Here is a 144,179-nt window from a genome sequence, read left to right on the forward strand (position 1 = left end):
TTTGCCACAATGAAAGTTAACTCCATATGCAGTTTCTTCAATGCCCATATTTTCTCTGAAGTAGATTGGTACTGCCAGGAGCCGACATGTCTCATAGTCATAACAAAAAAGAAAAATTTTCTAAGTTATTAAAACATTTTAAATGCCATATTCTGTAAATCTCTGAAGGGTTTGAAGATAACCTGTCTATCTAAAATATATCTACTCAATCTTGAAAACATACCTAATATAACTACAAGTTCTATTATAATATCTAACTACTAACTTTCATTTCTTTATATCCTAATAGTTGGTAATAACATTCAAGGATCAGAAAATTGCATTACATTGTTAGATGAACAGTACAATTAGAAAAATATATATAACATTTTCTAACAATATCAATTTCAATATATATAATTTGTATACAATATAAAACAATCCAATCCAATGTAAAGTATTTACATTTTTCTTTTCTTTCTTTCTTTTTTTTTTTTTAATAAGAACCTTAAATCTAATCTCCTTTGCTTAGCCTTTTTCCTAACCCTTGACAACAACTTGTAACCAACCCCCCTAATCAATGAAAATTATCCCAGACCCAAAACCCATTAAAAGACCAAAAAAACCAACCGCCCCACACCACCTCTTTGGGAATGTGGGCGTCGTATTCTTGAAATTGCTTCCTGCTGGGTTTGGGCGAAGGTATCTTTATCCTGAAAGAAAAATTTTAGGTTAATTGTCAAATTCTAGGAAAGGAAAATATATCCTTCGTTATCCAGTCTGTGTATAATGCCAAAATTCAGGGTTTATCTCAAATCTTTATTCAAGTAGTCTTTGAGACTGGATCATCTCAGCTAGCTCTTCTCAAAATTGCTCTGAGCACTTTGTAGTTCAAAGCTGATCTGTAGATGATGTTTGTCAGCTTAGTGATGTTATTATTGTCCACGTGGAATTGTTGTTGTTGTGGGGCCCCATCTTCTTCCTGGAGACTTCAGTTGATGTTAGGCCTAACCGTGATTTCCTGCAAAAAACTGATAAGAGACTCGAACACAAAGACTATATATGCGACTTTTTAGAATTAGTTAGTACTCTATATGACCATTTATATCTTAACAAAGTTTAAAATGTATATATATCTATATATATTGATCTTGTAAATTTTGATATAAAATTCATACTTTAAGAAAAGTTTAAAGAATCAGAATAGAATCAAAGAGTTGAGATTCGTAATAGAATAGTCCCTTAATTAATTTGGCTTTTCTCCTGTCCCATAGCAGAAGATGGCTCTTTTCCTCTGGCATGATACAGGGAGTTTGCATTTTCCTTTTAACAACATGCTTGAGTTTAAAGAAGGAGAGAGCCATTCTCCAACTCCAAAGTCAGCTTTAAATTTTAATTGAACTGGGACTATTAGAAGTTAAATAGTGTTAAATCTTTAAAGAAAAGCAGAAACAAACATTTAGGAAGACATAAAATTTTTTTAGATAACATACCCATACGCCATTTCACTCTGTTTCTTAGGATAGATGATTTGTTCCTTTTCTTCAGTTGTCTCATTTGTCCAGTGTTCTTCAAATTCGTTAACCTTCATTCTCCTAAAAGACAAAAACAAAAACCTTTCCCCAAGGTTTTTTGGGGATGTTCCTTTTTGACAAGTTATCTGATTAAATGAAAAGGCATGTGTTACTAGTGTAAGTTAGTTTAAATTGGATGTTTACGATAGTTGATGAACTATCACCTCCTCTAATTAAGAGGTCTCTCTTGTTCAAATCGAACCTTTATCAATTTTGATGGTACCCACAGCTTATCTTCTCCTGTAGAAATAAAAGCAAAACCTCGTCCCCAATGTAACACATACCCTGGTTTCCATTCTGAGGTCAGCACATCCTTAAAGTATATAGGTTGATTTAATTCTGTAGTTTTTTCTATTATCCAATGTCTCTCTGCAGCTGTTGTTCCTTTCTCATTGGCATTAAGAAAATTCAAAGTTAATAGAGCATTATGTAGTCTATTTCTGGGGGTTTTTGTTACTCCTTTTTGTTTATTTAGCATATCCTTTAGAGTTCTGTTTGATCTTTCTATAACTGCTTGACCTGTAGGATTATGTGGTATACCTGTAACATGGTTTATATTATAATAAGCAAAAAACTGTTTCATTTTAACAGAGACATATGATGGAGCATTATCAGTTTTGATTTGTGCAGGTATACCCATAATGGCCATAACTTCTAGCAAATGAGTGATTACAGAATCAGCTTTTTCAGAACTCAAAGCAGTTGCCCATTGAAATCCTGAATAAGTATCGATAGTGTGGTGTACATATTTCAGTTTTCCAAATTCTGCAAAGTGAAACACGTCCATCTGCCAGATTTCATTCCTCTGAGTACCCTTTGGGTTACATCCTGCTGATAATGGTGTTTGATTGTAGAAGGAACAAGTAGGACATTTCTTTACTATTTCTTTGGCTTGTTGCCAGGTTATGGAAAAATCCTTTTTTAAACCTTTACTATTTACATGATGTTTTTTATGAAATTCTGAGGCCTCCAGCACATTTCCTATCAATAATTTATCAATCTCATCATTGCCTTGTGCTAGAGGGCCTGGCAGACCAGTATGGGATCGGATGTGAGTTATATATAAAGGATGACTCCGTTTTCTGATTGTATCTTGTAATTGAATAAATAATGAAGTTAATTCTGAAGCATCGTGGATAAATTCTGCAGTCTCAATATGTAATACTACTCTTTCAGCATACTGAGAGTCAGTTACTATATTGAGAGGTTCTGAAAAATCCATTAATACCAACAGAATAGCATACAATTCTGATTTTTGAACTGAATTATAAGGACTTTGAACCACTTTACTTAAATTTTCTGATTTGTAACCTGCCTTTCCTTGTTTGTTGGCATCTGTATAAAATGTACGAACTCCAGATATGGGTTTTTTCCTCACAATTTGAGGCAAGATCCAATCAGCTCTCTTTATAAGATCAATTCTATTGCTTTTGGGATATTTGCTGTTAATTTCTCCCAAAAAATTACTACAAGCTTTTTGCCAAGCTTCATTTTCTATCCATAATTTTTCAATGTCCTCCTTAGTTAAAGGTACGACAATTTCTGCTGGGTCTATTCCTGCTAATTGACGAAGTCTCAATTTTCCTTTCCAAATCAAGTCAGAGATTTTTTCCACATAAGTTTTTAATTTTTTATTTGGTTTATTTGGTAAAAATATCCATTCCAATATAATATCTTCCCTTTGCATTAATATTCCTGTTGGGGAATGCCTAGAAGGTAAAATAACCAAAATGCAATCCAGCTTTGGATCAATACGATCTACGTGCCCTTCATGTACTTTCTTTTCTACCAAGGCCAATTCTTTCTCAGCTTCAGGTGATAATTCTCTTGGACTATTTAAGTCCTTATCACCTTCTAAGGTTTTAAACAAATTATTCAGTTCATCATTTTTTACCCCAACAATAGTTCTTAGATGAGAAATGTCTCCAAATAATCTTTGAAAGTCATTAAGAGTCTGTAGTCGATCTCTCCTAATTTGCACTTTTTGAGGTCTAATTTTTTGAAGTTCTATTTTATATCCTAAATAATTAATAGAATCTCCTCTTTGTACCTTTTCTAAAGCAATTTGTAATCCCCAGCAAGGCAAAATTTTCTTTACTTTTTCAAACATTCTTTCTAAAGTATCTGCATTTGAATCAGCTAATAAAATGTCATCCATATAATGATAAATTATAGATTTAGGAAATTTTTTACGTACCACTTCTAATGGCTGTTTTACAAAATATTGGCACAAAGTTGGGCTATTCAACATTCCCTGTGGGAGAACCCTCCATTGAAATCTTTTAACCGGTTGAGAATTATTATAAGTAGGCACTGTGAAAGCAAATCTTTCTCTGTCTTTTTCTTGTAAGGGTATTGAAAAGAAACAGTCTTTTAAATCAATAACTATGAGAGGCCAGCCTTTTGGTAACAGAGTAGGTAAAGGAATTCCAGATTGTAAAGAGCCCATTGGCTGAATTACTTTGTTAATTGCTCTAAGGTCTGTTACCATTCTCCATTTACCAGATTTTTTTTTTTATAACAAATACAGGAGAATTCCAAGGGCTGGTTGATTCTTCAATATGATGAGCATTTAACTGTTCTTCCACCAGCTCTTGTAAAGCCTGGAGTTTCTCTGTTGTTAAAGGCCATTGCTGAACCCATACAGGCTTGTCTGTTGACCATTTTAAAGGTAGAGCTGTTAATGTTTTTGGAAGATTATCAGTTGTTGTGCCCTGTTCTTGTATGACATGGATGGCTGGTGAGCACTCATTAGAATAATATCTTTTAATATTTCTCTCAGAAACATGTACTAATTTATGATTTGTTTCTGAGATTGGAGGGATATTAATCTGAGTATTCCACTGTTGTAACAAGTCTCGACCCCACAGGTTCATAGCTATGTTAGCCATATATGGTTTTAATTTTCCTTTCTGTCCTTCTGGACCTATACATTCAAGCCATCTTACACTTTGTTTCACTCTAGATAATGTCCCAATTCCTAAGAGTTGAATGTTTACCTCCTGAAGAGGCCAAGTTGGATGCCAAAATTCTGGTGCAATTATGGTAATGTCAGCACCTGTGTCTACCAGACCAGACAACAAAACACCATTTATTTTTATTGTTAGTTTTGGTCTTTGTTCATTAATAGAAGTTTGCCAAAAAATTTTCTTTATGTTTTTTCCTGTATTTCCTATTTTCTCTGTTTCATCATCTCGACTAACATGATTTATTCCAATAGACATTTGGTTATTTAGTTGCTTTGAGTAGGGGTTTCCTCTACAACTGCAGGAAAGGTTTGAACTGGATTTACTGTGGGGGCCTGCCTGAGGCCCCTCTGGGAGTTTCCCGAAGCTCGAGGCAGAGGGTTACCCTGTCTGTCCCTTGTTGATCTACATTCGTTGGTCCAGTGTTTTCCCTTACCACACCTTCTGCATACTCCAGAAGGAAGGGGCATTCTGTTGCCAGTGTTCCTTGAATAAACATTATTTCTAGGAATGACCTGTTTACAATCCCTTTTCAAATGTCCTTGCTTTCCACATCCAAAACATCTAACATTGCTCAAACCTTTTGAAATTGCTTTTCCTACCCACATATCATCATGGTCATAAGCCTCTACATTAACTGTATCTCTAATCCAATCTTCCAAAGGTGCAGATCTTGCCTTTAACGGCCTAATTATTCTTTTGCACGCTGCATTTGCATTCTCAAAGGCTAAAGATTCAATTATTATCTGACTAGCCTGTGAATTCGGGACCATTTTTTGTACTGCTGAAGTCAATCTTTGTAAGAAGTCTGTGAAAGATTCTTTGGGGCCCTGTATAACCTTTGTAAATGACTCAGTTTTTTTTCCTGGTTCTTCAACTCTGTCCCATGCATTCAAAGCTGCCGTTTTACATAGAAGTAGGGTTTGGACATCATATGAACATTGTGTTTGTACTGAAGCATATTGGCCTTCGCCAATAAGCTGATCCTGGCAGACTTGTATTCCGCTATCCCTCCATTGTCTTTCTATATTTTTAGCCTCATTACTGAACCACATTTTCCACTGGAGATTTTGTCCGGGTTCAAGAACAGCCTGTGCCAATTCCCGCCAGTCCTTTGGTATAATCCTATTACAAGTTGACCAGGTGTTTAACATTTGCTTTACATATGGGGAGTGCATGCCATAAGATGCTATTGCCTCCTTAAATCTTCGTAAGTCTAACATTTCAACTGGAACCCAAGTATTTTGTTCATTCTCTTCATCAGGTAGCTGCTGTACGGCTACTGGATAAATTAAGGGTGATTGTGTGAAAACTGGCTTTCTTTCTGTAACCTTACGATCCAATTTTGAAACAACTTCACTATTTATTTCTTCTGTCTGAATTTGAATTTCTCTATAATTCATTTTTACCGGTTTAACAAGTTTTTCTAAGACTGTTATCCTGGCACTTAAGTTGACGATCTTTTTAAATAGTAAAATGAGGATAAGAAAAGTAATAAACTGAATAATTCGATCAATATTAATCTTTTCATATAGTTGTTCCATTGTCAGAGTGCCTAAAATTTCAAACAAAGCCCAATTTTCTTCCAATGTACACATAAAGCCCATTTTTTTTTTTAATGTAGAAAAAAATTCTCTTTTAAATAGATATGTTAATTGACTTACCAAGTCTGGGTAGAACAGTAGAATCCCAGGGAATTTCACAGCCACCTGGTGTTCGAGGTGTGAATCCAGCGAGAGAGCGAGAGAGAGAGAGAGAGAGAGAGAGAGAGAGAGAGAGAGAGAGAGAGAGAAAGTGTAGCCGCTTGAGCCGAGTCAAGCCTTGGCTTTACAGGCAGGGGCCCTGTTCAGCGGGGCAGGTCTGAGTTGTTTGTAGCAGTTCCAGCTGCGGGTCAGTCAGGCCTGGGCCCAAGCTAGGCAGCCGGGCCGCCCAGGCTGGAAACCGGACCTGCCGCCAAGCCAAGCCAATCGGTTTTTAATGAATTCTTGTCACGTTGGGCGCCAAATGTAGATGTATCCAACCTTCCCATCAAACAATAAACACAGAACCAATGCAAAGAAGAAAGCCAAGAGGTCAGAGCCAAGAGCCAAAACCTTACCCTTCCTCCTGCAGTGGTCCTATCTCTCCGAACCAGAGCTACCCCTGTGTTAAAGTCTTTATATAGAGTTCCTGTCCTGCCTTCTCATTGGTTGTAAACCCAACCACATGACCGCCTCCTCACAGCCTGTCTGTATAGGCCTCCAGGTTTTCCATGATTGGTATTAAGATTAAAGGCATGTGTATCCAATAATGGCTGTATCCCTGAACACACAGAGACTTACCCAGTTCTGCCTACTAAGTGCTGGAATTACAAGCGTACGCTACCACTGCCCTGCTTTCCTATGGCTTGCTAATAGCTCTGACCCCCGGGCAACTTTATTTATTAACATACAAATAACATTTTAATACAAATAAAATATCACCATACCAAAATCAATCTGTTGCCTATACCTATTCTGAGCTGATGAGAAAAAATGGTGTCCCCATTCTTGAGGGACACATAGTTGAAAGTAGTGTCATCCAAAGTGTGGACTATAGATGAGTGTCAATCCACAAACTGTCTCCTATTCAGGTCATAACTAAATTATGGCAACTGAAAGTAAGCTTTCCCAAAGGATAATAGCAATTGATAGAGAAACTTTATGTGTTTATTCCATCTGATAATAACTTATTTTTATGTATTATCTTTTAAGACCCATGGTTGCACAAGATGCCAAGAATAAAGAATTGATGAGGGCTCAGCCCTAGAAAAGACATTTACACCAGCCCTTCAAAGCTCAGGGAACTTTGTGGAGGATAGAGAGGGATGCTGATAAATACTATCTTCTATGCATGACATGGATATGAACTTACAGCAATTTGCATATTGACGCTGGGTCGAAAGAAGTCAGTTGGCAAGTGGCAGATCCTAGGAGAAGCATGGCATCCACTTGCATACCCACTGGTGGAGCTCCCAGACTCTGATGGATAGTGACAAACTTAAGGTGGTACGCACAGCTCCTGATTTCACTCTGTGGAATTCCTAATGAAACTCAAACTAGGAAAAGGGGAAAGACATTTCTAGAGATGAGGGTGTTGGCTGGTAGGGATGGGTGAGAAATGGGAGAGGGTAAGGAGAAGCCAAGATACATAGTGTGAAATTGTGAAAGAAAAATATCTTACTGATAAAAAAGAAGTGTTGGTTAGAGACAGACAGGAAATTAGAAAACATCGGCTCTACAGCATGGGCCACAGAAAGCAGTGGTTCAAGACAAAAACCTGTCACAAATTTATTAGTAACTGTAGGTAATTGGAAAGTACAATCATGAACCATAAATGTTTAGCTGATCTCTTGTCTCTTGTCATCAAAATTAACCTCTGATTTAGATATTTTCTTAATAGCATGAAAAAGACTTGATTTTCTACTTATTGTCTTAAAACTGAGATCTGATTTAAGTGTCACAAAAGCTACGTCTTGAAGTGCAGTTGGGTGGGTGAGGTAGGTGACTTCTAGCATCCTAAAGCATTGTAAAATAACTGTGAGTGACAGCGACTGACTGCTTCAAAATGATGAGCAGTTAGGACCTCGAGTTTCTCCCAATAAAAAAGGGCAAATGTCTGAGGTCAACAATCACAAGTTACTGTGATCACACGTTTACAGATCTATTGAAAGGTCACAAGGATCCCTGCAAATGCTTAAAAACTAAGTGTAAATTAATAACTATCTTTCATTTTAGAAAGTGAAACTGGATGAAAAATAAAAAAATAAATTGCATAGTGTTTCTCTAAACCAATGCCAATTTCTCTTAGCCAAATGCTAAGCCCTTAGGTCATGGTAACCTTAGCATCTGGTGTAGTGCAGGAGAAATCCATCGTTAAGCTAGATGATAAAGGTCTTCAACTGTCAGTGATGGGATGGCAAGAGAAACCGAAGCATTGTTTAAAAAGAGCTGTGATCGCCTTGAAAAGAAGACAAAAACATGGGAAATGCAATATGAACTACGAGAGCAGCAGCAATGAAGGACTGTGGAAAGTAAAGGATACCAGAGCAAGGTTTCCCAAAGGGAAGGGGGAGGATACGAGTGAATGAGTGCCTGGGGTGGACAGTGGAAGAAGTAGACTGTACCTTGAAGAGAGTGTGGTTCAGAGGAGTGCAAGGATGCCTGGTGGACAGGGTGCTGCCTCAGACTGTAGCATAAGAAAAGGAAGGCATGAGCACCACCAGAGGCAGATATGACAGAAGTAAGAGATTGGAGGCAAAGCAAGTAACCACCCGAAGCCACACTCCCAGATGGCAGAAGCCAGCTTGTTTCACAAAGGTTTGGCAATTGAAGAAGGAGTTTGACCAAGGAAGGATGTTCTTTGGAAACTGTCAGCATCCTGAATGATGACATAGGCTGAAGTCATGTTGGCTCATGATTTTCTGAGAATTTTAGAATAGAAAGACCTGACCTAGGATGATGTTGGTGAGGGTTGGGCTGGATGTTAACGAACTGACATGGGAGGAACCACAGGCTCATGGTCGCTCAGCCTCAGTGCTGGAGTAGATGACCCCAAGCTTTTGTATGCTGATCATTAGCAGAAATACATTTTTAATTTTCATGCAACACACACACACACACACACACACACACACACACACACACACACACACACACACACACACGGGCAAGATGGTGCACACCTGTAATCCTAGCACTCACGAGGCAAAAAAAGGAAGTCCAAAGCCAACTGTACATAGTAAATGCCATGTTAGCTAAGTTGTGTGGCAAGAATCTGACTCAATAAAGCAAAAAACAATCTACATATATGCATATATGTAGTTGCACATAACAGAAAGCAAATGAAAATTCAAGGAAATGTTTAGTTTTTTCAATTTTATTTATTAAAAGATAAATTGGTATTAACCCACTAAGATCCATGAATAGATTGTCATCTATTTTGTCTAATTTGAACACAGTGTTTAGATTATTTACATATTTAAATTATTATAATTATCTTAATTTAGATAGTTAAGACATTAGGAAGCTGTGCTTCTCTGAGACCCTTATTAGTGTTGCACTTCCAGGACTAGAAATGGAAATTTCGGTGTTCTGCTACACAAGTGTCTTTGAAAAGGGATAAACTCAGGAATGTTAACACTGAAGTGAGTCATTTCTTATCTTCTGTTGGAAAGCAAGTTGTGTTAGAGGTGAGTAGAGGTGATCTGGCAAGTTGCAATGAGTGCCTGACAGGCCACAATCTAAGACAGGTGTCAGGAGAAAAATGTCCCCTTCGCCCAGTCACCTGGGGGCTCTCCCAGTGAGGACAGGAGAAAGCTAGCATTTACTGCTAAGGCAAGTGGCTCAGTCTCTGAGTGAGGAAGAAAGACCCAGGCAAGGCGAAGCCAGGACTAGAGAAGGCTCTGAGCAGTGGATCTAAAGAATGTGGACACCCGCAGGAGTGGCTCGAAGTGCCAGGAATGGCGAAGAAGGGGAGGGGCTGGGCTCAGCTGTTTTTTCAGTGAGACGTGCCCGCAGGCCACAGTGAACGTGACACTGGTCCTCAGTCTTGTCAAGTTGTGTGGTTTGGTTCCCTGTCTTTTGTTACTGTGGCTCAATTCTACTAGAATAAACTGTTTAAACTGGCCAGTTTGTGGACAACTAGGAAAAACAGTCCCGAGGTCATCTGTGGTATTGTTGGGATGTGAAGAGAGTACTCTTCTAGCAGACTGAGAGATGTGGAAATAGTCCTAGTGGAAAAGGCCTGAGGGCATAATATGGTAGTGTGCATGTATGGTGGTGTGTATGTATGGTGGTATATATGTCTGATACTGTGTATGTATGACATTTGAATGGTGGTGTGTACGAATGGTGGTGTGTATGTATGGTGGTGTATATGTATGATGGTATATATGTCTGATACTGTGTATGTATGACATATGAATGGCGGTGTGTATGAATGGTGGTGTGTATGTATGCTGGTGTGTATATGTATGTATGGTGGTGTGTATGTATGGTGGTGTGTATGTATGATGGTATATATGTCTGATACTGTCTATGTATGACATATGAATGGTGGTGTGTACGAATGGTGGTGTGTATGTATGCTGGTGTGTATATGTATGTATGGTGGTGTGTATGTATGGTGGTGTGTATATGTATGTATGGTGGTGTGTATGTATGGTAGTGTGTATGTATGATGGTATATATGTCTGATACTGTGTATGTATGACATATGGATGATGGTGTGTATATATGGTGGTGTGTATATATGTATGGTGGTGTGTACATATGGTGGTATGTACATATGGTGGTGTGTGTATGTATGTATGGTGGCGTGTATCTATGACATATGTATGGTAGTAGGTGGAGAAAGATTTTTTTTAGCTTGTTTGGTCACAGTTTGCCTTTCTCAATACTTATAATTTTTTAAGGCACAATGCGGCCTGCTTCTCCTTGATTTCATTTGGGCTGGATGAGCCCCTTAAGAGCATCGCAGGATTATTTTGCATCCATTTTGTTAGTATGTACAACATGCAATTTCATCCTCAGGTTTGAGTGTCATCAAAACCATAGGCAGTCCGTGAGTCAAAGAAACGCAGTACAATAAGCATCAAATTTGATCCTCGTTCTGAGCTCTTGTTGGTTTTATTGGACCCTCTTGTTCTTGAAAGACCTATATGTGTGGGAGAACGATCAATTTCTCTTATTTAATAAGTGGTGGTATTGAGCTCAACTATGTGCAACCCAATCCTCAAATCATTCCCTTAAACCATTTTGTTGTTAATTCAGGGGAAATTTTGTGGAATTTGAATAGCCAGACAAGATCACCTATTTTTTCTTCCAGAATTTATAGAGATAGAGAGCCGGATGAAAGGAGGCGCCACCACCCCCTCTGGTTTTCTCCTCACCGTAATAGCTGCTCTTGCGCTTGAGGCAAAGCCCAAGGCAGTGTTCAAAGTCTGAGTCTTTAATCTCTGGTGGGAACTTGAGAGAAGCATGTGAACTTGTCTTACCAGCTTGAAACGAAGAGGAAGGGGTAAGAGAATGTGGTCCACCTCTGCCTCACCTCCAGTGACTGTGCTCACAGAGCCAACCTTGCCCCAGGAGTTGCCACTTGCTGTCTACGAGTAGGAGCATTCTTAGCAGCATGGAAACCAGATACCCTCTCTAAATATTATGTGCAAAGAAAACTGTGTTTCCAGTCTTCAAGTAAAATAATCCACAGATACCAGGTGAGTCTGAGCTTTGGGGAGTCACACAAACGCCCTGCATTCCTACCCCACAGAGATACAGGTAAATTCTATCTAATTCAAACCTTTGGATGATGTTGGCCTGGGGCAGGGATGTGCACCTGCAGAGGAAGCAGTAGACCGACTGCAGGGCTGGATCTGGAAGTCCTGAGCCTCCTCTGTGGATGAGCACTGAGTACCTATTTGGAGTTTTCAGTGCGTAAGGCACCTGTCTTCCCTGGCAGCACTCCATCCTCACCTCGCTGATCCCACAGTGAAACATTTTCTAATGGGCTCACAGACAGTCTGGGCTGTGAACACAGGCTCCTAGTTCTGTCTCACAGGAACACAGAGGAGAATTTCAAGGAAATATATCCCATAGCCACCTTGGAAAACTGATTCATCATCTAAACTCTATACTAAGTCCGCTTGCATGTTTCTCATGGCTTCACAAACACAGAATGATAGCAAAGGAAATAATCAGTGAGTCAACTGCTCTCAGGTACCAGATAAGGGGCTGGAGTGAGGAGTCCTTTCCCAGCATACCCGTTTCTATCCCTGGGCCTGGGGTGGAAAAGCACTAGGTGACCAGTGAGTTCCAGATCCTGGGACACAAATATCAGATTGTCTAGTCACAGTGGTGGCAGAAGAAACACCACAAAATTGAACGAGATCAAGCTCATTATATTTAAAGGAGTTTTCCCTTTTTAAAGATTACACTCTTGCTTTTTGAGAATAAAGTTGTCCTTTTGTTATTTATAGGAGATGTAGAGAGTGTGCTGGAGGCAAAGCCCAAGGCATGTTTGAAGTCTGTGTCTTTAATCTCTGCAGATAGCTTGAGAAGAAGTGTGTGGGCTTGTCTTACCAGCTTGAAACAAAGAGGAAGGGATGGGAGAATATGTCCCTTTGCCTCTGTCTCCTCTCTCTCTCTCTCTCTCTCTCTCTCTCTCTCTCTCTCTCTCTCTCTCTCTCTCTGTACATGTATACGTTTAGCATGCTTACTTGACAAAGAGAATGTGGACAACATTCTCCCTGAACAACCTTGAGAAAAATTTCTGTCTCTGAAATGACAAGATCCTGGAAACAGTGTTTGGATGGTGTTTCTGAGACTGGAATTAAAGCCATGTTACCTGTCGCTTGCCAAAGAGCAGAGAGAGCAAGTGCATCTAAAACTGATAGGAAACTGAGAAGACAGCTGATTACTATCCTAGAGATCTGCCTTGCGTCTTATGCAGCTAGCACATTATAAGCGGGGGAGGGGAGGAAGCTGTCAATCATCCTGGGTTCAGTCCTGTGTTTGAGCACTGGTCACATGATCAGCCCCATTTTCAGTACTTGACATGTCTACTGTCATCCCTCAGGATCATCCCTTGACTCTCCCCTCATTCTGTGATGCTTAGACTCAGGTGCTTTCTGAATCATTGAGTCATATTGGTTTCTGCTGGTATCAACCTTGTATTACTCATCAGGAGCACTGTGGCAGGGAGTGGGATTAACATAGAACAAATGAGATATTAACAGTGTGTGCATGTTCACCTGGTAATGATATGTTGGTGCTATTTCCTCTACGATACAGAGTACAAGCATGTCTTTATAATACAAAATGTGACACACAGATGACAGTGTCCCTAGTTACTCCTGCTGTATGCCATTACTTAGAACCCCATGTGTCAGAGCAATAAAATTAATCAGTTTTTTTCTTAAAAATTAACATTGGTATCCAACCTCTTCACCAAGCCAGATCCTGTACATTTTCTACAGGGTCTAGCCTCATGAATCTGTGTGATCCTCCCTGTTACATGTCCCCCAATTCCCAGATTGGCCCCCACACTTCTGACTGGGTCCGGGACACATCCTGCACACCAGCCTTGTACCCTGTATCTACTGACTTCATTCCATATAAGGGATTTCTAGCCTCTAGGCCAAACCACCCATACATCCTCTCTCTGTCCCAACCTGATCTGTCTGTATTACACACAGAACTAATAAAAGAAGTCTATGTGTCATAATGTCACAAAAATACAAACTTTATGAATGATCAAATCTGTATTTCCTCTCCAAAAGTCACCAGTCCTGAAGAAATGTTTACCAATGAGAATTACTTAGATAAAACTCCTATGACACAGAATTTAAAAGAAAAATAATGAACTTCACCAAAGAATTCAAGGAGTTTAAAGAAGACACAAAGAAACAGCTTGATGAAATTGAAGAGAAAGAAATTAGAATAAATACCTGGGTGATACCCAAGGCTGATGTAAATAACAAAGACAACCTAGGATTTTAAAAAAGAATTCAATAAACAGAAACACTGAAGAAAACTCCAACTGAACAAAAAATGGGATTGAAAAACCCAATAACCCAACTAGAAAATTTAAATGAAAGCCTTACAAATAGAATGAACCAAGTAGAAGATATCCTCTGATGTCTTGAAGATACAGGATCTAGACAAAATAAGCAAGCAATATAAAAAAAAACCCATAGGAAAGGAACATATAGGAAATATGGAACACCATAAAAAGACCAAACCTTCAAGTTGTAGTCATAGATGAGGGAGAAGAATCCCAAGTCAATGACATAGACTAGATCTTCAATAAGACCATGCCTCAAACTAAGGAAAGACATGCCCATTCATACATAAGAAACACATGGAACACCAAGTAGACAAAGAAAGAAAAACTCCATGGCATATCATAGTTAAAATACTCAATATACAGAACAATGAAAGTATATTGAAAGCTGCAAGGGAAAAAAATACAAGTCACATATGAAGGAAAATCCATTAGAATAAGAGCTTTTTAAAAATATTTAATTTTGGTTTTTTTTGAGACAGGGTTTCTTTGTGTAACAGCTCTGGTTGTCCTGGAACTCTCTTTGTGGACCAGGCTGGCCTTGAACTCATAGAGATCAGCCTGCCTCTGCCTCCCAAGTACTGGGATTAAAGGCCCACACCACCACCACCCAGCTAATAGCTGATTTCTTAATGGAAACTTTGAAAGTCAGAAAAGCCTGGAGTAATGAATTCCAAGTCTTAAAAAGCTATGATGGCCAAACTAGACAGATAAGTAAGACAAATTGCTAAATGGTCTTATTAATAAAAAACATGGAGCCAGATATTGGAGTTAAAACTGAGAGATCAGAGGTATAGGAAAAGCCACAGCCAATCTCACCCTACCGACTCCTCAGCTTCCAAAGAGACCTACTTCCTGTATATCCACACCTATATGCCTTTCTGTTCCGCATCTCACTTCCTCTCTCCACCCGGCTACATTACTTCCTGTCTGTCTGTACAGACCTCCAGACCTCTATAGTGCTGGGATTAAAGGCGTGTGTCACCATGCCTGGCTCTGTTCCCCAGTGTGGCCTTGAACTCAGAGATCCAAGATGATGGATCTCTGCCTCCCGAATGCTAGGATTAAAGGTATATGCTACCACTGCCTGACTTCCATGTTTAATATAGTGGCTGACTTTTTCCTCTGATTCTCAGATAAACTTTATTAGGGTGCACAATATATTGGGGGACACAATATATCACCACACAGATATACCCCGAAAAACTATCCACCAGAGTTGAAGCAAAAAGAAAAATTTCCCATGATTTAAGCAGCCTAATTTTTTTAAGCTAACAATCCAAAGCCAAAGAAAATGTAAGAAGCAATATTTTGGGCTGAAGAGAGAAATCAGGACAGTGAAGAGACTGTGGAAACAAGTAAGAAGTCATAGTTACTGAAACACAAAGTACCACTGAGAACACAAACATCACCACCAAAGCTCAACATCACAATGACTGTAATTAACATACACAGTGCAATAATAGCTTCAAATATTAATGGCCTAAATTATTTTATCAAAAGACAAAGGCTGGCTGAAAGTATCAAGAAACAAAATCCATCTATCTGTTGTCTACAAAACGCAATTCTTAGCTTTAAAGATAGGCACCACCTTAGAGGAAAAGGATGGACAAAAATAGTCAAACTGGACCAGGAAGGAAGCAGGCATCTCTATCTTAATATCTGACAAAATAGACTTCAAACTAAAACTAATCAGATAAGATAAAGAGTGATACTTCATTATAATCAGAGGAATAGTTAAACAAGAGGACTCTACTATCCTAAACATGTATACATCCAACTTCATAAAAAAAGGACTACTGGATTTAAAGACATAGATTTACGCCAACCCATTAATAGTAAGTGATTTCAATACCCTCTTTCTCCAATAGACAGGTCATCAGGTCCAAAAACACCCAAACCTAAACTAAACAAAAAACAAACAACAACAACAAAACCCCAGAGAAACATCAGTATTAAATGATATCATACATTAAATGAACTTAACATATATTATCTACAAAATATTTCATCCAAACACCAAAGAATATATATTCAACTCAGTAGCACATGGAAGATTCTCTAAAATAGACCACATCTTGTGACACAAAGAAAATCACTACAAATTCAAATAGATTGAAGTAGCTCCTTGCATCCTATTGGACCACAATGCAAGAAAACTTAAAATTGATAGTTGTCTTGGTTAGGGCTTCTATTGCTGTGAAGAGACACCATGACCACAGCAACTCTTATAAAGAAAACATTTAATTGGGGTGGCTTACAGTTTCAGAGGTTTAGTCTGTTATCATCATGGCATGACATGGTGGCGTGCAGGCAGACATGGTGCTGCTGAAGGAGATGAGAGTCCTACATCTTGACTCACAGGCAACAGGAAGTGGTCTGGGACAATGGGCATGGCTTGAGCAGATATGAGACCTCAAAGCCCACCCCTACAGTGACACACTTCCTCCACCAAGGCCATACCTATTGCAACAAAGCCACACCACCTAATAGTGCCACTCCCTATGAGCTTATGGGGGTCAACTGCATTCAAACTACCACATTCCACTACCTGGCCCCCGTAAGTTTGTAACAATATCATAATGCAAAATGCATTTAGTCCAACTCCAAAAGTCCCCATAATCTATCACAATCTCAGCAAAGTTCAAAATCTCTTCTGAGATTCATACAATCTTTTAACTGTAATCCCCTATAAAATAAAAAACAGATCACATACTTCCAACATATAATGGTGCAGAATATACATTACCATTCCAAAATGTAGGAAGGGAGCACAGTGTGGAAATACTGAACTAAAGCAAGACCAAAACCAGCTGGCAAACTCCAAACTCTGCATCTCCATGTCTGATGCCAAACACTCTGCAGAACTCCAACTCCTTTCAGCTTTGTTGACTGCAACACACTTCCTTCTCTTGGGCTGTATCTACTCCCTGTTAGCAGCTCTCCTTGGCAGGTATCCCACAGTTCTGGCATCTCCAACATCTTGGGGTCTCCAAGGCAATTCAGGCTTCACCTTCTTAGCTTCATGCAATAGCCTCTGTAGGCCTTCATTCAGGAACACCCCTAACACATGCCTGGCCTCGGTGGCTTTCTTTAGTTGCAGAGGCAAATTCCATAACCCCATTCTTCTATCCTTCATTCTAAAGCCAGAATCATGTGACTGAAGTCGCCAAATTCTGATGCTTACTTGGGCTGGAACATTGCCCCCTCATTCAATTACATCTTCATCAGCTTTGTGTTTTCCATGGTTTCCTTCATTGCCTAAACTTGGCTGTTCTGGAACTGGATGTCTAGACCAGGCTGACCTCAAAATCAGAACCACCAGCTTCTGCCTCTGGAGGGCTGGGATTAAAGGTATGTGCCACCACTGCCCTGCCTAAGATTTTCTTTAATTCCTTTTCGTAGCTTTGAAACTTAGATGGGTGGGATCGTTCCCTGAGGTCACCATTCTCTATTCCATTTCTTAATCTGTTTATCTCCTTAAACACAAGACTTAGCTCCATTCCACTTCCTGGTACTCCCTTTCTCAAATTTTACATTTTGTAATTTATCCTGCTCAGCTTGTTCCTTTTCATTATCAATCTTCATCAGAGTTATCACTAATAACCACACGACAGAGTCTATACTAGGCTGTTTTGAGATTTCCTCTGCCAAGAGAATTAATCCAAAACTCTTCATTTTAGCCTCAGGCAGACTATTTGGAAAAGGGCGAAAGGCAGCTACATTCTTTACCAAAATATTGTAAGAATGATGTCTGGGATACATATTAATATTCATCTCCTCTGAAACCTCTCGAACCAGGGACCCACAGTTTAAATCACACCCAGCACCACTGTGTTCCATGTTTCTACTTGGATGGCCCATTAAAGAGTACTTAAAGTGTTCATCCACTTTTCTAACTCATAGTCCCAAGGTCTATATTCCTTCAAACAAAAGCATGGTCAGGCCTATCATAACAATACTTCAGTCTCTGGTACCAACTTCTGTCTAAGGGTTCCTATTGCTGTGAAGAGACACCATAACCACAGCAACTGTTATAAAGGAAAAACATTTAATTGGGGTGGCTCACACTTGCAGAGGTTTATTCCATTATTATCATGGTGTGACATAGTGGCGTGCTGGCAGACATGATGTTCCTAAAGGAACTGAGAGTCCTACATCTTGACTCACAGGCAACAGGAAGTGGTCTGGGATACTGGGTGTGGCTTGCACATATATGAAACCTCAAAGCCCACTCCCACAGTGACACATTTTCTCCAACAAGGCCATACCTATTGCAGCAAAGCCGCACTTCCTAATAGTGCCAATCCCTATGAGCTTATGGGGGCCAATTACATTCAAACTACCACAATAGTAAAGCAAATTTCTAGTAAACATACAAACCCATGGAGATTAAACAATTCATCACTGAATGATGTATGGATCAAAGAAAAAAATTAAGAAAGAAATAATTTCTTGACATGAATGAAAATGAAAACACAGCATAACAAAAACCTTTGGGACACACTGAAAGTAGTTCTACAAGGGAAATCAACAGCTCTAAGTGCCTATGTTAAAAAATCGGAAAGAACACAAATAAACTACCCAATAACTCCATGCAAAAGTTTTGGGAAAATAAGAACAAACCAAGTCCAGACCCAGTTAATGTCAAGAAATAATAAAAAATCAGAGCAGAAATTAATGAAATACAAGCCGGGTGGTGGTGGTGGACACCTTTAATTCCAGCATTTGAGAGGCAGAGCCAGGTGGATCTCTGTGAGTTTGAGGCCAGCCTTGTCTACAGAGTGAGCTCCAAGACAGGTACTAAAACAGAGAAACCCTGTCTTGAAAAACCAAAAAAAGAAATTAATGAAGTAGAAACAAAACAATGCAAAAATCAATGAATTAAAGAGTAAGTCCACATGCACATGTGCAGGGGAATCCTTAAAAAGCCCGTCACAGACTCCTCCCCTCTTTTCTGCTCCCTCCTCCTCCCCCCTCTCCTTCTCCTCCTCCTCCCCCCTCTCCTTCTCCTCCTCCTCCCCACTCTCCTTCTCCTTCTCCTCCCCACTCTCTCTCTCTCTGCATGTGTCTCTTCCATAGGCCTGGTCATGCTATCTTCTGTCCCTCCCCCCTCCCTTACTATAAAACTCTGCTCTGGTAATGTGTTTTGTCGTGCCTTGTGACTTTTCCTCACAAAGTAAAAGCACCATACTTAAAATCAACAGTAATGAAAAGCTTCTCAGCTTACAAAAAAAAAAAAAAAAAAAAAAATTCAGGGCCAGATGGAGCCACAACAGAATTCTGAGACTTTCAAAGAAGATCTTCAGCCAGACCTTCTTAAACTATGAGAGAGAGAGAGAGAGAGAGAGAGAGAGAGAGAGAGAGAGTAAAAGAGAGAGAGGAAGAAACAGAAAGAACACTCCCAAACTACATCTTTGAAACCAATATCACTCTAATACTAAAACCAGGTAAAGGCACAACACTAACAACAATAAAAAAAAGGAGAGAGAGAGAGAGAGAGAGAGAGAGAGAGAGAGAGAGAGAGAGAGAGAGAGAGAACCACATATCCATGATAAACATAGATTCAAACATAGATTCAAAATGCCCAAGAAAAATACTTGGAAACAGAATGCAGACATATATCACAAAGATTATCCACCATGACCAAGTTAGGTTTATCCTTGAGATTGAGGGATGGTCAACATGTGCAAGTCAATACATGTGATAAACCACACAAACGGACCTGAAGACAAAAAACACATGATCATCTCAATAGATACAGCAAAAGTCTTTGTCAAACCCAAAATACCTTCATGATAAAAGTCCTAGAGAATATAGAGCTAGAGGGAACATACATCAACATAATAAAAGCTACACATGGGAAATTCACAGCCAACATCATCTTAAATGGAGAAAAATTTGAAACAATCCACTGAAGTCAAGAATGAGGCGGAGCTGTCTATGCTCCCCACTCCTTTTCAATATTCGTGCCTGAGGCACTAGCTGGAGCAGTAAGGCAAGAGAAGGAGTTAAAGGGATACAAATAGGAAGAGAAGTCAACCTATCTCAATTTTCAGAGGACATGATACTATACATTAGAGATCTATCAGAAAATTTCTAGAAATGATAATCGAATTCATCAATGTGGCAGAATCAACTTGTACAAATCAACAGCTTTTCTATAGCTTAACAGCAAACATACAGAGAAAAACAACAAGTACACACTTCTGTTCACAATAGCTTCCAAGAAAATGAAATATCCAGGAATAAACCTAACCCAGGAGTTGAAGGACTTTTGTTTATTTATTTCTTTATTTCTTTATTTCTTTAGGTTTTTCAAGACAGGGTTTCTCTGTGTAGTTTTGGTACCTGTCCTGGATCTCGCTCTGTAGACCAGACTGGCCTTGAACTCACAGAGATCTGCCTGGCTCTGCCTCCCAAGTGTTGGGATTAAAGGTGTGTGCCACCACCGCCTGTCTAGAAGGACTTTTATAATGAAAAATTTAAACCTCTGAAGAAATATACAGAGAAAGACACCAAAAAATGTAAAGACTTGCTCATGGATTGGTAGGATTAATACTGTGAAAATGACTATTTTACTAGAAGCCATTTGCAGATTCAATGCAATAGCAATCAAAATCCCAATACCACTCTTCACAGAAATAGAAAAAAACTATCTTAAAATTAATATGGGACCAGAAAAGACCCCAAAGAGCCTAGACAATCCCAAATGAAAAGAACAAAGCTGGAGGAATTAGCAGTTCAGATCTCTTGATATATTTCAGAAACATAGTAAAAGCAATGTGATACTGTCACAAAAACCAACATGTAGACCAATGTAACAAGGCCAAAGACCTAACCACAAACACATGCAACTTCAGCCATTAAATATTTGACAAAAATGTCAAAAACAGGCTGGAGACAAGAAAGCATCTTTAACAAATGGTGCTGGGAAAACTTTTTTTCACATACCAAAAAATGAAGTTAGACCTGTATCTATTTCCTTACAAAATCCAATTCTAAAAATAAAAGTTTTTGCACAGCTAAAGTAAGAGTAAGTTGCCGGAAGAGGAAGCCCACAGAATGAGAAAGAACCTTTGCTAGTTATACATTTGACAGAGGGTTAACACCCAGAATACATAAAGAACTCAAAAACAAACAAACAAACAAACAAAACCCCAAAGAATCATAACTAAAAATGACTCATTGAAAAGTGAGTTTGGGAACTGAACAGAGAGTTTTCAAAAGAAGTAATCAAACTAGCTAAGAAATACCTTTAAAAAAATGTTCATTGACCCTAGCAAAAATAAAAACAAATTTGAGATTTTATATTACCCCAGTCAGAAAGAAAAAGATCAATAAAACAACAGACAACAGATGCTGAAGAGGATGTGGGGAAAAGGGAACTCTCATTCACTGTTGATAGGATTACAAACTGGTCCAGAAACTCTGAAAATCAGTGTGTCAAAACCTCAAAAAGCTAAAAATCAATCTATTTTATGACTCAACTGTACCACTCCTCACACTATGTTCAAAGGACTCACCATCCTATTCCACATACACTTGCTCAGCCATATTCATTGTTGCTGTATTCACAATAGGTAGGAAATGGAAACAACATAAATGTCCTCCAACTGATGAATGTAAATGAAAATGTGGTACATACACACGATGGAACACTATTCAGCTGTGAAGAAGAATGAAATCATGAACTTTGCAGGTAAATGGATGGAACTAGAAAAGATCAAAGTGAGAGAGGTGACCCAGACCCAGAAAGACAAACAGTGTGTGTTTTCTCTCATCAAAGGTGCCTAGCTCCAGGTCTTCACAGGTGAGGGGATAATCTGAGTAACTGCAGGAACCAGGACAGTAAATCAGAGACCATCACCAGGGTGAGTGTTGGGTAGGGAAACCATAGAGATAGGAATAGCAGGTTACTAGTGATTTGATCAAGGAAATGGGAAAAATGGGGAGCTCTAGGGAGGGGAGAGGGTAAAACTAACAGTAAAGTTATAAAAACAGAAAAAGTCACAAGGAATCATATTATCTACCATATATATATATATATATATATATATATATATATATATATATATCACAAGTCCATATATAAATATGCATATACAGTTTAAATGAAAATTTCCTACCTAGGCTGACAATGCTCCTTGCAAAAACTAAAGACCATCTAATAAGCACCCCAATACCAGACATGAGAAGCCCTCTCTTGGGTTTTTGTTCAAGATTGTCCAAGAGACTCCCCAAACATACAAGCTATTGCTATTGTTCTTGGTTGACTCCCAGAGGCAGAAGGTAAGTCCCTATTGCTGAAGACACCATGCACTTCAGACACAGAGCCCAGAGACCCCTGAGCTGGAACTGACCTGAATGCCTCCTCTCTTAGGACTTGCTTTCATGGTACTAGAAGACATCATGCATGCTTCCAAAGGAGGAAAGCAAACAACAGTCCTACCCAGCTGTGACACCCATGAACCACAACAATGACCCATGTAACACAATAACCTTAAGGGTGCCATAGTGGCATGCATACCTTGGTGGGAACCATCAGTCTCTAATTGGACTTGAGACCTGCTCAAAAGGAAGGAAATCATGGCTGGTACTAGAAACCTCACCAACTACCCAGTGTTCGTGAAGTCATGGATCTTGGAGGAGACCTTATAACCACTAATCTACTAAACCAGCAGAATCCCTAACTACATTCTAAATATTTGTCCTGATACCCACAGGTAAGTGTAGTACTTACCCCTCAGCAAGGAAACTTCTCTTTGCAACAGAAAGAGACTTATGAAACCCCACAATGATCAAAATGCAGAGCTGTGGAGTTCAGCTTCAATTCACTCATCTATAAAACACTCCCACACCTAAGGCTCAGGAATCATCGCAGGAGAGGGTGTGGAAAGACTGTAAGAGCCAGAGAAACAGGGAGTTTCCTGTGAGATTATGTTTCCTAGAAATGTGAGTAGCTACACCCAAGGAGTCTCACAGACGTGACTTCTAAACACGAACGGAGCAAGAACAGCCATACTAATGTGAATGGGTGGAAGCTCAAAAGGCCTCAGCCCTGCACGAAGAACCACAGGCAACCAAGGAATGCTAAGAGTGGGAGAAAGAGTTTTACCCAGGGAAGAGCACACCCAATTGGTTATCCGTTATCAAATGGTCAGCTCTTAAAACGTACTTACAAGTAACATTATACAGATTCAGCAGGTTATATTTATGTACTTAAGAACACACACACACACAGAGACAGACAGACAGACAGACAGACAGACAGACACACACACACACACACACACACACACACACACACACACACACGTAATAACAACTAATGAAGAAATGAGCCCATGAATTTGAAAGACAACAAGGAAGGGTATACAGGAGGGCTTGGAGGGAGGGAAAGGAAGGGGAGAATGTATGTAACTATGTTATAAATTAAAAAAGAAATTATAGTAAAGAACTTGATGCTTCCTGCCAAAAGCCAGCAATATTTTCCAAGCTGTGAGAAGAAGCCTTGCTGGCAGTATGTGCATTTTCTCCGCCCCAGTGAGCCTTCGGTGGCTGTCAGGTGTCCCCAGCATCTTCCTTAGCTGCCTGGAAGTGTGATTTACAAGCATCCATGTGTGTAATATGCAAAAAACCATGAAATGGCACAGGACTACTCCTCTAAAAATATATTACTTGCTGGTGTGATTACTTATGTAATGAATAGCAAATGTACCCTGTACATTTTCTCCATCTGTCAGTTTTAGAAAATTACTTAAGGACAATAATCAACCACTTAAATTTCAGAAAAACTAATATTTTAGAGCAGCTTTAAATTGGTTTAAAAAGGGCAGGAAGTACAAAGATATAATTAACCTGCTTTACTCCAAGTTTCATTACTCTGACATATTTGTTTTAAATTATAAGTCAATATTTGTGTACTAAGTTTTGCATTATTATTGTTATTATTACTATTATTATTACTGTGTCCTAATATCTATTTTTCTCAGTCTGGCCTTGAACTGACACCAACCCTCCTGCCTCAGCCTCCTAAGCACTCAGGTTACAGGTGTGTGTCACTCTGGTCAGCTAGATGTATTGTTATTAATTCAAATCTGTAGTTTTCATTAAAGGTCATATTTTATATTAAATATTAGGGTTTGGATGATCTATAACACCTGTCTTCAGCAGTAGAGTATTATGTTGGATGATTTCACAAAGCCTCTATGCTCTATTTACCTCTCCCAATCCCTCTCCCAACCCTCCTCCCTTCTTTAGGCTTCCTGATTTAGTTTTATCTTTCCCAGGATGAGAATTCTGCAGTAATTAAGATACCACAGTTAGAATATCACTGGTTAGAATTATGCAGTATATGGGCTTTTCTTTTCTTTCCTTTTTCTTTCTATTTTTAGTGTGTGTGTGTGTGTGTGTGTGTGTGTGTGTGTGTGTGTGTGTGTGTATGTGTGTATGTGGCTGTGTGACTGTGTGTGTATACTGCAGTGCACATTTGAAAGTCAGAAGACAGTCTATGGGAGTTGGTTTTCTCTTTCCACTGTGTGGAATCTGGGGATGGAGCTCAGGTCGTCTGGCTTGGTGGCAAGTTCATGTGCTGTTGAACCATCTTGCTGGTCTGGTATGTAGTCTTTTCAAATGAGCTTTTTTCATTTGTTAGCTACATTCCTTAAATTTCCTCAAAGACTTTTTTGTGGCTGGATAATTCATTTTTAATCACCAAATAATATCCCACTTATTAGCTATTTTCTATTTATCTATTGAAGAAATCTTGGTTGTCTCCAGGTTCCATCAATTATGAATAAAACTTCACCTCAGCCATTTTGTTTTGCACTAAAAAGATACAGAGTAGTATCCATCTGCTACTAATAATGTATTCATTGTGAAATTTTAGGAAGTACAGAAAAGATAATAAAAGAAAAAAATACTACTTGTAAGCTCACGTTAAAGATAATACTGGTAATCATTAGTGCACATCTAGGTGTTCTGTGTTCCTCATTTCTGTCTGTCTGTCCATCTATCCGTCTGTCTGTCAGCTGTGTCTGTGTCTGTGTAAGCTTCTATTATGTTTCCTTTTTACAAACTTGGGTGTCATACTGCATATGTAATTTTGTCTTCTCATTTTCCCACATTTAACATTACATCTACATATTTCCAATTGTTTCAATTTTGCTTTTTGGAGAGTGTGGTATTTAATAAGTACACAGTGACTCATTGAATAAGTGCTTTGAAAATGAGCTGCAAATGCTATGTCATTCAACTCTTGCTAAAATATGAGTCTAGAGAGGCAGGATTTTAGTCTGTTTATGTTTACAGAAAGCCTCTTAAGTATATTCAAGAGAGCGTGGCTGGCATTCCAAAAACATTTGTTAAATAAAAGAATCAGATTTCTGAAACTATGATTTCCTTAGCTACGTCTGGTAAAAATGCCTGCTGGCTAACTCGAGGATCAGAACAACTGTGGTCCTAGACACAGTATTCAAGGGAATGACTATTGCCATTCTCATGTAGTGAGAATGTACCGGCTTTCCCATGTAGTGCTCCCAATAACTCTATTAGATCATCACATGAGGGGTGGGGGGCCTTCAAGAAGTGGGGCTATTCCGTGAGGTCAGAAATTACAAGTCTCATTCAAAGGTCTCATTCAAATATTCATCAATGTATGGGGTTGAAATACATTTTTTTTGTATTTGAAAACAACTGTTTTGTACCATAATTTTAAAGATGGCTTTCTGAGAAATAGCATCTTTTTTTTTTTTTTTGGTTTTTCGAGACAAGGTTTCTCTGTGTAGCTTTGCGCCTTTCCTGGGACTCACTTGGTAGCCAAGGCTGGCCTCAAACTCACAGAGATCTGCCTGCCTCTGCCTCCCGAGTGCTGGGATTAAAGGCGTGTGCCACCACCGCCCGGTGAAATAGCATCTTTTTAACAACCCTGAGTAGGTATGTATCCATGGTTATGGTGGACAATGGTAGGGAAGATTTTTCTAAGATGGAACTTTTTTGTCCTATATTTTTACATTAGCTTTGTTTTGGTTTGCTTTAACTCCTTGTGGTTTGAAAGACTGTCTTTTTTTGTCATTAAAAATAGTTAATAACACTGTTTAAAGTTTTTTTCTTATATTTCATTTTTCTAGAATTTCTTGGATATTTAAAATACATGAAATATTTTAGATATGACGCGAAACAGAACCTTAAGTTATAACAAACTGGTAACACACAAGCATAAACATGTAGTTAAAACAGCTTAATATGCCTGAAGAACACATAAGGGAAGAACTAGGCAAGAATTAATTCCAAAGAGGGCTTTTTAAGAGTGTATACCATCTAGACTAGAAGTAGTAAAGATGGGCGATGTGGTACTGGGCGTTGGTGAAGGCGTCTCAGGAGAATGAAGTAACACACAGGACCTGAGGTAGAGGCCACATGGCTGGCTGGAGACCCGAAAGTGACTCCGAGTGACCAGTTTATCCTATAAGAAGTTGAAATGGGGGAGAGATGAGACTGGTATGGGACAAGTTGGTCTTAGAAAGACGTTGACAATCATGCTAACTACATCATGCGGACGATAATAGGGAATAATTAAAGGTTTTTATGAGTGAGTAAGTAGGATCAGACAGTCCATTTGGAAAGTACATGCTGCCTTTCCTGTGAAGAACAACTTGGTCAGGGGCAATTTGCAAGGCATGGAGACCAGTGGAGGACAGCAAATGACCCAGCTGAGAGCTGATTGTGGCTTTCGGCACTCGCATACCACAGGAGGACAGTGAGGCTTTTTTGTCCTTAATTTCCACATCTGTAAGATGAAAGTTAAACAGCACCATTTCTTAATAAATAGCACAAATATTAAGGTCAACTGCTCAGGTTTAAAGGCATCCAAGCTTACCTTGGGATAGAATTATTTTTGATAATATATAGAATATTTTCAACATAAACTTTCATTTAGTAGATTTCGTATTCTTAGAAAGCTACAACAAAATCCTTGCAAGACTTTTAGCATCCTTAAACAGGGTATCCTTAAATTCAAATAAAAATCAAATTTGCTACTTGTAACTAGAATTCAGAGCAAATGCATTTTTTGGGGTCAGTTTTCATGGAGCACATAATGAGGGTGAGAGCCCGGAATATGGTGGAGAAGCACACTGTCTTGCTGACCTTTTTGGAACTTGGCTTCTGGTGAGAAAGAGGCAGAGGCTACATCAAGAATGGACCAGACAGTATTGTCTGGCTGAACTGTTAGCCCGGCACTTGTTGCTCTTCCTGACCCAGCTTCAGTTCCCAGGATCCAGTGGCAGCTAATAATCATCTGTATCTCCAGTTCCAGAAGCTACCACACTCTCTTTATGGCCTCTGAGAGTGCTTCATATTCATGGTATGCACACATACACACACACACACACACACACACACACACACACACACACACACACATACACACACACACACACACACACACACACACACACACACACACACACACACACGTACATGCATACACAGAGGCAAAACAAGACAAAACCCATACACACATTAAAAAGAAAAGGAAATTGACCTACAGTAGGCCGCCTTGACAAAAGGAGCTTTTGGAGAACGAAGAGAGGTGGGGCTCTGTACCAGGGTGGAAGTGTGAGAGAATGGTAAGGGTGTAAGCTGTGAAGATGATCCTGGGTGACTCTCTCACTGAATTTTTTTTTCAAAAGGAAGCCAAGTGATAGGTTAAGAGCAATGTCAGGCCAAGGAGACTTTTTTTTGTTTTTGTTTTTGTTTTTGGAGACAGGGTTTCTCTGTATAGTTTTGGTGCCTGTCCTGGATCTCACTCTGTAGACCCGGCTGGCTTCGAACTCACAGAGATCCGCCTGGCTCTGCCTCCCAAGTGCTGGGATTAAAGGCATGCACCACCACCACCCAGCTCCAAGCCAAGACCAAGGGGAATTTTAAGAGCTAAAAGTACGTTTTGTCTGCTCACGGGAATAGCCTGCTATTCAACAGCAACTTGTGATGTTTTAGTTACTAGGGTTGCCGTGACAAGGGGACATAAACCACACAGTAGTAATTTAGCACAGTGGCCATGTTACTGTTATATTCATCAGATGCCTCAAATCTAGCAGTTCCCAAGACCCTGCTCCCTCGGGAAGCTTCTGCGGACCCTTGCTGGTCTCTTCTTAGCTTTGATTGGGCTACCTCAGCCCTCAGCATTGCTTGACTTGCTGTTGCCTCCCTCCATTGGCGTCCAACGTGGTGGCAAGAGTTTCCACCTAAAAACCTGAGAAAAGATTCTAAAATGGAGCTAAAAACAGCTTCCTAATTGTCTCTCTCAAATGAGCGGCAGCTGCCGGTTTGAGCTACTGGTGGGTTCCTAGCGTGCGCGCTTGACCTGCTGCCGTATGGTGGGAATGAGGCCTCTGCAAGTGGCACATTAAGCTGAATGGTGGATTTGGCCTTTGCTAGTACAGAACAAAAAAAAAGGTTTTTGGGCTACACACTGCTTGGATAAAAGCATAGAGACCCACGATAGCTCCCAGAGCTGGTGGAAAGCATACCACCACCATGTTGGGAAGCTGAGGTGGGCAGAGCCAGCAGCCAAAGCTGCTGCAGTTTAAAGCAATAGATTCACAATAAGACAGATTCAGATGTAATAGTTTACAATGTGTGTAAAATATACATAGGCTTGAAAGAGACAAAAAAGGTGGTATATATAGTTATAGAAACAAATACATAGTCTTAAAAAATAAAGTCTTTAAAGAGACAGTAAAATTAATATAAAAAATAAGCCACATGAAAATGAATATTGCACAGAGAATCTAGATTGTGTTGTCTTTGGGATTCTTAACTGCAGAGAGATAGTTGATTGTAAAGGAAGCTGAGTTAAACCAATATGCATATTTTAAGGATATCTTGACTTCAAAATTTGGATATAAGGATATGTTGCTTTGGAAAAGAGTCTCTTTTGTTTCCACAGAAAGCCAGAGGCTATGGATTTGTTCCAGATTAAGATACATCAGGTTTGACCAGCCAAGACCCCCTGAAAGGTCTCTGATGACACCATGGCCCACATGATCCAACATCCAGAATGGTTTGAAGGCAACTGGCTCAGACAATACAGCCTCATGGACTATTCCATAATCCTAAAATTTTCTTTGTGTCCCCATAAGATACAGCGCCCCCCTCCAGCAGGAAGTAGTAAGAGAAGCTATGCCCAAATTCCCAAATTATATGTAATTTTACTTTGTTAAGGTTAAAACCTTCCTTTGTGAAAAAAAAAAAAAGAAAGAAAAGGGGAAGTGCTGTGGGATGTTCTGTATGGCAAATGTGTTGCTGATTGGTCAATAAATAAAATACTGTTTGGCCATTGGCTAGGCAGGAAGTATAGGCGGGACAAGGAGGAGAATAAAGCTGGGAAGTGGAAGGCTGAGTCAGAGAGACACTGCCAGCTGCCATGATGAGAAACAGCATGTGAAGATGCTGGTAAGCCACGAGCCATGTGGCAAGGTATAGATTAATAGAAATGGATTAATTTAAGCTATAAGAACAGTTAGCAAGAAGCCTGCCATGGCCATACAGTTTGTAACCAATATAAGTCTCTGTGTTTACTTGGTCAGGTCTGAGCGGCTGTGGGACTGGCATGTGAGAGAGATTTATCCTGACTGTGGGCCAGGCAGGAAAACTCAAGCTACACTCCATTTCTGCCTTTATCTTCACATAGTGTTCACCATTTGTGTGCCCCGCGTCTTCACTTGTCTATTTATGACACCAATCATACGGTGTCAGGATCCAGCCTATTCCACTATGACCTCTTCTTAACTAGTTCTGTCCACATTGACCATATTTCCAAACGAGGTCAATTGCAGCTTAACTTATAACAAATAGAGTGGTAGCTAGAGGGAGAAAAAGGGTAAAAAAAAATTGGTAAGAGATGATGATTTCTGCTCTTGAGAATGATCTGCTGCATAGATGAAAATGGATGATGTAGTAGGAAGAAAAGGAATAATGTGATAAGAAGATCTTGAGTAGAAACCGAGAGGAAGGGGTGCCTTGTGTCAATACTGGGGGGTGGGAGCTTAGAAAATTCACTGGCTATTCAAGTAGAGAAACTGGAATTCGGGAAGAGTGGCCTATATACTCATTAATAACAAGAGAATATTCCTTTTCTTAGTATATATACAATTAGTGCTGTAAATTAGTTTTGACCAATTATGGACAACATATATGACATTTGAATGAGAATGGCCTCCATAGGTGCATATATTTTAACACTTGGTCCTCAGTGAAACTGCTTGGGAAGGATTAGGCGATGTGGCCTTGTTGGAGGACACATGCCACTGGGGGTAGGCTTTGATGTTTCAAAAGCCTACTCCATCCAGTCTCAGTGTTTCTCTCTCTGCTTGCTACCTGCAGCATGGTGTAGCTGTCAGATACTTCTGCCTACCTGCTGCCATACTCCCCTCCATGATAATGGACTAGCCCTCTGAGGCTGTAAGCAAGCCCCCAATTAAGGCTTTCTTCTAGAAGTTGCTTTAGTCATGGTGTCTCTTCACAACAATAGAATGGTGCCTAAAACAGATGCCATTAAAGTGTCTCTACTAGTGGGCTGGGGTTTCAACTCAGTAGAATGCTTGCCTGGCATGCATGCAGTGCTGGGTTCAGTTACTAGTACTATGTCACTAGGCAGTGATGCATGCCTGAAGTCTCTGCACTAGTGAGGTGGAGGCAAGAGGATGCAGAGTTCCAGAAACGTGAGACCTGCATATGTACATATATATATTGAGTACATCAACTGGCAACGTGGTGTCCATTTTAGTTTGTGCTCCATGTGATGCTCACATGATGGTAAACCACTTAGTGAATCATGTCTTAGAATGTCCCTTTGTCAATAAAGGACACAGGGCTTTATTTTCTCAATGAAAAGGAAACTTTTTTTTTCTTTTACTCTCTTTCTTTTCTTTCTTTGTTTTTGTTTTAGACAGGATCTCACTATGGAGTCCAGCGTAGCCTTGACCTCACAACAATATTTCTGCTTTGGTCTCTGAGTGACGTGTGCAGGTATGTACCACCATGCCTGGACCATAAAGAAAGATTTAGAAATCAGTAAACCAATGTCGTAATCATCACTGATACTGTTTTATGGCATTGTGATTCTGGAGAGAAGAAGATAGCCGAAAGTACGGTATGACGCTTGAGATGCACACACACACACACACACCCACCCACACACACACACACACACACACACACACACACACACACACACACGTACATGTACATGTTGCACATGGACAAAACAGGTAAGTGTACCTTTATACTGGGTATTTTTATATAATCTACTTGAATCCTCATACTGTTTTTTAATGGTTGTCTTTGTTAACAGAGTTTCTGTTGCAGTGATAAAACACCATGACCAGAATAACTTGGGGAAGAGGAAAGGGTTTATTTCAGCTTACGCATTCCATACAGCCTACCACTGAGGGAAGCCAGGCCATGAGCTCGAACAAGGTAGGAACCTGGAGGCAGGAGCAGATGCAGAGGCCTCAGAGGAATCTGCTCACTGCCTTGCTTCTCACAGCATGGTCAGCGTTTTTATACCATTCGGAACCATCTGTCCAGGGTAGTACCACCTACAATGGGCTGGGCCCTCCCACAGTAATCATTAATCCAGACAACACTCATAGATTTGTCCACAGGCCAGTCTTATGAGGCATTCTTTTTTTCAATTAAGATTCACTCTTCCCAGGCATGTCTAAGTTTGTGTTAAGTAGACAAAAACCAACCAGGAGGATGGTACTTCCTGGTCAAAGAACCTCTTTGGTTATGCAGCTATGGAGGCTAAGAGCCTGTGGCTGGGAACAGGTCTTTTTGAAGTGTTTTTTTTTTTTTAATGTAGTTAATACAAAATTGAGAAGAAAAGAATTTTAGCGTTTTAACTAGGCTTGGTGGCACATACCTGCTAACTAACTCAGCTGCTTGAGAAGCTGAGAGAAGAGGATTCCAAGTTGGAGGCCTTTCTAACACCTAGTGAGTTCATGTGTCAAAGCAGATATATCAAAGAACTGGGGGTATAGCTCAGTGGTAAAGGCCTGGCCTCGCAGATGCAAGACCCTGGGCTCCATCCTAAGAGCTAAGAGACAAACGAAAAAAATCCAATGAGTCTTGGGGGTGTAGTTCAGGCATTCAGTAAGTATGGAGGGGGAATTCGGAATTCTGAATGGGGGATTCAGAACATAAAACACACAAATACACATACACACGAGAGAGAGAGAGAGAGAGAGAGAGAGAGAGAGAGAGAGAGAGAGAGAGAGAGAGAGATTTAAAGATATTAAACATCAATGGAAAAATCCAGAACACAATGACTGAGAGGTTTAAAATAGCAAGGGAAATAGCACAGTGAACAGCACACTGAGCTGGTCACAGGAGCTTCACGGGCTGATCAAATGCTGTGGTCTCTTTGTACTTTAACCCGGGCTTGCTGGCAAGAATCCCAGACAGCGTGGATACTTTTCCAGTTTGTTGGTTTCTCAAACATAGATCAATTTGTCAGTTGGTAATGGTATTTACTATCTATATCAGTATTTATATCAAAGGGGGGGACTACAAATTCAGAGAGGGCATTGTTTATAATATTAAAGTTTGGCCTTTTAAATGAGTCAAACTAAAACTAAAAAAAAAAATTCTTTTCTGAATTGTGCCTACCTTTGACTTAAATTTACTCCTAAAAATTAAGAATATAGACTCGGTGCAAACTATTCTTGTCTGGTTAAAGCAGTAAGTTCATTTTCCAAATGATTGCATACTAGAATTGGAATGTATGCTAACAATTCACATAAAGGCTGATTGAGGAAAATAACACACCAGAAGTTGCTGACAGTTGGCCAAGATTGCATGGATCTGAATGGTACGGTGAGAATCCTACTTACTGTAGGTTTTGACCAGACCTGCCCCACAGGCAAATTACCCCTGTTATGATGACACTATACTCACTGCGGAGTCAGGAAAGTAATTATAGATAGTACTTTTGTTCATAGCATTGGTTTTGTCTCCATAAACATTGAATTTTAAAGTGTCCGCAGAAAACAGATGAGTAAAAACCACACTGATATCAAGGTGCTTTAATTATCTTAAAACCCAGATCCTCAGTGTGGTGGCATGAAGACATCCATCCTTTGGTTCTATGCAGACCTCATGACTAGGTGCAATGCATGCAGATTGGAAGGCCCCACATTTCTCTTCCTTTCTCATCATTGTTAATAGGGGAAGGGGGGCCAGATAAGGGGATAATTCCACAGAGTATATCTGAAGGTCAAAGGAACTTATTCAGGGTTTAACTCACAACAAGAATAATTGAGTTGGTCGCTGAATCTAGGAGGGGCGGGGTGCAGTCCAACATGGTTCTCAGGAGAGCTCTGCCTTGATCTGAAGCACCAGCATCCAAGACCACAAGGTAGTGAAGAGAGAGCGAGCACGTACTCCTCCCAGATCTTAAAGGGTCCTTGTCTTGGCCACGCCTGGAGGCCAAAGGGGTGGACAGGGGGGAGGGCAAGTACCTAGCAGTTACCTGCTGCCTCCCTAGGGGCGGTCCTTCAGGATAAAGCATATACAACCACCCCTACATATTGTCATGTTTCTGGTATTTTTTCCAGCCTTAGTTAAGACATAGGTATTCATTATATTATTGGACTGTATGTGAATATATTCAATACCTGCATAATTAACTATATAGTCAATATCTTAAAAAATCCCTCTGATGACAAAAAATACAAATGTTTATCAGCACTGAAATTATATACATATACCCTCAGCTCTGTATATGATCAATTAATTTTGTCTCCCAGTTTGTCTTAAAAATTTTTGGAGTCTTTTTAAAAAATTCAAATTCTGGAATCATAAAATCACAAAGAACAAAGTAGAAATGATTTTATATTGTAAGGACTGAAAACAGCTTGGAGATGGTTCCTATCTTTCAGTTTTAGATATTTCTGATGAAAGGTTTTGGACAACTCAATTTTTGATTGAATACTTAGTATTTTGATAACATATTTAGTATTATTTTGATAGTGATATTTTAGATTAAAACTATCTGAGCTAGCAACACTTTCTTGGTATTATTCTGCAAAATAGTGGCTTCTCAGAGTTCGTTGAGTTCATTATCTCAAACTCACTTAGATGTTAATGTTTTAGTCTAGATTTCCTTTTCAATGGTGGGCAGGTGCAATTGCAGTAGGAAAATTTTATGAAGCATAACGGTTCTGGCCTTGAGGAGATCTTGTTCCTCGATAAACACAGGACTTACCAACTCAGTTCTTCTTGTGGTGAATTAAGGGCTCAGACAGATAGCAAATGCTCAAGTTAGTTTAAAAACAAAAATTTGGAAATTACCATTTGACACATAATCACATTTTGTGATTTTAATTCTTTGACAGGATTATGTCAAAGGAAATAAGCACTTAATCCAGTGAATCATACACAGTATCAAACTTGTATCACTTCCTACTTTATATTTTCTCTTACCTCAAATTTACAAATGATAGACAATGAAACACTGAAATAGAGTGAATTATATGTCATTATGTCAGTTCATTTAGCTTTTAGATGAGAGAAGTCTAGGTAATAGACAATGGGACTTTGGAACATAGTACCCACTTTTTCCTGCTTTTTGCTAAACTTAAGAATTATAATTTTTTTCCTGAGTAAACATTTTGATTTCTTTTAGCATGGAAGAAAATCCCATCTAATTTAGTTCCTAGACCTCAATGTTAAGTAAAATTTTCACTTTGAGAAAGAAAATAACCATGTTTGGGATAGCTTGAGTGAAGAACTCTACTCTAAGTTTCTATAAGACAGTCAAAGGCATCAGACTTGAAGAAATATACGCCCATCAGAGCAGGCCTTTCTGGAGATGGTATGTGGAACCCCCTGGACATCAGTAAATCCATCTTATCTTCACATGTTTTATTTTATCTGAGGGACTGTTCTCCTCTGATAAACACAAGGGGACACTTCCCTCCAGTTCTTAGGTTTTAGTTTTAAGGAAAACCCCAGTTTTGTGTTGTAAGTGTCCTTTGCATTCAAACCATTACCTTTCCTTATAATAGCTACTCTGCTTTTCATTGTTTTTGTGTATATAAATAATATTGTATCCAAATGTACCTGTATACATTAAGATTTTCCTACAAGAATGGATCATACTGAGATGTAAAATCACAGGTACCAAATCTTTTTTTTTTTAATATGCACAAAAATAATTCTTTCTCCCAAAGTGTGCTGAGCAAGAGTCAGAACAAGAATTAGAGCTAGGAGATAACCCAGACCCAGAAAGACAAATACTGTGTATTCTTTCTCATCAGTGGTTCCTAGCTCCAACTCTTCATATAGGAGCGTATAGCCTGGAGTAATTGCAGAAACCTGGAAAGTAAAAACGTACCATGGTGTTGGTGTTGGTAGGGAGCTAGAGAGGGGATCAGCAGGATGCAGATAATATGACAGGGAAAATGGGAAAAATCGGGAGGATTCAACTGGGGAGTGGGGTGAGAGGTCAATACAGAAGGAGGCAGGGGTGAAGGATATTTGAAAAAGCTGTGAGCATTTATATTAATTTTTTGTTTACTTAAAATCACATATAACATATCTAAGTGTATGCATATACACATACATAACTTAAATGAAGTTATGCCACCTGGGCTGACAATGCCTCCCACGAGAGCCTTAGTTTGTATAATGAAAACCCCAGGACCAGCTGTGAGAACCCTCCCTCTTTTCCTTCAGTGGATCCAGGAGACTCCCAAAGCAATGTACATTGGTGCGGTTGCCCTTGGTTTTCTCCAACCAAGAGGTTGAAAGTGAGTCCCTATTGTTGACTATATCACATATTTTGGACACAGAATTTAGAGATTTCAGTTGACGCGAAAACCTCCTGCCTGGGGACCAGCTTTCACAACATCAGAAGGTACCATGCAAGCTTCCAAAGAAGGAAAGCCACCAACTGTCCCACCCAACGGTAATGCCTATGGTCCCCAACCATAACCAGCATGGCAAGATAACCCCAAGGGTGCAATAGCGGCATTCAAATCTAGGTGATACCCAACATATATCAAATTCGACTTAAGGCCTGTTTAACAGAAGAGAAATCATGCCTATACTGGAACCCTACTTAACTTCCTGAGGCTTGTGAAGTCATGGATCTTAAATGAGAACCCTTTACCACCATTCTATAAAAGCAGCATAATTGCTAATTGCATTCTAATACTTATTCTAGAACTCACAGTTTAGTGTAACTCTTATTCCTCATCAAAGAAACTTCTTTATACAATAGACAAAGATTATTTTGAAACACTGTAAGTGGTCAAAATGCAGAGAACAACTGATTGTGGACTGTCCAGTCCCAAAGGATACATCTACAGCACAACTCCAGTCCCAAAGGATACATCTACAGCACAACTCCTGTGCCTAAGAATACATCCACAGCAAACCCTCTAAGGATACATCTACAGCACAGCCCCTGTGCTAAAGGATACATCTACAGCAAACCCCTGTGCCAAAGGATACATCTACAGCACAACTCCTGTGCCTAAGGATACATCTACAGCACAACCCCTGTGCCAAAGGATACATCTACAGCACAGCCCCTGTGCCTAAGGATACATCTACAGCACAACCCCTGTGCCTAAGGATACATCTACAGCACAGTCCCTGTGCCTAAGGATACATCTACAGCACAGTCCCTGTGCCTAAGGATACATCTACAGCAAACCCCTGTGCCAAAGGATACATCTACAGCAAACCCCTGTGCCTAAGGATACATCTACAGCAAACCCCTGTGCCAAAGGCGAGGAGAACATTACAGAAGAGGGGGTGGAAAGATTTTAAGAGTCAGAGGACCAGGAAAGCTGTGGTGAGATTGTGTCCTCTAGAAATGACAGAACACATATAATACCTACACAGTATGGCTGCCTAGATTATACCTGAACAAGCACACATCCATAGACATGTTGACTTAGAAGGGGTAACAAAGAACAAGCAACAAAGGAAGGCTGAGATCAGAAGATTTTTGTTATCCTTTCCCAGGGAGAACCTCAATTATTGGATAGTTATCCAATATCAGGTGGCCAGTCCTGAGACCATGCACATACAAGCAACATTAAACTGACTTAGTAGGTTATATTTATAGATTTATGTATACATATATTTTTGTAACAATACCAATGAAAGAAAAAGACATGAATTTAAGAGGGTGGAGACAGACATGGGATTGATTGGAGGAAGGAAGAGGAAGCAGGGAAATGATGTAATTATATTTTAATTTAAAAAAATAAAAAATTAAAAGAAGTGAAGCTAGGAAGAATTATATTTTGTGTTCTATGATACAGTGACTAATTCTATTCAGGCATAAAAGAAAAGAAAAGAGAGCATCGTACTTTTCTGAAGTGAGCTTTCTGACCCCACCAAAAGGTAACTTTCCAGTCTAGAGAAGACTGGATTCTTGTTTGATGTTGTTATGTGGATACACTTGGCTAAGTTAGGTCTTAGTCCCAGCAATCATGTTCAAAACACTTCTTGATCTGGTCTGGTCAGTTTGATGTTTTAGTTTTCCTCAGAGTTGTACTTTATAAAATGCCATAATTTATTTTTTTCAACTAACTCCCATAACAAAGATTTGAGATGCACAGAATAGCTAAGGCAGTTCCACTGAAAGGCTGCAAAACTCTTCACATAGTGTGAGAGTCCAGGTTGAACAATTCTTAGTTCTTTGCTTTTTTTCCTCCGTACTGTGCAGCAGACCTTTTGTAGGAACTGTCTCTGATACATTCCCTAGAGAACAGCTCTTTTAAATGGGGCTCTATTGCTCCACCACCAGCTGTAGATGAATATTTAGTAGCAGTGAGAGTAAACGCCACCATTTCAGAAACTATTTCACAACAAGGATGTGAGATGAGTACATCTGGGAGAAGACTAGATGTGAAACTAGTCAAGAAGATTCTTTTGTAGATTCAAGCTCCTAATAGTGTTTAAAAAGGAAGTTTTGATTTCTAAGTCCTTAATTTAAGTGAAGATGAAAATACTTGTGAATAAATCAGTGATATCATGGTGTGTGTGTGGGGGGGGTAAAGAGCAAGTAATGCCTATCAGTTATTAATTTTAGTTCTTCATGTTTATACTTTAATGTGAATAGGGATACTGTGACTCGGAGATGTGTAGGGAAAGAGGGAGGGAGGGCAAGGGGACAGGAAACAAGAAGAGTCTATGGGTGCCAGGTACTAGGATTTGATAAACCAAAGAAAAGAACTCCTGTTCACAGTCTCTGTGAACCTAAAATGACAGTTCTACCTCAATGGAATAAGAATGCCATTTACTCCAAGGCATACCAGTGCTGTGGCCAGGGAGCAGAGATCCAGTGTTCAGTAAGGTAACCATGATTCTCATGGAGGTGCTGGAGAGAACTCCCCAGAACATACAGTGATTTCACTTTCCCAGGCCAGAGGAACTTTCTGGACTTATCCAGGGGCTCAGCCTGAAGGGGTCTGGAGCCATTGTTTTGATTCTCATCACATTCCACAACATGTGCAGGATAAAGTTCAGACACAGTGGGAGGAGATGACTTTGAACTCATGGAGATCCAGATGGATCTCTGCCTCCTGAGTGCTAAGATTAAAGGTGTGTGCCACCACTGCCTGACCCCTATGTCTAATCTAGTGGCTGGCTCTGCCTTCTGATCCTCAGGCAAGCTTTGTTTGATACACAATATATCACCACAGTTGTGGGCTTCCCAACGGACAGATAGAGAAGCCTGGACAAGGGCCTGTTCAGTAGCTGGAAGTACTGTTTCTGAAGTTACATCTCAAAGGGTTGCTAAGGAACTTTTTTTTTTTTTTAAAATGAGATCATAGAGTGGTTTCTGATATGAATCAGATATGATTACAGCCTATGAGGTAAGACCATAGCTCACAAGTATGACAGGGGAAGGCCAGATGTTTTTACTGCAAACAAAAGTTTATTTTCATGTTGGTGAGATTCCCAGGAAATATCTGGGAAAGGAATAAGGCCATACTTAAAGGTCACAGGCACTCAGGCCTTCAACATTATTTACTCCAATTTTATCTGGAAATATCTCTCTAGAAAGGGAATGTCTCTGTTTGAACAACCCTCAAGTCAGTACTGTCAGCTGTGCTATAATTCTGGATTCTCAGCTGGCTTCAACCAGATTTCTTTTCTTTTCCTATCTCCCTTTAATTTTCCCTGCCTGTCTAGTCTGCCTCAAAGACACCTGCTGAATACTAGTGAACACAGAAACTAGGAAGTAGGCAGTGTGGCCTGTGAGGAAGGTGATATAGGCATGTATAAAAGGGAAGTTAGAGTGTATGAAAATGTTTTGAGGGAAAATGAAGGTAAACTATCACTGGCATGGCAGCACACATGTCAGCACACAGGAGGCTGAGGTAGAAGGACTGTGAATTTGAGGCCAGCCTGGCCTACATAGCAAAACTCTGTCTCAGCATGCACACACATGCACACACACACGCACACTCACACACACACACACACTCACACTTAAGGGGAGGACATTCTTTTGTGTCCTAAAAATTATGAGTCCAAAATGGGAAGGAAGAGTTTAGAGGAGAACCAAGAGTCAGGACAAGTTCTGGAAGCTTGAGAGAATTGTGAATGGGCTTGGAAAGCAGTGGGCAAAGAATGCTAGGACATTTTTGTCCATATAGGACAATTCCCAAATCTAACGGTGGGCAGAGCCTAGATTTTAATTAAAAAATGAGTATTGGCAATACTGATACAGACAGAATTAGGAGTAGTTATGGGACAATGACCAATTTTTTATTGCAGAAGCTACTGTGAATGTTGAAGTCTTCTGGAAAGCATCAATTATAGAAAGAAAAGGGATGCTTGTAGCAAGACACTATACCTTGGGTATGTGTTCCCCAGTTACATATGCTGGCTAGACTTAGGAAACTGCTAACACATTCATGTAGTCTCCAGTGTAAAGTCGATGGTAATACTTACAAAAGACTTATTGGAGTCTTGTTTCTGAATACGTCTATGAATTAAGAAGAATAATTTGTCTATGCTCACAAAAATTAGTGAAAGTCACATTTCTTACATGTCTGGACTTCTGTGTTCACTCTTATTGCTGAAAGTATTTGTAACATGGGATAGGGTCTTGTTGTTCAGAAGGAATGTGAAGAGATAACCGCATTACTGTCCACAGATAACTCTGTAGTGTCATGAACCATTTATTTTCCTCAGCTGGAATCCGGTGTAACATTAAAGAAGCATGGTAAATCAAATAATTAGCAATGAATAAGAGTTAGGATCAATCTTTCTTAGAAATGTAATTAGTCATGCCATACAAAGTTAGAGCCAAAAAGTGCAATTGGCCAGAAGACAAAAAATAGAATTTAAAGATAGTTATTTCAAATACAAATCTAAGCAAGCAAATCCTTTGTAAAGTACAGATGGGTGTAGTTACAATGGGCAGATACATTGTTAGTTTGAAGAGTTGGAAAGCGCACACGTGAAGGAGTGTCTGACTGGTGAGGATGCCCTGTCATTGTTTTTTTCTTTAGGCTACACTGTGCTTTGCATTATTTTAACTTGAGGCACCACACCCCTATATATGTTGCACGTAAGTGTTAATATCAGATGCTCAGGACCCAGAAAGAGGAAAATTGAGAACAGAATAAATACTAATGCAATCCAGAGACTTCTTCCTTAATGACCTTAATGACAGCTATTTCCTTGTCCCGAAGATCCTTCTCTTTTACCCATCCTCATCTTCATCAGATCTTAAGGATGGGCCTTCCCAGTTCCATGGGACACTAAACATATGACGTCTGTGTACACCCAGTGTGGTGCTTGGTCAACAGGATGAACTGAGGAGCTGAAGTCCTCTCATGATGCCTTACTTGTGTTGAATGAAGTTGCTGCAGACTGATCTTGGCTGAGTAGGAGCATCGTGTTTGTGGAGAAGTGGAATGCTGCCGGCTGAGAGCCCAGTTTACCTTGATCTAGCCCAGTTCTTCAATAGTCATTTATTTTCAAACCTCTGTATGTGACCTAACATCCTTGTGACTGTTAGGTGAAACTCCCGGAGCACGTCTCAAACCTTAGCAGACCTCTAGCCTCCTCCAACCTTAAAGGTGATAACAGCAGAGAGTTTCTGAGTCCTGCAGAAACGATTTCCATTCTGTGCTGTAGCTGATGACCTGATGCTTCCACAAAGGTATTTGGTGAATATCCTGATTAATGATCTCTTGTTACATGAATATAAAAGTTCATGTACCCTTTTCTAGAGAAAAAAAAAACCAACAAAAACAAAAAACAGGTCATCCAGGATAACTTGAATCTGTTTTCTTGGCCAATGTCAATCACTGGCTCATACAAACTCTTTTCTTTCCTTAAGTAGAGTTATTCTAATTTGACATTTCATTCCATAAAGTTGTCTATGTCTGAGCATAGACAATGATATGAATTTTTTTAATCTTAAAAACAAAAATTTAAACTACTGTGATATGATTACATTTCCAAGAAGATCAACTTCAACCAAACTTTGGGACCTGATCCTAGAGAGCTGGTATGTAGGAAGCATGCCTTCCATGGAGAATTAATCTTACCCACTGTTCAACTTACCCCATTCTCCATCAAAGACCAGGGCCATTCAGGCTCACAGGATGAAAGTTGGATGCGTTTAGGCACTTTTTTTAAAAAAAAATAAAACAAATCTATGTTATTTTTGTCAACTGTGATAAGAAAGCATACCAGCTACACAGCCTGAGGGGTTCCTGTTTGCTCCTCAGAGAAGTATGGGCAGGTGTAAACACACTGACTGATTCTTAACTTTTCTACCACCTTGGTAACATTTTATTTCTTTAATTATAAGAGTGAGACATAGAGCCGGGCGGTGGTGGCGCACGCCTTTAATCCCAGCACTCGGGAGGCAGAGCCAGGCGGATCTCTGTGAGTTCGAGGCCAGCCTGGTCTCCAAAGCGAGTTCCAGGAAAGGCGCAAAGCTACACAGAGAAACCCTGTCTTGAAAAAACCAAAAAAAAAAAAAAAAAAAAAAAAAAAAAAAAAAAAAAAGAGTGAGACATAGATGCTGACCCTTTTGTGGTACTGGGGATTGAACCCAAGGCCTTGTGCACACTAAGCAAGTGCTCTATCACTGAGCAACATCTGTCGTCATACAGCAGAGGAAATACTGTAGAAACCTTTACAGAGGGGCACCTTTCAGAGAAAGGTATAATTCTTTCTCTTCAAACCCCTATCCTCAAGCCAACTCCATAGTAGGACAACATTGTATCCAACTCAGTACATGTTCCCCTTTAACAACATGAATGCAAGTGTGAAAGTGTGCACACTCACAAGTTCACAGAGTTCTTAATATTTTCTACACAGCATATTTTCTCTTATTTTTCATTCATTCATCCAATCTTTTCCTGTGTATATGCACATTTTGCACACACTATAGGCATATTTAAAGGCAATTTGTAGATAAAACCCAGAGACTGTGGTGAGGTGAGATAATGCTAAGTAAACTGGACAAAGGCTATTGGTTTATTGTAAAGAATTAAAGAAAAAGGATGAAGAATAGCTAGGGATGCTAGAGGGTAGTATAGTTTCCCATTTCATTTATTTAATCAAATAGATTGACAATTACATCACGAGGATGTGAACTATCAGACAAACTGAAAGGTCAAATGTACTAAACCCTAAAATATCATACCCATAGTGTGACACTATAGGTAGAAAATTCCATGTCGTGCCAATTCATTTCATGCACAAATTCAGAACATTGTATAAAAATGACTTGAGTTTTAGGTTTAAGTAACAGTAAATTTTGTGTTTAAACTTGGAAATTTCAATTAATCTACATAAATATTTCAAAATCTGAAATATATAAAATATAAAACATTTCTGATGTTAGGCATTTCAGATAAGAAATGCTCAACTGATATTTTAATCTTTGAAGCATGGATTTTTTTTTTTTTGGCCTAAATGTATTAATTCACCAAGTCACTTAACTCTCTTAAACTTGCCTTTACTTGCTGATGGAGTGATCAGAATAGACTTGATATTATCTATGGTCCTATCACTGGTTAATACAATGATTTCCTAGGAAAAAACCTTCCAGAATTTTGTTAGGTACAAAGCAGTCTTTGTGCTGAGATATCCTTGGTGTTTCCTCCCTGCTTCCCACATGAGTTTGCTAGGACTGTTCCTACGGTCACATTACACCCTCACTTTCGGAGATTGCCTGCACTTCTCTGTGCAGCTGGAAAGGGCCTTTTCAGACCTTATCACATCTGTTTTTTTCCCAGTTATCCAGTGATGAAAATAGGGCAAATATTCTGTTAATCTCTATTTCATAAATCAAGGATTAAGTTCACAGGGCTCTTGCAGAAATCTGATGCCTGCCTGTGTTGTCTCTGGCACCGATGAGTGAGTTGACATGCCTGAATGACCTGCAGTCATTACTGTATCTTATTTGAAAATTTTAGGTGTGTATATTTTTCACAATAAGGAACTGATTCTTGATACTAAGAAATATGTTTTTATGTAAGCAGGCTGGCCTTGGACTTCTGATGCTCCTGCCTCTGCTCCCGAGTGCTAGGATGACCGGTGTATGCCACTACCCCTAATGTGAAGACTTAGTTTTTTTAGCTGAAGGCAAGCATAAGGAATGCTCTACTGTATAAGCAGCATCTTCCATCCTGGGGAAGCTGGAGGCTTCCCTGACTCCTGGATCTTACCTCTATTTTCCAGGATCTGCAGACAAGAAAGCCCTCGCAGCTCTTGGTCTCCTGGGGCTCTAGGGGCCTTTTGGTTCCTGCTTCTTGCAATGGCTATTCACTTCTTGTCTTTGTCAAAGTTTTATTTGTTCTTTAAGCTCAAGGGTTACCTGCCCTGTTAATTATTTGCTTATAGTTATCTATACACATAGGTGCCCCATCTTTGTTCACAGCAACCCTTCCTTCCTTCCTTCCTTCCTTCCTTCCTTCCTTCCTTCCTTCCTTCCTTCCTTCCTTCCTCCCTCCCTCCCTCCCTCCCTCCCTCCCTCCCTCCCTCCCTCCCTCCCTTCCTTCCTTCCTTCCTTCCTTCCTTCCTTCTTTTTTGGTAGTTCTGGGGACTGAACACAAGCCATTGCTCATACAATGTCCATTACAACCCTTATAGTCTCCACTGGAGCACACCTTTCCTTTCTTTCTACCTTGTAACTAAGCGTCCTAAAGGTAAAATTGAAAGTATCATTTTTTTTTTCTTGCTAGCACTGGGAGTGGACACTGTAGTCTCAATGCATGCTGGACAAGTCTCTCAACCATGAGCTCCATCTCAGGGGGCATCTGGTCACTCTTGTGGTCTGAGATAGCATAGATCATGATACACATTCTGAAAATACGTATTAATTAAATTAGCTTCATTGAAGATTTTTAAGTTAACATTTTAATAAAACTTTGGTCATACTTCCAATGTAATTTGTTGTGGGAATTTTCCCTTTCCTTATTAGTACTCAATGTTTTACTTTTTAAAATTGAAAACACTCATAAAATTATATATGGGCAATGAAAACCTTTCTTCTTCCATGGAACTATGTGAAATGCTGATCCCCTGCCTCAGCACCTGGGATGATTGAATATAGTTTTCTTCCATTATTTGAACATGCTCATTTCTAGGATTTCAAACACAAGAAGGTATTCCAGGTTTATCTTTTTTTTTTTTTTTTTTTGTTTTTTCGAGACAGGGTTTCTCTGTGTAGCTTTGCGCCTGTCCTGGAACTCACTTGGTAGCCCAGGCTGGCCTCGAACTCACAGAGATCCGCCTGGCTCTGCCTCCCGAGTGCTGGGATTAAAGGCGTGCGCCACCACCGCCCGGCCCAGGTTTATCTTTTTAACTGTGGTCTTCATAGCCTGGAAATCATCCATTTCCACAAGTAGCCCTGGTTCCATATAGAGGAGAAAAGTACTTAGAAGTCAAGCTTGGTCCTCTAGCTGTGTTCACTGATATTCCAGGCCCTCTCAATGGATAAGGCAGGAGCTAATTGCAGTGATTCCTCTATCTGCCTGTTTCAATACTAGAAACTAACAGTCAACACTGATATCTCAATTCTAGCCCCAAACTACCAGTTCAGTCTAATTCCTGCCCCCGCCCCCCGATATTTGCAAGTACCTTCTTGGACAGTGCGTGTATCAGCAGATGACATATAACATAGCCATACTTGTTTGATTCACAGATTTCCTTATATAAGGCTCGTACTTACCATTCTGATTGTCTCTCTTTCTCTCCCAGACCCATGGATTTTTTTTCCCCATTATGCAGGCCATGCCAGGCCACTGCTTCTTTTGGATACACCCTTCTCTTCCAGGTGGGCTCTGGCAAAGCACACTGAGAAGGATGCTTCCTGAATCATCTTTGAACTCCAACGGCCTGCCTGTGTGCATGTATATAGCCTTGACTCATTAGGGATATATTTTCTGACTTCGTCTGTCTCTTCCCCTCCTTCCACACATTCACGACCTTGTTTAGTCTCTACTTTCCTATGAAGATCCTTCTGGCCCTCCAGGCCCTTCTCCCTTAGTCAAGCTCCGCTGTGCCACTACGATCTTCTCCACGTGGATGCTATTTATTGATACTCCTTGGGGGAAAAGGGAGGCAAGTAAATGGGAGGGAAGAGGAAGCAAGTAAACCAGAAGTACTTTCCTTAAGAGCAGTAGTTCTCAACCTGTGGGTTGAGACCCTTTGGCAAACCCCTATCTCTAAAAATACATACATTGTGATTCATAACAGTAGCAAAATTACAGTTAGGAAGTAGCAATGAAAATAATTTTATGGTTGGGGGTCACCACGACATGAGGAACTGGATTTAAGGGTCGAAGCACTAGGAAGGCTGAGAACCTACTGCTTTAGAGTCCTTAGTATTTCCACTAGGACAGAGAGACACACAGTTCAAAAATGTAAATTTGCTCCATATTTGCTACAGTAACAAAGGATTTGGGTTGAGAAAATCTTGAAGTTATTAAGAAAAAGTGGGCTGGGGATACAACTCAACGGGTAGAGTGTTGCCTAGGCTGAGAGTTAGGTTGGAGTCCCACCACCAACAGGAGTGGTAGGGCAGGCCTAAAACCCAACACGTGGGAGGTAGAGGTGGGGATCAGAATGTGAAGGTTGTTTTCAGTGACACACATTGTGAGTTTGAGGCCAGTCTGGTCTATATGGGACCATGTCTTAAAAAACAAAAACACCTATAAAAATTGAAATCAGCAGTCTTTTCAATTGCAGAATTAAATTCTTAATTCTAAGTGTTTTCATTTTTCATGTTCTACATGACTTTCAAATTAGATACTTAGAAACAAAAAGTCTGGATGGATTCTCAACTTGGCAAATTATCTTGTTTCTAGGTGAGAAAACTGAATAGAAGAATCCTGTGTTTGTCAATGACTTTCTACATGATTGAGTCAGAAACAGGAAGGACATATTTCAAACCCTCTGACCAATATTCATAGCATACAAATCTTGTTTTTATAATTTAAAACTACTTGAACTTCGAAGTACATCTCTAAAGACAGTATATATTTTGTGCATTGTACCTTATGGTTTAAACTGGCAGCCTTTTCATTACAAGTTATATTACTGATAAAATGCCACATTTTGGATACTGAACAGAATCTGAGTAGATCTATGATGATTATAATTTATTAAGGTAGAAGACTAGAAATTAGCCCTAATTATCTGTTAACTTTCAATTTTACGATTATTTTCTCTTAATCACATACTTGCATTGTACGAACTGTACTTAAGTTTTCAAGCAGCTTATTATTTATTTTATTATTTTATATGGTTTGATTGGCTGGCAAATATATGCATAGACATCAGTGACTGTCAAATAAATTTTTCTAAAAAAATCACCATGTAATGTTTGTATTATTGACAATCCAGTCATTGCACTTGTTCCCTAACCCAACACCTCAGCACACCATTGTATCCCCCAAGTTAGTTGTGGATATGCTGGAAAGAAAAGAACAGCTTATGGGATGGAGGCCAGCCTTTTAAAACGTCCATTCATGTGCAGATGCCACTTGTTAGTCACCAAAGCAAAAAGGAGAAACAGGACACGGTCCATTTAAAACTCCAATAAAAAGCTTACAGAGACTTGTCAGCTGGGTCCTGTAAGAGCTCCTTTGTGTGATCATCAACTTACTTTTGGCCCTTAGGTGAGAAATTCGCCCTTCGTGCATCAGTGCCCTTCTATAAATGAATACCAACGAATGGATAGATTTTTCTTTTCTTTTCAATTGGAAAGAATCCACCCTCAAGATCATTCAGTCCACTGCCTTTCAAGGCAGGGCTTTTTGTGTCATGTGTAGACGAGTGCTCACCCGGGATCTGTTGATCTGAATTGCTTCCAGTCATGAAGAAATTATTCTCCACATCGCCGCTGGGTGCACTTAGGCAGAAAACTTCCTCCTGGCAACTGCCCTGATACAGCTGCCCAATGCCCCCGCTGAGAGACAGCGCATAACCCCACCTTCTTTCGCAGGACAGTCCTTCAGCTGTTCTCACCTAGACACCCATCTTCCTGGAATTTTTCCTCCTCCTCCCCACCCCCCATTCTCTCTCTCTCTCTCTCTCTCTCTCTCTCTCTCTCTCTCTCTCTCTTCCTCTGTCTGTCTCTGTGTGTGTGAGAGAGAGAGAGAGAGGGAGGGAGGGAGGGAGGGAGGGAGGGAGGGAGGGAGGGAGGGGAGAGAGAGAGAGAGAGAGAGAGAGAGAGAGAGAGAGAGAGAGAGAGCGAGAGCGCCAAATTTCTTATGAGTAATAGTTTCTTTTTCCTTCCACCTCCTTGTTCTTCTGTTAGCTGTGGGTCTGTTTTTGAACTTGCTGTTCTTTGGAGGGTAAGAACACCCACCCTGAAAGGCATGAACAGCACTTTGAATTCTTTTTTAGCCTTCTGACAGCCAAGCTGGTTTCACTTTATTTCTGGATCGTTTCATCCACCGGATACAACCTTTGTCCCCAAACACCACATTCACTTTACACAAACTTGTTGACCTCACACCCAAGTCAGCTTTTCTTGAACCTTCATCTGAACAAATAAACATTCCTTGTGATCTGCGGATATCCCGAGCGGCGTCAGGAAGGGCCCGCAAGGACCGTGCTGGCTCAGCTAGCCCACCAACAGGCGACTGATTTAGTTTCCTCTTTCTCCTCTGATTTTAAGAAGTGAGGCAAAAAGCCAATTCCTGTTAATTTCTCAGACAATGCAAGGGGTCTAGACTCCGTTCCAGGAAGCTGATTCCTTGGAGGTAACAAAAAAGTGGGACCGGACACCAGAAAGGGGGCTAGGGACCCCATCCTGGAGGCAGCCTTCCGGGAGGGAGCAGGCACCCCAGCGGCTGGGTTGGCAGACCCAGAGGTAAGCGCCTGGGCTCTGCGCCGCAGTGTGGACACACTTGGGAGCTCAGCCTAGGGGAGTGTGACACCACGTGCTGCAGAGGCGGGGACAGCACTCTCCCTCCCCCTCTTATCTCTAAAGGGTGCAGGGCAGGATCCCAGAGTTTCCCCGAGATAGAGGGGCGATACAGAGAGAGAGAGGGAGAGAGAGAGAGAGAGAGAGAGAGAGAGAGAGAGAGAGAGAGAGAGAGAGAGAGAGAGAGAGAAATAAATTTTGAACCTCAGAGACCGACATAGACCGAGAGGTGAGAGGCTACTGTCTCCTTCCTATCAGCTTGCCAAATCCACAGCCAGTAGAGAGAGGGTCCTGCCTAGATGAGAACCTGGGGGTCTTGAAGGCGAGTTTCTCTGCAGCTCCCTGGGGGGTAACAGTCCCTACCCTTCCACGTCTGCCGCGCCAAAATAAAGCCTCAAGACAGGAAGAGGAGTTGGGGTTGCACAGTCAAGAGAGGATTTAGTTCCCCGAAGTGTGGCGCGGTTGGGGCTTTATATCCGGGACAAGCGAGAGAGTCACCACACTGTAAGCAAATCCTGGGGCCTCAGCAAACCCAGCTCCGGGCAGCTGGCCCCACGCCCGGCTTGGAGTTCGAGACTCTGGCCACGCTGTGCTCCGGCCCCGCAGGCTGCTGACCCTGTGGCCTTTATCTCTGTCCCCCTTTGTTCCTTTTATCTCAGGCTCCGCAGGAGGCCTGGAGGGGCCACGCTGCCTATCGCCTCCTGGCTGTGCTAGCTCTTCAATGCCCTGAAGGTCTGGAGTTGCAGAGGACCCGGGGCACCGAGTGTCTTGCTAACTGGGCCAGGCAGTGACGCGAGACCGTCGGCCCTCCCACCCCAAGGGCACTGACATCAGGGCACCCACGCGGGTCCCTGCATCCGCCGGCTCCGGTGCTGTGCGCTCCACGATGACTCCCGGCCGGGCAGTGGCCGGGCTGCTGCTGCTGGCGGCCACCGGCCTGGGACACCCCGCCGAGGGACCGGAGCTCGCCTTCAGTGAGGACGTGTTAAGAGTGTTCGGCGCCAACCAGAGTCTGTCGGCCGAGCAGCTGGGGCGCCTGCTGGAGCGGCTGGGGGCTGCACCCCACCCGGGAGCGCTGGAGCTGGGGCAGCTGCACTTCAACCAGGTAACGGGCGGCCCGTGCTCCACGGTTTCCACAGATTTCCATCCCCAGAGCAGCCTTTTCTAGGAGGGAGAAGCGCCAGAAAAAGGGTTTTGTAAGTTTAAGTTTGAGGCGGTAACTGATGAGTGGCACTTCATTCTCACTGTTGATTCACCAGGACTCAGGGATTAGTTGTAGGACTCTGGCAGCCAGAATGATTAACTGAGCCATCAGAGACTTTTTGGTCTATAGAAAAATTATTAGAAAGGTTTATGAAGTAGTTGAGGGAGGGAAGCCACCCAAAGACATGCGTTTTAGAAAAGAATGGTATTTTTCAATCTTGCGGAAAGAGCCATTTACTTAACTTACACAGTCAGCAGAAGGAACCTGTCACATGCGGTCCTTATCAGCTTCAGGGTGAGTGACCACTCCCACTTGAAAAGCGCTTTTGTGTATATTGCCTAAGGCTATTGTAGCTGAAATGGCACAGTGTACAGATGGGGAAACTGAGGACACCTTAAACTCAGATCACACCGTGGTTGGTGATTCAGTTGGTGGCAGGCTGGCATTGGAGTTAATCTCTAATCATCGACATGCCATATAAAGTGTTTATTTCGCCGGGCGGTGGTGGCGCACGCCTTTAATCCCAGCACTCTGTGAGTTCGAGGCCAGCATGGGCTACCAAGTGAGTTCCAGGAAAGGCGCAAAGCTACACAGAGAAACCTTGTCTCGAAAAAAACCAAAAAAAAAAAAAAAAGTGTTTATTTCTAGAATTCATTCAAAATAATAAAACACATTTCTCAGCCTTAGATTTGAGGGCAAACTTGAACTTTAGAGGGTAATTAAAAGTCACACTTGTCACAGGGCTGGGCCTGGGGCTTGGTGATGGAGGAGGCCCCGAGTTCTATTCCCCGGCACTGCAAGCCAAGGGAGGGGGCAGCTAAATCAATGCTTCATTCTCCAGTTCCTGCTTACCGACTCATGTTAAAGAGCAGATGTAGCAGTTCATATATCCTTTATCACTTTGGGGCAGTGGTGGTTGGCTAAGATATTTTGGGAAATTCTGCGTTCTACAAACTCTGCTTTTAGAAACATGGCATTTTCCAACAGGTGTGATTTTTGATTATAACTAAGGAAATTTTACTCAGATAAATTCCTTGACGTTCATCAATACTATAGTTAGATTGGTTTCTCCCTCCCTCCCTCCCTCCCTCCCTCCCTCCCTCCTTCCCTCCTTTCTTCCTTCCTTCCTTGGGATTTGAATTAGACACATTATGTCTTGCATGTGAGTCAAGCACTCGACTGCTAGCTATAGCCCAGCCCCATGATTTTGTCTCTGTTAGTAATGTCTTTCACCAGTTAAAATGTATACAATTCAAGATGCAGAGGTTTCTAGTGTCATGAACATGGTCTTTCTTTGATCTAGAAGGATTTTGTGATGCCCTTATGCAGAGTTTTTAAATATAATCAGTCTCTAGTTCCATTTCTTGCATGTTTTTATATTTGATTCAATGTTTGAAAAATTACATGTTGCAAAGACTGAAATGTCCACACATTTTAATGACATATTTTGAAATAAAGCAAATACCATTGTAGGTATTTTCTGGTCTAATTACTCTGTCTTCTTTTAAAGGAAAAAAAAAATAGCTGAGCTGACTAGTTTCTAGGTAGGTGTGGCCATTTGCTTGGAATGAAGTTTAGGGACTGGGCTTGGACTGTATCTGTAGCTCACATACTGTGCTGACTTAAAGGATAGCCTTATCTGGCAGTGTCTGAAGGTGAATTTTGAAGGGGCCAAAGACCCCAAGCTACCCTTGCAAAGATAGTAGAGGGTATGCCTAAACATTTTAGGAAAACTGGTTGAATTTACTAGTAACACAATTCTCGGTTTCTAAGCTGGTGGGGTGTCTCAGGAGGTAAATTATATGTTGATGGCTTTATTCTCTTTCTCAAGTTTGCATGTGCTCTCTCATCATGAGCATCAAAAAGAGGCAGGAAGAAGCCCATAATTAGCTTGGAAACAGAGAGAAGCCAAGAAAAACTCCCGCACTAATCAGGCTTAACAAACATCTATTTGCAGTTCTCTGAAGTCTCAATGAAAACAGCAATCACTGGTGAAATGATGGCAATGCTTATCTAGAAGAATCCATTAATTCACTGGTAATTGATAGCTAGGCTTGCCAAGGCACTCAGATGTGCCCCAGCATAAAACCATCAAATTCGAAATGAAACTTAGGACCTTTAATGTCTTCATACTCAAAAGAATAAACTTCACTTCCCTGTCCACCACAGAGTAGAAAAAAGCAAAGTCTCTTGAGAGAAATTTAATTATCTGACTTTGAAAGAGTCTGAGAATGTAGACGCTTTCCAGGGCCCAAAATTTACTTAATCTACAAGGTCTGTCAACAAAATTGTACTTTTGGGTGAGAGCTTTGAAAGCAGTTGAATCAGCTTCTCTCAGGTAATGGACTATTGGATGTGGCAGGTTTGTTTGATGAATTTGGAATTTTTTTGAGGGGTGGCGGGGGCGGGGGTAATCACAGGTACCATTACTTTGCTGCTTTAAGAAAGAGAAGCACCTTGCATTCACCGTGAAGACAGTAAAACAATTCAGTTTACCATTTTGCTTTTTAATGGCTACTGAGGGTAAAAAGAGTTAGGTAGAGCAACCCAAACTGTTGTGAGAAAGAGGGCCTTGGTAGCCAAATGGCCCCTTGACTGACACGGAGACTGATTTGTCCCAGGAAATGCTTATAATACACAAGAAAGGCCCAGAGGTCAGACTATCTAGGAATGATGGCTCTACCTTCTGTTTGTTCCCATTCTTTCCCTTCTTTCTTTTTCCTTTATTTCCTCTTCTCAGGAACCTTATTGCCACATTCTCTCCTGTGGACACTAGTTAAACAGCTGGACAGAAGGGAAAAGCTCATTTTCTAGATCATCATGCTGACCTCCAGGAACACCTCCAAACAGTCCTGAGGTTCTGGAGTAGATGGTAGGTGGCACTGTGACCTTTGTTCCACACTGTCCCTCTCCCTGACACATGGGCTTCAGTTCCCCAGCTCTTTTGCTGTGTATCTTACAGCTGTCTCCTGTATCAGATACTTCTCTGTCACATTCCTATTATCATCAGGTTGCTGATTCTTGGGTAGGGTGTCTTTTAGACTATTTGAATTTATAAACAATCTTCTATTTGAATTTATGAACAATCTTCCTAAAGCAACATGGCATTCTTTCTTTGAATAACCCTCCATAAACTCTTTTTCACTAATGAAATTCAAATCCTGAGCCTGGCATTCCAGGCCCTGCTCCCCTTGTGCCAACCTTCCTCTCTAGACATGGCACCCACTGAACTGGGAGTTTCTGTGTGTCTTCACTCAATATCTTCCTTGGAGCCTTCTGCCTCCAACTACAAAGAAATGCTTACCCTTGAGTTCTCCAATCAAAATAAACATCTTAGAAAAGCCTAGTTAATTATGCTAAAATCATGTAATCCACAATTTCTCTGTTATCTGAATTCTTGCAAGATTTTTATTATGCTGCTATTAGTTACCTATATATGAGTTCAACAGATACCTCTACTGACTTCTGTAAATGACAGTGCTCATTTTATTTTATTTTTTCAATTTTAGAATATTTTCTTTCTTTTTTTTCATTTTTCTTTATTAAGAAATTTTCTACTCACTCTACATACCACCCACAGATCCCACCTCCTCCCTCCTCCCACCCCCCAGCCCTCCCTCCCAAGCCACCCTACATTCCCACATCCCCCAAATCAAGGTCTCCCATGGGGATTCAGCAGAGCCCGGCACACTGAGCCTAGGCAGGTCGAATCCCCTTCCCACTGCACCAAGGCTGCACCAAGGCTGCACTAAGGCTGTGCAAGGCATCACACCACAGGCACCGGATTCCCAAAAGCCTGCCCATGCACCAGGGACAGATCCCGATCCCCCTGCCTGGGTGCCCCCCAACCAGGCAGTGCTCATTTTAAATACACAGCTTATTATATCACTCCTCTAAGCAATTCGATCCCTTTAAAATAAACTATAAATACATTATTATGATTATTATCATTATTGTTTTTATTACCATTATTACTATTATTATTATTTTGAAGTGCTGGTAGCGGAACCCAGGGACGTTTAGGAGCTAGGTTCATGTTCTACTGCTTGGCTATTCATAGTCCCTGAACTTCCAGTGCTTTAAGATGGCTGAAAAGCCTTTTCATGTTGGGTCTCTGTACGTCTTTCAAGCTCTCTTTTGGTACCATATATGCTCACTTATGTTAAGGTATCTGTTTAGGTATCACATTCCGAGAAGCTTTTTTAGATCTGGCCAAGAGTTTAGGAGGAATTCCTTTCTCCTATGTGGCTCTACATTAGTTGATGCAATTGCTACCATCTTAGGGGTCTTGATGGGGTTTGTTTTCCCTGACAGTTAAAAAAATTAAAAGTCAGAAAAAAATCTGGAGCACAATAGGTAGCAGCATGGAAAAGTCTCAGACATAGCATGCAGAATCAGCCAGTAGAGAAAGACTTTGGTTAGGGGTGAGGGAACACACATACTACAGTAAAGCCTCAGACACAGCACGCAGAGTCAGCCAGTAGAGAAAGACTTTGATAGGGGTGAGGGAACACACATACTACAGTAAGGCGCACAGAGAGAAGGTACTCTGCCAAGTGGGGTGGGCTGGGGGTGGGCTGGGGAGTCGGGGAGGGGACTTGGGAGCCCCAAATCTGGCCTTTCTTTGAGGGGGGCGGTTTAAGTTCTTTGAGGGGAGGTAGTTCAAGTTCTTTGAGGAATAGTCCTCTCCTAATTTAGGGGTTGGTCACTTTGAACAAAGACAGGGAATTGAATAAGCCCACAACTTATTGTCATACTGATCCCCAGGCAGGGAGCCCTAAACAACCAGGCTGTTGTCTCAGGTCAGGAGTATCAGGAAGAAACTATAATTTCACCATTTTTATTATCTATTTGTGACCCTTCTTTCTAACTATCTACCTATCAGGGATCTTTCTAACTCGTAGCCCTTCACAATCATAGTAAATGTATATACAATTTTATTTGTGTTATCATACTTTTCTGTTTACGTGACTGTGTCCCACACCAACTCTTCTCTCCAGTAACGCTTTAAACGGGTGGATGGGAATGACCCACTCATCCCTTCAGGGGCTGATATAGTACCTGGTTCATACCCTGTATGCATTAGACATTTTTGTTTGGAATTCTGGAGTCTCAAACTCTTGAGGCTCCTGCCTCACCCTTTCAAGTGTTGGGATTAGAAGAGATTGCTCCACCTTGCCTAGATTTCATTAGAATTGTTTGAATTGATGAATGAAGGTTGTTAAGATGGATAGAGATCTGGATTTTCATATTTAGAGTTCATTGCAGCTAGTAGAACACCTGCACAAATGATTGTAATGCATGCTTGAATGACATGTCTGTTTAGAGAATACAAACGTAAATGAGGCAAGATCGGACCTGCATTTCCAAAAGCTAGTTAGTGTGAGAGCATAGAATGCAGGGAATGGGTGAAGGTGGGGAATGAGGAGGTGGCTGCAGTGGGTTTTACAAAGTGTCACAGCCATTTCAATCTGGAGATAGCAGAAGGCGATATAAAGGCTCTCCTCCCAGAGAGCGTGCAAAAGGCCCCCCAAGTATGCATCTTCTTCAACTCTACTATGTCCCTATTCTGCTGGTGCAATCTTTTGCCTGGAATGGTCATTTAATGATTATGTCTTTTCCTTTTGTTCTCTCTGGTCCTATGAAGCTAGGGGTCTCTAGAAGTGGAAAGATAATACCTTACTCATGTTAATGGATGGCCAGGGTAGCGGTGTATAACAAAAAAGGTGTGTTGGTCACTACATTATTATTGTATGTATTGCTTATCGTCATCTGTTGTGTATTTTTCCTGGGCTAAAGGCAATGATAGGCATAGTTTTGGGGGGCATTCTAGGAAGCGTCAACGATGGGGGGACATGCTCTTTTCTTCTTTAACCTTTTTGTGTGGAGGTATGATAGGAATACATCTGGTAGGAATGGCTTCCAACCTGCTGGCTCTCCTGAGACTCCAGGGGTGTGATGTAGTAAGGAGATGCCTGGTTCCTTGTTAAGTCTCCTAGGTGAGGGCTTCCTGCCGCTTCACTCTATCATCTCTCACGCAGGTGACAGTGCACAAGCTGTTGTGTTTGCAGGCTTTGGTAAAAAGGGGGACCTGTATGACTCATTCATCTGACTGTGATGTCAAGAGCTTCCTTTGCCTTGACACCAGGTATGAGTGGGATCCACTTAGGAAGGAGGATGCTTTTCATTCTTTCCATATGTAACTCCCAAGTGCATGACTTTATCTATTCCCCCATGAGTCATGTGGACCCTTTTGTATAACATACAGGTAATTATAGTAGGGATTTCTAATATTTCATTATGCTATATAACCCTTCTAACTATTTTATTCGTAATATTACATCTTGTTGTCAAAATAGTCCTATGTTAAGGGCACCATGATTTGTCTTACATATCAGGAGAATATGGCATAGAAAGGCTAAACGCCTGGACTAATGTCATAAGTGGTGGGATCCCTGACAACCTTACACACTTTGCTGTGGCACATACATTTTTGTTATAGTCTAAGAAAACGTTTTATCTAGGTAGATAAGCTATCACATCATATTTTGAACTGTGACCAGAAGTTACTAACCATAGGTTACTTATCTGGCCCCATTGCTTGGTCACATTAAGGGGACAGTCATAGGGCTACAAAGGACCCAGGAAAGATGACTGGTCCTTGTTGAGAGAGAGAGAGAGAGAGAGAGAGAGAGAGAGAGAGAGAGAGAGAGAGAGAGAGAGAGAGAGAGAGGGAGAAAGAGGGAGAGGGAGAGGGAGAGGGAGAGAGAGCACACATGTGTTTGTGTGCATGTGTGTGTGCCTGTGTGTGTGTGCACATGTGTGTATGGGCATGTGTGCATACACACAGCAGCCAGCAGACAACCTCAGCTGTCATTCCTTAGGTTCCCCCCATCTTATATTTGAGACAGGGTCTCTTTTCACTGGCCTGGAACCTGCCAAGGAGGGTAGACTGGCTAGCCAGGAAGCTCGATGGATTTGTTTGTCTTTATCCTTCAGCTCTGTGATTATAAGTGTGCCTCTGCGCCTGGCCTTTTTTTTAAAACATGAATTCTGGAATTAAACTTAGGTCCTTATGTCCTGCACAGCTGTCTCCTCAATGCCTCAGAGGCCCTTTTATGCAATTAGAAAAGAAGATGGGAAGGTATGAAATCAGAGGGCGAGACAAAGCTGCAGGTCTTGGGCTGGAGATGGCTGAGCAGGTAACAGTGCTTGCTGCCAAGGCTAATGACCTGAGTCTGATCCTCAGGACCCTCAGAGTGGAAGGAGAGAACTGATGCCTGCAAATCATCCTCTGACTTCCACAGGAGTGTCATGGCTTGCATGTGCATGCACTGAGTGTTAACGAAAAGAAAAACTGCAGCTTATACCAGACATACAGTGGGGGCTGTGGAAAAGGAGGGTGTCTTGGCTATTCTTCATGTTTGCTAATGAAAATTGGGAAGGTTGGGTTGAGAGCAGATGACCTCAACTTGTGTGCACACACACTAAGCAAACAAATGGTGTAACTAGGAAAGCCACAGTGCTTAAATAATCACCAGAGTGAGCATGCAAGTCATATCACAAGGTCGCACACCCACGGCTCCCAGTCTACTAGACAGTATGGACCCCCGATTGCTCCCAGTCTATTAGACAGCATAGACTCCTGAATTTTTTTTCCTCCCAGTCTGCTAGACAGCATGGACTCCCGATTTAGAAGGAGGAGTTCCGCTTATCTGCTTTGGTTTTAAAAATACATATTCACGGAACATCTACTTATGCCAGTTGTGTCTATACTTTTATTAGCATGTTAGATTTCCCAGAGAGCTACCCATTCCCTTTCATGGAATGAAAGTTCCATTAATTCTAAAGATTTTTTTTTCCACCTGCAGAGATGACACTTGGATCTGTAGCTGTTCCTTCTTCTAGAGCTACACTCGAATATGAGAGAAATACCTGCACATTGTAGAATGGTTCTGCCCCAAACCCCTATTGGCAAATGCAAGTGGACATCTTCCTTTATACAGTCCTTGACTGCATCCTGCTGGGGGACGTGGTTGTGCATAGGCTTTGGGGAATGAGTTGTAGCAAGGACGGAAAGCAGGTGACCAGAGCATGTCCCCCGAATCACTTGCTCCAATATAACAAGGCATTGGTATGAAGACAGTCTAAGTTCCTAGTTATCAGGACAGGGAGAACAAAGCCCTCCTTGACCAGCTGTGCTTTCTCTCCGGCTGTTGCAAGTAGAGTAGGTGAATGAAAGGTTTGTGGCCGCTAGACTTTCCTTGCTTCATGCTGTATTCGTGTTTCCTGGTTCTTCCCATCATAAGGGACAGTGACAGGCAGGGGTGTAATTTCCCCATTATGAAACCCTTGCTTTTCAACTATGACTACGGTTTTAGTGTGCTTTCTTTAAATTTAATGCACTTTAGAATCCCACATCATTAATTACTTTTGGCAGTAACAGGAATTACCTGTTGAGAACATAACAGTGAGGACATAAATAGGAATGGAAAATAAGGCCTGAAGTAGAGAAGGATTGATAAGTGCTCCATACAGCCAAGAAAACTGACCCCAGGGAAGGTAACACTGTGGCTGGTTGCTGGAATTTGTGAGATAATTGCATGCAGAGCAGTGTTCCTGAAGGGATATACATGTTATCAAGTGTGAAAAGTTAATCTTTGGGTAATTTATTTATTTATTTTTTTAAAAAAATCTGGAAACCCTAGACAATCTTAGACAATGGCATTGCCAGAGACCTTCCCATTTTCAGCTCACCTAATGGTAGAGTCTTGTTTGTAATTGACACCAATCAATTTATCCTCAGACTATTTCCCACTTGTCTGTTTCTGTAGCCAAGTGTGTTTTCTGAATCTTGAGATTTATAAAGAAATGAACTATCATCGAGCTACCTTTGTGATGCTGGGACTGGAGAGCACAGAAAGCTTCAGAATGGAGCCTTGTTTAATTTGGTTTCTGTCTCTTTCCAAAGATCCTCTGTTGTTTTTCTTGGACTGAAGTTTAAGGGGAACAAAAACAAAAGTCGGCGAATCAATGGCGCTAACCCGAAAAGTAGCATTACGTCTTTTTAATCCAAATATTTAACATCTTTGCTTCAGAAGTTTGTTTGTTTTTTTTTAAATATATACATGCCTAAGTGAATAGTGAGAGGAAAAAGAAAAACAAAGCTCCTAAAATACATGAGCTCAGACAAAGCCCCGGAGGCAATCCTAGTTCTGGGAGCCTAGTTCAATGTAATCCATGCTTGTCATCACTCGGGTGGGTGAGTCCCTCAGATCTCTAACCATTTTAGACAATGTACCATAATGGTTAACAGTGTGGCGTCTAGAGTCAGACTGAAATTGAGATTCCTTCACTTAGTAATGTATTAGTCCCAGGCAAATAACTTGCTTCTTTAATCCCAGGTTTTACCTTTGTGATCTAAATGGATGAGCCCTACCCATAGGGGCTAAAACAATAGTAACAGCTGTAGTGCATCTGCTACATTTCAGACACTCAAGCATCCAGTGTGGGACCTGAACTAATAATAAAATCAAAATCCATTCCCTGTACCACATCCTACAAAGAATAGTAAAAGAGACGCTTAGAAAAATGCTCAGCAGGGGCCTGCCTCAAATCATGTGCTTGATGCGTAGCTATTGTCTTTATAATACCATTAATTGATATAATTTTATTACCTGTAACACAATGTTATTTGTTGGGGACCCGAACACTTTAGGATCAGTCAGTTTATAGAGGGTGGTGTGGCTGTGAAAAGGTAGCAAGGATTAGTGAAATAAAGAGTTCACAGAGAAGGATGTCAGCTTGGTGACTTCGGTTCCTGTGATTTTCATTTTGAGAAAGGCTCTAGCACTCTGCCTCTACTTCCCTTCATCAAACACTGGTAAGTTCCTGAAGATGTCAACCTTAGGTGTAGAACTGAATGAAAGAAAGAGTACTTGAATAGATACTGGAATTGTTCCTTCCCTCCCAGAGGACTTCTTGTCATGTGTTTAGGAATTGTCTCTGCTTTATTATTTCTTTATAAACTTTACAATATTACTAAAATGTGAGTGGCTTGGGGTCCATATTGTGCTTCTGGAAATTGTTTAGATTGTGGTTTTTAAGCTTGGATCTACTTCTAAATCTATATAAACCTAGATATGGATTTTGCACGCCAAAGAATCCAGGGCCTTCTTAGTTTAGTTGAACCTTATTAGTTGGAAGAAAAATAAGAGAATAGTCATTTTAGTCTCACTGGGAAGAGGAAAAACACGTGGCTCTTCCAGGATGGGGAAAGAGACTATTTCAGACTGATGAGGACATCAAAATCAGTAGTTTGATTTTGAGATGAGAAACAGATCGTGTGCCACATAAATTAATCATTTATTGTATGGCACACAGACCCTTCTGTTAAAGATTACATGGTGTCACTGGTACTAGATCATTTGGTTTGTGTACAGAGGTATGGTGGACTATGGTTTTCTTCAAGAGCTGTGCTCTCACAATTCAGTCAGTATGTGCCACTGTACGCGCACCAATTATTGCGAGAAGCACTTCTTGATATTGGGATGAACGCCATTGAAGTACACGTGGGCAGTGTCTTCACTGTAGCAGGAAGCATTGAATTCCTATTATTCTAATTGGAACAATGGCTAATCTTTGTGGAGTGCATCTTGTGTGCCAGGCATTGTGCTTGGTACTTCCTTCGGTACCATCCCGTCAGTTCTCACAGTCCTCAGGGGAGACTGGGCTTCCAACTTTGAATCTCAGTTCTTTTCCCTTGTTGATCTGAAGCAGATGCTGTGTTGGCTAGGCAGCTCTGCTCCGAGTCCCCTGAGTGTTCCCTGGTTTTGGCGCCTCCTTGTGTGTGTATAACTGAATCATGAATTGCTTGAGTGCCTCCTCCATTTCCTTCCCAACTGCTCCTCAGCACACTATGGTCGGATGTCTCCCACCATTTCCGTGAAATTATTCTCCGCAAGGTCACCTGGATCTTGATGTGTTAAACACAATGGATGTGTCTCCTGGCTTACCTTTCTGTAGAGTTTTATGATGCCATGATAACCTTCCTGAAACCCACCCTTTCCTTGTTTGCGTCCATGTCTTACTTACATTGTTGTTAAGTTCTTTTTAATGTTTTATGACTTTTTCCTGCATCTCTCAATATTGTGCTCCTTGGAATTCCTTAGGTCCATCTTCTTTTGAGTCCACACACTCTCTCAATCACTTCAATCTCCACACTTATATCTCTCTCTGTATTTGTATGTATTTTCTACCTGGGTTGCCTTGGTGTAGATTTTTCTCTTGGATTCAGCCTTGGACATAAAGGGTAACTCTGCCCCATTCCTAAATTCTACACGTCTACACTTGCTCCAAATTGAATCTACCAACCCCATTTCACCATCAGAAACTCGAGAATCCTGTTTTCTCCCCATTGGTGTTAGGCTTCACAGGCACTGTACTGAGGCAAGACCTGGATCTTAATCTGTTTTTCATCCTCCCTCTCTGCCTCTCCTCCCCTTCTTCCACCATTCTTTCTCTCTCTTTCTCATGGATAATGTGCACGAGTCCTATCACAGTAACCTAAATGTCTTTTACTTGATGTCAACTCCAGTGTCCTCTTTGCGTAATGGAGGAAAAAGATGTAGCCACTTACCAGGACTGCAGTGTCGATGAAGCCAGATAATGTGGCCAAGCATGTTGTCCTGAGAAGGGCATGATGTAGGTCTCTCTGTGAGTGATGCCCTCATACCCATCAAGTCCCCATTTCCCTTCTGTCCTCTGTATCTTGGTTAAATGTTTTGCTCTAACAATGAACAAACCTGAATATGTTTGCTCCAAATGACTTTGCAATACAGTTCAAACCATTTGAAAACTCCTTGCTTGGTTGGTGTGACCCTGCAGGTAGGTGTGGCCCTCAGAATCACATTTCTTTAAACATATCTCTACTTTTCCCTTCCAATGACGTTTTGGATATTGCTTCTTTTAGAAAGCCTTTGGCAATCTCATTGCTTTTAGGAGAGGTTACCCAGCACTTGGCAGACCATGCTACAATGATGTTTTAGCTGAAACCCCGAGAGCTTTTAAGATCTGTGACATGAGAGACAGACACTGAGTTACCTTCTATATCCTAGCAATGGCACAGTCATATGTTTATCCCATGGCTGCTGTTCAGGAAATGTTTGTTGAGTAAAGAGATAAATAACTTTCTTTTCTTTCTTGAGGCATGGTCTAGCTATGTTACCACGTAACCCGGGCTGGCTGCCTCAGTATCCTGGCGGAGGATTATAGGTACACACTGCTATTGCCAACTTGACATTAACTTTAAGAAATTGGTTCCAGCACAACTTTCTAAATTAGTCCAGTCAACCTAAATGGTTTATTTAATTGAAAATAAATCAGTAATTCTTTGTTTTTCATGCAAATGAATTTTAAAAGTAACATGAAAGGAATACATGTTAAAATTTCAACAATACATTGTCTGAGTAGAAAGACATAATGAGGTGCCATTATATTTAATTTCTGAAGTCTCCAAGATTCTTTTCTCTTATTTAGATGTAGATACTTTTCTCCATATTTCATAGCTATGTTTTTTAGAAACACTGGTGTCAGTTTATTTGAGAATCATCAAACTGATCCTGGGAAATTCACGTAGAATGAGTATAAAACTTGTGCTCTTAAACCCTTCATGTACCTCCTTTATGTCCACGGCCTTGGCAGGGGTTGAAGAAACATAATATGTGAGAAATACATCCTCTCTAGATGTGTGTAGTCTGATGAATAACACATGTATTTTTGTGAATAGATAATACTATAAGGAAACTGTAATAAGTGCTAAATAAATAAGTAACATGAGGTTCTGGAGAGGAAGGGATTAACATGACAATGTCAAGCCCGGAAGGTGAGTTTCAAAGGGGGCTTTGCAGAACAAAAAGCAGTTGGATAGCTTGAGAAACACTATCATAACTATGCCATAGTGGCAAAGGTGCACGCCTTTAATCCCAGCACTCGGGAGGCAGAGCCAGGCAGATCTCTGTGAGTTCGAGGTCAGCCTAGTCTACAGAGCGAGATCTAGGACAAGCACCAAAACTACACAGAGAAACCCTGTCTTGAAAAACCAAAAAAAAAAAAAATTGGATATCAAAACTTGGTCATGGGGTATGAAGTCACACTGAAGGTAAAATTTGAGGTTTATTGGAGCTTGGTTAGAGTATAGAGTTTGTGGATTTTGGAAGAGGTAGCCCTTGGAAAAGGGAAAGGACTATCAGAGATAGATAATTGAGGTTTTTAAGTGTCCAGACACTTGGGAAAATACAGCTTTGAGAGTTTGTTTTTGCTGTTGTATGTGTGTATGTGTTGGGAGAGAATGAGTTAGAGGAGGCGGTACTAGTGATGCTTCTAATAGAAACAGTCTTGTGGCATCGTAGGACAAATAGGAAGAGGGATACACAAGATTAAACTAGGAACTCCTGAGTCCTCTGCTATGCAGGCAGTTGTGGTGGTTTGAATAAGAATGGCCCTCATAGGCACATATATTTGAGTGATTAGTCACCAGTAATGGCACTATTTGAAGGGACTAGAAAGATTAAGAAGTATGGCCTTGTTGGAGTAGGTGTGGCCTTCTTGGAGGAAGAGTGTCACTAGGGGTGGGCTTCAAGGTTTCAAAAGTCCACGCCATGGCCAGTCTATGTCTCTCTGCCTACGGAACAGGATGTAGCTCTCAACTCCTTCTCCAGCACCATACCTGCCATGCCTGCTACCCTGCTCCCTGCCATGATGATAATGGACTAAATCTGTGAAACTGTAAGCAAGCCCCCAATAAAATACTTTCTTTTATAAGAGTTGCCTCAGCCCTGATGTTGCTTTATAGCAATAGAACAGTGACTAAGACAGTAGTCTATAAAGCTTTGTGTGACCTCCCCTATGCTGGGTAATTTCATGTCAATTTGACATAAACTAGAGTTATCTGAGAGGCAGGAGCCTCAGTTGAGGAAATGCCTCCGTAAGATTAAGATGTAGGCAAGCCTGTAAGAAATTAGTGATCGATGGGGGAGGGCCCAGCCCACTGTGTGTCATCCCTGGGTTGGTGGTCCTGGGTTCTATAAGAAAGTGGACTGGGCAAGTTATGGGGAGCAAGCCAGAAAGCAGCACTCCTCCATGGCCTCTGCATCAGCTCCTGCCTCCAGGTTCCTGCTCTGTTTGAGTTCCTGTTCTGACTGCTTTCAGTGATGGACTATGGATGCAGAAGTATAAGCCAAATAAACCCTTTCTTCCCCAATTTGCTTTTTGTCATAGCAGTAGTAACCCAAACTAAAACATCTCCCATGTCAACAATCCTGTGTCTTATTTTTATACACTAGGTTCTCAAATTTTTAATTCCAAAACTGCCCCACACTCTTATATAGGGGATATATAAAAGTCTTAGCTTATGTGACATGTCTCTTAATATTAGGAATATAGACATTAGCATTCAAAAAATGTAAAAGGCTATGGAAGCTCAGTTGGTAGAATGCTTGCCTGGTAAACACAAAATCCTGGGTTTAATCCCCAGTACTGAATGAAACTGGGCATGGTGGCTCATGCCTGTAATCTCTGCACTCTGCAAGTGGGAGCAGGAGGATTGCTTTAAGTTCATTCTCAGCCACATGAGACCCAGTGTCAAGAAAAAAAGAGAAAATTAAAAAAAATATTTACTCAATTTATGAATGATAACAATAATAAACCATCGCACACTGATACGTTAAGTTTGAAAGATTTATTATTTTTAGTCACATGTACATCTGTGGGTGGGTCTGTATGTGGACATGTGCATGTGAGTGTTGGTACTGTGAAGGTCAAAAACTTTGAGTCTCCCTGGAGCTGGAGTAATGGGCTGTTGTGAGTCATCTGAAGCAGATGTTGAGAACCAAACTCAGGTTCTCTGCAAGAGCAGTACATGCTTTTAGTCGCTCATGCTCTTTACCCAGAAGCCATCTCTCCAGCTTGTGTGTATTTTTAAATGAAAAGAAACCCCTCTACTGCTTTTATGTTTTCCAGTGCTGCTTTAACAAAAGGTCCCTGGATTTTCACATCTGCTGCTGTCTTCAGTCTGTTGTGACTTGAGACATGCATCCCGGTTCATTCACAAAAGAGTGAGAGTGGAAAGGAGAAATAGTAACATGATGAAAATCATTTTGACCATGTGTATTCTCTGGCAGGGATCTAGCAACCATGGGCACCCAGGGCTACGCTTTGAGAACCAGTGTGCCTATGATGGACAAATACAATCCTTGTACGCAGAGGTGAGGGGCTGTGAAGGTGACCGGAAGATGTTTCTAGAACATACTTCATTTACAGAGAGATTAAGCCATGAGGCAAACACGGCCCTTTGAACTTAGACAACAGAAACAGTACATGGGGCTCCCTCATAGTAACACAAAATAGGGGGGCCCCTGCCATCGGGACAGGTCAGGTTTGAGAGCAAGAACCCAGCGTCTCCGTTTTGATACTATACTAGGCTCTTCATGACGAGAAGGCCTTGAGCCATGGATACAGAGTGGGAACCATGCCAGTTGCTATTGGTAATGTCTGGAAAATTTGCAAAACTCTTTGAAAAAGCAGCTTTAACTTTTAAAATTCTTTTTATTTCCCATTTTTTTCTTTTGTAAAGTCAACTTCTAGTTCATCCTCCATGTGTCTAAGAACCTAGAAAAAGAAAGTAAAATGAAAGGGAAAATAATGATTTACTTTTATTTTTCTAAACAAATAGAAACACAGGTACATAGTTTACAATTGTGATAGCTAAACAGGCAGAAAGAAAAAAAATCACTCATAACTTTAGCACCTATATAGAAACACCATCAACATTTGGGAGCCTTTGTCTCTAAAGTATACTTTACAGGCTTTGTAGTAGCGATATTATTTCTACACAAAGCTTCGTAAGGATTCTTTTTTTTTTTCTAACAGTGTATTTTTATCTTTTAAATAATATATTTAGGGGGAGAACTTTTCATCTGCTCTTTAGGAAGAATTGTAAGAGAGAGAGAGAGTGTGTGTGTGTGTGTGTGTGTGTGTGTGCATGTGTGTATGATGTATCTATATTTATAAGTATCAGTATGTCTGTGTGTATGTGAGTACATGTTTGAGTGTGTATGTATGTATGTATGTGAGTGGTGTGTGCTGTTCAGAATACATGTGCACCATTCAGGCTTAAGTAAGAAGCGTAAGAAAACATGAGTTGAAAATGAAAACATTAATTTCAGAGAGAGAGTTGGCGTCACTAGCCTCCTACACCTAGAGGCTATTCTTCTGCACTCAGAGTGTTCTTTGCTCAAACCTTTTCTTTTATGGTGATAAGAATGTGTGCAAAACCCAAGGCAAAAAAGATTGCATCAACTTTGAAGAGGCACTTAAGATGGCAACCTTTGCAAAGGTTGGTAGACAGTGAACAGCTAGTGTGAAGGGGAGGGATACCGATGGCGTTTCTGGTAACTGAGTTAGGTAGTTCCATTATTATAGCAAACGAACCTGGTGGTCATCTATTTCCTCAACCACTCCCGCTATGATTGTTCCTGTTGGGAGCGTCATGCCTGTAAAACTACCTGCTCCATGACACCTGCCAGTGACCCTTAAAGAGATAAATTAGTGAAATGTTCCCTTGTTTTCTGGGTTCACAAGACCTCCCAGTAGTTACATTCAAACCAGCACTTTAAATTTCTGTATTTAAAATTCTGTATCTAAGGCAATTGTCCCATACCAATCACTCTCACATAGATCTTACTTTCTGCAGTCATTTTGCTTAGGCTACTGTTGTGGTCTTAAAGCACTTTTATATTTGGTTACAAAACCAAGCAAGAGGTCATTCATTCATTTCCTCATTTATTTTACTTGTCACTTGTTTACCAGGAACTGTTGTGAGCCAGGCATAGTCTTCTTCCTGTTAGTATTAGTAAATACCGAGGTAACATGAGCTCAAGGGATCTGTGTGGCTTCTTTCCCATAGGAAAGTCAGTTTAGGTCTTCACTTTTCCCTTCTCCGGTCTGCTCTGTGGCCCCTCATTGTCCTAATCTCACAGTCATGTTCCACAGTGGCGGATCAGGTCCACTGATCTGCTGGCTCTGCTCTGGGAGCTGAAAAAAAATGTCCTGGGTTTAAACAGCTGTAGAGAATCAATGCATCCAGATGGTACACATACAGCTTGTTGAAGGCGTGTGACCATGACCGGCCCTTCCCAGCTGTGTCGGGAAGGTGAGCCTGTGTTTGTGGCACTGGGATAGTTGTTAGTTTCTGTTGCTTGAATTCAACCTCTTGAACACCAGTTTTCCTGTTTGAATGGGCAAGATGTGGTAGAATTGCATTTGAGTGATCTCTCTCTCTCTCTCTCTCTCTCTCTCTCTCTCTCTCCCTCTCTCTCTCTCTCCTCCTCCTCCTCCTCTTTCTCTCTTTCTCTCCTCCCCCTCCCCCATTAGGATCCTAAATAGTTTAAAGAGTAATTTAACTTTATGACTCAAAGAACCAATAGGCTCAATAAAGTGCACTCCATTGCAGAATCTAGGTGATTTTCTGTTTATTATTTGAGTTACTTTTCATGTTTAATGAAGACATAACAGTCAATCTCTAATGGATTAGTAATGAAAAGACATGAGAATACATGGACTTGAAATTGATCTTCACCTCCCATAAACTAATCTTGGACAACTTACATTTCCAAAATATGATTTCTTCATCCATACTTTTTCTGTTATTAGTAGATAATGAGCTTATTGCTTTTGTTCCTCAGAATGCCTATGATTATTATTGTTCAGAAAACTGATTTGTCAGGAAATTGCAGTTGATTTTTTTTTTTGAATGAAAACCTTTGTCTCACAATACCTTTATTGTGCTTACCCATTTTATATCTGTTTCCTGTCTGTTGAGGATGGGAGTCGTAACTTGTTTCCAGCATCTGCACCATCTGGAGAAAGTGTAAATACCCTGTTTGGTTAATGAATACATTGAAAACAGGGAAGAAGTAGAAAGACCTCGAATGAACAGAGGCAAGGCAAGTGGCAGGCAGGTTTTTATGCAGCTGCCTCACTGTGGCATCCCTGCTTAGAACAGGAGGTTGTCTGTCGTGTGGTATATAGGAAGAATGGCTTCCGAGGCTTGGGTCACAGCTGTATGCATGGCAGATTCTAGAAGGAAGCTTCAGTTTTGCTGTAGCAGTCAGCAATGGCTGTAGCAGTCAGTGGTAGAGCAGGGAAGGGTTCAGAAGTCACTAAAAAGAAAGAAGAGTTCTTTCCACCTTGGACTCAAAGCCCTTGTCCCCACTCTGGCTTTGTAATGGAATTTACTATTTGTATAACTGAGTTACTTTATAATCCAGGAAAATGAACTGGCCTTGGTACTGCTTTCTAATTTTGATAACCAGTAAGTTGGCAAGCATTGTATGCTACTCTCACTTCCTATATCTGTACAGAGACAACATAGCCTGTGTGAAATTCACCAGTACAGAGAGAACACAGCCTGTGTAAGTCACTAGTACAGAGAGATCACAGTCTGTGTGACAGTCCCCAGTACAGAGAGATCACAAGCCTGTGCAGCAGTCATCCATAGTAAAGTCCTTGTTGAGTATATGAGCCACTCAGTTCTCCTCAGAGTTTCGATCTATGACATAATCAGTCTCTGGGGAGACTTTGACTGAGATGACATTCCACTTCTGGTATGGTGTGAAGAGGTTGGCCTCAGGAGCACAAGGGGGGTGATCTTATTGTCCTATTTAATGGTTGCTACTTGACAAGATTGCCAAGTGCAGGTGTGCTGGCCAAAGAACGAGTTAGACAAGCTTTGAAGAATAAGAGAGCTTGTCTTTTTGTCACCACAGGAAGTGGCTGGGCATTGTCACTTATGCCTGTAATCCCAGCACTTAGGCTGTTGAGGACTTCATAGTTATTTCTTAGGTCAGCTTGAGTTAGAGAGAGAGAGAAAATCTGTCTTGAAGCAAACCAACCAACCAACCAACCAACCAACCAACCAACCAACCAACCAACCTGTAGCTAGAGTTTTCCTGCCTGGACCACGGTCAGGGCAAATCTCTCTCACCCGCCAGTCCCACAGCTGCTCAAACCTGACCAAGTAAACACAGAGACTTATTGTGTTTACTTATTGGTTACAAACTGTATGGCCGTGGCAGGCTTCTTGCTAACTGTTCTTACAGCTTAAATTAATCCATTTCTATTAATCTATACCTTGCCACGTGGCTTGTGGCTTACTGGCATCTTCACATGCTGTTTGTCATCGTGGCAGCTGGCAGTGTCTCTCTGACTCAGCCTTCCACTTCCCAGCTTTATTCTCCTCCTTGTCCCACCTACACTTCCTGCCTAGCCAATGGCCAATCAGTGTTTTATTTATTGACTAATCAGCAACACATTTGCCATACAGAACATCCCACAGCACCAACCAACCAACCAAACAAACAAAGGGACTTTTATGTATCAATCAGAACTCTTATTTGAAGAATAAAAGAAAAAAAAATATAACTTCTCTTCAGCCAAAAAGAGAATTCATCCATTCAGATAAGAGTCAAGGGGATATGAACTTCAGACATAGCCACACCCTCAATCAAGATGGTTTAAAAATCCTTCTTTCAGCTCCCTTAGCCTTCTTTCACATGGTGGCCAAAGTAGCCAAAGGAGTCTTCAGACTCATGGTGCTCCTAACAGAGAATGACTTCTTCAGTAGCTCTGGATGTATAGATCTTGGTCACAAGTCACCTGCAAGGGCATTGCCATAACAGTGAGGTGGTCTGTGCTGGATCAAGGAGAATGCAACCCAGGAAGGCAAAAGCATCCCCTACATTTACTGGCGTTGATTATTTCTTATGTTCTGGGCCCCTTTGCATTGTTTCTTTCACTCTCTGTCTCTCTTTCTAGATTTGAGGGTGGTGGTGGTAGTGCTGGGGATTAACTCTGAGGCTTCACAGGTTAGGCAATCACTCTAGAGCTCAGGTGTATTCTCACCTGTTATATTTTGGTTTTTGAGACAATCTCATCCTTTAGCTCAGGCTGGCCTATAACTTATGATTCTGGTGCCTCAGCTTCCTGAATACTGAGATGACACACAGATATCATCATTCCTGGGTCTCTTTCCTGCTTTCCTGTATTCCCAAGGTGTTCGCTCTTTTCCATATGTGTTTTCTCCTGATCATCTCGCCTATGCTCCCCCCGCTATCACTGCTCTACAGAAGACAGCCACAGCCTTATCTCTGGCTTCCGTGCTTCTCAGAGAAAGCTCACTTCTCATCTCCATCTGGTGTCCTGTGAATACCGTAAGTTCAGATGCCTCAAGTGGAACACGGCCACCCATGCCCAGTGTTATGTCAGGACCAACACCCTCTTTCCATTTCCTGGAGTTCTAGTCTCAAAGTCGTTTTTCATGATTTCTTCTGCATACAATTTCTCCCTCACATGAGCTTTCTTAGTTCTTTATCATATGTCTTCAGGATTTATCATTTTTACTCTGTTTTTAGAGTTCTTGGTGTATGGGGGGTTCCCCCTCCACAGTTGTTGAGGTCTCTTGATTGAAGGTGATGTTATCATTTATTATTTCTATTCTTTTTCTTCCCTGGTTGTCATCTTCCAGATTCTTCTACCTTCCACTTCTCTTATCAGCATTCTTGTCAGACTTTTATGTTTCAATAAATATTTGTGTAATGAAAGAAATAATCAATGCAATGTGTACTGTGATGGCTTGGCTGCCTTACTTGATTACTGTTGAAGAAAATCACAGTTCGGACAGTGTAAGCAACAATCTCTTTTTATTACTTTAAATGCTGTCAAACTGATTTTCTTTAACAATGATCCAGCACAACAGTCATGCCATCGCACTACACATCACAGTCAGGTGTATTAACCAGGGTTTTCCAGAGAAACAGAATCAGTAGGATCTAAAGATGGTTAGATCTTTATTTACCATACCTTCTTATGTTCATTGAGAGAGAAACAGAGAAAGGCTGGAGGGCATGAAGAAGATGCATAGAGAAAGAGATAGATAGATAGATAGATAGAGAGAGAGAGGGAGAGAGAGAGAGAGAGAGAGAGAGAGAGAGAGAGAGAGAGAGACTGAGAGAGAGGGAGAGGGATGGAGGGAGGATGAGAGAGAAAGAGAAAGGAAGGTGGAGAGAGTGGGGAGTGGGATAGTAAAGGAGATTACTAGGAATTTTCAAGTTCTAGGATCTACCATCTGCAAGCTGATCATTGTTGTAGTTGAGTCTGAAGACCTGAGGGTCAGGGAGTTGATGGTGGAAGTTCCAGAGTAGGGCCCAGAGAAAAGAATATGATATCCAGTCAGGGAGGTGGGAAAATAAATGAACTCCCCCTATATCTGCCTTTTGTTCTGGTCACGCTTACCATAATTTGGTTGATGCTCTCTCATTTCAGGAAGAGAGTCTCCTTTACTGAGATCATTGGTTCAAATTCCCTGACATTGGTTCAATCCTCACCTGAAAACATTCTCACAACATGCCCAATGTAATCTGGCCACCCTGTGGCCAGTGAAGTCCATTCAGAATTACCCATTTCAGGAGAAAGCATCTCACTGGAGTCCCTCCAAATAGCTTGGAGCAGACAATGAACCAGGGTGGGAGGCATCTGTGAGTAGGAGTTTACCAAGAGGAAACACAAGTACAGAGAGTATTTTGATTAAACAACAGAATTTCCCCCAAGGCAGGTGAGTGTGACAGGGACTAAGGGCGGGAGATGGGGAGTTGGACTTGAAAGTAATCCATCATTAAGAGTGGGAGCATTCTCTCTAAATAACTTTGCAAGGTCTTTGATAGAGCAGCGATGCAGGCCCGTAACAATGACCATCAAGGTTGAGGCCTGAGGTCAGGTTAAAATTTAACCAAGAAAAGAATCCTTATGAGTATTGGAAGTCTCCCACTTCAAGTCATGCCATACACGTTGGGATTATTATTATAGTAATAATTTTAGTTGTACAAAATGCAAAGGGAGGCACTTGTAATCTTTCCCTCATCTGTTCCTTACACTAGTCCCCAGCATTCCACAAAGACTTATGGAAATGAAGCAGAGAAAAATGTGAGACCCCATGAGGAAGGAGTAGGGGGCACAGAAGCAGAGATGCATGAAACCACTTGCTGAAGTGATTTTGAGTATTACTTGGGGGCTTTGTGTGTAATACGATCCAAGTCCCCCTTACCATCATGACTACCTTTCTTGTGTATAAGGTGCTCCAAATCGGTTTACTGTGGCTGAGGTGAGCAAACAGCAGCCCCCTGACGTTGGAGTGTCTGCAGAATAGAGCTGGGCCCGGGAGCACAGAGCCTGGAAGGCCACGGTCTGGGTGGGACTCTAGAGATTTGGATATCATTTTTTAAAAAAGCTGTTAGTGGGTAAATATGACAGTCTGGGGAAGTGCAGTGAATCTTAAGGCAATGTCATTTGGTGCTATCACCCTGGTGACCCTGTAATTCCCAGAAGGTATCATTGTTTGGAGGTGAAGGGATGTGCTCCAGAGGGGTCAGATTTCCTCAGCAGTGTCACTGGTCCAACTGGTTTTGTGCCTTCCCTACATAGGCGCTGGGCTCTCCTTCTGCTTGCTCCTGAAGTGGAGACTCTGCCTGATCATAGACACTGTCTTCTTTAGTTTTGGGCTTACCTTAGTAAATCAAGACTGAAACAGACAAAAATAGGCTGTTGTCCAACATTATTTGCATTCTACTTCTTCATGGTTAAGCAATTTTAAGCCCATCAGGCCTGCATTGATTCTGTGTTGGCACATAGCCTGTTCTCATCCTCTTTACAAAAGGCAAGCCCTCCCTTGAGTTTTGCCATCTCTCCACATCTGTGCGCCTATTGGGCGGTTGCAACTGTCAAGCACTGTGATTTCTGACCACCTGCCCAGCAAAATTTCTATGTAAGTACTGACTGGTCACGAATTCTAAGTTCTCTCATGGCATTCAGTCCATTCTCATTTGACTGCACTGATTATTTTTTTCCTGGTTATCCATGGGAGAATTTTTAGTAACGCACAGTGGGCAATTAGGGGGTATCTTAAAGGCCATGGCATTTAAACTATTACTTTGTAAAGAAATACTAACTATATCTTAGCAGGTTGACTTTCTGATCTACAATTTGGATCTAAAAAGAATTCCTTAATAATCATCACAGTTTGAATGTCACGGCGTTTGAATCCTGACAAGTCTTTGGGCATTATTTATAGGTTGTTCTTCTTGTCCTCATGTTTTTACTGAGGAACCTGAAGTCCACGTGGGTTAAGACTTCCTTGCCGGGAACCAGTACTGCTTTGTGTTTGTGTTAGCTCACCTGTTAATTACTGGAACCAAGACTGACCCAAGTATGCTCTGTAGGTTTGAGTCTGGCAACTTTGCCTCTGGGCATCCTCTGGGTCATGAATGAGCTGTACTTCCTTACCTTTCCCTGATTGGCTATCCAGCTACTTCCTTCATCTGTTAGTCTAGTGTCCTGTACTTGCAGCGATCGTAATGCCTATTAGTAGAGCAGTGTTGAATGTTTGATGGTCAGTATGCAGTTGCCATTATCATACACCAAAGGAGAGAATGGGTTGACTAAGGAATAGCTTATACATACATACATATCATATACTTACAATCATACATGTATGTATACATATATGCATATAATAACAGTGAAATAGAGGCTATGGCTTTGAAAGCGAGCAAGGAAGAGCATATGGGAGGGGTTAGAGGGAGGAAATGGAAGGAAGAAATGTGATAATTTTAAAGCCTCAAGAATTAAAAAAAAGGAAGAAAAAATAAAAATCTTTAAAAAAAATCTGAACATGCATTTTCTATAAAGTAATTGCTGTCTTAATTTTCAGCATTCGCATGCAGTTTGATATATTGGATGTCTTTTCATTTTTCCTGGACAAAAACATTGGTTTCCTGTAACAATATTTAGAATTTTTAATTTCATTGTTTCTATTGTGAAAGGTATTAAAGTGCTTTATCGTCAAATACATTAACTCATAATATTTATTTTTATTTCTGTGTATCTGTGTGTGCCTTGCTTACCTGTATGTGCACCATGTACATGCTGTGCCCACTGCTGCTGGAAGAGGGTATCAGATGCCCTGGAGCTGGAGTTATAGGTGACTGTGAATAGCCCTGTGTAGGTTCTGAGACCCAAACCTTGGTTGTCTGCAGGAGCGTAGAGTGCTCTTAACTGCTGAGCCATCTCTCCAGCCCCTACATCAACCTTTACATTCTCAACTCAACACCGTCCGTGGTGCATTACTCAGGTCAGGCTCTCATGGTAATATGAAGCACCTTAACCAATAGAAATTAATTTTCTAGAAGTTCTAGGAACTGAAAATCCAAGGTCAGAGTGCTAGAACACAAGGTGAGGGCTGTTCTGTGGCTCACAGACGGGCTCCTTTCAACTGTGCCTTCTCTGGTGTCTCTTCTCATGGGACACTCATCCTCTTGGACCAGGGTCTTTTCTGCATGGCCTCCTCTAACCCTAATTATTTACACGAGACTATCTTCATATATCACCACATTGTGGATTAGGGATCTAATATGAATTTTGAGGAACACAGTTTATAGTACAAAGCTAAGATTTTAGTGGGGTTGGAGTATTGGCTGAAATGGACAAAAACATTTCTAAGTTGATTTTACTAAAGATAGACTTTTGTTTGAGTGAATGGGTTTTCCCATATTTTCTAATTTTTATAGCATTAATTTATTAATGTTTAATCTGTTAGTTATTTTCTTAGTAATGCAAGTATTTAGAATATAGTTTACAGTGAAAAGACACTTGAGAGTAAATGATCCTTTAAAAACTATTTTTGCAGAGATTTCTTTTCTTAATGCAGATTCTTTGCCTCATTAAAAAGTTAATGAATTTCTAAACGGCCCAGCACTATCTCCAAACTCTCCATAATACAGAAAAGCTACTTATCACCATTTAGAATAATGCATATTTTAGTAAACAGCAGTTTGTGCTAAGATACACTTTAAAACACTTTTACATATTTGAACTTTTATTGCTACATAAGATGGATACATTTTTTTCAACTATGAAACTGTAAGGAACCAAGTATTTATCAACATGGAATGCTAGAAAACTACACTGACAGTCTCTCAAAGTATCCATTTAAACAACCAAAAAGGTGTATTGAGACAGTGATAGAGCCCTGTGTTCAAACGCTACCAGTGGGCTTTTACCCACTTCATGTTTTATAGTATTAGGGTACTCAGACTTTGTATATGCTAGACAAGCCCCCTGCCCCCGAGTTATATCCTCAGCCCATCTGTTATTATTATTCTGAAGTCTTTCTCAACTTCTAAAACCTATTTTTAATCGTACTTTTGTTTGTTTACATTAGGCAGGCTATTGATTAATTAATCCTTTTGCCATTTTTTTTTCCTTCCTAGTTTTAGAGGAGTGGACTGGTTCACCATTGTGGAGGTCCATTCATTTTTTTAGTGGGCTCTGGTGTCGAACCAGCGCTGTGTACCTGGATGGAATACAGTATGTGTCCTTAGACACTAAGGCTCCCAGCGTTCACCCACGTGTGCTGACTGAGTCTCTACCTGTGCTCCTGTGTTTCCTCTGTTTCAGTGTTTGTCAGCAGAAGACATCTTTTCTCTTCATGGCTTCTCAAATGCTACCCAGATAACCAGCTCGAACTTCTCCGCCATCTGCCCTGCGATCTTACAGCAGCTGAACTTTCATCCCTGCGAGGATCAGCCGAAGCACAGTGCAAAGCCGAGTCTTTCCGAAGGTACCCAGAAGCCGCTTTCTCACTCCCTCGGAAAGTCTGAGAGGCCCCAGGAGATAAGGCTCACACGCACCCTTTCCTCGTTTATTGCTTTTAATTAGTTTGTAAGAGACCTCTTGGTAAAATAAGATTCAGCGAGTATTTAAATAAGAATAATGGGAACTCATATAAACTTTATAAGCAACGCTCTTATGCTTGTGAGATCAAGACTATTCTTAATACTCCCAAATCTAATTCTTTCTTTTTACTTATTTATTCAGTTTTTATTGTATATATTCATCGAACATTGTGCTCCGTTACATATGGACCTTTTCATACAAATACATATTATACGTTGACCACGTTTACCCCCAAACCACCCTCCCTTCCCCCTTCCCACGTTCCCCCTACCAGTAGTCCTCTTCCTTTCCCTAGGACACCGGTTCTCAGCCTTCCTAATGCTGTGTCCCTTTAAGATGGTTCTTGATGTTGTGATGACCCCAACCGTAAAATCATTTTGTTGCCACTTCACAACAGCAATTTTGCTACTGTTATGAACGGTAATGTAAATATCTGATGTATGACCCCAGGGGTCGAGACTCAAAGGTTGAGAACCACTTCTCTAGAGAGTTTTCTTTCTACATTCATGTCATAAATATAATTTTATGTGTCTACATGCATTCACTTCTTGATTTTAAACCATATACTGTGATACCAGGTTGCAAATTATTTGGCTTCATTGATTAGTCACTTTCACTTTTTGCCTATTACGTTATTTCAAAATTTGTCAGTTTGGCTGCGGTTGTGATAGAAGGTATAGGAAAACTAATGTGCTTCTAGATGAACTCTTAAAGCACGGAGTTACAAACCTTTTAACATTTGTTGATGAAAGAAGATGCCAGAATTACAAATGTGTTTGCTAGAGTATGTTTACATTTCTATAAGACTTTTACATTTTGATGCTTTACACTTTACAACTGAAAATTAATGCAATAGAATTTTTAATACACTAACATTTACTAGTAATACACACTAATAAAGGCCCAGACTTCAAAGCCCAACTCCATACTTTGCTGGCCCTTTTGGGAACATGCTTTGACCTCTTTACCCCTGTTTCCTCATCCCGTGTGGCTCCTTTCTCACAGTGTTGCTGTAAGGATTCAATAACAGCATTCATAAAGTACCTGGAACAATGTTCGCCTCAGGATTGCATAAGGCCCACGGGTGCAGGAAGTGATACCAGTAAAGGAGAGCTACTGAGATTCCAAAGTATCTCTAAATCTGGGTGTGGTGGCCCAGGCCTGTAATCCTAGCACTTGAGAGCCTGAGGCAGGGGGATCACCATGAGTTCAAGAACAGTCTGGGACAGAGAGGACGACTGTGCCAGAAAAACAAAGAGTGAGGGAGCAAATGAGAGAAGGAGGGGGTGGAGTAGGAGTAGGAGTAGGAGTAGGAGTAGGAGTAGGAGGAGGAGGAGAAGGAGGAGGAGGAGGAAGGGAGGGAGAGAGAGAGAAGGAAAGAGAGAGAGAGGGAGAGAGAGGAGATGGAGAGATTTTTCTGACCTCAGCTGTTCAGGTTCCTCTATGTCAGGTGGAGCCAGGAGGTGGGAACAGGAAAGGAGGAAGCAGGAAGTGAGAGCGAATTCTAGGGTCAACACTGCAAAGTCATAAAGCAGAAGAGTCAACAGTTCCCAGTTACAAGATCAGAAAGGCACCAAATATTTGGACAGAGAACCCAACAAAGAGAGTAGAGTGCTTGACTCTGTTAATCTGTTTAGTTTGGCAATGCATTGCCATTTGATGTGATACTTACCAGTTTTATTTTAGTGTGGAATTGTGGGTAGCACCAAAATGAACCAATGTGTGTAAGTGACTGGAATAGTGCTTGCTACAGCTTGAGAGGATTATGTCCTGATCCTTCTGTGTGTGCACATGTGTGTGCGTGTGTGTGTGCGTGCGTGGAGACTATACACATGTATGGGTTGGAGTGCCCTGTGTGTGCACTTGGGAGTCAGAGGAGGATGTCAACTGGCCTGCTCTGTTGCTCACCGCCCTATTCTCTTGAGGCGGGGGCTCTCGCTGAACCTGGAGTTAGGCTGATGGCCATCAAGTCCCAGCAATTCTCCTTGTCTGTTTCTTGAAACACTGGTTATAGGCACGTGTGGGCACACATGCTTTTGATATGAGTGGTAAGACGTGGACTCCGATCTTCACAGCCGTGCAGCCAGCACCCTTCTCTACAGATCTCACACAAGTGTCCGTGGGTTCGCTGGACTCCCTGGCCCTTATGTGATATTACTTTCTCACAAGGAAACTGAAAATCACCAAATGTATCAGATTTTGAATATAACTTTTCACTGTTTGTGAGTTAGATTCAAGGCCATTCAAGGGACCGAAAAATCAAAAGAAGCCTAATTCAAAGGGGGCCATCATACAAAAACGCTCCGAGCATGTTTACATTGACATTTTGGTGGGAAGATAAAATAGTCTCATTTTTTAGAGCTCTTACATTTTGTCCTTTTTTTGAAGTTACCTTTCATTTACCTTATAAACCACACTGATATATATATCATCAGTAAATTGATGATAAATTAGTTTCTTTAGGAGAGAAATTAATCATATCTTAGCAGTAATTTAAAGGTCCAAAATTGCCTCATTTTTTGGATGAGTTTACAGAGTACTATTTAATCTAAATAAGACGTAAGAACATATGTTCTGATTTAAAGCATCCTTAAAGATCACACTGCCCATCACAATACAACCAGTGATGGAGCTGCAAGCTTGGAGAGGTGGACTTGATTCTGCACAGTGAGTTTGTGTGGGACTGCAGGAACGGACTCCTTTTCTCTGCTGATTTAAAGAAGAAGAAAACAGGAAAAGAAAGATCTCAACACTTGGCCATGTTTTGTTGGAAGCATGTCACATGCACACAAACACATGCCACACACACAAACACACATACACACCATCTCCCTACAAACACACACACACACACACACATACACACACCCCACATATACACCAAACACACATACACATAACACATACCACACATACCACACATACACACTAGATACACATACACATACCATACACCACACCACACACACACACACACACCACATACATGCAACAAACACACACACAAACACACACACACCACACACACATGCACACAAACACACACAAACACACACACCACACACATGCACACAAACACACACACACCACACACACCACACACACACCACACACACATATACACACACATACCACATATACCACACACACCACATATACCACACACACATACACACACACACACCACACACACATACACTACACACACACATACCACATACACCACACACACATACACACATACACACACACACCACATACACACACACACACACATACACACAACACACACACCACACACACACACACACACACACACACACACACACACACACACACCACACAAAGAAACAATTGCACTGGGGGAGGGGATCTGGAATCTGAATTTGTCTGGCAGAACCAAAACTTTTATGCTCATGGGTAGAGTGGGCTCCCTTTGTCTCTCAGAATTGGTAGATTAGACTATCTCAGCACCGGACAGTTCTGAAAAAAGGGGGAGATAATTGGTTCCCGCCACAGGACACCTTTTTTTACCATGGTGGAGGTATGTTTACTGCCAGCTCTGGGAGCCATGCTCACCGCCACTTCTGGGAAGCAGCGGGTCTATGCCTCCATCAAGCATCGTGTAGCCCAGAAACGCCCCTCCCCTTTTGTACTAGCAAAAGCGTAATCCACCACAAAGTGTGCTGCACAGCTTGGAGATGCCTCTGTGTGCCACGGCCCCCAGCAGACATACGAACTAGGAATCTGTTCTTAGCTCCGTTTCAGTAAGTTCTCTCAGGCTTTAGGTGGAAACTCTTGCTATCATGTTTGGGCGCCAAATGTAGATATGTTTGGGCGCCAAATGTAGATGGCCAGGCTAGCCTTGAACTTGCAATGTAGATGAAGATGACCTTGAAATAGTGATCCTCCTAATCCCACCTGCCAAGTGCTGGGATTACAGGCATCCATGACCATGCTTAGTTTATGAAATGCTGGGGACTGGACACAGGGCCTCCTGCGTGGTAAACAAGTGTTGTACCAACGGACCTGTATCTCTGGGGACTCTACACTTCATTCTGCCTTTCATTTGGCAAGTTTAATTTTTCTGCAATTTTATTGTTCATTATCATCTGTAGAATATCCTCAACTGACTTACGAACATGATTTCTATTAATTTTCAGTCTGCTGTATGTATGTTCTCAATTTTCTGTATAGTTTTCAATGAGAATTTTAGTTTTGAAGAAGGTATTTGTTGAAGCCTTTAAAGAGGAAATGTCTCAAGTGTAATGTGCAGTAATGCAGTTGACTCCTTGGCTGTAACTAATTTTTACTCTTTTCCCCATAGTCTGGAGCTATGGAATCCTGTCGGTGACAATTATTAATTTGGCATCTCTCCTGGGACTGATTTTGACCCCATTGATAAAGAAGTCATACTTCCCCAAGATTTTGACTTATTTTGTGGGGTTGGCTATCGGGACCCTTTTCTCAAATGCCATTTTCCAGCTTATTCCAGAGGTAAGGGGGTGAGCTATATGTTTCTGTGAATAATTGCTTATTTTAAACATTTTAGCACTTTGTACATTTTAGCCTTCCTAATCCTCGCAGCATTTTATGATAGGTTTAGAAGGCTTTGGATAGAGAAAACAGAACCACAGCAAGGGTCAAAGATTGTCTGGAGCTTCAAAGAATGTTGGGGTCAGAGAAAAAAATTACTGTTCTAGGAGGGCAGCCATTAGGACATGCTCAGACAGAGCTAGGGCACCTCTGGGGACTCTACACCTCGCTCTGCCTTTCATTTGGCAAATTGAATTTTTCTGCAATTTTATTGTTTATTATTTTCTATAGAATAGCTAATGTCCAAATTAATTGAAGGTATACTACAAAATTCCCTCCTATATTTATTACAGCTCTGCAACATGAAAGATTAACTGTGTGTGTAGTTGACAGAGGGCCCCCCTCCACCTTTTTTTTTCCAGGAGAAAATCTGTCATAGGCCAGCGAATAAAGAACAACTTCACTTGGGAGGCAGAGGCAGGTGGATCTCTGAGTTTGAGACCAGCCTGGTCTACAGAGCAAGTTCCAGGACAGCTAGGGCTACAGAGAAACTCTATCAAAAAAAAAAAAAAAAAAAAAAAAAAAACCAAACAAAAAAAAGAGAACAGGAAAAAAAGAACAACTTATTTTTTCCTTTGATTAAAGTGTATTACCTGACTGTGACTGTATTACATTATTCACTTAATCAATATATAATGTGCATGTTTTATTTAATATCTGTTATGCCAATATAAGAAAAAGAAACAATAGAAAGGAAATAACAGAGGGAAAGAAAGAGGACATTGAAGAGAACAAGTCACAAACGCCAATGAGGGAAATCCATGTATACGGATTCCCTCACATATTCTGCACACGTGAAGATGGAGAGACTAGCCCCAGATAGAGCAAAACTAGTATTCAGGCCATGCCCCTCTTATAAAGTTACAAAATAACAAAAGATTCTTCAAGCTTTTCATCTACATATAAAAATGAGGCATATATTCTTAGAATTATAGATTTTATTAATATTTATCTAGAAAGAGCCTTAGAGAAATACCAAAAACCCTCAAATGTGAAGAAGAAAGCTGAAAATCTAAAGAGATTGAGTGACTTGATGACAGCCATACAATTGGCTGGTTACTAATGAGAATTACAATGCACATTTTTCTCATTAGAAATGCATTTGTATGACATGTTTAGCACAATGCAGTGTTCTATGTTTGTGTATTTAGCATCTTGTCTGCGTCATGACTCACTCAAGCAAATGTTGTGGATGTTCTAGGGAAGAATCTGTAAGATCTGATGGTTTTAGTCCACAGGGCGACTTTCAGAATATTTGTTTGAGGGTGGACTTACAACTTTGGGGAAAATTATATACTAAGAAATTATGGTATTGTTTTCCAGAAATCAGTTAAACTACTTGGTTTTATCTGAATTGCCCTGTTCCCTCCTCTTTAGGCGTTTGGATTTAATCCCAAAGTTGACAATTATGTTGAGAAGGCAGTTGCTGTGTTTGGTGGATTTTACATGCTTTTCTTTGTTGAAAGGACGCTTAAGATGCTACTGAAAACATATGGACAGGTAAATGAACTTCATTGGATGTCCTGCTTTCCCAGACTCCCTAACAAAGGCAAGAATTGTGAATTATACGAACAGTCTGACTCTTATACTAGCAAATACGAAGAGAATAAAAAAAAATCAGTGTATTGACAGGTATAAGAAAAACATCTGACTCATATAGAATTTGGAACTATTAACCTCAATTTAATGCAAAATAATAGATATGGATAATTTGTATCCTCTTTATATTCATCAAATAAGAACATACATGTTCCCTAACACAGAGAAAGCAGAAAACAACCACAGAATCCAGTACCTAAGAATCTGTTTAAAGAGGAAATGTTAGGGAAAGAAGAAGAAGAAGAAGAAGAAGAAGAAGAAGAAGAAGAAGAAGAAGAAGAAGAAGAAGAAGAAGAAGAAGAAGAAATGTTAGCACTTCAAAGAGATTGCATTGCAGATAGAGTAGATACATTTTTCTTTTATAAATGAAAAACAGTGGACCATTTTTTTATTTGCATGCTCATCTTCTTCCTTCTTATAACCTTCTTGTTTTATTCACATGTAGAATGACCATACCCACTTCGGGAATGATGACTTTGGTTCTAAAGAAAAAACCCATCAACCCAAAACACTACCATTACCCGCAATCAATGGTGTGACATGCTATGCCAACCCTGCGGTCACAGAGCCTAATGGACACATCCACTTTGACACTGTCAGTGTAGTGTCCCTCCAGGTATGTTATACAGATTGCGTTTTCTTTTACTCTTCTCTGTACTTTTAACTATGAAGGGGGTGGGGAAACAGTCAAGTCAGTATTTCACACATCCATATGTGTGGACACGCCTACCTTCACGGGATAAGCATGCCTTCTTTGTGCTCTCCTTCTGGATGCTTAAATACACGAGTTGAAGGAACTGTGGACTCTTGGTCTTGGGACTGATTTTTCTCTAGGGTTGTTTAAGCACATGTAAGCCTTTCAGTTAGACTCACACAATCCCTCTAGTAAAATTAATTCAGGACATTTCTGCCACTTCAACTCTTTCAAGATCCTATCCAAAGGATCCTCTGAGTGGTTTTGAAATTCCGAGAAGATTTGAAGGTTTTGAAAGTTGTGTTCATTAATTAACTGACTTAGAATTTATGTTTGCACTGTCTGAAGAATATTACTGGGAACCATTTTTAAAGCAAGCATTACACACCAGGTAATATGCTAGGCAATTATTGATTTTTATCTCATTTATTTTTTTATAACAACTACTGACAGTAGAGGTTACCCTCTTTGTATTATGACTATCTTCATGTCAAGTGATAGAAATCAAACTCAAATAATTTGTGACCAAAGAATTCATTGTTGGAAAGAAACTGGTGTCTTGTACGGGAAAGCCAAGCTTCTGGGACAGCAGGAAGCTGGAACCAGCAGGGCCTCAGCAATGCTTCTCCTTCTCTGCATGCATCGCAGCATCATGTTGTTCCTTTCACCCTGGACTGTTGGCTTCCGACAGTGGGAAACACAGCCACTGACGGCTCCCGAGACTTACATTTTACAGTTTCAGAATTTGGGATGAAACCGACCTCTCATTCTTAAACCCCCAATTCCTTGTAAACACTCCCTTGGTCCACCCTCTGTTAGACGGACCCTTTGGACTGAACAAGTGTCTAGATGGCCAGGCTCCTTGTTGGGCTTTGAAGGAACACTAGTGCTAAACTAACAGGGAGTTATTTATTGTTGTGTAACAAATGATGCTTGTTACTAAGATTTTCAAAGAATACAGCAATGTCTAAATAGAAAATTTTACATCATACTTACAATTAACATTTTACTGAGTGTTCCAGGCCTGTGCCTCTAGCGGTAGACTAATTATCTTACCATCCCCATAAACTAGAGGACAAATACTGTTTTTAATTAGGATTCTAGGACTTGGAGATGCTAACCAACCCAATATAGAATACAGATGGAGTAGACTGGTGATTATAAAGGGTGCTAGGAGGACAGTGCCACTGGTGTGCACTGTAATTATCATCTGGCAGATGGAGAGGCTAAATCTTCAGTGTGACTCATCCAGTAAATGCAGATCCACAAGCTACGAAGTCAAGCATAATAGAAAAGTGAGCAATTGGGATGAGAAGGAAAAACAACCAAGAAAAAGAAAAGAAAAGAAATATTTGAAAGAGGTTAAGGAAAAAAACACGAGTTTTCTTTTGGAAAGAAAAAACATTCTTGGTCATATTCTTCTCCCACCTGATGAAAGTATAATTCTCAAGTGTGTTTGAAGCAGCTTTGTGTTAATATTAAACTAGCAGGAAATTATCTCAGGTAGTGTAATGAATGATGATTTTAGTTAAGATTTATCAGAGAACATGCTAATGTCCAAATAGATGATTTCTTGTAATAGTTAAAGTGAACAATTGTAAGTGCTCCACGTCTGTGTTGGAACAGTTGATGGCTTATCTTATTTGAGCCTCATAAACTAGGGCTAAGCACAGTTATAGTTAGGATACTGACTTAGAGATGTCAGTCAAGCCAAGGACATTCAGCTTCCGAGACCGGAAGCTTGGGTTGCACTGGGCTGTATAATGCTGGGGGCTCTTGCTTCTCCACAATGCTAGAAACAAGATAATAATCTTAACTCTTCATTCAATACATATTTATTTTACTAAGAAGAGAGAGATGGATTAGCTAAAGAATATTGTTTTCTGAGGACATGATCATGCAGGGCACAATAGAGGGAACATAGAGAATAATAGTGAAAACCTGCCTTCCACCGTGTGTCTAAATTCTAGCTGCTTTTTTTTTTTTTTTGGTTTTTCGAGACAGGGTTTCTCTATGTAGCTTTGCGCCTCTCCTGGAACTCACTTGGTAGCCCAGGCTGGCCTCGAACTCACAGAGATCCGCCTGGCTCTGCCTCCCGAGTGCTGGGATTAAAGGCGTGCGCCACCACCGCCCGGCAAATTCTAGCTGCTTTATGCAGGCTTTGTCAAATAATGCATCCTTGTGAAATCATGGCTGAACTTTGATGAAAACTGCAGGAAAACCAGTCATCTATGCTGCCAATTTAGACACTGATTAATGATTCTTTTAAGCCAGACATGGAGACACAGGTCTATAATCTCAACTCTTAAGAGGCTTAGGCAGGACAATTGCAAGGTCAAAGCCAGTCTGGGATCCAGTGAATTCAAGGTCAGTTTGGTTAACTTTGTGAAATCCCATCTCAAAACAACAACAACAACAATGAAGAAAAAGAACTGGGGATGTACCTCAGAGTTACAGTGCCTGGTTATTCTGGTCAAGGCTAAGTTTAATCCTCAGTACCACAAAAACTGACAAACCAAACAAAAATCCCTTCAGGTATCAACTGGCAAAGATAATGCTCTACCATGAAATTTGAATCCTGATTTGAATTCTTATCCTGAGGAAGTTTTTTTCTGTGTCCCCTGGAATGAACAAGACCAGGTCAGGCAGGGCCTCCCTTCCATGGAGGAGTGTGACCCTGATCCAGACTTGAGCAGGTTTTCCATTGGGATCTTCAGGTTCTGTTATATGAAGCATTGACAACACAGAGTTTTAAAATTATTGAAAGGGATAATTAACAGAGAATTAACAGAGAACAAGTTGTAGGAGTTGATTCTCTTCTTCTGCCATGTAGGTTCTTGAAGGCAGAGTTTTTCATAGGCACTGCTGGTCAGCTCTGTCCCACCAGCTGCTCCAAAATAACCACACATTAATTATAAATGCTTGACTGATAGCTTAGGCTTGTTACTAACAAGCTCTTACATTTTAAATTAACCCATTTCTACTTTTTTAGTTGCTGCCATGTGGCTCATGGCTTGTTACCTCATTTTGTACAGATCCTGCTGCCTCTTCATCTGGCTGGCAACTGCCAAGACTCTGCCCTTCTTCTTCTGAGCATCCTTCTATTCTGTCTCTCACACCCAATCTCTTCCTGTCCAGATATAGGCCAGTCAGCTCTTTATTAACCAATAAGAATGATACATATTTACAGTGTACAATGATTGTTCCACAGCAGGTTCTGAGAATTGAACTCAGTTCATCAGGCTGATGGCAAGCACCCTTACCTGCTGAGCCATCTTTCTGCCCCCACAAACATTTTCTTTTTAGCAAATCAAATTGCTCAAAAGCTAAGGTTAATTAAGGTATTAAGACTTTTGCTTTAGAATTAGCTCTGTCTGAGGATGTTTCCAGTAAATCTAAGCCCCATGACAAAGGTGTGTCCTGATTTACATGGTTTAGAAATATCAATCAAAAGACTATTTGTGCTGGACTTGTACAGGTTTTCATTAATTTTTTCTAATAAATATTTACTGAGTCCTTGCTCAGTGCCCTAGACACGGGGGGCTAGAGGCAAACACATTCTTCTACCTCTTAGTTTATGTAGTGGAGAGAGTGGCAAAGAGTAAAACAACAGGCTATGAGAAAGCAATATGCCCTTTGATGGAAATAAAACCTGGTGACTGACATGTGGGAGCTTCTTTGGACAGAACAATCAGGAAAGATTCCCTTAACAGGTCAGCAGAGGATTAGGTAATGAGAAGAGCCAGCCATGAAGGTATCTAAGAAAAGAGTGTCCTGATAATGTATAAAGTAGTCAGTCATGTCTTGCAAAGGGAACTAGAACTTTAATGGTATGAGATTGTTGTGTGTTAGCACAGTACACCAGTGACGTGATTCCTCTAGTTTTGGAATAGAGATGACTGGGATTTCTAACCAACATGAACAACAAATCCATGGACAGGTGAGAATGAGGCTAGAATTCTAAAACATATTTCCAGGAACTACACATCTGGTGAGGAGGGAGGGAAGATACGGCCCTGGATGACACCTATGTATCAGGTCTTGACACGAGCTGTACAAATAGTACTGACCTTCCTTTGCTTCCTTCCTCCCTCCCTCCCCTCCCTCCCTCCCTCCCTCCCTCTCTCCCTCTCTCCCTTCCTCCCTCCCTCCCTCCATTCCTTCCTTCCTTCCTCTTTCTCTCTCTGTTTCTTTCTTTGTGTTTTTGTGGTTGTTGCTGTTTTTGTTTTTCTGTATAGCCCTGGCTGTCCTGGAACTTGCTCTGTAGACCAGACTGGCCTTGAATATGAAGACCCTTCTGCCTCTGCCTCCCAAGTGCTGGTATTAAGGGTGTGTGCCACCCCTGCTTGGCATGGACATTGATTTCTTGTGAAAATTATTTTGTGAACATTTTGTTGAAGGAATAGTCATAGAAGAACAAAGGTTTAAACAAACGGGCCAGCATACTGCTATTTCAAATGGTCTTTACATGATGTAGAATATAAATATAATTTAAGGAACCAAGTTGAAGGGCCTGGTGATGCTTCACAAAGTAGGTGTTATGAGGTAAGCTACAGTGGTCACAATAAAAAAGTGTTTTATGATATTGAATATTATAAAAATACTTTATTCTAGATGACTCCATTGAAATGATAGAACACAGTATTTAAAACTTATGGTTTGTTTGAATTCAAGTGTGGATTCAGGAATTGAATCAATAACATCAGATGCTAATGTTTCAACAGAGTTAAATGTTTTTTCATAAATTGAAAACAGTAAGAACTATTGAAATTATGAGTTGAGAAAAGTAGTTTAACTTGATATGTTATTGATAGGATATAAATTATATAGTAATTTAGATTCTTTTTTTTTTTTTTTTTTGTTTTTTTCGAGACAGGGTTTCTCTGTGTAGCTTTGCGCCTTTCCTGGGACTCACTTGGTAGCCCAGGCTGGCATCAAACTCACGGAGATCTGCCTGCCTCTGTCTCCCGAGTGCTGGGATTAAAGGCGTGCGCCACCACCGGCTGTAATTTAGATTTTTAATAGCATGATTCTTGATTCTTCTTGAAATATAAGAAGAATGAAAGAAATATTATAGAATAATTAAAATGTATGACTAAGGAATGTGGTATTTTTTAATTTATCCAAACAGTTCTGGCTTATCACAGAATAATAAGTATGCAAAGCTGTTTAAATTTAGTAGTCTCTAGTATTTTGTCTGTGTTCCATCATGTAAAACCAATAGCTTTAGACAATTTAAAAATATGTTATCATCATGTATTTATCACAGTAAATGTTAGAAGTTAGTTGACAGTTCCATTTATAACCTTTAGGTATTTAGACAAACACTGAGATTTCTTTATACCTAGTAAATGTGAAACATAGCAGTCTGTGTGATGTGGGGATGTACGTGTGGAATGCACATCCAGTTACTCAGTAGTCACTAGATAATGCGAGGCATCCTACCTTGAAGTTGACTTGTTCCTTCCTCGGATATGGACGGGTCACATTAACCTCTGTATACGGAACATTTCTTCCTCTAGGACACACAGCTTGGGAACGACTGCTATCACTAGATCTTGACTCCTTAGGAATATGAGATCCTTGGTGGCGTGTGCTAGCACTTCCAGGCCACTAGAGGGACCATCTAGATCACTCCTTCTGCAATCTACAACCAGTCTCCTACTTGTTTATAATAAGAGAAAAAAATTACTCGGCCATTTGCAGAAGTTGATTACTGCACATATTATGTTTAAAACTGAGGTACAATGAAGTGGAATTTATCCACAAAGTAGGTGATGTCAGGGAGCCAGACTACATCAGCAGCTGATATAAAGTGATACTCAGTAAATAAAAAAGTGTTTTTGAAATGCTTGGATCTCTGTGAGAGTCTTACAGATTTAAACACACTAAGTCACCCAGTAAGTATTTTACAAGTATCTAATGTGTTCCTGGTGCTCTTCTAAGTCCTGGTAATGTGTCAGAGGGATGGAGGGACATACTGTCTGCCCTTCGGTATGTAATATACACAAAGCATTACAAATGTTACAGAGAACTGAAATCTCAAAATCTCTCTCCTCTCCTCTCCTCTCCTCTCCTCTCCTCTCCTCTCCTCTCCTCTCCTCTCCTCTCCTCTCCTCTCCTCTCCTCTCCTCTCCTCTCCTCTCCTCTCCTCTCCTTTTGTCTCTGTCTCTCTCTCCCTCTCTCCTGCCATGATTGATCCGGAACTAGAATCTCTATATGAGAATATGTGGGGTTTGCTTCTCAATTTTGTTTTGGGGCGGGTAGGTGCTGAGCAGTGGATCATTTTTTCTTCCTTTTGGCCTGGAGGGTGAGAAGGCTGGAGTATATTCCTGGCTTTCTGTGTTTAGTGAAGGAGACTGGACCACTAAAAGTATTGACAATATATCTGTCTTCAGCATGGGGCTCAATTTCAGCCTTCTTTGCTTTGCCTGTGAATGAGGCTCTTGGGTTTGACTTTCACAAAAGAAAATCTCTAGTTACTATTGGTGAGGGCTACCTGGCTGCACTGGCTTAGGAGAAAGGATCTGGGATCTAATGTGCCTCAAATGGACCTATTATCAACTAGTTCTTTTTTTAAAATCATTTTTTAGTTCTACTCTACCCTCATGTAGTCTGCCACATACCAAGTATTTACTATCTTTAAAATTATAACAGTATTTTTTTTTAGTCTGGGTCTCTACAGGTAACCTAGAAACCCATGATTGTCCTGCTTTCACACTCCAAGTACTGGGATTGCAGGAATGAGCCACACTCTGGCTCTATGAAGTATTTTAAATCATATAATTTGAGTGTCACATCCTTTAAAAAACAGATGTCATTTCTTATAGGTGTCTATGCTAAGAACTGGTTAAAATGGGAAACCAATGTTAAGATTCAGTAAGAACTCAGAAGAGCCTAATTGAAGGTTTTTTGCCTTAAATTTTTTTTAAATTAAAATATAATCACATTACTTTCTCTCTTTAATCCTTCCCATATTCTACCTTCACCTACTCTGAAATTGATGAGCTCTTTTTCTTTGATTATTATTGTACATATATAAATACATGTACTGTATATAACATATATAATACACACCTATATAACACAATGTATACTATTTTATATAGAGACACAAATATATAGATATACCCTACTGTGTCAGCTCAGTGTTACTTGTGTGTATATGACTTCAGGGCTGACCACTTCCTACTGGGTAAGCAAGTAGGTGCCCTTCATAGTCGTCACTCTTTCCTTCTGCACCAGCACTGAGCAGCACTGAGCAGCACAGCACCAAATACTGTCTGTGAGAAGTGACTCGGGTGCATCGGTGAGATCTCCCCCTGGGGTCTGCCATCCAGTGCCCTGTTCCCCACGCTCCACACGACTTCCTAACGGAAGCATTGCTCTAATCAGTTCTGATTACAGAAGCACTTTAGGGACAAAGCTGCCAGTGAATAGAGGATGGCCTGCAGAGTGAGGCCTTGCTAATTGTGACTCTACCAATAGTTAGTTACAGTTTGATCCTTTTGCTTATAGTCTGGACTGTAGAATATCTTTGCAATATCTATAAAAACTGTCTTTGAGGTTTTTTTCCCCCCACATGATTCTTAAATTTTAATTTTTAAGAGCTGAAAAAAATGCCAATCTAAAAAAATTGCTCTTATGTAACGGACAGGCTGTGATACTTACCCATAGATGGTGGTGAGTTTTCTTAAGGACCCACCCATACCTGTGCCTGCTGCTGCAGCCTCGTTTATTAGCGTACGTCCTGAAATCAGTACGAGTGCATTTATCTAAACATGTTCTATACTAAATTGCTTTCACTAATCAAGCAAGACTTATCCCTATTTATAAAAATTAGTGAGGTTTTACTCAATTAGGCTTGATGTCAAGTTAATTTTTCCCCATTAGTATAATGAAGAATTGCTGTGTTGCTCTATTATGCATGTGAATTGATGAAAAGTTGAAAATTAATGGCAAGCATTTTTTTTATTTTGAATTTGGAAAACAAAGAGAGAAGGGAGAGGTTTGAGTAAATTATTCTGGCTATCAGAGGAGTTGCTTAATTTTTACCAGGAGAGAGCCCAGCTGTAAACCAGCATAAGCCACACAACATTTAAATGTGCACCCAGTGATGGTGGGTCCTCAGCATCCTCTTTCTCAAGGTTTTTTTTTTTTTTAAGATTACATTATTAAAAACTCTATCTTGTAATTATTGGTCTTGCTAAAGTAGATTTCTTTCTCTTTTTTTTACTTCTGCTACTACCCTTTCAAAACTATTTATTTTGTGCTCTATTCTTTACATGCCACATCCTGCAGCTTGGGGATACTGAAGCAGGACCTGGTAAGTTACCATTTGCTTCATGGGTTTCATGATGGAAAGTGTGCTAAACAAAAGGAGCTTTGTGGTTCAATGAATGGCATCCATGTCTCTTGTAAAGCTCTTGGGAGGCAGAATTTGTTTAATGCATTAATTAATCTATGATCTATTTTTTCTATATATTTAAAGATTCCAAGCTAGAACAACCACAAAGCTAAAGTACTCTGCAGATAAAGTATGGCTTTGCCAAGATGATTTTGGGTCTGACATCATTATGTTATATAGTAGAGTCTTACACACACACACACACACACACACACACACACACACACACACACATACACCTTCCCTCCCCCACATCGTACATAAACACACACATAACCACATAACACCTGCTTATATTCATCTGTCTATAATGATGTTTACTTAGTTTATGACTGAGGAAAACATCCAGATTAAAGAAATCTCATTTTTATAATGATTACTGCTTTACAGGTAATGATAATGAATAAAACATGATGGAAGGCATTTGGAGGGCAATTTAAATGTCCATTCATAACAAATGGACCTTCAGGGTAAAAGCAGATCATTGATTGGCTGGTAATGTTGATCTTACTATGTGTCTGCTTCTTTAGAGAATTTTCATCCTGAAAATCCCAACCCGATTAAATTAATGAATCCTCATTTATGCTAACCAAGTGGGGATTTTCTCTGGCCTTTAATTTTGCCCACCATGCTGGTCCAATTTATCAAAAAGTCTGGTAAGTTCTGAGTTCTAATCAGTAGAGAGCCCAATTCTTTTCAAAGCGGTTGAGATATTTTTGCTTTTTAATTCTGTCGGCAGGCATAAGAAGATTAAAAAAAAACAGATTGTATTTTTGTCAAATATCTTACTTGGAATATCAAAGAGCTTAATGAACATGACTTCATTAAACCTTCATAGCAACTCAGTGGAGGTGGATAGAAGTTGGAAATATTTACTAGTGGAAAAAGTGCACCAATAAAGATTACCTTTGAAGGCTTGTAAAGCCTTTCAGGTTTCTGATTCGATACTTTATAGTTTGCCTTCCTTTACTGCTAGATTATAAAATGCCTTTGGAAAAAAAACTGAAGTGAGAGATCAAACATTGTTCATAGTTTTCTAGACTTCAAAGCAAAACTCAAATCTGGAAATTGTGATGCAGTTGGAAAGTAAAATCACAAATTGCTCATTGGGTAGATGCCATGTGCGCAGAAACAGCTCAGACTTTCTGTGTATTTTATGTATTAGTTTTTGCCCAGATTCCATAATTTTGAACTCTTACATGAAAACAATAATAACAACCTTAATTTGAGTTTCCAGATTACATATGCTACATTGTAGAAACATTTTATCCCCTACATGACATCTTGCTCCATGAATTACATCCCTGAAGCTACATGAAAATGTAGGAAGTGGTCTTCATACCATTGTTCTTTCATTCATGCAATATTAGGTGATCACTTCTATGTGTCAGACTATGCTTTAGATCCTGGAGATACCACTGCAAAGAGATGACTAGTCAGACAATCTTCCTGTTCATTATGGGATACACAGCCCAACATCATAGGGCTACAAATGCCGAGCATGGAATTAAAATGCCATGAGGTAGTGTCCAAGTGATCACATTGATTTGGGTGGTCAGAGAAGGTCTCTTTGAAGAGGACACTTTTAAGTCCAACTCTAAGCCTTGAGAAGGAGCTATCTCTGTAAAGACTGTAGAGAAGAATTTTGGCTGAGCTAACACCCGGTAACATGTCTCTAGGTGAGAAAGAACTGAATGGGTTTCAGGAACATAAAGATGGTCTGAGTAGCTAGGAACAGTGTGGATGCTATACAGTGACAGTGGAGAAAGTTCTAGTTGGAAGCTCTTCAAATAAGCATTACTGTATTCTAACGCAGTATAGGTGACCTAAGCAAGAGGTTGGTTCCCAGATTACTTTTTATTAATTGTGATGAGATTAGAAGAGTCAGCCAAGGAAGAAAAGTGGAGTTTTCCATGTCTGCTTTATAGTTAGCAAACAACAGAACGTATGGGTAGATTGTAAAGACCATTGATGCTCTTTCCCACAGAGGTAGGAGTTACTTTGAGTATCTCTAAAGTGTCAGCATGCCTCCAAACACCTCACACCAGACCAGCACATTCTGTTCAAAGACAGACTTGCTTGAGTCACTGACATTGCCCAGGAAGGAGCCCAGGAAATAGCAGTAAAACAACCCATTACTGTTCCAATAAACCCCTAGACCCAGAAAACCTCAAGACTCTTGACATGAGTTATGTCAAGAAAAACAGAAGTATACCCATATAATACAAACGATGAACTGGCTGGCCCGGCAACGCAGCAACAGCAACAACAGCCACAACAGCCACAACAACAGCGGCGGCAGCAACAGCAGCAAGGCGGAGCGCTGTCCCTTGGCTATTGGCCTTTTGTAGTGTCGGCTCCGAGTCAGGCAGTCTGACTTCAAGTCCTGGATTTTCTCTTTTTTAAAACTCAGTGATCCTGTTCAAGTCCTTGCTTCTAATATTTGTATTTATTTTTGCAGTTCGAAATTTAGTATCATTTATCCTCAGGTGAATCAGAAAGTACTTTTCAAATAAGAAGCATTTGACAGGTTACATATCCTTTCTACTACTACTTTAATGATCCTTCAAATACTCTAAAAAAAATGTGTATGTCTTATAGAGAAAGGAGGCATGGGTGTCAGGGAAAGTCTGTTCCGTTCTGTGGAGTCCTCCGGGACATGTTGGCTGGACTCTGATTTCAGTAGCATGCTTTCCCATTTGGTGTCAGCAGAACAATCTTCCTGTTGTTTATTTAGTTATAACACCCATTAACTGCTAAATACTGGGTTTTAAATATAAAACAAATTCTCCACCTTTCAAGAACGTTAAATCTGGTCGCATATGTTTTGAAGATAAGGAATGGGCAAACATATGACAAAGTGCCTTTGTGCTTTCTGAGGTTTGCATTATTTAGAGAAACCGAACAAGGAAAATTTCCTGTTCAATTCATTCCACATTGTATTCTTTGGAAGGATCTGAGTGGATGCTGTATGGGGTAGTAATTTGTGAGGGTGTTCTGAGAAAAACAAAAATATACTTTTGCTATGAGCATGCTTTAATTTATTCAGCCAATGAATATTCATGGAGTGCTTATCACGCTAGATATTTGCTGGACAGAAGTGAACCCCAGGTAATAAGGCCCCACATTTCCTAGAGATCACACTTAGTTTGCTTGGTATAAGCATTCAGATCCTCTCTCATTTCCTTTCTAGAGGTATGTTATGTTACTTGACTTCCTCATTCCTCAATGTCCTCATTTGTAAAATGGGAATAATATGTGCCCAAGACTGCTCTGAGGACTAAATGACCTGTGCGTCAACCCTAGGATTGGAGTAAGTGCAGCGCTGTGTGAGCTGCTATTACCAATGCTGTGTGGTGTGTGCTCTAGGAGTAGATTCTGCATCTTTCATCTTAAAATCCTCACTATGAAAACATCTTTCTCATAGTATCCAGTGAACATTTAGAATGGCATGGCACCCCCCCCTCCACTCCCCTTTAATGTGGCTCCCACCTCTTACACTTTCCTCTTACAGAACAGACGTTTCCTGTTTTCCCAAATATGGAAATACAGACCCCTTTCGGGTCACCTCTCACAGAGAAGGGCTTTTGATTCTGCTTCTGTGCTGCTCAGTTCTCTCCTGGCAGCCTGCCTGTTTCCTCCCACCCCACCGCCGTCCTAATTGCTTGTTCTACAACAAGGGCTGCAGTTACCACTGGCTTTCAGGCCCCTTCTCATCCGTCATTCATTGCCTCTTATCACTTTGCCCAAGCTCCTTGCCCTAATCACTTCTGCCAACAGAAAGAACTTCTTCCCCCCCCCCCCCATTCATCCAATCAGTCATTTGTATTGCACTGGGTGAGATTCTTCATATTTTAGTTCTTCTTGACATCATACATGTTAAATGCTGTGTACACAGCAGGCAGTGGCGGGACCGGGTCCCATCCTCCGTGGAACCCCACAAATCCATATTTCTGTATTTTGGAAATGCTTCTTTTCAAGGTACCGACTGCTGATTTTTCTAGCTTATATTAAACTTAACCAAACTCTGGTATCTCTTGAAAGCCCCTTTAAGATTCCTCAGTGATAAATAGGCTGGAGAATACTTTATACAGATTTATAGGTAATGGTACCCTGTTTCCTGAATGTACCCGAGCATCAATGCTGTTGGCATCTGTAGCAACAGGAGGCAGAGAGCTGGAAATAGCCCATTAGGATGACTGTAAATATTTAATTAGTATGTAGTTTAAATTCTAGTGGCAAATAGTAGAAGATTTCTCAAAAACCTTTAAAGTTTCTCTTAAATTAGTTTTCTCCCCCAAAGTAGTAAAGTGATGTGGTCCCAAATGGAACATGAGTGACAGTTATTTCTACTTGATTATTTAAACTATGACCAAAACAACTTGACTCATATTCCACAGAAGAATTTTCTCTCCAGAGAAAGAAAACAATTTTAAAAGTTTCTGGAAATGGTTATTTTCTTGTTAAGGGTTATTTTTGTTAGCCAAGAAAGTTGTAGAAGTAGCTTTGAGATTTTCCTGAAATCAAATGCCTGTCAACTTAATGCATTTGAATTCTACTTAGCTATATGTGTTAATAACCGAATTAATTTCTCCTTTTTTACATGAAATTTCACTTTGGTGACAAAGAGCTAAGGACCCCTTAGCTCTGAAATACAAACATTGAAGTCATTAGAAAACCTAGTCATAACAGCAAGACTTATGAATATTTTATATTTTTAGAATGCCTTTAATACTTTATAATCCTTTTGTGTCTACTTAACACGATTTTATTTTTCTCATTAAAATATGTGTAATGGTGCATATACTATTTGCGAATGCTATGTTGGGAATGAAATTAGACTGCCCTTTCCAGAAAGAGATGAGGCATTTAAATGAAGATAAATAGTAAAGAGAAGAGGGACAATTCACAGGACTTTGGGAGGCAGTCAGTGAGCTGCGTAGGGAGGCTCAGTAACAAGAGGCTAGAATTAGTGGAGTTAATGGTCTCTATCCTAAGGACCAGAGAAGGAAGGTTTCCTCAAGAACTGAGCCCTTGGTGGTCGTGTTTCTATTGGGCTGGTCTCCCTTGAGCAGGACTGCTGAGAGTGGAGTATGAAAAGCATTCTCTCCAAATTCCCTGCATCCTAAGGATGAGTGCTGTCTCATTCTGTATGACACCAACTCTTCCTGGGACTAGTGTGGTGACTTCATCTATCTGCTGGCTTAGGTCCATAAGAACCTTATATTGCTAGGGCCTTACTCTTCTTTCAAATATCAGAAAATGATGCTGTTCCCTGGTACAAGCATGACTGTCTTGAGCAGTAGGCTCTTCGAAATCACCAAGTTCAAGGTCTTGGGGACAGGTAATAAGAATTCTTCAAATTTTAATTTAAGACTGGTTGCTCTCCCCTGTAGCTGGAGTTGAAGGTGTGCATTTCATAGCTGGGGCTGCTACCTGTGACTATTTTGCACTGGGGAAATTTTTATGAGACTCTAGGAATACAGATATATAAAGTAAGTATATAAGCAAAGCATGTACTGATAATAACTTGTAAAAAATTTATCTTCAGATATCTTTGGGACAGGTATAATTTCACCACTCATTAAAAAGACAAAAGCAAGTTTGTCTGTGAATGAGATGGATGAGCTTGTTCATTTCTACATCAAGTATTCAATCTTTGCTGAATGTTTGATACTGCAGGACATAGATCATCTTCAACCTTTTTCAGAGTTGATTAATATTTTGATTTTATGATTGCAAATGCCAAAAACACTACTTAACATAAATACATAGTAAAGAATGGTAGGAATAGGTTTAAGGCTATTTCAGATTTTCTTCCTTCTTCTTCTTCTTCTTCTTCTTCTTCTTCTTCTTCTTCTTCTTCTTCTTCTTCTTCTTCTTCTTTTTTGCTAATACCAAATCAAAATTCACTCAATGATTTATTCTGAAAAATGAAATCAGCAATTCAAATAGCAATTTACAAATCAAACACTTGAATATAACACAAATCAAAATATACTGAGAAATGATGGTAGAAAAATATTAAAAGTCTGCTTACCATAATTAAACTATTAATGTTTCTATAAAAGCAGAAAATATTGTGTATACAGAATACTATTAGCTAGTAGTCTTGAATCTGAGCTGAGATGATTCTGACAAATGTTCATTGGCATTGCATGGTGTGACAGCATGCATGGTGTGACAGTATTGCATGGTGTGACAGCATGCATGGTGTGACAGCATTGCATGGTGCAAGTACACATGTGTTCAGAACCAAGGCTGTAACATGATCAAAGTAGTCAAACACTGCTGAACACTTCTGATTCAGTTCTCATTTGATTTTGAATTCATTTTGGGTCATTGGAATTACAGAAATCATTCATTGTTGGAAATTTTTTGTGACTCCCCTACATTTAATTATGTGAACCCCATCGGGATCTTAACTTAGGGAAACTGGACTCTGTAGCATACCTGTAGCTGCTCCAAAAGTTGTGAATTCTCTGTGTCAGAGTTAACTACACACACACAATCACACACACTCATACACATATACACATGTCTATGCACACCTATACTCAGTCACACACACACACTCATACTACACACACATACACACACATACACATATACACACTCACACACATACACACTCACACATGATACACTCACATATATACACACACTCACATACATACACACACAGATACACACTCACACAATACACTTACATATACACACACTTACACACACTCATACACACATACATGCTGGCATGAGGCATCTATCTACAGTCTATAGACAGCATGCTAAACTTGCTGGTCCCTTGGCTTGTATTCTAGCTGAGCTTTCACTAGGGCACCCAAAGTCCCACCCAGACGCTTCTATAGGACTAAGTGACCTGACCTGCACATTCTATAAATGAATTGATTGTGCTTCTTGCTTTGCTGAAAAATAGTGTGGAGGCCATTTTTGGAGATGACCTTGGTGTACTATATAAATCTCTAGAAGATGCGTCATGTACAAGTATTAGAGACAAAGAAGGGGTGTATCAAATAGGTCTGTCTTTGTGACTCTAATGAGTATCCCCTAACAGTGACAGGGGGTCTAGAGTCATTGTCCTGGCCAAGCATAGCCAGCTGGTCCATGTTGTTCTTGAGCAGGGGACTCAGTGTCACCTTCGCTTTCCACAAGTTGGATGTTTTCTGAGCTCAGGAAAGCCAGGTCAGATCTGTAGAGGAAGGGGATGTTAGGGCTACAGTTGCCTCTCTCCCTACTATTTTGTATGTGGGTTCATTCAGCAAATATCAGGATGGCTATTGAAAGGCACAGAGTGACATTTGCAATCAGATTTTGTTCACTTCATTATGGATGCTATTTTCTGTGATCTCCTCTATGAGATTTAGGCAAAGAGAATTAGCTTCATACCCTGGCTTTACTAAAAGTCCCGTCCTTAACATTTCTTTACAGACATCTTTGCTATCAGTTTTCCAGTTTTACGTTTTCAAAGTTATACCCGGGTTAATGTAGCACCATACCTTAGGTCCTTTCCTTTGTAGGAAGTAGCAAATCAGACATTCCATCTAAAGTCCTGCTTACATGACAGGGTCTTACTATGTCACCCTGGCTGGCCTGGAACTTTGTCAACCAGGCTGGCCTTGAACTCGTAGAGGTCTGCCTGCCTCTGCCTTCTGATGCTGGGATTAAAGGTATGCACCACCACACCTGGCTCAAACTGTTTTTTTCAAAACATCTTCTGTTTGAAGGTGAAGTCTTTCAACTTCATTTTCTAGCTCTTACTTATGTTCTATTAATTCCCATTCACAGACACATTTTTTTCAGCCTTTATTTACAAGGTTTTTATTTCTTGACATCTAGACCCTTTTGCCACCGATGCACTTTTCTGTAGGTCACTACATTCCCTTTTAGCTTTCTACCCTGGAAATTATCTTGCAGTGTGGGAATGCAGAACTTAACCTTTCCCTCGCATGGTCTCTTTTCTTTGCTTTCTCACCAATAAAGTGCAGAGACAATAAGCCATAACAACAGTCATGTTGCCTCTCTCAGTACACGATGAAGTTGACTGTGCATTATCTGGATCCGTGAAACAAACGAGTCTTGCTCTGGTGGGATAGACACCCTTTCCTTCATGCAGACAAACCTGACAGGCAGCCTGCTACATGAATGCTTCCTGTTAGTGGGAAGACCTTCCAAGTCCTCATGGATCTACCATTCCCTTTGGGTAATTCTCTCCTCGATCCCCACCCCCAACCATGGCTCTACTATTTTCTTTTTCACCATATTAAGATATATTATGAGCATAAAGTTATCTAGAATATCTAGAAAATATAAAAGATTTTTTTCTTTACAAATAGTACCCAAAGAGCACTATGATGAGAATTTTGTATATATGTTTCCAAACATATTTGTTCTTAGTCTATGAAGGACTTTACAGACAGGTGTCCATTAGCCATGCTATTTTTTTGTTTTTATTCTGACATTGTGCTTTGGACATGTTTGCATGTGAAAAATGTGACTATTCCCAGTGTTTCATGGAGGGGTGAGCCATGTTTATGTGGTTAGCATTCTCCTGGAGGGCAGCCATGACCTCTTGTCCTTTGCTCGTCTCTCTCCTCCTTCTGGTTGCCCTCTTAGTCTTCTCCATCAGGTCTCTTTCCCCATTTTGACCTTTCACCTTCTTCCTGCTTCTCTTCTATTCTTCTTCTTCTTCCCAGTCCTCCCTTCCTGTTCATTTCCCCTCTCCCCTTACGTTCTTCCTCCCTCCCCATACTTCTCCTTCCTCTCCTTGCCCCTCCTGTGCCTCCTCTCCCTTTTCAACTTCCTTGTGCCTTATTGAAGCTGTTCTCCTAGGAAACCACTCACACCCTCTTACACTATTAGAACTTCCTCCTCCTGCTCTTGCTTCCTGCTCTTCAGCCTATGTGCTGCGTCTCCTTAGCTTCCCATCTGCATTCATAACTTCCTACCTATCCCCATTCTTATCACTCTACATTTTGTCTGACTTCATTTGCATTAATCAGTCAAACAAGAGGTACTAAGCTGGGAGATGGAGGACACCAGGAGAACAGGACTACCGAATCAGCTAAGCAGGGCTCACAGAGACTGAAGCAGCAAGCACAGGGCCTGTGGGGTCTGCCCAGGTCCTCTGCATATGTGCTATGACCGTTAGCTTGGTGTTCTTGTGGGACTCTGAACTGTGGGCATGGGTGTGTCTCTGACTCTTTTGCCTGCTCTTGGGTCTTTTTTCCTCCTACTGGGTTGCTGTGTCCAGCCTTGATGTGAGGGCTTCTGCCTTGTCTTACTATATCTTATTTTGTTGTATCTTGGAGACCTATTCCTTTCTTAAGGGAGACAGAAGGGGAATGGATCTGGGGTAGAGGGGAGCTGGGGGGGGGGCTAGGAGGAGTGAAAGGAGGGGAGACTGGGGTCAGGACTATTGTATGAAAGAATAATCTATTTTCAATAAAAAAAATTGGCAGGGGGAGGAGGGGAAGAGTCTTACTGAAACTTACAGGGTCAATCTGGTCAGAAATACCCCTCCAAAACACAGCTGCAGATCTTGGGCTACAGTCTATTTCACTAGGCTTTAGCCTTATCACAGCTGAGGATTGAAATATCAAGAGTAAGATCAAACAAGGAACCAAGCAAGCCAGTGATAGCAATAGGTCAGCAACAGTAGCATTAAGCAAAAATTTAAAAAGAAGGATGAAGGGAACAAAATCCACTAGCATATTTAACTTATTTAGTGTTCTCTGCTTAGTGACTTATTCCAGGTGAGTTATGAAAGAAATTCAATTGTTTGCCTTCTTGATGACTTTGGTTTGTTCCAAAGCTATTAAAAATATATAGCCCTTTACTTTCTCAACAGTATAATTTGAGACCTAAACACGTAGTAGAGCTCAAAGGAGGTCTGATAAAGTCAGTGCAGTATGTGTTTGGGGTTAAGAGGGCCATGCCTGATATATGAATGCAATCTTTTGTTGAATCAAAGGCATTTGTTTGTAGGTTTTCAAGACTCAATCTTTCAGATGTTTCCCTAAATCATCACAAGTAAATCAGGAAATTGTAAACATGTGAATAGTTAGGTAAGCCAGATGGAAAAGTGAAACAGTAGTAATTCAAATCTGACTTATTAAGTGTAACTGGGCAGCATGTTTTACCACACCAAGGTCACTTTCTCTGTGGCTTCCCCATGCTACCTTTGTTTTACCTTCAGCAGTCATTGCTTCTGGACTCATGGAACTTTCACCAAAGATCATTATTATTCATTATGTCATGCACTTAAGATACAGGTGTAATGGATGACAGCATATGTTGGAGTGGATGTGGAGCAAGGGGAACACTCCTCCACTGTTGGTGGGAGTGTAAACTTGTACAGTAACTTTGGAAATCAGTATGGTGACTTCTCAGAAAATTGGGAATCAATCTACCTCAAGACCCAGCTATATCATTCTTGGGCATATACCCAAGGAACGTTCAATCATACCACAAGGACACTTGCTCAACTATGTTCATAGCAGCATTATTTGTAATAGCCAGAATCTGGAAACAACCTAGATGCCCCTCAACAAAAAAATGGATAAAAAAAAAGTGGAACATTACATAATGGAGTATTACTCAGCTGCAAAAACAATGACATCATGAGATTTGCAAGTAAATGGATGAAACTAGAAGATATCATCCTGAGTGAGATAACCCAGACCCAGAAGGACAAACATGATAATGCACTCACTCATAAGTGGATACTGGATATAAAACAAAGGATAACCACAACCCACAGCTCCAGAGAAGATAGGAAACAAGGAGGACCCTAAGAAGGATGCATGGATTGCCTTGGAAAAGGGAAATAGATGAGATCTCCATGAGTAAACTGGGGATGAGGGGCAATAAAGGGGAGGGGATGGGAGATGAGAACATGAGGGGACAGGATGGTCAAGCTGGTGGAGGGACGGAGTGGAAAAGCAATGAAAGAGATATCTTGATAGAGGAAGACGTTATGGGATAGGGAGAAACCTGGTGCTAGGGAAATCCCCAAGGACAACCCCAGATTGGACTACCATATAATAGTGGAAAGGGTGCCTAAACTGGCCTACCCCAATAATCAGATTGGTGAATACCCTAACTGCCATCATAGAGCCTTCATCCAGTAACTGATGGAAGCAGATACAGAGATCCACAGCCAAGCACCAGGCTGAGCTCCAAGAGTCCAGTCAAAGAGAAGGAAGAGGGATTATATGAACAAGGGGAGTCACGATCACGATGGGGAAATTTATAGAGACAACTGAGCCAAGCTTGTAGGAACTCACGAACTTTAGACTGACAGCTGTGGAACCTGCATGGGACAGGACTAGGCCCTCTGCATATGAGATACAATTGTGTAGCTTGGTCTGTTTGAGGGGCCCCTGGCAATGGGATCAGGATCTATCCCTGGTGCATGAGCTGGCTTTCTCGAGCACATTACCTATGGTGGGACACCTTGCTCACCATTGATACAGGGAGGAGGGGCTTGGTCCTGCCGCAACTGAATATACCAGGCTTTGCTGACTCCCCATGGGAAGCCTTACCCTTTTGGACAAGGGAATGGGGGGAGGGTCGGGGGAGGAGGCTGAGGGGGAGCAGGAGGAGGGATGAGAAGGGGATCTGTGGTTGGTATGTAAAATTAATAAAAATTTTTCTTAAATTAAAAAAAGTAGAAAGGATGGCTCACCATGTAGTTAAAAAAAAAAGATACAGGTGTAAAATAAAGGACCTCGTCTTCAGAGAAGATGAAATTCTTTGTGCAGATGACAGGGTTTTTAAAGTAAAGGTGCTTAGAAGTTTATTCTGCCATTGCTTCTGGTGTTTAGAAGAGTTTTGGGGATGGGGAAGAATTCAGGAAAAATTCTCCATGTGAATTGCTTTCAGGGCCCACTGCAAAAAAGACTATCTCATGAGTTAGCAGTCATTAACCACTCACTATTGCCAAAAGAGCTTGCTTGCTTTGTTTGGGGAGAAGAATTAGGAACAAAATGTTTGCCAGTTCTTTCCAAGTGCTTTCCTACTTACAGGCAAGTTTATATTGTATTATCATTTTCTGTACATTCTAGAAAGTGCTTTAGTAGGCATTTATCATTGGAGTTTTAAAAAATTGTCAAATTTATGGAACTTGAAATTTTCATAAGGAATCTGCTATAGGATTTTTATTTTTTATTGTTATTTTGAAATGAAATAAGTGTTAATGCAAAGGCAAGCCCGTGCTCATCACACTTTTCAGAATTTCTAAGACCAACAGAAATGTAGAGCACCGAGAAGAGCATCCAGAACAGAGTGAACTTGGTGAGTTGTTGAGGAATGAATGGATCACTGTTCATTCACTTCAATTCATGGCAGAAGAAACTGAGAGGATCATTTGCTAATGGTCACACAGTGACATGACAAGTGGAATGAACATTTCTTGATGTCATTAGGCTTTAATTATTGATGTGATATTTAAATTGTAATATGAAGATGACTTTCAATTTTGTTTTTGAATAACTTCAGGATGTGCGAATCTATCAAATTCCTAGGTTAGTATCTGTTACATCATTGGAAGGCAGTTGTAAGACTTTGCTCATACAAGTCAAAGAATTGATTTAAGGGGCAACTAATTTAAAATGTCTGGAAGTGACTTGTTGAAGGTGTGTCAAGTGATTCATTTCCTCTGTCCCTGCCATAAGCTTTTTGTTCCCCTCTCTGATGTATTATTATGGTTTCTCATACACTACCAATGTCTTTTAGTTGGAACAATCTGTCTCCCCTGGGACAAAACCCATCTCTTACTTCTCTGGGTTTATTTGAATGTTCAAACCACATGGTTTTCATGTTGTTTGATTTTTCTGCTATTTTACAGGATGGAAAAACGGAGTCAAGTTCATGTACCTGTTTGAAGGGGCCCAAACTGTCAGAGATAGGAACAATTGCCTGGATGATCACGCTCTGTGATGCCCTTCACAATTTCATTGATGGCTTGGCAATCGGGGCGTCCTGTACTTTGTCTCTTCTTCAGGGACTTAGTACTTCCATAGCGATCCTGTGTGAGGAGTTTCCTCATGAGTTAGGTGAGAGACCCTGCTCACAGGACAAGAGGTGATGGAATCTTGTGATTCTGTGTGAGGAGTTTCCTCATGAATTAGTTGAGAGACCCTGCTCACAGGACAAGAGGTGATGGAATTGTGCACTGGGCAAATCCAGCTCCTATACTGAAATGAATGACCTGTTGTTAGAAATAATAATCATATAACATAATAATAATTATTATAAGTCTCATCCTCAAACAGGAGGAAGCACAGCTCACTTGATGTTTTCTTCTTCTAGGGGACTTTGTGATCTTACTCAATGCAGGGATGAGCACTCGACAAGCCTTGCTGTTCAACTTCCTTTCTGCATGTTCCTGTTATGTTGGGCTAGCTTTTGGCATTTTGGTGGGCAACAATTTTGCTCCGAATATTATATTTGCACTCGCTGGAGGCATGTTTCTCTACATTTCTCTGGCAGATATGGTAAGAAATTCAAGTATTTTATTTTATGTTAATCTGACTTTTACAAATGAGCATCTGGGTTATGAGTTGAAGCCTTTTGGCTTCCCATTGTCTTCGAGGCCTGAGAGGTGATCCGGAGCTTTCCCATCTCAGAACATCACATTTTAGTAACTTTGACTAGCAGTAAATTCAGTGGCTGTCCTTGATTCTTTGGTATCTGATCACTGTCAACCATTTTTACTAGAACAGGGCTATTTGCTAAGGCGTTCTTTTACTGTATGATGAATAAAATGACTTCTATTATAGTAGGTTCTTGCCTGATCCCTCTTTTGCATAAGGATGTCACACTTAGAAGAATAAACAACATGGTAGAGTAAATAACTTTTTTAAATTCAAAATGATTCACAACGAAAGCTTTTGAAGTTAAGCTAAAACTATTATACTAAGTTAAGAAAAGTTAAAATTTAAAAATATTTATTTGTTTTGTTTCAGAGACAAGGTTTCTTTTTGTAACAAATAGCTCTAGCTGTCTTGGAACTCAGTTTGTAGACTAGACTGGCCTTGGACTCACTGAGATAGGCCTATATCTACCTCCTGAGTGCTGGGATTAAAGGTGTGTGCCAACACACCCGGTTAAAATTTGACAATATTTATTTGGGTCAGTATGTTTTTATGTCTGTAGGTGTATGCCCAGTGTGTGTGTGTGTGTGTGTGTGTGTGTGTGTGTGTGCATGTGTATATAGATAAATGCCTTTTATGTTTTCAAGGGTGTCATGGACGGTTTTCTAGAAAATGATATGTAAGAGTATGAAAATCAAGGAATATTTGTTTACATTTGGAAGTTAATGTATTACATATAATTTAATAACTTAACATCTCTCCTTTCTATTATAAGCTCTAAATTCTGTTTCTGGTTCAGTTCTTCAGTTCACTGTTCAGTGAAGACCCTTGGAAAAGTAAAGATTCAGCTCTTAGAACCCTCACAGCACTTACATTTTTCTTCACAGAATTATGCCACACGCTGTATTCCAGATGGCCACTTTGTCCCATGATGTAAAAAGGCTCTATTAAAGTTAGTCCTTTTATAGAAGTGACACAATGATACTCTACGTGACATAGTAGTTTTCTCGTTTTTAGAGCTGTCACCCATTTTATCCCAGGAAGAACTTCACAGCAGTTCTGGCTTGCCTGTGGACTCTGGAAATCCCTCAAGTGGCTACATTCAGGGCTTCATAGCGTATGTGAAGCCCTGAATGTGTTCCTAAAACTTGACGTATGCGTCCCCTTGTGGAGCCTTTGCAGTGAATGCTATTGCTGAGAAAGAGCAAATGTATTTATTTACTTTTTACTAAAACACCTAGGATTTTATTTGCTTTCACTATAATGAAATGACTATAGTCTTCAACCCTAGACCAATGCACAATTCATTATAAAACCGTGTTTTTCTATGAAGGTAGAGCAAGTACAATGGGACAAACTAGAAAAGACAAGAAAGAAATCAAGTTACTTCAAAACATCGGTTCCGTCAGTTACACAAAATTTTCTTTCCCTTAGCCAGCCTTGAAAATTGTAAGACAGGTGGAGTAGCTGCTTTCTTGAGGATTCCTGTCCAGAGGAGCAAAGTCAGAATTTAAGCAAACAAAAATGCCACACATCTAACAAGAAGGATCCCCAAGACCACACAAGCGTGGTGTGGTGGCACAAGGCAGGATGATTAGAAGTCCAAGATCGTCATCAACTACATAATGAGTTGTAGGCCAGCCTGGGCTGAGCAAGAAACAACAACAAAAACCAAGTCGTACAGAAGACTGAGTATTAACAAATAATTTAAAAATACTGTGAAATAAGAGGAAAAGCAGTATACATAATGGGAGATGAAGAGGACCCTAATATAGCTCAGGAAGGACTAAAGGAAGTAACTAGGAATGTATGCCTGAGGGTGAAACCTGAAGGGGTTGAATTCCTTAAAATTTGAGGTGTAGACAGTGGCATATGGGAAGAGAGTAGGGGGAGAATGTTTCACATCAGATACATTCCATGTGGCTGTGTGGTTCACGTGACCATTTCAGTTGTTTTACTCTGGATGCCCCAACGTACTAGAATTCCTCATTATGAGACTTGAACCGAAACTTTGACATGTCCGGAATAAATGCTCATTTCCTCTGTAGAAACCCCAGACAAACATTTCAGGTTTCACCACAAGATGGCAACAGCTGTTTAATAATGTGTCTTCTAGTTTCCAGAGATGAACGACATGCTGAGAGAAAAAGTAACTGGAAGAAAAACGGATTTCACCTTCTTCATGATCCAGAATGCCGGGATGTTAACTGGATTCACCGCCATCCTGCTCATCACCTTGTATGCAGGAGAAATCGAATTGCAGTAGTCGGAAGTGGAACATAGTGTTAATGAAGGAAGGCATTTAATAAGCAATAAAACAAAACATCTCCAAAGGGATTTTTTTTTAAGCGTATCCTATTTAGTTAAAAGAGATTTTTACTTTCAACTAGAAGCTAAGGAATCTAGCGACTGGTTTCAGACACATAAAATAGGTGAAATTTGTTGTTAAAAAATTCTTTAAAAGGTTTTTGGTTTCAGTCTGAAATGGCTGGTATGTGTGGGCCTTTGGTAAATACCTGTTTTTCGGTGTTTTATGCATATTAGAGAGTTATCATGAGGCAAAACACATGCATTCACAAGCAGACACACAGACCCAGAGAAAAACACAATCTCCGTCACGTAAGACTTTAAAATTTGGTCAGATTTAAAAAAAAAAATCAAGTGCTTTCAAAGTGGTTTTCCTTCAATTAATGTGTTCGGCTGCTTATAAGGGCAGGTGCCTCAAATGCAGAGGAAAATCAAAAGAGCTCCAGCGCATCCATGAATGATTCCAGAGCCTTAACGATTCCCAGAAAGAAAGATTGCTCACAATGTTGGTTCAGTTTTATGTCTCAATTAGTGACTTATAGGCTCCTTTTGAAAGCTATTCCAAAGTAACACGAATTAGGAAACCATGAAAGGCTGTCTAGGCCCATGAAGCTTGGGCTTAGGGGTTTGTCATTGAGTGTAAACTCAACCAGACTCTGCAAAAGGTCAGGATGGCTTCACAGGGACTTAGGTTGTGGTTTCCACCCTCAGAAATGGTAGAGGACTGTGCAAGACTGTTCAGAACTCAGTCTCACCATGTTCTGGGATTGCTTTGTGATGGTGAAGAATATGTTGGGTGGGAGAGAGAAATTGAATGTAATCTTGAGCAATTTACTTTTTAGAGATAAGCATAATTATTTAGCAGGGAAAATTTCAATAAATGCAAAACAACAGCTGGGCTGTGCTGTGTCAGAGACTGACTGGCAATGGAAGCATGTGTTCATTAGGGGTGATTGACAGTCAGTTGGAAACATCTTCTTTTATGTTCAGCATGTATTTTTCCATATGGTGTACCTTTGGAAAAAACTCAGCATACTGTGATTTTTTTTCTACCTTTTGTAGGAGACAGAGCTTGTTGAGTTTTTGAGCAGGTAGTAGACCAGTAGTCCGAATTGAATATCCTAATCTCAATTCACACTCCCAAGTAACTTAAAAAGAAGAAATCATGATTTGACAGTGATGAAAATCACTCATAGAAACCAACAGTTATCTCAGGAATTATGCTTTCCTACAAGCCGAAAACCACGTTTTCATACAATAGCAATGCAAATTTGGTAGCCATTTCGTGTATATGTTTATGTATATGTCACTCTATGTCTGACAATTGAAAATATCATGTGACCAAACAGTAAATCACTTTGAAGCCGTGTAGTGTGTCAGTTATTTTTCTTTTAATATGTCTCAGTTTTGAATGACTGTCATGTACCTGGTATTATGGGGGAGAGAGACAAATAGGAAATTGATGTTGTATTGTTTATTTCAAAGATATCTAGCAAATAAATCCTACAAAGATTTATTTTTCATTTCAATAAACATAATCTATATTATTACATATTTCCTATCTGTGCTTAATAATCTTTGCTTTTTAAAAGTGTAGGTTGTATGTATTTTTAAAAATAATTTATTTAATTTTACTTCATGTGCATTCATATTTTGCCTGTATGTATATCTGTGTGAAGATATTAGGTCCCCTGAAACTGGAATTATAGGCAGTTGTGAGCTACCATGTGGGTGCTGGGAATTGAACCTGGGTCCTCTGGAAGAGCAGTCAGTGCCCTTAATTGCTGAGCTATCTCTCCAGCCCAGTTATATGAATTTTTAAAGAAACAATTGATGGCACAATATTTTAAAAAGATAGTTTAGTGATCCTCATTGTACATGTGGATTGTCTGGAGACTTTTTTGGCATGCGTTCTATGTAGTTGACTTTTCATCATTTTCCTTTACCATGGAGAACAAAGGACACTGGGCAGTGATGGCTCAAGAGCAGAAGACATTACTTGTTGAGGTAGAAGGAAAGCCATGATGGCATTTACATTATTCCAGTTCGCTTTTCTCAAGTAAGCACAATCCTGTCAATTAACTTGTTTTCTATGGAGGCATTCAGTATACTAGATGAATATTCTATGACCTTCAGTTTTTTGAAGAAGAAAGGATTTATTTCATATTGCAGGTTGCAAATCATCATCGGGGAAGTCAGAGCGGGAATTCAAGCAGGAATTGATGCAAAAACCATGGTGGAAAACCTCTTACTGGCTCTTTCTCTGGCTTGTTTGGCTCACTTTAGTAACAGCTCCCAATTGGACTTAGAACCTGCTCAACAAGAGGGAAATAGGGCTGGTACTGGAAGCCTAGCTGACGGTTCAGTGCTAGTGAAGTCATGGATATTGGAGGAGAACCTACAACCACTACTTACTAAACCAGCATAATCATTAGATTTTCAACACACACACACAACATATAATATATATATATATATATATACACATACATATATATACATATATATATTCTCATTGTTAAACTTTAAAGAATGTGTACTAATAGCTGGCATTTATAGGGTACTGTAGCAGACCCAGTTATCATGATAATGCTGTGTCACAAAACACCTTGGGAAACTGAGGCTCACAGAGTAGGTCATTCTTCTACTACAGAGGTGCTGATGGATGGCCGGCTGATATTGTCATGGTTTCAGGGTGTGTTTTCCAATTATAGTGGCTGGAATTGTAAATTCATGTGGCAAAGGAATAGATGTCCAAGTTCACCTGTGAGTAAAGTGCAAACAAGTTTAATCATTCTTAAGTAGTCCCTATGAAGTGTCTATTATTTTGTTTTTTGTTTTTTTGGTTTTTTTTTTTTGGTTTTTCGAGACAGGGTTTCTCTGTGTAGCTTTGCGCCTTTCCTGGATCTCGCTCTGTAGACCAGGCTGGCCTCGAACTCACAAAGATCTGCCTGTCTCTGCCTCCCAAGTGCTGGGATTAAAGCTGTGTACCTCCACCGCCTGGCGAAGTATCTATTATTTCATTTTTACCTAATATTAATGATAATCCATCAGAAGTCTCCAGAGCCACCTTCCCCTTCTAATATTTATCTAAATCTTTCTAATGTCAAGTTTCTTTTCCTTATGCTTATAGGTTAGGATGTGCAATTGTACCTTGGCTCAGTCCTATTGAGGATAATTGATGTTTGCTTAGCTTCCAGTTGCTCTTCTGTCCTGACTTCTTGCTGCAGCAGCAGTGGAATGTAGCCAACTTTTGAGCTCAGTGTTTGAAGTTTCTGGAGGCTACAGAGGGTCATAATGATTTCTAGATGCTCAGTGAGACCCTAGACCCTTTGAGTATTTCTGATTTACCACATTTACATGCCTGTCTTGCCTTGATCTGCTTGACATTATCTTCCTCTAAGTCTCTTTGATTTTATCAGGAGGCTACCATGATTTTCAGACAGTTTTTGTGTTTACTTAAGATCTGTTGCAGTACAAGAAGTTCTCAAATGGATCTTTGGCTACATTACCACAGATCATTCTTAATGGATGCTTTGCCTTCCACACCATGGGCTATATCCCTGCACTTGGTTGCTTTTCTGTCAGTTTCCTTTCTGTATTAAGGATGCACAAAGCATTTTCTCATGATCATTTGGCTTTCGAGTTGAAAACTTTAACTTCTCTGTGGTCCCAGTACCAGAGATTCTACTCATAAAATTTGAAGTCAGTGAAAGAAACTGGATAAACTGGAAACTCCAAATATCATTTTGTTAATTAGAAAGCATGTTCCCTCCTACCATATTTTAGTATTTTCAGCTAGATAGCATTCTGCAGGCATTGGGAATAACATGGCACCTTGAAGATGGTTCTTAGATGTAAGAAAATGATAGTATTGCGGTGTGGAGGATTTGTAACTAGGGTTTAAGGGTAAAAGGTTTTCTCTCGGTTTTATAGAAGAGCTGTGAGCTGCAACAGAGGGCTGGCACAACAGTCTTAGAAACCTAGACCCCCTTCCATTTGTCTGCTGTGCTGTATTTAGCCTTTTAGTAGGAAGGTTCCCACTTCCAAGAGGCTTTATATCTTAAGATGGTTCCTAGAGATCTGCCTTTGAACTCTGAACTCCACATAGCAGGAAAGAGTACTGGATAGAAAGGCAAACAGTTCATGCTCAGCTCTTTCTTCACCCTTTTTTGAGCAATACTTGTTAGAAGTAAGATCCTACAACATTTATTTATGAGTCACCTGTATAGACTAGTCTTTAGCTAGGCAATGCTGCATTCAACTGGATGCACTCCTTTGGGGGGAAAAAAAAAATCAAGATTTTGTCACTAAGAAAAGCAAAGAATGGCTATGTATATTGGTCATCATTCTGGTCTAAACAGGCTTGCACCCATTTAGTTGGTTCTGAGTGTGTGTATGGGCCAGAAGTTGATGTTCAATGTCTTTCTCAAGCCTCTCCAATCCTACTTTTTTTGGAGACAGTCTCTCACTAAACCTAGAGTTCACCAATTCAGCTAGATTGTCTTGTTAGTAAGTCCCAGAGTTCCTCCTGTCTCCACATCTCCAGTTCTGAGATTATTGGTATGGACTTCCATGCCTGGCTTTCCCTGTGGATGCTGGGGATCTGACCTCAGGCATTCATATTTATGCAATAAGCACTTTACCTGTCTCTAGTCAATGACCAGTATTATGGCTAGTTTTATTCTTGTTATTAGCATGCATTAATTATGCAGAAGAATGGGTTTCATTTTGCTGTTCTCACATGCATACACAATGTATTTAGACCTTTCATACATACACATAATGCCGTTTTCATATACAGGTTGTATTTTGCATTCTTCACACACTACTGTATTTTTGCCATTTTCACATGTATAGTATATTTTGACATTCTTACATGCAGGATGTATTTTTCCATTTTCACACACACAAAGTGTTTTGACACACACATAATGTATTTTGACTACACACACACTCAGTGTACTCTGATCACACCTCCACTATTCCCCTCTTACTGTTGCTAACCCCTACTCCTTCATTTCCAACTTGTTCTTCCTCTAACTTCACATCTTACCTTTTGGTGACCCAAGGAGTTTAATTAGTGTTGCCCTCAGAAGCAAGAGTGAGGGCTTAGTTACAGGAGCAGAGACATCTTACACCAGCGATGAAACCCTCTTGCCTTCCCCAGCAGCCATCAATGCCAAGAGAACCGCAGGGAAGAGGAGGAGAGTCTTCCCTACAAGCCCCTCCTCCCTCCATGGCAGGAGATGGACAGGTACACCTAGTATTATTAGTACACATTTGTACTCATCGTTTTTCTGCCTCAGTCCATTATGAGTGGTATTTATTTGCCTCCAAAATTTTTGTTTTTCATAAGGTAGTATAAAATTTAAGGAAACTTAAAAAAAATTTATTTATGGATTAAAAAAAATCTGATTAGTAGGTTCATGTCCATGACTATGAAATTAAGTGCTATCAGAAGAAATTAGAAATAAATTTTAAAAACTATGTGTTTTATGTATAGGTCAGTTATTTGTAGACATTCTGTATAAGGAACATTAGGTCTGAAATGTTATTTGTTAAATGATGTTTTGCAGAAAACAATTTGAAAACATTTTATTTAGAATAAATAAAATAAATTATAGATAATTGAGTGGTCTATACACCAAATCTCTATTTCATATAGTTTGGTTTGACTTGAGACTCTGTTTACAACCTAAAGTAATTATATGATTTTTACATTCCCAGAGTCCTGGGCTAAAACAATCCTCATGTCATCCCAAGTTTCAACCAGAAGGCCTAGTCAGTCCTGTCTCCAAAGCAGGTTTCAAAGGACAATAAGAAATTAAACCAAACTGCAATAAGAAATTAAACCAAACTTGAATTTTCATTACTCCAAATATGCATTTCAAAAATCAGTGCCTACAGTAACTCAAAGAAATGGGTCCTATTTTTGAATGCTAGGCCTGGCTGCAGCTGAGAAGTCACAAAAGGATTGCACGCTCTCAGGACACATGTGGGAAGAGCATGGCAGGGGTCCTCTCACCCACTCTCAACACACATCAGGGGAGCCCCTTTCTCATGAAACACCTGCCAATGCCAGTCCTGGAGAGCTCACTATGGTGCCTGCTTCCCATAAAGGAATGGTGATTACGTATATTCTGTCCATTGTGACAGAGCTTTATTGAGATGTCAATCAAAAGCAGGGTGGTGTTGTCAATAAATAATACAGGTAGCATGACCCTGTTAGCAATCACGATGAATGGAGATCTATTTGCCACCATCTGTATTTTTGTTTCTACAGAAGGTTGAGTTGTCCAAAATTCAGTTGTTTAGCAAAATAGGGAACATCAACAGGGGATTGGGAGAATGGACAATGAGGTTAGTTATTGATTTTGGTCGGCTGTCTTCCCACTAGCCTTTTTTTTTTTTTTTCTTCTTATGGCTCAAGAAGGCCTTCTCCTCCAAAGGACCAAAGCGTCTGCTACTGGCTTAGTCAAAGGCCATGAAATCAGTGTTTCCCAGAAACATCTGCACATGTATGTAGATTCAGCACTAGTCATGATAGCCAAAGAGCTGAGGTGTCTCTTGGCATATGAATGGGTGAAGAGAATATGACATATTTATGCCGTGGAACAGTGCCTCTACTACAAAAGATGAGGTCCTGTCATTTGTTGGCAATGTGGACATTATGTTAGGTAGAACAAGTTAGACAGAGAAGACAAATTCGTGTTCTCACTCACATATGGAAGCTCAAAATTTAATCCCACAAGAGGGGCAAGTGAAGGCTGGGAGTTGGGATGGTAAGTAGGAAGAGAAGGTGGTTAGTGTGTGAAGTTCAGTTAGCTAGGAGGAGTAAATTATGTCAGACACCATGATTAACAACAACGAATTGATTATTTAAACAGAGCTAATACAGAGGATTGTGATAGATGTCTGAGGTGATAGGCTTGGCACCTACCTGACCTAATCATTGTACACTGTGTACATATATTGAAACATCAGACTGTACCCATAGATAGGTATAATTATGTCTTAATAAAAAAAAATAAGAAAGATTTCTCTAGAGCAGAACTGTTTATCCTGTCTATGGGGAGGGCTATGTCTGTGGGTGTCATTTCCAGTTTGTCTCAGGTTGGTACTTTTGTAAACAGAATGCACAAGAATTACTAGAAAAATGAAATAAAATTTAGAATAAAGAGAGGAAATCTGAACTCTGTTTCATATTAGATAATAATAGACATATGTGCATGATATCAAATTGCTGTTGGGACTTACTGATGCATGCTCTTGGTTTCTATACCTCTTTCAGTTTCTGCACATGGCTCACCTAAGGACCAGTTCCTGAACCAGCAGCAGCCAGGCTTCTCCTCAGCTTCTCTGATCACTACCTCTGACCCCTTGGTCTGGGGTAGTCACATTCTGGCTGACTTTTGGGAAGTTGTTGACTAATTTGCATGAGTAAACCACTTAAAAAAATACTGTTGTAGTTTGAATGTAATCCTCCCCCATAAGCTCATAGGGAGCGCCATTACTAGGAGATGTGGCCTTGTTGGAGGAAGTATGTCACTGTGGAGGTGGGTTTTGAGGTCTCATATATGCTCAAGGCATGCCCAGTCAAGATGTAAAACTCTCTAAGACAGCAGTTGGTACCAGGGACTGGGGTATTGTTGTGATAAGCCTAACCATGCTTTTGTTTGAAGGAATATGGACATTGGGACTGTGGATTAGGAAATCAGCAAAATGCTTTAAGTGCTGCTTAGTGGACCATCTTAGTAGGAACATGGAAGATAGCGGTGTTGAGTGTGGTTTGAACGTGGGTGCCTGGATCAAGAGGTTTTAGAGGAGAAAAATAGTATGTGGCCTAGAGATTGTTCTTGTGATATTTTGGCAAAGAAAGTGGCTATTTTTTGCCCCTCTCTGAAGAGTCTGCCTGAGGCTAAAGTGAAGAGATTTGAATTAATTCTGTTGGCAGAAGAAATCTCAAAACAGCCTAGTATAGACTCTGTCATGTGGTTATTAGTGGTAACTCTGATGAAGATATGTAATGAAAGGGAGCAATCTGAGCAAGGAAAAATATAACATGTAGAACAATTTAAGGGGAAAAGGAATACCAGTAAGTGGAATGGAGTTAAGTCCTGTGTTCAAGGAGAAAACAGATTAAGAAATGGAATAAAGGGAGTGATGACCTCAGGGCAAGATCCCACCCAGCTAAGTTTCCAACTTCTAAAAAGAAATTAAAAAATTTAGAGCCAAGCAGTGGTGGTGCATGCTTTTATACCCAGCAATTGGGAGGCAGAGGCAGGCAGATCTTTGTGAGTTGAGGCCAGCCTGGTCTACAGAGCAAATTCCACAGCAGCCAAGCTCAGGCAGTGAAGGAAATAATGGAAAACAGAAAGTTGGTGAAGATGTAATTGAACAAGAGGGCCATGCTCCAGCCCCAGCAAGCAGCAGAACTTGATAGGTTCAGCCACATGGTTCTGGCTCTAGGGTCAAGGATGGAAGAAAGCCATTATGGGATCTCCCTCTACAACTAAGGAAAGCCACTGAGGCCAGACATGTGTCAGGGGTGTCCCTGAATGGAGACCTAGAGAGGCCATTGTGTGAAGCCTGGATTGCCTTGGAGATCCCAAGATGTTGGAGATGCCAGAGCTGTGGGTTACCTGCTGAGGCGAGCTACTGACAGGGAGTGGAACCAGCCCAAGAGAAAGAAGTGTGTTGCAGTCAACAAAGCTGAAAGGAATTGGAGATTTGAAGAGCTTTTTGACAACAAACATGGAGATGCAGAGTTTGGAGCTTGCCCATCTGGTTTTCAGTGTTGCTTTGGTCCAGTATTTCCTTACTATGTTCCCTTCCCTATGTTTTGGAATGATAATGTTATCTTGGGCCATTATATTTTGGAAGTCTGTGTTCTGTTGTTTTTTTTTTTTTAATTTTGATTTTATAGGGTATTATACTTAAGAGATTGCATGAACCTCAGAAGAGACTTTGAACTTAGGATTTTTAAACTTTGTTGAAACTGCAATAGACTGTGGGGATTCGTGAAGTTGGACTCAATGTATTTTACATTATGCTATTGTTATAAGCTTATGGGAGTTAGGGAGTGAAATGTGGTAGTTTGAGTGTAGTTGGCCCCCATAAGTTCACAGCGAGTGACACTATTAGGGGGTGTGGCTTTGTTGGAGTAGGTGTGGCCTTGTTGGAGGAAGTGTGTCCCTGTGGGGGTGGGCTTTGAGATTGCATCTCAGGCACAAAGAGGAACCAGAGAAAACAAGACTATCTCAGAAAAATCAGAAGAAATGTGTGGGGCGCCAAATAGAGCGGTTGCATTAACCTCTCTTCTAGACCCTGACACTCTTTTACAGTGTGAGTGAGTGAGTGCGTGAGTGTCGTGTGTGTGTTTTCTGGCAATTCCTCCAGTTTACTAATATCTTAATAAATCTTTTTTTTTTTTTTTTGCTTTTAATGAACTCGATTTAAGTTTCTCTTACTTTGATTTGTGTGTATGTGTGTGTGTACATGTGTGTGTTTGTGCATGTATATGTACGTATATGTGTTTGTATGGGCCAGAGGTAAACATTGGGTGTCTTGCTCATCTGCTCTTTCCCTTATATTTGAAGCAGGATCTCTTCCTGAAGTTCTGAAGTTCACGTTCACTGACTCAGCCAGGCTGACTGGCCGACAAGCCTCTGGCATCCTTCCATCTTCGTCTACCCCCAGTGCTGGGATTACAGATGTGCGTTGCTATGCCAGGCATGCTTTTACATGGGAGTTGGGGATCAAACCTCAGGTCCTTGTGCTTGTGTGTCAACACTGTACCAACTAAACCATCTCCCCAATCCCTTGGCTTTCTCTTACTTTCAATTAAGTTATTTTTTATTAAGAGCAGTTAAATACATAAACATTTATTTCAACTGCAATCCTAGCTCTTATTTTAGCACATTCTCTCAGAGGGTTTGGGGTCTCCACTGCCAAGTTCTAAGTTAACTTCTTACTTTGAACTGTATAGCAACATCTTCATTAATTTTCAGTAGTGGAAGTGAAAGTCTTTCAAAATTCCCAGAAATTTCTCCATTTCATTTTAATTTAAATTTGAACTAGATAGGGACATTGTAGACATTTTAATCGTTGCATTTGGCATAGCTTAACAGACATGATGGCTGTTGGTCACTGGTGACTATAGGAACTAACATTTGGTGCCACCAAAGTGCTTTGGAGTTTAAAGGGGTCTCAGTGTGTCATGTAAACACATGGTGATTCAGAACAGATAATGGTGTTGAAATAATATTCCACATACAGAACAATAAGTTCTGAATGCCGACAGCAGGCTAACCAAGGGGGTAACTTATATACCTTGACAAACCAGACAGAAGCAGACTTTTTAGATAATTCTAAGGATGATGCTTAATGTAGGATATGAATTTAGGGCACACTTCCTGCACCATGTGTTCTTAGAGAACTGCAGTTTCTTAGCAACCATAACCTGGTCATCAAGTTTTTACTTGATTTTTTTTTTTATAGATACTTGACTTTTTTAAAGTCCTGGCTTCACTGATACTTAAGATGATATCTAGGTTAGTGCTGGAATACTTGCATTCTTCTGTTTAAAAATACTTTTAAAACTAATTGTTCAAAGTTTGCTTCTTTTAAAATCAGGTAAACTATTCTAGAACATCACTGTAGATAGTGAGAAAAACGGGTTTGTGCTGTGACTGACTGAACACATTTGCTCAACAAAATCTATTTAATGTCTGTTGATGGCAGGCCTAGGAGATGCAAAAGTAAGTCAGAGTTCACTTTGCTCTCAGGGGCATCATGCCATGTGAAAGAAAAAGAGAGAAAGAAACTGAATGCATAGATATCACAGCAGAGAACTGAGACACACAGAAGTAGAGATTGAGCACAAGTGGGAGAATTCTCTTTGGGAGGGATCAGGATCAGTCAGAAATGCTTCACAGGAAGAGCAATGTTTGACTATTAGGCCTTGGTAGTTATTCCTTTCCCCTACAACTGGAATCCAGCATTTTACCCCTTGACTCAACAGGAGAAGAAAGTTTTGAAATTAGTGGTGCTGAGAGAACCATAATGTATGTGTAGACTGGGAATGAGGTGTTGCAGACAGCATGACAATTACCAGAATTTCTACATAGTGAAAGGAAATGTGAATAAGTAAATTATTTCTATTTGAAAAGCCAGTGCTATTCACAATAATCTCAATTTTTGCTATATAGGCATGAAATTCTGTAGGAAATACACAGATATGAGAGATCAATTTTTTCTGTTAGTAGGAGATATTTCTGTAGAACTAGGATTATTTTAAGTTGGTGAATTTTAAATGTTAATGTTTTTGTTTTTTCAATGAACATGTGTATAAGTGCTTTAAATGATGTATTGCTTTTCTATTGCTGTGCTAAAACACATGACCACGACAACTTATGAAACGAAGTGTTTGAATGGGCTTACAGTCTAGATGGTTAGAGTCCATGAGTGATGATATGGTGGCAGGAACAGCTAAGAGCTCACATCTCCAACTGCAAGCAGGAGGTAGAATGCACACTGGGAATCTCTCAAGTCTTTTGACACCTCAAACTCACTCCCAGTGACATGCTTTTTCCAAAGAGGCCATACCTCCTAATCCTTCTCAGACAATTTCTCCAACTGGGGACCCAATATTCAAATATATGAGCCTACAGGGGCCATTCTCCTTCAGACTACCAAAAATGATGAAATGCCAGTTCAGATTTTGGTTTCAGTTATCCAAAAATTTTTTTAAGACTTCCAATTTTCCAATTGGCATATTGTAAATGTTAATAGATATGACTAGGGGAAAAAGAAAAATCTTATAATTTATAAATGTGAAAGTTTTAGGAGAATGTGATACATTTCACACCTTACCAACTCCCTCTTCCCTTTTGTTTATCACATGTGTTAGCAACTTCAATCCTTAGAACATGTACCTCCAAATCTTTGTGATACACTGAAAGTGATGAATGAGAAATAAGTACCTGAGGTATTTGTGACCACTTGGGCATGACAGAGTATGCTGGGAATTTGGCCACTTAAAATGAATAAGGGAGATGATCCCTGTAGGTGGAGTGTTTTGTTGGGACCACTGGCTCCCAAATAACCACACAGAGACTTAATATTAATTATAAATGCTCAGGTGATAGCTAATGCTGGTTACTAACTAACTCTTGCAACTGAAATTAGCCCATCTTTCTTATCTACCCTCTGCCATGTGGTGGTACCTTCTTAGAGCACAGAACATTCATCTTGCTTCTCTCCATGTCTGCCCCTGTCTCCTCAGACTCCGCCCTTCTCCTTCCCAGCATCCTCCTAGTCTGGCTCTCCTGCCCAATCCCTTCCTGCCCAGCTGTAGGCCAGTCAGCTCTTTATTAACCAAGGAGAGTAATACATATTTACAGTGTACAAAGATTGTTCCACAGCAGGTCCCTGTTCTTTCTTGAGATACACTTGATTTGACTTTGGAAATAGGTGTAGATTTTGAGGAGGAGAATAATTCTTTATCCTTATATAAGTCATGTAATCCTGATTTTTAGATGGAATTCCTAAGTAGCTACCCTGCTTCTATCTGTGTTGTTGGGCACAGATTTAAGGAATCCACAAAAAAACCTTTGGAATTTTTACCAGGGTCACTGGACAGGGTTCTTATTTATTCATTCATTGAAGAAATGGTAGTGGATGGATGCTCAATGCCTGGCATTTTAAAGACGGTGTTTTGTTTGTCTGTTGGGGAATTAAGACTGGAAAGTGTGTTTCCCAAATGTTTTTTCAAAGCAGAAATGAATGTCTTATGACATACCTGCACAGAACGTGTAGGGATAAAAATGCTTTCTGAAAAGGACTCAGCGGGTGCGAAGAAACTAGATCATCCTTCAACCTGGTTTTAAAATACAGAACTTGCAGTTCCTATTTCAAGATCAGGTATAAAAATAGATAATGTAGAGTGGGGAAATTTTCATTAAACTTAGCATTTGTATTTTTTAGTATTGGCCAATTGTCAGTCAGTCGATAGGTATTAGCCAAGAAGCGCTTTAAATGATGTTATATTACTTTGTTCATTCACCATCTATTATAGCTGCTATATACTAGGTGCTGCTTCCTCTAAAAATGGTTTCCTTTTAAAACATTTCCTGTATATGTATAATTACCAAAATGTCTCTGGGAAAGCTATAGCATATTTTCTTCCTAAAAATTTGCTTATTTCAGTTACTTAAGCTTTAAAAATTGATCTTATGTCATTAGAATATTTTTTCAATTTTTTTATTTTCACCATTTTATTTATGTTAAAAGTATTTGTTTCCAATCAGTGAATTTCTAGGCCAGGTTCAAGTAACTGAGTGCCTTATGAGGCGTTGATATTGTCTAGACCTTACTTACGCTGCAAACACAGTCTGAAGAAAAATGGGAGATAACATCGTTCTGAAGACAGATTTAGAAACTCTAATCCAGTACTTTAATGTGTTTCTGTGGCAGAGGGCTTGATTCATACCTGGCCTCTAGGCTACCATTCACGGGTGTAGCCAAAAGGATAGGGAATAGACCACCCAGAGCAAAACCGAATAGTCCACCTGGCGTCACGGTATGCGTTTCACAGCTCGAATCACCTGTACTCAAAGGTGGAGTTTCGAAACTTTTTCAAGATAGATGTTCACTGTTAAGATGTGATTACTGCTGCTGGCGAACTGGAAGCTGTTCGCGATCGTGTCACAGACAAGATGAGACGAGAAAGGGTTTGTTAGGAGGCCACCAAGCAGCATTAAGTGCAATGCCTGTTGGTCCGTGTTCAAGTGGATTCCTTTCTAATCCTGGAAGTTGTTTACTTCTTCTGGATATGATATCAAAAATTAGTTTTTTTTTTTGCTAGTACTTGGTTGATGGCTTTTCGTCTTGGCCCACCCTGTGGGAGGACAGTACCTTATGCCTGCCTCCCAGCGAGTGGGTGCTTGTCTGGGTTCTCCTGTGCTGGGGCTCACCACCACCTTTGCTCTGGTTACCTGGGGTCCTCTTTACTCGGACATTTCTTTACATTTGATTTCAGTTTTATAATTTTTAAAATATTTACTTAGAAATAATCATTTATTTAGAAAAGCAACAGATATATTGTGGGTAAAGTGTTTTTGGAATGGAAGAGAACAGGTCTTTAATCCTACCTCTGATGACTATGAGCTGTGTGAAGCAGGTCGCATGTCTATGTAGGCCAGTTTCCAATTCTGTAAAATAAGGATAATAATTTCCATCTCACAGAATTAAATGTGACTGCATGAAACATACCTGGTAACTAACAGATATGCCTTGTGAGTACCTTGATTTTTATTATTTTAAAAATTCAAAATCCTCTAAATAACACTTAGGAACTATGGGTGATTTGTATTTCTTGGTTACAAGGCCACAAAATAATTGTCAATTGCCAACAGTTTTAATTTATTTTATTTTATTTATTTTCATTAACTTTTTTTTAGAGTCTTACAGTTCGTTTCAGGCTAGCCTTGAACTTTTGATTCTCCTGCTTTAGCCTCTCAAGTACTGGAATTGCAGGCATAGGCCACGATGCTGTTTGATGCTATTTTTATGGCCTCACAGTTGCCCTAGAGCCGGACTCTTATGTTTAGTCGGGATATTATCGAAGCACACCCATGACATTTTCATTTAAATCTCTGATGCTTAGCAAGTACTATGTGAGATTATTGGGATCTCTCCTTGGATTCAGATGCACTTATTAAATAATGTGTCATTTCCAGTCTGCCCAACTGAGAGATGCTTTAATTTTAGTTTCTCTTTGGGATTTCCAATTTCTTTGTAATTATGCTGTTTTTCAGATAAACATGAGTAATCTAAAAAATGCTACAGTTTTTCCCTTTCTTATATTACCTTTCCTGGAAGAGATATGATTTAATGTAACCAAAATAAGATGCTAATATGTCCATAGAACTCTATGTTTATTAAAACTTCTCTTAATAATTCACATAATTTTGTAGTCATTTTAACTTTACAAAATATGTGGAACAAATAATACCACTATTATAATTTAGATGAGGAAAGTAAGCTCCAGCGAAGTGGCGATTGGTTACAATTAGATGTTAAAACATCTCCTTTGCATGATTTTGCCTATTTTAATTTGCTTATTATTTATCATCATCATCATTTTGTGTGTGGTGGGGAGTGAGTGTGCCACTGAATGCAATCAAAGGACAACTTCCTAGTAGTCACTTCTCACCTATCACTGTGAGTTCCACATATCAGACTCAGGTGGCCAGCCCTGTGTGGCACATGCCTTTGCCTGCTGAGCCATCTTGCAGACTAATAAAGCACACTTGGCCACCCACCTGTTCTGGATCCTGAAATTCTTTGAATCTTTAGTGCACAGGACTGTGCATCTGTCCATACCATAGCAGGTATGTAAAAACAAATGTCGACATCTCCTGGGTCCTCAGTTCAGCTCATTAGTGAACTCCAGTATAGTAGTCTCACTTACAGAGCACATTGCCACTGGTGAGAAAACAAAGGACCCCAACAAAATCCAAAGAATGAAAGTGGCATGGGGGTAGTGGGAGCTAGACTTGATGATAATCTTGGATGATGGGGTTGGTAGGCAGGAATACCCAGGGCAGCAGCAGTGACTAATATTTCCTACAGTTCAGGTACCTCCTCACATTCTCCATTGGCTAAATATTATATGGGGAGCATTCTTCCTAGATGTCTAGGTATTATTATTTATTCATAGAGTATTCCTTTTTTCCTTTCCCGTCTTACATCTCTCTTTGTGTGTGTCTCTCTCTAAACATGTTTAATAAAGACTTTGCTTTCCTGACTGACTTATCCCTTCCCAGATATCCTGATTGTCAAGGGACATTTCAGAGGCACGTGTTTAGTAATGGCTACAAGCTATTTTGTAATTTTCACACTGAACTAATGCCTGGTTTGAGTGAGAGTAGCCAGGAGGTTTCCATAGGCAGGAGCTGGTTAGCAGGGGCCGAGTGCCTTCCACTTATCTGTGATGTGCAAGCCTAAGCCTCCTTAAGGCATTTTTTTTTTGCAGGGGCTGTCTTGAAAATGGGCCAGGGTGTTTTCATTTCCTACACTCCTACCTAATAAGGCATCCTAATTCTGCTGGTGCATGATCCTCACAAGTGTGTGTGGATGTGAGCCCCAAGACACACAAAACACTCTCCCAGCAATGTCCTCCCATCAATCTCACTCCAGAAGATGGATAACGATTAGCTAATTCCCAGGACAGGCCAGGAAAATGGGCAAGCTGGACATGGTAACAGCTCCTAACTAAGAACAAAGAATGCTGTATTCAAACAGTTACGTTGCTGTCTTGGCATAAAGATTCCCAGCAGTGCGCCAGACTCCACAGTAAAACGACCTGTGAGAATCTTAAAAACATTTTGTTAGATTTATTATTTTATTTTACATGTGTGAGTGTTTTACTTGCATGGATCTATAGGTACCGTGTAAGTGCTTTCTACTCACAGAGGTCGGAAGAAGGTATTGTATCCCCTGGAGCTGCAATTATGGATGGTTGTGAATTCCTATGTGGGTGCTGGGAACCGAACCTGGGTCCTCTGCAAGAGCAGCAAGTGCCCTCAACCTCTGAGCCGTATCTCCTGCGTAAGTCTTTTGACTCAGCTTCTCCGCATATTATCAGACCACATAGTATTTTTCCTCTTGCCCATTTGACTCTGTCTGACCAGGCTCACCCGGGCCTGCAGTGGCTGCTGCGGCTCTCTCCACACCCACCATTTATCCCAGCACTGGCTCTCAATGTGAAGCTGTGTCACCATTTGGGGAATCTGGAACACTAGACCCTTAGTTCCTTCCTTGTTTTTGGAGTAATCAGGTCCATCTGAGCCAGAGATCAAGACCATTTCTGTGTTGTCTACTAGTTCAGTGTATTGAGGTGGATATGGTGTAAGGATTCGGTCCTTAAATACGTCATCAGCCTGCATCGGCGTCCTAGCCTAAAAAAGCGGGTGGGCCCTCTGTGCGCCCCTCTTTCCCCTTTCCTCTCTCTCCTTTCCGGCTCCTTCCTTCTGTCTGTCCTCTCTCTCTCCCTCTTTCCCCCTCCCCTCCCAATAAAGCTCTAAAAAGGTAACCATGGCCTCTGATTCTTCCCATCAGCACTCTCTTCCACCCGCATGGCCTGGCGGCTGCCAGCCACGAGCACCGCGCCGTTTAACCAACATATGGAGTTGACTTTTCTTAGTTTTTATTCTAATAGATTTTAAGGACAAGAGGAAGAAAATTCACACATAGAAGTGCTCAAGTAGTTTCAGTGTTTTCTTTGCTTTTATGGATGCATGTATACATACTTACATGGCCTTTCACTGAACCCGAGCCCACTGAAGACTGGTTGATCTGCAAGCCACAGGGATCCTTCTAGCTGTACCTCTCCAGCGGGGGTGGGGGTGGGGGGTGGGGGGTGGGGGGGTGGGGGGTGGGGGGTGGGGTTCCAGGAGAACACTGCTGTGTTCAGCTTTCCTACTTGGGTACTGGGGATTGAACTCAGGTCCCCATTTTTGTGCAGCAGGCATTACTCTCCAAACCACCTCCCCAGTCCTATACCCCCATTGCTTGAAAAACTATTCTATTTGCTATTCAGTGATGGTTGAGAGGGAAGCTCATCCTTCTGGATTCCTCCTGGGAATTTTCTATCACCATTTCCCTTTAGGAGGCAGCAGAATGGAATTCCATTGCTCCAGGGCTGGAAGACTCAAGCTCAAATCCCAGGTCACCGTGAACCAACTCCGTGAGCCAAAACATACCTGCAAAATGCAGGAAGGAATGGTGCTTACCTCAGGGACCACTGGCCTGAAGCAGCTAACATCTTCATGGTTTTTAAAACTGGGCCTGGTTTGTAAAGAGTGCTTGTCATTACCAGTAAAAGTCAGTTGAGCTTGTTGGCCCTGCTGGTATACAAAGCACCTGGACAGCCATTGTTGCTATCATCACAATTACCCATCTATCTCTACATCTGTACCTATATCATCATCAATTTCTCTGTCTATCTATTTTCAGTGCTGGGGCTATAATCCAAGGCCTCATTTAATTAGGCAAATGCTTTGCCATTGAGTTATATCCTTAGACATCTAAAATGACGATAATAATATTGATTGTGTTCTCATTGTCTTAACTTATTCATTTTAGAGGATAATTTTGATAAAACTATTTATAGAAATTCCAGTTCTGGTGCCCAGAGCTCCTGTTATAAAATTGATATATTATCTTGTTGATTTTTAATTGGACATGCCCAGTAAAGTACAGACTGTTTTCTTGCTCATTTGAACTTTGGAGCCAAACTGGACCTGAGGGCAGAAGAGCTGTGGGTGTGGGAATGTGTCAGGATGGGTTTCAGTAAGCTTCCGGGAGAAGAAGAGGCAATTATGCTAAACTTTCTGCAAATGCACAGCCATCAAGGAAGCCACAGTGAATGACAGAACAGTTCTTATTCCTGTGTTGATTTCTGCACTCTGAACCATTTCATTGCATTTGTGGTAGGATGAAGGGATAGCTTCAGTGTAGGCTCTAAACCCAAGGTGATTTCAGCCTTTATTTTCTGTCTATGCTTACATGGTCTTAAAAAAAAATAAAACAATTCCCTCCCCCTTGTTGTGGAAACAGGTGCTTAGCAGTGTTGAGTGTGAAATTATTTGTATGATGATTATTTCTTTCTGAGAGAAGAAAAGATAGCCAATACCAACCTAGATTTGTTTGGATTGGTTGAGAGCCATGTTTCACTAATTGGAGTTATGACCTTTTAAGAACTGGGCCAGTTTTATTTGAAAGTAGATGGGCTGGGGAGTCTGTGGTAAACTCTCTAGTTGGCAGCCACGGGGTGAAGATATGTAAGACTCAGGATGCTCCAGAGTCTATCAGGAAGCAACTCTTACCATTTCTTAGCTTTTTCATGGTAGGACTAGTTATCAACATGAGAATTTATTTGGAACCCAACTTGAAAGAAGATGCCATAAAAATGCTAGACCTGTGAACACATGGCAGTCAGTTCTGGCTCTCAATTTCCCCAAGATTTTCACTCAAAAATAAAAAAAAAAAAACCCTCAAGGTTTGAAAAATACTGATAAATAGAATCCAGGAATATCTTTGTTAAATTTGTCATTCTAAGATATTAAGTGAAATACTCTAAGATGTTAAACATTTTTGTAATTGCCTTATTTTACTTTTAATTATGTGTGTGTATGTGGGCATGTGAACATGAGTTCAGGTACCTGCAGAGGCCAGAGGAGGGTACTGGACTGAAATTATTGGTGCTTGTGAGCCAACCAGTATGGGTCCTGGGAACCAAACTTGGATTCTCTGCAAGAGTAATATGTCCCCTCTTAACCACTGAGCCATCTATACAGCCCCTGTTTTTTCATAATTTTAATGTATAATCATAAAGAGGATCTGGCAAAATTTTAGAAACAAGTAGGCAATAAATGTTTTACATTTTCTGGGCCAATTTGCAAAATTGAGAATATGATGTTCATGATTAGAGAAGACAAATTCCCAGAATTAAAAAAATAATAATAATTCTTTTTTTTTTTTTAATTTATTTTAATTTATTTTGCAATACAATTCAGTTCTACATATCAGTCACGGATTCCCTTGTTCTCCCCCCTCCCGTCCCCCTCACCTTCCCCCCAACGCCCCCCCCCCCCATTCCCATCTCCTCCAGGGCAAAGCCTTCCCCACAGACTGAGGTCAACCTGGTAGACTCAGTCCAGGTAGGTCTAGTACTCTCCTCCCAGGCCAAGCCAAACAATCCTGCATAGGCCCCAGGTTTCAAACAGCCAACTCATGTAATGAGCACAAGATCTGGTCCCACTGCCTGGATGCCTCCCAAACAGATCAAGCCAATCAACTGTCTCACCCATTCGGAGGGCCTGATCCAGTGGGGACCCCTCAGCCATTGGTTCAGAGTTCATGTGTTTCCATTCATTTGGCTATTTGTCCCTGTGCTTTATCCAACCTTGGTCTCAACAATTCTCGCTCATATAAACCCTCCTCATTCTCGTTGATTGGACTCCCAGAGATCCACCCAGGGCCTAGTCATGGATCTCTGCATCCAGATCCCTCAGTAGTTGGATGAGGTTTCTAGCACAACAATTAGGGTGTTTGGCCATCCCATCACCAGAGTAGGTCAGTTCGGGCTGTCTCTCGACCATTGCCGGCAGTCTGTTGTGTGGGTATCTTTGTGGATTTCTGTGGGCCTCTCTAGCACTTTGCTTCTTCCTGTTCTCATGTGGTCTTCATTTACCATGGTCTCCTATTCCTTGTTCTCCCTCTCTGTTGTTGATCCAGCTGGGATCTCCCGCTCCCCCAAGCTCTCTTTCCCTCGACCCTCGCCTTTCATTACCCCCACTCATGTCCAGGCTGTTCATGTAGATCTCATTCCATTTCTCTGTCATTGGGCGATCCCTGTGTCTTTCTTGGGGTCCTGTTTTCCGGGTAGCCTCCCTGGTGATGTGAGTAGCAGACAATTCATCCTTGTTTCATGTCTAGTATCCTGCTATGAGTGAGTACATACCATGTTTGTCTTTCTGAGTCTGGGTTACCTCACTCAGGATGATTTTTTCTAGATCCATCCATTTGTCTGCAAACCTCATGATGCCATTGTTTTTCTCTGCTGAGTAGTATTCCATTGTGTATATGTACCACATTTTGTTTATCCATTCTTCAGTTGAAGGGCATCTGGGTTGTTTCCATGTTCTGGCTATTACAAACAATGCTGATATGAACATAGCTGAACAAGTGCTCTTATGGTGTGGTTGAGCATTTCTTGGGTATATGCCCAAGAGTGGTATAGCTGGATCTTGGGGGAGATTGATTCCCAATTTTCTAAGAAAGCGCCATATTGATTTCCAAAGTGGTTGTACAAGCTTGCATTCCCACCAGCAGTGGAGGAGAGTTCCCCTAGCTCCACATCCTCTCCAGCATAAGGTGTCTTCAGTGTTTTTGATCTTAGCCATTCTGACAGGCGTAAGGTGGTATCTCAGAGTTGTTTTGATTTGCATTTCCCTGATGATTAGGGATGATGAGCAATTCCTTAAATGTCTTTCGGCCATTTGAGTTTCCTCTGTTGAGAATTCTCTGTTTAGTTCTATAGCCCATTTCTTAATTGGACTGTTGGGCATTTTGATGTCTAATTTCTTGAGTTCCTTATATATTCTGGATATCAGTCCTCTGTCAGATGTGGGGTTGGTGAAGATCTTTTCCCATTCTGTAGGCTGTCGCTTTGCCTTGTTGACTGTATCCTTTGCTCTACAAAAGCTTCTCAGTTTCAAAAGGTCCCATTGATTGATTGTTTCTCTCAGAGTCTGTGCTACTGGTGTTCTATTTAGGAAGTAGTCTCCAATGCCAATGCGTTCAAGACTACTTCCTACTTTCTCTTCTAGCAGGTTCAGAGTAGCTGGATTTATGTTGAGGTCCTTGATCCACTTGGACTTAAGTTTTGTGCACGGTGATAGATATGGATCTATTTGCAGCCTTCTACATGTTGATATCCAGTTTTGCCAGCACCATTTGTTGAAGATGCTTTCTTTTTTCCATTGTGCACTTTTGGCTTCTTTGTCAAAAATTATATGTTCATAGGTGTGCGGATTAATGTCAGGGTCTTCAATTCAATTCCATTGGTCCACATGTCGGTTTCTATGCCAGTACCAAGCTGTTTTTATTACTGTAGCTCTATAGTAGAGCTTGAAGTCAGGGATTGTGATGCCTCCAGAAGTTGTGTTATTGTACAGGATTCCTTTGGTTATCCTGGGTTTTTTGTTTTTCCATATGAATTTGAGTATTATTCTTTCCAGGTCTGTGAAGAATTGTGTTGGTATTTTGATGGGGATTACATTGAATCTGTAGATTGCTTTTGGTAAGATTGCCATTTTTACTATGTTAGTCCTGCCTATCCATGAGCATGGGAGATCTTTCCATTTTCTGACATCTTCTTCAATTTCTTTTTTCAGGGACTTAAAGTTCTTGTCATATAGGTCCTTCACTTGCTTGGTTAGTGTTACCCCAAGGTATTTTATGTCATTTGTGGCTATAGTAAAGGGTGATGTTTCTCTGATTTCCTTCTCCACTTCTTTGTCCATTGTATATAGGAGGGCTACTGATTTTTTTGAGTTGATCTTGTATCCTGCTATGTTGCTGAAGGTGTTTATAAGCTGTATCAGTTCCTTGGTGGAATCTTTGGGGTCGCTCAAGTATACTATCATGTCATCTGCAAATAGGGAAAGCTTGACTTCTTCCTTTCCAATTTGTATCCCCTTAATCTCCTTATGTTGTCTTATTGCTCTGGCTAGAACTTCAAGTACTATATTGAATAAGTATGGGGAGAGTGGACAGCCTTGCCTCGTTCCTGATTTTAGTGGAATTGCTTTGAGTTTCTCTCCATTTAATTTGATGTTGGCTGTTGGCTTGCTGTAAATTGCCTTTATTATGTTTAGGTATGTTCCCTGTATTCCTGATCGCTCTAATACCTTTATCATGAAGGGGTGTTGGATTTTGTCAAATGCCTTTTCTGCATCCAGTGAGATGATCATATGGTTTTTTTCTTTGAGTTTGTTTATATGGTGTATTATATTGACGGACTTTCGTATGTTGAACCACCCTTGCATCCCTGGAATGAATCCTACTTGATCATGGTGGATAATTGTTTTGATGTGTTCTTGGAGTCTGTTTGCCAGTATTTTATTGAGTATTTTTGCATCAATGTTCATGAGGGAGATCGGTCTGTAGTTCTCTTTCTTTGTTGTATCCTTGTTTGGTTTAGGAATTAGGGTAATTGTAGCCTCGTAGAAGGAGTTTGGTAATGTTCCTTCTGTTTCTATTGTGTGGAACAATTTAGAGAGTATTGGTATTAACTCTTCTTTGAAGATCTGGTAGAATTCTGCGCTGAAACCATCTGGTCCTGGGCTTTTTTTGGTTGGGAGACTTTTAATGACTGTTTCTATTTCGTTAGGGGTTATTGGACTATTTAAATAGTTTATCTGGTCTTGATTTAACGTAGGTATGTGGTACCTATCCAGAAAGTTATCCATTTCTTTTAGGTTTTCCAGTTTTGTCGAATAGAGGTTTTTGAAGTATGACCTGATGATTCTCTGGATTTCCTCAATGTCTGTTGTTATGTCCCCCTTTTCATTTCTGATTTTGTTGATTTGGATGCTCTCTCTCTGTCTTTTGGTTAGTTTGGATAAGGGCTTGTCTATCTTGTTGATTTTCTCAAAGAACCAACTCTTTGTTTCATTAATTTTTTGTATTGTTCTCTTTGTTTCTATTTGATTGATTTCAGCTCTCACTTTGATAATTTCCTGGCGTCTATTTTTCCTGGGAGACTGTGCTTCTTCTTGTTCTAGAGCTTTCAGGTATGCTGTTAAGTCTCTAGTGTGAGATTTCTCCAACTTATTTATGTGGGCATTTAGTGCTATGAATTTCCCTCTTAGTACTGCTTTCATAGTGTCCCATAAATTTGGATATGTGGTGTCTTCATTTTCATTGATCTCTAGGAAGTCTTTAATTTCTTTCTTTATTTCTTCCTTAACCCATTGGTGATTCAGTTGGGTATTATTCAGTTTCCATGAGATTGCAGGTTTTCTGTAGTTTTTGTTGTTGTTGAAATCCAACTTTAGACCATGGTGGTCTGATAGAACACACGAGGTTATTCCAATTCTTTTGTATCTGTTTAGATTTGTTTTGTGGCCAAGTATGTGGTCAATTTTAGAGAAGGTTCCATGGGGTGCTGAGAAGAAGGTATATTCTTTTTTGTTAGGATGGAATGTTCTGTAGATATCGATTAAGTCCATTTGAGTCATGACATCAGTTAAGTCCTTTATTTCTCTGTTAAGTTTCAATTTGGGAGATCTGTCCAGTGGTGAAAGTGGGGTATTGAGGTCTCCCACTATTAATGTGTGGGGTTTTATATGTGATTTAAGCTTTAGTAATGTTTCTTTTACATATGTGGGTGCCCTTGTGTTTGGGGCATAAATATTCAGAATTGAGACTTCATCTTGGTGGATCTTTCCTGTGATGAGTATGTAATGCCCTTCTTGATCTCTTTTGATTGATTTTAGTTTGAAGTCTATTTTGCTGGATATCAGGATGGCTACACCCGCTTGTTTCTTAAGACCGTTTGATTGGAAAGTCTTTTCCCAGCCTTTTATTTTTAGGTAGTGTCTATCTTCGAATTTGAGATGTGTTTCTTGTATGCAGCAGAAAGATGGGTCCTGCTTTCGTATCCATTCTGTAAGCCTATGTCTTTTTATAGGTGAATTAAGTCCATTGATATTGAGGGAAATTAATGACCAGTGATTGTTCATTCCTGTTATTTTTTGGTGGTGATGTGTGGGTACTTCTATACGTTGGGGTTTACTGCTGTGGCTTTATCTGTTGCCTGTGTTTTCGAGGGTGTATCTGACTTCCTTAGGTTGGAATTTTCCTTCTAGTGCTTTCTGTAGGGCTGGGTTTGTGGATAAGTATTGTTTAAATCTGGCTTTGTCATGGAATGTCTTGTTCACTCCATCTATGGTGATTGAAAGTTTTGCTGGGTATATTAGTCTAGGCTGACATCCATGGTCTCTTAGTGTCAGAATTACATCTGTCCAGGTTCTTCTGGCTTTCAAAGTCTCCATTGAGAAATCGGGTGTTATTCTGATGGGTTTGCCTTTATATGTCACTTGGCCTTTTTCCTTTGCTGCTCTTAATATTCTTTCTTTATTCTGTACGTTTAGTTGTTTAACTATTATGTGGCGAGGGGACTTTTTTTGGGGGTCTAGTCTGTTTGGTGTTCTGTAAGCTTCTTGTATCTTCATAGGCATTTCCTTCTTTAAGTTGGGAAAGTTTTCTTCTATGATCTTGTTGAATATATTTTCTGTGCCCTTGAGTTGGTATTCTTCTCCTTCTTCGACCCCTATTATTCTTAGGTTTGGTCTTTTCATGGTGTCCCAAATTTCTTGGACATTTTGGTTCATGACTTTGTTGGCTTTAGTGTTTTCTTTGACTGATGAATGTATTTCTTCTACTGTATCTTCAACGCTAGAGATCCTCTCTTCCATCTCTTGCATTCTGTTGATTATACTTGCATCTGAAGTTCCCAATCGTTTTCTCAGATTTTCTATTTCCAGCATTCCCTCTGTTTGTGTCTTCTTCATTTTTTCTATTTCCCTTTTCAGGTCTTGGACTGTTTCCTTCATTTGTTTCATTGATTTTTCTTGATTTTCTCTCAGTATTTTATTGTTTTCTTCCAGGACTTTATTGATTTCTTCTAATTTGTTTGCCCTTTCCTCTAGTTGTTTACAGCGTTCTTCACATTTTTTTGTCTTTTCCTCTACACAAGCCTCTAGCTTCTTCATGATGTCATTCATAAGGCTGTGTTCTTCTGCTTCTTCCAATTTCTGATGTTCAGGTCTAGGTGTTGGAGGAGGGCTAGGGCCTGGTGATGCTGTATTGCTATTCATTTTGTTGTATATGTTTCTGCCTTGACGTCTGCCCATCTCCTTGTGCTTCGTTACTGGCCTTATCCGCACACTTGGTTCAGCCAGACCAGTATTCCAAAAGGGAAGTCCGGAGCAAGATGGGAGCTGGGGGCCGGCCTCTAAGTCTCAGGAAGAGGCTTGGGGCTCAGGCGGATGGGCGTGGGGGCAGGGCGTGGAGACTGCAGGGCCTGCCAGGGGTCTTGGAGAAGGGAATCCTTCCCGGTGGGGCTAGCAGGGAACCTGCCCGGTGGCCAGAACCTGGGCCCAAGTTGGGCAGGTCTTCCCTGGAGTGGCTGGTGCCCAGGGATGGGGTCTGGGGCAAGGAAGGGTACTCACCAGTTTTCCAAAAGGGAAGTCCGGAGCAAGATGGGAGCTGGGGGCCGGCCTCTAAGTCTCAGGAAGAGGCTTGGGGCTCAGGGGGATGGGAGTGGGGGCAGGGCGTGGAGACTGCAGGGTCTGCCAGGGGTCTTGGAGAAGGGGATCCTTCCCGGTGGGGCTAGCAGGGAACCTGCCCGGTGGCCAGAACCTGGGGCCAAGTTGGGCAGGTCTTCCCTGGAGTGGCTGGTGCCCAGGGATGGGGTCTGGGGCAAGGAAGGGCACTCACCAGTTTTCCAAAGGGGAAGTCCGGAGCAAGATGGGAGCTGGGGGCTGGCCTCTAAGTCTCAGGAAGAGGCTTGGGGCTCAGGCGGATGGGCGTGGGGGCAGGGCGTGGAGACTGCAGGGCCTGCCAGGGGTCTTGGAGAAGGGGATCCTTCCCGGTGGGGCTAGCAGGGAACCTGCCCGGTGGCCAGAACCTGGGGCCAAGTTGGGCAGGTCTTCCCTGGAGTGGCTGGTGCCCAGGGATGGGGTCCGGGGCAAGGAAGGGCACTCACCAGTTTTCCAAAGGGGAAGTCCGGAGCAAGATGGGAGCTGGGGGCTGGCCTCTAAGTCTCAGGAAGAGGCTTGGGGCTCAGGCGGATGGGCGTGGGGGCAGGGCGTGGAGACTGCAGGGCCTGCCAGGGGTCTTGGAGAAGGGGATCCTTCCCGGTGGGGCTAGCAGGGAACCTGCCCGGTGGCCAGAACCTGGGGCCAAGTTGGGCAGGTCTTCCCTGGAGTGGCTGGTGCCCAGGGATGGGGTCTGGGGCAAGGAAGGGTACTCACCAGTTTTCCAAAAGGGAAGTCCGGAGCAAGATGGGAGCTGGGGGCCGGCCTCTAAGTCTCAGGAAGAGGCTTGGGGCTCAGGCGGATGGGCGTGGGGGCAGGGCGTGGAGACTGCAGGGTCTGCCAGGGGTCTTGGAGAAGGGGATCCTTCCCGGTGGGGCTAGCAGGGAACCTGCCCGGTGGCCAGAACCTGGGGTCAAGTTGGGCAGGTCGTCCCTGGAGTGGCTGGTGCCCAGGGATGGGGTCCGGGGCAAGGAAGGGCACTCACCAGTTTTCCAAAAGGGAAGTCCGGAGCAAGATGGGAGCTGGGGGCCGGCCTCTAAGTCTCAGGAAGAGGCTTGGGGCTCAGGGGGATGGGAGTGGGGGCAGGGCGTGGAGACTGCAGGGTCTGCCAGGGGTCTTGGAGAAGGGGATCCTTCCCGGTGGGGCTAGCAGGGAACCTGCCCGGTGGCCAGAACCTGGGGCCAAGTTGGGCAGGTCTTCCCTGGAGTGGCTGGTGCCCAGGGATGGGGTCTGGGGCAAGGAAGGGTACTCACCAGTTTTCCAAAAGGGAAGTCCGGAGCAAGATGGGAGCTGGGGGCCGGCCTCTAAGTCTCAGGAAGAGGCTTGGGGCTCAGGTGGATGGGCGTGGGGGCAGGGCGTGGAGACTGCAGGGCCTGCCAGGGGTCTTGGAGAAGGGGATCCTTCCCGGTGGGACTAGCAGGGAACCTGCCAGGTGGCCAGAACCTGGGGCCAAGTTGGGCAGGTCTTCCCTGGAGTGGCTGGTGCCCAGGGATGGGGTCCGGGGCAAGGAAGGGCACTCCAATAATAATAATTCTAATCACCACTGTATCTAAGCCTTTATAATGCAGGTTGGCTAATGAGAAGAATTGAGTTCTCTTTTTGAAAAATTGCATTTTGCTTAATTGGGATTCAAGTTAATGTTCCCCATCAGAAATTGATTAGAAATATTCATCTGTACAAACAGCCCTTAACTTGTGAGCTGCGCAAACACAGCGGGTGGGGCTGTGATTCATGGGCCTGTCAAAAGACAAAATTGCTATTAAGCTGAAAGAAGTTTAGCCTAAAACTCTCTATTGGCTGATAAAGTTTGGCTCAAAACAGTTTCCAAACATTGAACGGCATGCTGGATCGATGTAGAAAAAAATCTGACTATATAGTGTCCATCTGTAACCAAGCAACTGAAATCCTTTTGCCCGGCCTCAGCCAATTACAGCAGTAAGGATTGAGCCAGTCATGAGCTGCCAGCAGATCAGACTATATCCAAAGAAGGTAAATGCCCCTTAATACTGTGCTTGTCCCAGGCAAGCTGACTGTTGCCACTTAGGCTGATTCTGTGTGTCTCTTCCTTTTCATTCTAATTTTTTAAACTTTTAAAAAACTGTTGAGATCATAATTACAACATTTCTCCCTCCTCTTCTCTCCCTCCAATACCTCCCATGTACCCTTCCTTTCTCTCATTCAAATTCATGGCCTCTTATTTCATTAATTGTTATTGCATGCATATGAGAGAGAAGGGAGGTGAGGTGGAGACAGGCTAACACTCAGCAGTGGCAGCCAACAGAGACCTATCTATTCATTGCACAAATACACTCCTAAGTTAACTGACTTCATTTCTCATGAATCTCTCCACATTTGATTGACATATTGGGATCAGTAAAGTTGCTTAGCCCAAATTAAAGATCTCTGGCAAATTTTATTTAACAGGTTATAGTTGTGGAGCCCTGTTCTGGAATAAACTTCATCAGGAAAGCAACAATTAGATTATCTATCTATCCATCTATCTATCTATCTATCTATCTATCTATCTATCTATCTATCTATCTATCTATCTATCATCTATCTATCTATCTTCATTCATCTAATTAATTATCTATCTATCTATTTATTTATTTATATTTTTCATTGAAAATAGTTTTTTTTAAAACTACAATATATTCTGATCATGATTTTCCATCCCCCCACTCCTCCCAAATCCTCTCTAATACTCACTCACCCAAATCTACAGTTTTTTCTCTCTCTCATTAGGATACAAGCAGAAATCTAAAACAAAACAAAATTAGATAAGATAAAACAAACAAAATAGAACAGGACAAAACAAACAGAAGAAAAAGAGTCAAAGAAAAAGCTCAAGAAACATACAGATACAGAGACATGAGCTTTGAGGTATTTTACTTCACACTGAGAGCAATGGGCCATCTTCTTACTGTTATTATTTGGGTAATATTTTCTATTCCCAGGTAAAATTACAACTCCCAGTGTGGATAAAGTTTTAGTAAAAAGAAACTCAAAGATTCTCTGCAGGAGTCTTTTCTGGAAAGGAATTTGTCAAAATGTGTCAAGAAAGCTAAAAAAAGTACATGCATACTTTGTTTGACCCAGTAATTTTACTTCTAAGAATTTAATCCAGTGAGGATTGTATCAGAGTATTTAATAGCAAGGTTATTCATTGTCCATTATAGTGAAAAATCTGTGCACATCTTAGTAGTATTATCAGTAATAGAATTTACTGTTGACATAAAAGGGGTTGTTATGGGTGCATTCTGAGTTACTATGGATTTTGATTTGTGGACAGGGAAGCTGTTCATAATATACTGCTGAAACTGTTTAAGTAATTAAGCCACAGACTTTAAACATGCTGCCATTCTCTTGTGTCATAAAAATACACGCAATGATTCATATGGAAACAAAATTTAAAAAACCTTACATATTAAAACATTAGCAGTGCTTATTTGTAGGAGAGGAATGGAGATCAACATTTTTAGCACTGTAATAATAAGTAATATTTCTTGAATGCTTGGCAAGGTAGTCTGGGAAATACTTTACATACATAAGCTCACATAATCCTTACGCTAATACTGTGAAGCAGAAATCCTTATCCCTCCAAAAGGATGATTGGCTTGTAGTTTCAAGGAGTCAAATCGAGTTTCCAGTTTCATAGAAAAGTGTGAACATCTGTCTGATTCCAGAATTTGTAGTGCTGTCTTCTATACTGGATAAGTTCACTTGCTTTCCTCTTGTAATTTATTATTCTTCCTCTAGCTCCATTTTTAAGTTGAAAATGAGAGCGTTGGGTAGAAGTCCATTAACTTTGAGTTGCCCTGCAGGTTTAATCAGCACTGCTCTCCTGTCACTATTCCATGTTTCCATAAAGATTGGGAAGGGTAAAAATCATTACTGCTGTCAAGAACAGACACTCCATTCGCCTTAGCACTATGACCTAGTTCCCCTAAACTTGCTTTCTCTACCATGCAGAATGGTCATGTGTACCTTTAAGGGAAATTCCTTGGCTTAGAGAGGTAGTTTGACTCTTAACAGCTTTTTAGAACTGGCACAGGAATAGGGAATGGTTTACTAATTGTTGGTCAAGGGACAGCATTAGTTCCAGAGGATTTTAACTTATTCAAATGAAAATCGTGAGTGCTTATTTGGATAATAACATGTCTACTACAAATAATCACCTGGATTTAAACCTCATGCTACATTTATTTTTTCCTGAGTGCTATTTTTACAGCTGAGGATGCTGTAAAAAACAATGACTATTAAAGGTGGACATTTTCTATTTGCTGAATGAGATGAATTGTCTTCTGCTGTTGAACTGCTCTTTAGCATAATGAGGTCTGCCACCAAAGGTCAATGATCATCTTACACTTTGGTTTATGTGATTACTGGGTTATAGTGCAGAACCAGCACTATCAATTGCCCCCTGCTTCATCACATTTTTTTTTTTTTTTTTTTTTTTTGTTCCCAGCTCCTTGAAAACAGCATCTGGGTAAGTTCATCTCCTATAGGAGATTAGAAGAATTGTAGTTCTCTCCTTCCTTCCCTCCCTCCCTCCTCACTTCATTCCCTTCTTGCCTCCTTCCCTCCCTCCCTCTCTCCTTCCTTCTCCCTCCCTCCCTCCCTCCCTCCCTCCCTCCCTCCCTCCCTCCCTCCCTCCCTTTCCCCTCCCTCCCTCCCTCCCTTCCTTCCTTCCTTCCTTCCTTCCTTCCTTCTCTCCCTCCCTTCTTCCTTCCTTCCTTTCTTCCTTCCTCTTTCTTTTTTGCTTCTTTCTTTTGACACACGTTCTCAGTCTGGAGACCAGGGTGGCCTAGAATTTGCTGTGTTGAACTAATGACCATTCTCCTGCCTCAGCCTCCTAAGTATTAAGATTATAGGCATGTGCCAATATACCCACCTCCATAGTTTTATTAAATACAATTGAAATAGTCTGTTGTGAAACAATATCAGGTTATAGACACATAGGTAGGACACATAAGAAACATGGAAAAATTTTGGATAATTCTAAATTCAAAGTGGTTAGTTATAAAATGGATGTGATAATCCCAGTTACTCAGGATACTGAGGCATGAAGACCAAGTTACTGTTTTTCATGTTTTAAATGTTTTTGCATTCTGGGATTGAACCTAGAGCTTTATACTTGCCAGGCAAACATTCTACTAATGAACTCTAGACTTTTTCATATTATTATTACTCTTGTTATATTTTGGGATGGCCAGAAAATATTTTGGCCTTGGCCTCCTCAGTGCTGGGATTATAGGCATATACCATGAAACCCAGATTCCTTTCATATTATTATTATTATTATTGAACATAATTTTTTCATTGGTTCTTTGGGAATTTTACATCCTGTACCCCAATCTGACTCATTTCTCTCTTCCCCAGTATCTACCCTTCACCCTTGTAGTGTCCCACCCCAATTTTTTTTTCTAGATAGGGTTTCTCTGTGTAGCTTTTGGAACCTATCCTAAAACTAGCTCTGTAGACCAAGCTGGCCTCAAACTCATAGAGATCCTCCTGCCTCGGCCTCCTGAGTGCTGAGGCCAAAAGTGTACACCATCACCACCCAGCTTAAAAAAGGAAGAAAATTTAAAAAGAAATAAAGATAAAAATATTAATTAAAAAACAAAAAACAGGACACAAAACAAATCAAAACAAAACACAACAACAAAGAAGCAAAACAAAAACAACCAACCAAAAGCTAATTCGCTCATGCCTTTCTTGCCTCTCCATCACCTCTTCAAGATTCATCTTAGTGGCATTGGGAGCTGTGATGTGTCACATAGTGTACCCTTTAGTTCAACCTTGCAAATGTTCATTGTGTAATGAGTTGTTAGTTAGGTTAAGGCCTCTGGCTTTTGGTACACTATCAATATTGGTTCCTCATTGAGACTGCTCTCTGATATTTTGCTGTTGCCCCAAATCATGGAGATCCTGTGGCTATGGTTCCACAGGACCAGTCCCTTCACACACTCCAGCAGGTCATAGATGGGGTAGATGTTGTGGTGGGCCGACACAAAGCCCTGGATGTGGGTCTGTGTGGTAAATGAGTTGGTCAGTCTGGGCCACTGGGACTACTTCCCTCAGGTAAGGGGCAGAGCCAGCTCTCCTGAGCTCATGGTGAGTGGTGGGACCAGTTTTTCCAAGTGCAGGGGGCTGGGGTGGGCGGGATCAGCTCTTCTGAGGGGCATGGCCAGCTTTCCCATGCCAGGGTCCTTGGGCTAGCTCTCCCAGGGCCTGCAACTGGTGGGGCTGGCTCAGCACAGCCTTCAGACTTCAACACGTATGGTTTGCATGGGCGCCTGTGTTAACATGGGCAACACAGACCTCAGCTGAAACAGGACCATGGAGCCAGATGTGGCCATCAGCAGTAGCTTAGGCCTAGGTGTCATCATGGCCTCAAGTAGCACCATAGGCCTTTTAATTATCAAGAGTTGGCACCAAATGCTGACAATGCAGTTAGGTCTTTTCTGAGGATTTTGTCTGAGGTCATAGAAGGACACTTACTGCTTAATTTTTCTTTGTTTCAGCAATGAAAATTTCCAATTCTGTGTATGTGCTTTACATAAATAGCATTAAACAAAAGAGTAATTTTCAAAGGCAATACTTTTAATGAGAATCAAGAACAAGATGTTACCAGCCCTACTGATAAGAACATTTTCTTTATCAACTCTTCAAAAATCCAGAGCTGGAAGTAGCAATTTCCCTCAGCAATTTGTTCTTGATCCTCATCTAGCTGAGTGTCAAAGAGATCCCAGCTACTTGTCTTTGGTTCTTTTTAAGTTAATTTTGACATTAGACACGATTAGTCTCTGATTTTTGGAGACTTTATTCTTACAAGGGAGGCAAAACTTTTAAATTTTTATCCTCTTAGGACATCTGGTTGGATCTGTGAATGAAACTGACTTGAGAAAAGAATACACACACACACACACACACACACACACACACACACACAGACAGATTTTCCATGCACAGTCAGGTACCAACAGAAATGGAGGGCCCTCAGAGTTTCCTAACCTAAATGCTCACATACACTGGTATGTTGAATAAAGTATGGTGGTTGTGGGGAGATTAAGTGTGTGGGGAAAACAAGGAAGATAAAAGATATTTTTTTTTTTTTTTTGGTTTTTCGAGACAGGGTTTCTCTGTGTAGTTTTGCGCCTCTCCTGGAACTCACTCTGTAGCCCAGGCTGGCCTCGAACTCACAGAGATCCGCCTGCCTCTGCCTCCCGAGTGCTGGGATTAAAGGCGTGCGCCACCACCGCCCGTTTAGCAATATATGTTCATAAAGATGCTTTTTTACTTCAATTTCCCATCCCAAGTGATACAATGTTTATGTTTTGTAAGTACAGGGAAAGGAGAGGTCAGAGTGCCCCCCTTCCATCTGCTGTTTTTGTACTTTAATGCAAAATAATCCTAATGCCCATATGACATATTTTGGGGTGGCATCATCTTTATTCTATTATCTTGGGCTTACTCTTAGTTTCAGAAGTAATAAAAACTACAGCTACACAATGGCCCCAGAATCACCAAGAACTGTGTGCTCACATCACAGTCTCTGAAAGGAACTATCTGTTGTATTTTTCACCGGACCTCTTGCAGACTCTTATGACTCATAGTCCTTAACCTAAACCAGTGTGGCAAAAGGTACTAGAGCTAGTGGACTCCAAGGTATCCATGGGGCTTTGAGCCTCTGTCTATCTTGCAGCCACTGGCTTCTTTTAGAGTTGCTAAGAAGGGTTCAGTTCGGTTAACTGACACAAAAGAAGAATGAGTGGTTGTTGGTGTGGGATGCTGCATTCTTCCCAAAGACATTTTTGTCAAGTTGATGTTATAAATTTTAACAAAAGTATTTTTTTCTCTTAGGTTTTTTAAAATTTTTCTTCCAGTGCTCTGATATGTCTTCACTTTATTAATTTGTTCATAAAATTCATTATTCCTGTATACAGTAGGATATGTTTAAAATGATTCAATACAGAATTTGGTGTGTTGTAATGACATTGTATTGAGGTAGTTGCATTTTTAAAAGGACTACCTAAATATTCAGGACTTACAAGTGAAGCAGGGAAAGAGAAGTTTACAGGTTTTTGAAAGAGAAAAGAACCACGAATGAATGTCTCTATTTCTTCAAGCTGTGAGATCTGCAGCATTTAAATCTCCATTTCTTTAGGAGTGACTTTCCAGGTAGGTGGATTATCTGTGATGTGAAGGGTCAGGAAAGCATAGGAATAGTACCACCAGTGCGAGCAATAATATCCTATCCTTTATCTCCTTTATCATCCTCAGGGTACTTCAGAGCTCCAAACCTGTGGAGGCAAGCATGTGATGTGTGAGCTATGGAAAAGATAAAGAAGCCATTTCTAGTGATGGCAGTCTAGGAAACCACAAAGCACTTAACTTTTTTTCTATTAATGCCATATATATATATATATATATGTTATATATGGCATTATATAATATATTAATGCCAAATATATTCTTATTTGAAACATTGTCCAGAAACTAATGGGTGTATAGAATGTACAGTAAGACAATTAGTGAAACTCATGACATGTGACAAACTGGAGGTAGTACTGACCTTAGGAGTCCCTGGGAGTTATAAGAGCTACCAAACCATTTCTTGGTTAATTTTAGTATAATCTCCCTTATTACTAACATATCATGTATACCATTATACTATTATACCATTATATTATATTACATCATATTATGCATGCCATAGGTTTTTGCACTGAAATTACTTTTGTTTTGAGAAATTTTATATCTTTCTTTGTTATAAAGCAGGAACTCTAAAGTTCAACACTGAGGTGCTCAGCACAATCAATAAACTGAGAAAATATGTCAGACCATTTTGAGTCATACGGATTTTTAGGCCATAGAGCACAGCGGTTGGGAAGAGTGAGGGATTTAAAAATTATAGCTCAATTTTCTTATAAGGTAGACCAAAGACTGATATATCTGCAACTAGCCCTCTAAAATCTGTCTTTGGTAGCAGGGATAGTAATCACAACTCAGTACTCTTTAGGGAGAAGGAGAAATGTTATTTGAGATGAAGAGGATAAACTCAGAGGTTAGGGATGTAGCTCAGTTTGTAGAGTACTTGTTTATTGTACTAGAATGCCTTCAGTCTGGTCCCCCTTTCTGTCTTTATGTCTCTTCAAGTCCTCTCTGTTTTTTGATATTTTGTTTGTTGTTATTTTATGAGTATGGGTGTTTTATCTACATGTATGTCCATGTACTGCCTACATGCTGTGCCCATGGAAGCCACAAAAGAGAGTCAGACCTCCTGAAACTGTAGTTACAGATGGTTGTGAGGTGTCCTGTGGGTGCTGGGAACCAAACCCAGGTCCTCTTGACAAGAAATCAGTGCTCTTAGCTGCTGAACCATCTTTCCAGCCCTGACAGTCTATTTTCAATTCAGATGCTAGAGTGGTCCCTTTAAGTGTAAGTCAGTTGATAGAATTTCTCTGTTCAAAATCCTCCCCTAGTTTCTCTAAATCTCACTGAAATAAAGCTCAAAGATCATGATATGGAAGTTGGGGAAACAGCTCTGCAGGTAAGAGTGCTTGCAGCATAAGTGTGAGGACCCTGTGATTACATGCCTAGGACACTTGGGAAAAGCTGAGCATGGATGTGTGTACACCTGTAACTCCTGTGCTAGTAGGGGTGGATGGAAAAACCGGAAGGTAGATGGCTGGGGCTTGTTGGCTTCCAGCCTAGCTCCACTCCAGGTTCAGTGAGAGACCTAGTCCCATCATCACCATATGTATGTATGTATGTACGTACGTACGTACATACGTACGTACGTACACACACACACACACACACACACACACACACATTCATCACACACACACACACACACACACACAATTACCACACACACACTACATACAGAGGGAGATAGATAAACAAACACTCCCCTCCTCCACACACACGAGAATAGATAGATAGATAGACAGATAGATAGATAGAAGTAATAAAATATAAAATTAAAACAGGGTCAGGTTATATTCTTCCTCTACTGGAATTATATCTTATATACTTCTCTTCCCTTTGGCGACCTCTTTGAAGTCACACCTGGATTCAGGTTTTCTGCCTCTGGGTTTTTGTACTTGATATTTCCTCTGCCTTAAATTCTGTCTTACAAGCTACTGATGAGTAAAGTGTGGCTCTGCATCATGTTCAGGTTTTCAATCAGATGCCACCTTTATCTCCTCCTCCTCCTTCTTAAAAATTTTTAAAATAGCCGGGCGGTGGTGGCGCACGCCTTTAATCCCAGCACTCGGGAGGCAGCCAGGCGGATCTCTGTGAGTTCGAGGCCAGCCTGGGCTACCAAGTGAGTTCCAGGAGAGGCGCAAAGCTACACAGAGAAACCCTGTCTCGAAAAACCAAAAAAAAAAAAATTTTTTTTTAAATGATTCTTTAGGAATTTCACATCATGCACCCAAATCCCACTCATTTCTCAGTCCTTCCATGTTCCCCCTCCACCCTTGTAGCCTCCTCCTGAAAAGAAAATAAAAAATAGAAATAAAAATAAAATACCTCTCTTCATTCCTCCATCTTTTCTGCTTCTCCATCATATATTCATTCATCTTAGTGGCATTGGGAGCTGCTGTGTGTCACACAGTCTACACTTTTGTCCAGACAGCTTTACTTGCAAATGTTCATTGTAATGAGTCATTGGCATGGTTCAAGGCCTCTGACTTCTGGTCTACCATCTCTCCTGGACACTCACAGAGACTCCTCTCAGATATCCTGCTGTTACTCAGAGTCATGGATATCCTGTAGCTATGGTTCCTTAGGACCAGTCCCTTTACATGCTCCAGCAGGTCATGGATTGGGAAGATGTTGAGGTGGGCCAACTCAGGACCCTAGGTGTGGGCTTGGGTGGTAGCTGAGTTGGTCAGTCCAGGCCTCCACCTGGACACCTCTCTTTCCCCCTTTACAAGGGGCAGGGTCAGCTCTCTCTATGTGGTAGCCCTCAAGGGGCAGGGGAAGCTCTCCCGGGCCAACATCACCAGAGCCAGCTCTCCCACACCTGTACCACTGGGACCAGCTCTCCCAGGGCCAGTGAGGGGTGGGGCCCTTGGTTGTCAACATAACCTCATGTGGCAGTCCAGACCACGGGCATCTGCATGGCCTTTGGAGGTAGCATGGGCCACGGATATCAACACAGACCCTGGCTGCAGAGATGATGCCACCTTCTTTATGAGATCTTTCTGTACCGGTTATTTAAAAGCTACCATGGCTGTGTGTTTTCCTATTGTGCTTTCTACCATTTGACGCCATAGACATTTCACTTAGTTGTTTGTCTTCCCTCTGCAATGGCCTGAAGTTCAAAGACTCTACCTCTCACAGAACACTGCCTGTGTCTTAATTAACAGTGCAATAAATACTTAATAAATACTTGAACATGAAATGCATAGAAACATGGGTGGTGCCTATGTGTAACCTGTACAGTGTTTCAG

General features: G+C 40.7%; 1 protein-coding gene, 1 long non-coding RNA gene and 1 pseudogene across 4 annotated transcripts; 1 reads left to right on the forward strand and 2 right to left on the reverse strand.

Moving 5' to 3' along the window:
• Positions 1-39,924: 39,924 nt before the first annotated feature.
• LOC128106448 (uncharacterized) lies at positions 39,925-47,746 on the reverse strand. 2 transcript variants are annotated; one of them, XR_008216712.1, is made up of 4 exons: positions 47,458-47,746; positions 45,342-45,716; positions 41,717-41,781; positions 39,925-41,375 (listed from the first exon to the last, which is right to left on the reverse strand). It is a non-coding gene; the product is annotated as an uncharacterized LOC128106448 (long non-coding RNA). The 2 variants fall into 2 exon arrangements; XR_008216711.1 differs by having other exon boundaries at positions 39,928-41,375; positions 45,342-47,746.
• A 795-nt stretch (positions 47,747-48,541) lies between these two features.
• Slc39a8 (solute carrier family 39 member 8) lies at positions 48,542-108,364 on the forward strand. 2 transcript variants are annotated; one of them, XM_052731207.1, is made up of 9 exons: positions 48,542-48,774; positions 49,205-49,650; positions 75,313-75,475; positions 79,919-80,088; positions 81,565-81,687; positions 82,232-82,402; positions 103,756-103,963; positions 104,220-104,404; positions 106,620-108,364. In XM_052731207.1, the coding sequence occupies exons 2-9, from the start codon at positions 49,432-49,434 to the stop codon at positions 106,767-106,769; spliced, it is 1,389 nt and encodes a 462-aa protein (XP_052587167.1). In that variant the 5' UTR covers positions 48,542-48,774; positions 49,205-49,431; the 3' UTR covers positions 106,770-108,364. The 2 variants fall into 2 exon arrangements, with proteins under 2 accessions (XP_052587167.1, XP_052587168.1); XM_052731208.1 differs by lacking the exons at positions 48,542-48,774; positions 49,205-49,650 and adding an exon at positions 52,523-52,621.
• A 10,290-nt stretch (positions 108,365-118,654) lies between these two features.
• Positions 118,655-123,765, reverse strand: LOC128106695 (transmembrane protein 126A-like; annotated as a pseudogene).
• Positions 123,766-144,179: the final 20,414 nt, after the last annotated feature.

The sequence above is a fragment of the Peromyscus californicus genome, unplaced genomic scaffold, assembly GCF_007827085.1.
Source record: "Peromyscus californicus insignis strain IS unplaced genomic scaffold, ASM782708v3 Scaffold_9__1_contigs__length_137607984, whole genome shotgun sequence".
Classification (NCBI taxonomy): Eukaryota; Metazoa; Chordata; class Mammalia; order Rodentia; family Cricetidae; genus Peromyscus; species Peromyscus californicus.

Coding starts and splice junctions, on each gene's coding strand:
- Slc39a8 (XM_052731207.1), top strand. CDS start 49,432: ATGACTCCCGGCCGGGCAGTGGCCGGGCTGCTGCTGCTGGCGGCCACC. Junction 49,651..75,312: donor GGCAGCTGCACTTCAACCAG/GTAACGGGCGGC, acceptor CCTCTGTTTCAG/TGTTTGTCAGCAGAAGACAT. Junction 80,089..81,564: donor TTTTCCAGCTTATTCCAGAG/GTAAGGGGGTGA, acceptor CCTCCTCTTTAG/GCGTTTGGATTTAATCCCAA.